General features: G+C 39.3%; 4 protein-coding genes across 4 annotated transcripts in view; 2 read left to right on the plus strand and 2 right to left on the minus strand.

The window, feature by feature from the left end:
* Positions 1 to 34,941: 34,941 nt before the first annotated feature.
* On the minus strand, positions 34,942 to 70,932 carry LOC140242401 (mitogen-activated protein kinase kinase kinase 4-like). Its single transcript, XM_072322137.1, has 25 exons — positions 70,916 to 70,932; positions 67,498 to 69,267; positions 66,801 to 67,347; positions 66,107 to 66,243; positions 65,222 to 65,333; positions 64,041 to 64,199; positions 62,936 to 63,093; positions 61,140 to 61,247; positions 60,426 to 60,525; positions 58,675 to 58,758; positions 57,259 to 57,522; positions 55,762 to 55,911; positions 52,173 to 52,334; positions 51,386 to 51,513; positions 50,049 to 50,130; positions 49,350 to 49,422; positions 47,993 to 48,196; positions 46,250 to 46,597; positions 45,489 to 45,562; positions 44,052 to 44,168; positions 39,379 to 39,538; positions 38,510 to 38,629; positions 37,660 to 37,772; positions 36,683 to 36,862; positions 34,942 to 35,728 (listed from the first exon to the last, which is right to left on the minus strand). Exons 1-25 carry the CDS (start codon positions 70,930 to 70,932, stop codon positions 35,690 to 35,692), a joined length of 5,406 nt encoding a protein of 1,801 aa, XP_072178238.1. The 3' UTR covers positions 34,942 to 35,689.
* Positions 70,933 to 76,154: 5,222 nt separating this feature from the next.
* Positions 76,155 to 82,932, minus strand: LOC140242558 (uncharacterized). Its single transcript, XM_072322300.1, has 3 exons — positions 82,799 to 82,932; positions 79,777 to 79,956; positions 76,155 to 78,310 (listed from the first exon to the last, which is right to left on the minus strand). The coding sequence occupies exons 1-3, from the start codon at positions 82,847 to 82,849 to the stop codon at positions 76,493 to 76,495; spliced, it is 2,049 nt and encodes a 682-aa protein (XP_072178401.1). The 5' UTR covers positions 82,850 to 82,932; the 3' UTR covers positions 76,155 to 76,492.
* Positions 82,933 to 86,175: 3,243 nt separating this feature from the next.
* Positions 86,176 to 88,552, plus strand: LOC140242402 (uncharacterized). The gene is made up of 2 exons (XM_072322138.1): positions 86,176 to 86,450; positions 87,871 to 88,552. Exons 1-2 carry the CDS (start codon positions 86,176 to 86,178, stop codon positions 88,550 to 88,552), a joined length of 957 nt encoding a protein of 318 aa, XP_072178239.1.
* Positions 88,553 to 106,498: 17,946 nt separating this feature from the next.
* Positions 106,499 to 107,747, plus strand: part of LOC140243051 (SH3 domain-binding glutamic acid-rich-like protein 3) — a 14,853-nt gene continuing 13,604 nt past the window's right edge. The window contains exon 1 of the mRNA XM_072322790.1: positions 106,499 to 106,597. Coding sequence (XP_072178891.1) covers positions 106,541 to 106,597 — 57 coding nt within the window. The 5' untranslated portion in view covers positions 106,499 to 106,540. The remainder of the gene's footprint in view (positions 106,598 to 107,747) is intronic.

Genomic DNA, 107,747 nt, shown 5'->3' on the forward strand with positions numbered 1-107,747 from the left:
ACACTGTTGAAAATCTTGTATCTACAATATGTTTGAATGAACCAGGGGCCCGTTTCATAAAACTTTTTATCAGTGACAACTGCCACATTTCTATGACAAATTTTCTCTCAGCCAATCAGATGCAAGAATTTCAGTAGCTTGTCACATCTATGACAACTTGTCACTGATGACAAGTTTATGAAACGGGCCCCTGTTGCACACTGCTGGCACCTTTTCTCCCCCTTCCCCTTTGGGCAGATTAACCTGTTGCCTTATACAACCTGGTATGGTCTGTATAAAGTCTATGGGGATAGAAGAATCTAAGGGGACTAATGATGCAAGTACTGTGATAAACAGGTTGTTTGGGGATAATGACCTATCATTTGCTTCACAGCAAACCTTGCAGTGGGGTTTGTGGAACGTAATGCTAAGCCTTGAACTACTTGGTCCAATTTGATAGCTGAATCATGAAGTAACAGTCATGTTCTCATGTGTTGTGAACAACCATTAATTCTAATTGCGCATTTTGGATCTCTGTTTCAGTTGTATCTAATCATGTCAAATGTTGTGTGACATTCAAACCAGGTTTGTTTATTCTGTTTTGGGAAATGGGTTGTTGTTTTTGATGACAAAGGTTATGTTTTTTGTTTGTTTTTTTTTTTTCTGTTGGGCAAAAAGCCCTTGGTAAATGCCATTCTGTTATTTCTGAATTGCCTGTTATGGCAGCTCCAGAAAGTGATGAAGGTCTATGATGAGCAGATATCAACAGTCATTGGCACACATTCTACTGTATTAGCTGACATTTTCGTGTACAGATATTGCGAATAGGGAGGTCGCGGACATTTTTGCGAGATGTTGTTTTCGTGATTTGACACTGAGGCTTATCTTAAGTACACTATTACTATTAGCCTAGTGTATGGCGACATTTTGGTGGGTTGTTAAATTTGCGGTCCAGCAGTGATTTGTGAAATTCACGAAAATTAAACCCTTGGGAACATAAACCCTCATGAAAATAACAGCTTATACAGTATACTGAAGAGGTACAGTCTGTATACCATTTCTGTTCACAGATCATGTGACATAGATTGTATACACATGCATCCCAATAAAGTACAATATGTTATTTATTGTTGTTTTAGCAGGGGGAATGATATTATTCTTGACATGTTGTATATTTTGCTGTTCTGTTTTGTGCGAGTCAACTGATTGGTGAAATCAGCAACACACCAAATCATTGCCTCCATTTTGATAGATAGACACAAATGTAATGTACTGTACATTGCCTCAAAGGGGCATTTTTCATGAAGCATTTTGTCAGATATTTTTTTATTTTCTGACAAACTGTTACAAGCCACTGAAATCTTTGCATCTTATTGGCTGAGAGCAAATTTGGCAGAAAAAAAAATATCTGACAAAATGCTTCATGATTTTGTTTTATCATTATATTTTTGTCCCCGCCGAACAAGTTCGAGCAGGGGACTATGAAACGGGCTCCGTACGTGTGTGTGTCCGTGCGTCCGTCCGTCTGTCCGTCCGTCCGTGCGTCCGTCCATGTGTGCGTCCGTGTGTGATCAAAATGTTAAATTTGCTACTTCTCTGTCATTTATGAGCCAATTTTGATTCTGTTTGCTTTATATGATAGCACTACATGGGAGCTTTGAAACTTCTATACAGAATTTCAGTTGTGACCTTTGACCTTGACCTTTGACCTATATTGTACATTTTGCTACAAAATGCTACTCCTTCGCCATTTCTAACCCGATTTCGATTCCGTTTGCTTTATGTGATGGCACTAGGTGAGGGCTTCAAAACTTCTACACAGAATTTTGGCCTTTGACCTTGATTTTTGACCTGTATTGTACATTTTGCTACAAAATGCTACTCCTTCGCCATTTCTAACCCGATTTTGATTCTGTTTGCTTTATGTGATGGCACTAGGTGAGGGCTTCAAAACTTCTACACAGAATTTTGACCTTTGACCTTGATTTTTGACCTATATTGTACATTTTGCTACAAAATGCTACTCCTTCGCCATTTCTAATCCGATTTTGATTCTGTTTGCTTTATGTGATGGCACTAGGTGAGGGCTTCAAAACTTCTACACAGAATTTTGACCTTTGCCTTCTTTGACCTTTGACCTTCATTTTTGACCTATATTGTACATTTTGCTACAAAATGCTACTCCTTCGCCATTTCTAACCCGATTTCGATTCCGTTTGCTTTATGTGATGGCACTAGGTGAGGGCTTCAAAACTTTACACAGAATTTTGACCTTTGCCTTCTTTGACCTTTGACCTTGATTTTTAACCTGTATTGTACATTGGCTACAAAATGCTACTCCTTCGCCATTTCTAACCCGATTTTGATTCCGTTTGCTTTATGTGATGGCACTAGGTGAGGGCTTCAAAACTTTTACACAGAATTTTGACCTTTGACTTCTTTGACCTTTGACCTTGATTTTTTACTTATATTGCACATTTTGCTACAAAATGCTACTTCCGGCGGGGACATATATTACGCACCGCGTAATTTCTACTTTTCCTTGTTTTTTAGGGGCTTGGTACTGAGTGACAATACATTTGATAGCAGCACTGTAAAGTTGGTAATATTCCATCAATCATTGCCGTTGCTTGCTGTAATAACCTGAGCATATTTGCATCCATCGATAGATAAGGAAATGTCCTGAGGAATGATGTGTACTAATAGTTGGAAGTTTAACCATCATATTGAAAGGAATGTGTCTCAGAGACTCCAACCCTAGGCATGTCTCAAACTAGAAATTCTCCCGCCTGGACCCTCCCCCCCCCCCCCCCCCCCCAAATCTGGAGAGTGATTGTCCCGTGTGGCAGGGGGTCCAGGGCCAGCTTAGGGACCCTGGAAGCTATAGGGTTGCATAAGCTCTCTGTTGCTATTTTTGCCTTGTTTTTTAAACACATACAACTCTTTTATGACAGTTCAGTTAAGTTGGGGAGGAGAGGGCTGAATTTTAACCAGGGGATAATACATTTGGGCCGTGACGCGGAAAAAGGGCCCTTATGGCATCATATACCGAAAATGAGTTTTCACCTCCATATCGTAGAAGAAACTCTGACGTATTTGGATATGCAAACCTTTGTCGGAGATTCCGCTCCTAAAGGCTCCAATTACGACATTCAAACCAACATGTTTTGTCCAAATCCTATCACTTTTTGATGCGTCTATGCATTTCCGCGTAGTTAGCTAGTTGATCTTTTTTTTGCGCGTATTGCTTTGTTAAACTTCCGCGCCGTTTTCTGGCATTTGCGCGCAGCGGCGCTAAGGGCCCTTTTCTCGCGTCACGGCCCATTTGTAAGTGAGAGACACAAAGGTAGAACGGGAGATTTGACCAAAATGGTCTCAAAACATGAGGTGTCCCTCCAAAAGAAGGTACACTGTAAGTTTAATAGAGTGTCCAGTGTATATTCGAAGGTACCAGGTATTTTTTTTTTTTTTTTTTACGACTTCATGTAAAGTTGCGTATCAGAAAAACATGGCAGCCAGCTGTGGCTTCTTACATCAAATCTACAAAATAGAAATGTAGCTTGTGAATGGCAAAGTTCACTTTTTTTGTGTGTGATTTATTTTTTGCAGAACTTTGCTGATGAAATCGGTAGAGTTACTTCGTTGCAGCATCGTTTTTGTTTGATTTTTGACATATTTTCCTTCCATGCAACTGTGTGTGAGTACAATTGATGAAAAGAAAACTCTGTCACTGTCGTGAGGAAGTGACATTTTGAAATAAAATGTTTGAATGATGATTGAAATAGGAAAGAAATAGATTGGTTTTAACTTGAGTGATTTCACAGGAGATTCAGACTTCCTGGAGTACAGTGGACTCTCATTATAACAAAGTCCTTGGCACCGGCAGTTTTCTTTCGTTATAGCGAAATTTCGTTACATCCCAACAAATAAACAATAAAAATACTTAGAGCTGATAATGTTGCGGCCTGAATTTTTATTTCGTTGTGACCGGAATTTTGTTATAATCGTGTTCATTATAACGAGAGTGCACTGTACGTACAAGTTGTATGTGAAAGACATATTTGTGGTGATGTGATAACAATGTTGACTTTCATTTTTAGCAATGAGGTATGAGAAATGTCGATCTCATTAAAGTATTTTCTATCAACATTCAGCAAGACTACACTCCTGTTCTTTTGTACCTTTGTTTAGGGGGATGCATTTGTACTACAGTGTGTATCAAAAAAAAAAAAGAAAAAAGATATCCAACTTTGGAGGGCTAGTTAGGTATCCATGGAAAGCGGAAGAGTTCTGCGTTCCTCAGCCAGGTTTGTGCTCTCCATAGCTGACAATCATTAAAAAAAAAAATCGCCCTCCAAAAGTGGATTACCTTCTTCTTTTTTTTTTGATACGCACTATCGATGAAAGTGCACCCAGGTCCTGAAACCTAATTCATTAAAAACAGCACACCAGTGTGTACTTTGCTCATGGAACTGTTCTGTTAAAATTAAATGTTCCAAGTGCTAAAAGATATTTGTGACTGTATTGAGTGGCCTACTTCATCAGATAGGTTCCTTTTGAAAAAAGAGCAGCTGTTTTCAATCAATAAGCTTGATTTTCAGACAAGCTGTAAACACACAATTCTGCTCTCATGTTACGAGAGAATCTGATTACAAGTAATGTCTCACCAACAGTGCAAACATAATCCCAAAACATGTTGCTACAGACAAAAAAAAAAAGAAGAATGATTTGTCTTTTATCAAATGGCATATTTATATTTCAAAACATGCCCCTGCCATATCACAGATTATCCCTTAACTATTAAAAGAAACATACACATTATTAACCATTTGTGCACCCAGGCATTGAACTTGATTTAAAGGGAAGGTGAATCCAAAGAACAATGTGGATTGAGTGAAAGCAGCAACATTAGTAGAACACATCAGTGAAAGTTTGAGGAAAATCGGACAATCGATGCAAAAGGTATGAATTTTTAAAGTTTTGGTGTTGGAACCGCTGGATGAGGAGACTACTAGAGGATATGACGTATGAGTGGACAACAATACAAAGAAAATATAAAGGAAATTCAACGAAAATTCACTTTTCTAGAATTATGAAAGAGCAATGGACCAACCGCTTTCAGAAAGCAGGGGGAATAATTGCTACCCTTAACATAGGTCAATGTCAAGTTGATGGAATTTGTAATTTTCATGAAAAATGGATTTTTGCAGAATTTTCTTTATATTTTCTTGGTATTGTTGTCCACTCGTACGTCATAACCTCTAGTAGTCTCCTCATCCAGCGGTTCCAACATCAAAACTTTAAAAATTCATAACTTTTGCATCGATTGTCCGATTTTCCTCAAACTTTCACTGATGTGTTCTACTAATGCTGCTGCTTTCACTCAATCCACATTGCTCTTGGGGTTTATCTTCCCTTTAATGTTTTAAAATCAGCATCCAGATTGACTCGCACGCTGAAGTGCTTTCTGCTCCAATTCACGCAGATATGTGGAAGTTTGATTGCCAATGACTAGAGGCAACCGCCCCCCCCCCCCCAAACCCGAGCACACACACACACACACACACACACACACACACACACACACACACCTACTGTGTCACCTTCGCCTTCCTGTTGGACTGAGGCACATTAGTACACCTGGGTAGGCTTGGTAATCTACAATTAGGTCAAGTCAAGTTTGGATGGGTTACTGAACGCTGATGGCAGGTTAAGCTTTAGTGCCAGGGTGCACAAAGAATTACTAATGGTTTGCTTGCCAAGTGTGTGATTACGTATCAGCAAAGTATGTACTACGTAGATTTTAAAGACCTTACTTGGTATTACCTAATGCAGAAAGAAAAGCAAAATGCTCGGTGGAAATAATGAGGAAAATCAGGCAATCCATTTGAAAGTTATGAACTCTTTTGTTTTATACCATATATAACCACCCAATTTACAATGTAAATGGAAACTTGGCAGCAATTTGTGATGTCTCAAGAGTAAAATTATATACACAGAGAATTTTAATACAGAATTTCACAAATCTACATCTCTTTGAAATGAAAAGTGCACATTCCCTTCTAGACCTTTTACCGAGATACAGTTTGTTTAGGCACATTCTGTTTTCCACTCTGTGATGCGCCTTGAACAAGGCTAATACCAATAAAGAGGTCCGCAGCAAGTTATCGCTCTCAGATCAAGACATGGCTTCCCAATCGTGGTCTTTTGCAACATTGTTGTGATGGTTTGGGTGCGATCTGCCAGGAATGGAGCGGAACATTTGATTGTCATGATGTGGTGATTGGGTTGAGTCGTGACAAATTGGGACCTTGTCCGGGAAAATGAACAGACAAGCCGTTTTCTTTCGCATGTTCCATGCGGATCGTGGTGAGGACTCTCACGTCTGGTTGTACACGTGTGCTGTAAGTACGTAGTGTATAGCGTCGATGGTGTATAGGCTCATGTCGTATCGGGCCTATGTACCTGCTTGCATGTAGGTTCTGTTAGGCCTCATGCGTTTTGGTGAGGACTCTCACGTTTGGCTGTACACGTTTGTTTTTAGTATGTAGACAAGTGTATAGCGTCGATGACAGGCTTATGTATTGGGCCTGCATTGTTTGCATGTTGGTTTTGACAGGCCACATGCGTTTTGGTGAAGATTTTCACGTTTGGTTGTGCACATTATTGTGTATAACATTTATGCTGCGTAGGCTTTGGCAGTCATTGACTGTGTTTGTAGTTTTCAGACTACATTTTGTGTGAAGGCCTAGTGCAGATTTTGGTGAGGATTCTCACGTTTTGGACGTTTGTCGTTTTTGCATGAAGGTCTTCTGTAGACCGATTTGGGTGAGGATTCTCACGTTCAGTTGTGTGCGTATATAGTGCATAGCGTGGGTATTGCGCATTGGGCTCGCACGTGTTTTGTAGTCGCAGACGGTCGGTCTAGCGCGTCGTGTGTAGGGCTAGTGCAGTTTGTGAGTGTGCGTATGCTGGATGTGTATGTGTGGGGGCTTGCGTACACATTGGCTACGGGTCACGCCGAATTTTCTGGAAGATTAGCCTCGGTTAAAGGCTTTGATATATTTTCCTTAGTTTGCACAATCGTGCTATGTGGTCGTTTGTAGTGAGTGTGTATACTCATTCTATGTCCTTAGATCACATGCTAATGTGATGCCGTGGTGTTCTGATTGTATGCCTGATTCGAAGGCTTAGGGATTTTGATGTTTTCTGCTTATCGTAGAAAATTTTTGCCTGTTCTGCGCGTGTGACTGGGTTCATGCATACATGTGTACTCATATGCAGTGCATTTCTTTTGTTAAGGCTTTGTAGTTTTGTGAGGATTTGTGACTTCTTGCAAGTTTTGATTTTGATATTCCCACAATGGCTGATGTCGTGCAGAGCTTTGTTGATGAACCCACTCAGGAAGGTTTTAATAACCTGAGGAAGGCAGAACTGGTGGAAGTTGCTCGAATTTTAGAAATCCCGATCAAAACATCGGATCGAAAAGCAGAGATCAAGGACACAATTTCGGAGTTTTTTACCAATACTGGTATTTGGCCTGCCTCTTTGTCAGAGGATGAAGCAGGGACAGATGATGGTGAAATTATCACACCTTTGGTAACCCCTGCAGAAAGTGAATTGAAGAAAATTGAGATCCAGCTTCGGATGAAGCAGCTGGAAGTCGAGGCAAAGAAAATAGAACTCGAAATCAAGTCAATCGATGCAAAATCGAATGAACCTTCTTCCGGCAGTTCAGCAAAGTCATCAAAATTTGATGCATTAAGGCAATCTCAATTGGTGCCGAAATTTCGTGAAGACCGGGTAGAAGAGTTTTTCCAGCACTTTGAAAAAGTGGCTGTGAGTTTAGAATGGCCCAAGGAAGTGTGGCCGACATTGATACAGAGCTCGCTGGTAGGGAAGGCCCAAGAGGTCTATGCGTCTCTCACTATCCAAGAGTGTTCTGACTATGAGAATTTGAAGAGTTCCGTGTTAAGGGCGTACGAGTTGGTGCCGGAAGCCCACAGGCAACTGTTTCGGAATTATAGGAGAAGGGATGATCAGACATTCGTTGATTTTGTGCAACACAAGCAGACCCATTTTGAACACTGGTTAAGGTCGTCTGGTGTTGATGATTTCCACAAACTGAAAGAGTTGGTGTTGTTAGAGGAGGTGAAGAGGTGTGTTCAGCCAGATCAGCGGCAGTACCTGGAGGAAAGGGAAGTGAATGGTGCCAGGAGAGCTGCTGTCCTCCTTGATGAGTATGTGCTTACCCACAAGGGTACTTTCAAACTTTCTTCAAGCAAGAAAGGAGGCCAGGGTGTGCCAAGAAAAGGAGCTGTTGCTCCAAGCATTCCCAAGCCCGATCTTGATCAAAAGCCGAACAAGGCTTGCTTCTATTGCAAGAAGGATGGACATGTGATGTCAGCTTGCTGGAAGTTGAAGAAGAAGCGAGAAAAAGAGGGGATTAGCAACCCCAAAGCATTGCCAGATGCTTTTGCTATCACTCGCACAGAACATCTGCCATCGTTTGAACGGGTGGTAGAGAATTACAGACCTTTCATATCTTCAGGGTATGTTAGTTTGACGCCTGATAGTGAGCAGGTTCAGGTTCACATTTTGAGGGATACAGGAGCATCACAGAGTCTCCTGTGTGCAAAGACATTGCCATTTTCGGTTGAATCTTCTGTGAATTCGGAAGTGTTTGTGAGGGGAGTTGAAGGTGGGAGTGTCCGAGTGCCTCTTCATAATATCGAATTGAAGAGCGATCTTGTCAGTGGCTCAGTTGTAGTAGGTATTTTGCCTACATTGCCAGTCGAAGGTGTCACCTTATTGCTCGGCAATGATATCGCTGGAGAGAAGGTTTTGCCTCACTTTCTCCCAAGTAAGACACCCGTGGTTGACGAAGCCACAGAGAAATTGGTTCAGGATATGCCTGATGTGTTTCCCTCATGTGCTGTTACCAGGTCAATGGCTCGTGAACTGGAGAAAGAGGAGCAAGAGGATATCTTGGCTGATACTTTCTTCTCTAGACTTGAAGAGTCTAGCAGCAGTGATGATGCACATATGGACCATGGTCAAATGTCAGAGATTTCTCGTCAGAGTCTGGTTGAATTGCAGGGCAAAGACCCTGAAATAGTGCGTCTTGCACAGTCACTTGTACCTGATAGGAGGAAGAGGAGAAGACTCTGTCATGTCAACATGCTAAAGGAGTATGTTGAAAATGTAGAAGAGGCTAATGAAAAGCCTGTTGCTACGGTTGGAATCGGTTGTGAAGTGGATGGTGAAGACAGTGAGAGTGATGATGTGGAAATTCCGCAGTTGATGTTGAAGAATTCTGAGGTGTTAGCAAATCTATCTGACACATTATCTCATCTTCCAGGAGTAGAGAGAGCTCAGGTGATGGATGTAGTCCATGAGTATGAACACCTTTTCAGTGATGTACCAGGTCGTACTAGTGTGGTGGTGCATGATGTTGATGTGGGGGACTCCTCCCCTGTCAAGCAACACCCATATCGTGTGAATCCATTGAAAATGGATGTTCTGAGGAAGGAAGTTCAATACATGCTTGAACATGACCTTATTGAGCCCAGTAAGAGTGGATGGAGTTCTCCCTGTGTGTTGGTTCCAAAGCAGGATGGTTCTTTGCGTTTCTGTACGGATTACAGGTTGCTCAATTCGAAAACAAAGTCAGACTCGTACCCTTTGCCCCGCATCGATGATTGTATTGATCGCGTAGGGAATGCCAAATACGTCAGTAAGTTTGACCTTTTGAAGGGGTACTGGCAGGTTCCCCTCAGTGAAAGAGCGAAAGAACTGTCTGCATTCGTGACTCCTGACGGATTCTTCCAATACAAAGTGATGCCGTTCGGGATGAAGAACGCGCCCGCTACATTCCAGAGACTCATCAACACCGTCACGTCTGGCTTGGTGGGATGCGAGGCGTATCTCGACGACATCATAGTGTACAGCCATACATGGGAGGACCACCTTCTGAGAGTCAGAGCACTGTTTGACCGCTTGACCAGTGCCAACCTTACGGTGAACTTGAGGAAATGTGAGTTCGCCCGAGCAAAAGTCGTGTTCCTGGGTCACATTGTGGGACATGGTTCCGTCAAGCCTGTTGAAGCAAAGGTGGAGACGATCCTGAACTTTCCCCGCCCACAGAGTAAGCGAGAGCTGAGACGATTTCTGGGCATGACTGGCTATTATCGGAAGTTCTGCCATAATTTCGCTGATGCTGCAACACCGCTCACCAACATGTTGCGGAAAGATTCGCAGTTCGAGTGGTCAGATGACTGTCAAGTTGCTTTCAACCGGCTGAAGGCAATGCTAGCGAGTTCTCCGGTTCTTGCAGCGCCGAACTTCGACAAGCAGTTCATTCTTATGGTGGACGCGAGTGACACAGGAGGAGGAGGAGCCCTGATGCAGAAGGACGACAACGGAGTTGACCATCCCGTCGCGTACATGTCCAGAAAATTCAACAAACATCAGCGACGGTACTCCACTGTCGAGAAGGAGACGTTAGCGCTCGTCATGGCTCTTCGTCATTTTGACGTGTACCTGAACACTACAAAGTATCCAGTGCTGGTGTACACAGACCACAATCCGCTTGTGTTCCTGTCGCGAATGAGGAACAAAAATGGACGCCTAACCAGATGGGCGCTAGTGCTACAGGAGTACAACCTCGTGATACAGCACGTACGTGGAAAAGACAATGTCATTGCAGACGCTTTGTCCCGTGGATAAGATAGAAGTACGCATATTTCCACGGATAGGACAAAAGGACACAGATGTGCTTATTATCCATAGATAATAAGACTGGTAATGACTTGGAAACATGAACAATACGAGACAAAAGAAATGTGTTTCCATGCATTTGTAAGAAAATTATATTTCTCATGTTGAAGAAAGAGTGTTATTGATTGCTTTGAAATGATGACACAAACATTGTGTACACTGCTTTAATTTATTCTTTTTGTTCTTGTCTGCAGGGAAAAAGACAGCATGTTTTCCAAATGGTCATGATTTTTGCACCAAAACAGGGCAAAATCATTTCAAGTGATATAGCATGAGTTTTGCTATGTTTTATGCTTTATATGGTGAAGAAAGGGGTTTTCAGTAATACAGCATATTTTGATACAGGGTATAATGTAGACATTGTATTAATTGGAACTGCAAATTAAGTTGCATTGCTGTTTGCAAAAAGCACACACAAGCACACAAAAGCTGTTGTTGCATTTTTTTTCAAATGCTTAATCTGCAAGAGTTGGAATTTGTGGCATCACAGAATTGACCAATTATACACATTTTCCATAGCATAGATATCGACTGAGTGAAATTATGACACTATGATATTCATAATGTTGTGAATGTGTAAGGTTCATGAGACCATACAGGTGTACAGACATAACCAGGTTATATTCATGTGATATCTTGTTTCAGAAACAGAGAGAGTATAACAGGTGTTCATAATTGCATTGTTTTGCTATACGCTAGTCACTGTACATGCATTTATTGTCTTGAGGAACAAAGCTTTACAGTATTTGAACAGAAGTGTCAAGAAATTAGAAATGTAGAGATGTTTGTCAGACCAAACAGTTGAGCTGAACGCGTTGTTATGTCAGTTTTCATCAAAGGTCAGATTGCTACAAGCTCACCATGTAAAAATGGTTACTAAGTATGGTGAATGGAAGATTACTTCTGTTATTGGTGACATAATACAACAACAAAACCGTATAAAGTTCAGTATTCAACCTGCATGATTGTCAGTGTATGCAGGTTAATCAGTGATATGTGTAGCGGTTTTTCTCAAGCATATGCACATCAAGCTAAGAGAGAAGTTTGATATGTCCATACTTATGGTATATTGTTTCATGATACAATTACAGTGTATTTTGTTCTGAACCAGCAGCATTTCTTAGATTTCGACTAGGTGTTGAAATGTTTGGCCATTTGATACTCATAAGCATTTCAGGAAAGCTAAAGAGAATACATGTTTCATGATTTATGACCAAGCAGAGAAAAAAAAAGAAGAAAAGAAAACAAGGAATGTTGTGGTTGTAAAGTTTTGCGCGTATACGCACATGCTTGTTCCGAGCAGGTAGTGGATCTATATTTAGACTTAGCCTACGCTCAAGAAAGGTTTTGATAAGGCTCATTAAGTCTGAGCTTGTTTATGTGAAGAATCCACTTTAGTGTATGAACACACAACTGTGCATTTTTATGTATCGTGTTTCGGAACATGTTTGTAACGACTGTTTGCAGTTTGACTGGAAAGTTCTTCCATAACTTCCCGTCTTAAGGGGGGAGATGTGATGCGCCTTGAACAAGGCTAATACCAATAAAGAGGTCCGCAGCAAGTTATCGCTCTCAGATCAAGACATGGCTTCCCAATCGTGGTCTTTTGCAACATTGTTGTGATGGTTTGGGTGCGATCTGCCAGGAATGGAGCGGAACATTTGATTGTCATGATGTGGTGATTGGGTTGAGTCGTGACAACTCCTATGGGTGAAGCTAGGTCAAGTGTTCTTCCGTTGTCCTAGAAAAAATCTTTTTATGAAATTCCCTTTAAATATTTGTGTATCAAGAAACTTCACCTCAGTTTGTATTTGTACATTATATCGTGCCTGGGTGGTACCGGGTTGTCAATTATATTTTCAAATGTATGGTGTACCAGTACGTGCTGACTCACAAAGTGTGGGAACTTACTTGTGTCGATAAGATCTATTTCACCTGTGTGTTTTACATACCATGTGCATAAAATGTCATATTTCATGAAGATAATTTCTTGGCTCTTTCTCAGAGTCAGCAATGATATTATGCTCATTACTTTCCAATGATTGCATGTATGTGTGAATACTGGTGCACTTTAGCAGGCTGTGGAGATGATAATATGTATCTGGAGTGTGTTTCTTATGCTTGTGTGCATGTGTGTGTGTGGGGGGTGCATTGTGGGATAGTAAGGCATTGACCCCGTCCTGGTTGACCACAATCAGCAGATAAACAAATGAGTATTTCAGGACAATAGAGTCTTGTGATCGGCCAGTGAAAGGTAAAAAGTTAAAGCCATTGTCTCAAGAAACACCCTGTATCTGCACTGACGAGGTCAATGCACTTTCCCATGGGCATGGTTTTTATCACAAGAACACACAAGTTTTAACCCAGATTATTACAAGGATCGGATGTGGCAAGCAGTAACTCTGTGGCCAAGTACCATATCGCGCAGATGACCTGTTAGAGGGGATGTTGCCCCAATATACTGTACTTGTGGATTTAGTTGATGCAGCAATTGCATGAATAGTAGAACATATCTGATTCAGTGAAAGTTTGAGGAAACTTGTGACGATCCGTTAAAAGTTTAGAATTTTCAAAGTGTTGGTGCCATCATCATCACTGGATGAGAAGACAACTACAGTTCTTGATGTCACTGCAGAACAATTACACATAATTGTATTAATCTAAAAGTTTGGATTTGTGCAAACTAGCAACTCTTTTTCTTGAGTTTAAAGGACCTATACAATGCAAATGAATGTTGACTTGTATTAATTCATAATACCCTCACAATCATTGATGTGGCCAAACGAATATCCATATATATGCCATATATTTTACAATATCTTATTTTTCTTGAAATATATGCTTCCATGATAATTATTTACAAAAGAAAAAAAAACATTGCAGGAAAACATGCAAGTTTTACTCAGTGTAAGGGAAGGTGCATTTAAAGGGATGGTACAGTATTGGTGGAGATGAGCAGTGGGCTTTTAACTTCTTGAGAGATACCAAGAAAACACTTATGACATAGTACAGAGCATACCATTTTCAGAGGAATTCAAAGTTTATTTGATGAAAATCGGGTTTGGAATGACTGAAATATCCAAAAACAAAGCGATTGTAATGAAGTGTGGGTCCCACTCTTTATTAGAATTACTCTTTTTTGGATATCTCAGCCATTTAAAATCAATTTTCATCAAATAAACGTTGAACCCTCATAGAATTACATGCTCTTTCATATTTCGTAAGAGGTTTCTCATTATCTCACCAAAAAATGTTAGAAACCTGAAATTAGGTCTCAACCAAAACTATATGATCCCTTTTGTCTTTTGTTAAATCCACATACATTAGCAGTGATTGACATGATGTCACTGGGCTTATCTTGGTAATGTAAAGAAAACTAGTATGAAAATTGTTATAAAACATATAGTACATACTTAGATATCCTTTTGGCCACATAAGCAATGATCAGTGTTTATGTATTATCACAAGTCAATGTGCATTTACATCGCATACTGTAGGTTCTTTTATACAATGTGTAGCTCTGTCCTGATATTTGCTTGCAGAGTTCTGTGTTGCTGTTTTTTGGTTGTTGAGATTAGATTTTTTTTTTTCCCTCCACAGTGTGGCATATCATGGCATCAGTAGGTAGATACAGTCAAACCTGTCTTGGGGGCCACCTGTCTATAGTGGCGCTCTGCTTATAGCAGCCACTGAAAAATCCCCCGCACGAAATTGCTGTAATATAGACCCTTTACATAGCGGCCACCTGCCTAATGCAGCCAGCGGCCACTCATTTTGTATCCCATGGTGAATACTTGTACCTGTGTATAGCGGCCACAAAAATTTAGCTTAACCGCTAAAATCAGCCATGAATATGTTGGCTTTTACGTTCATCGGGTGGATTCTACCGATTCCTAGCTCAGTCACAATCGCACAGACATGATTGGCAAAATTAATGCAGCTCTTCGCCATGAAAAGTTGTCTTACTACTAACTTGAGTTAATGACTAGATTAGATCTAGGCTTCAGTAATGCCGCCCCGAATAGATGCTACAAAGGCAAAGACAAATCCTAATAACACCTTAAAATGCAGACTAATTAGTGTTTAAATCCCTCTGAATATGGACAATAGGGTACTTGTCTGGGTATTGTTTGATGTTTATGTCAGCTAGCTGCACACATTATCAATCGATCCCCTCGAACTTTCTAGTGAACCCCATACATGCAAACCGGTATGAACCAGAGCGTTGCAGTTCCTCAGGCCCGCAATGCAAATTTTTTAAAACCTAAAGAACAGAAGTAGGCAAAAAAAAAATTTAATGAAGTAAATTGTACAACAAAAATCCCCATATGTATAGCTGCACATGCAAACATATTTGCTGGATGGTTCTTTTTAAGAATGATGCAGTATTTTCTGCTATTATAAAATTAAGTAACTGTTAAACATGATATATTCGCGGCATGAAATTTTTACAAATTGGAACCGATGGCGTTTTTCGAGGCACAAAATTTTCGCGAATTGCCACTGGCGTTCCATGCTTATAGTGTAGACAAGAACTTTCGCGTGCATTTTAATCTTGGCACTCACGAAATTCACTGAATTAAAATGCACGTGAACATTCCTTGTTTTACAGTATTGAAATTCAAAATGGCCACCAACCTGTCTATAGAGGCCACTTGTCTGTAACAGCCACTTTTGTTGTTTCCCTCAGGTGGCCGCTATAGACAGGTTTGAGTGTAGATGAATTATTTATACTCATAGGCCCGAAACCATGGAGCGCCAAGTGTCGCGCGGTATATTTCGTTACAATATCAGTCATTTCGTCAATGAATGATTATTTTGTAACGAAATCACAACACTTTGTAACTAAATGAACATTTCGTCCACGAAATGATAATTTCGTTAACGAAACGGTCATTTTGTCGACGAAATTACCAATTTCGTAACGAAATATTCCGTGCGACACTTGGTGCTCCATGGTTTTTGTCCATGGTTTAAACCATGGTTTCATTTGTACCACCTTCGTGAATTCGGGCCATAGAGGCTTGTTCATGTCTTGCTTTTGACTTGAATGCACGAAGCCATCGGCCTAGTGTTTTTGTTGTTGTTGTTTTTTTTTGTGTTTTTTTTTGGGGGGGGGGGGTTGTGTGTCCATGAGGAGTTCAGGGATTTGTGCAGCTTGTTATGATTTAGGAGAAAGAATATGTCTGGTAACCCTGACCGACACGTTGAACCGTCAAGTTAAGTTCAAGACACTACTAACCCAGTTCAAATCTATCTGAGTACTGAAGTATGTACTTACAGCCATATCTGTCTGTCTGTCTCTTCATATGTAATTAACATACATGTACATACACAGCTATCATGTACATGTATATAATATGTGTGTGTGTGTGTATATATATATATGTATATATATATATATATATATATATATATATATATATATATATATATATATATTTATATATGTATATATATGTATGTTTATATATACATATATATGTATGTATGTATGTATATATACAAGTGTATATATACTGTACAAGCTGAAATTTTCGCGTACAGATATTTTTGCGAATTGCTACTTGGAGGACATTTTCGAGTGTTGTTAATTTCGCGGTTGCGAGGGTCTAACTAAAACTTAGTTATTCATGCGTTGTTATTTTCGCTGTTCAAAGGCGATTCGTGAAGTTTGCGAAAATAAAACCACCGCGAAAATTTCAGCTTGTACAGTATATATTTATATATATATATATATATATATGTGATAAAAACCTTAAATGGCATTAAAACGCTTTATCCTGGCAAGGTAAGCACTTTAATATATATGACAACCTTGTACGTATGAATGAAAAAAGTATAACAAATGAACAAAAATGGATGGGAGACACAGTGTAATTGCAAGAGTTGTGTATTTTTGCCAGCAAAATACTACATACAGTGGTCATGAACATAAAAGTAATCATGGTAACAGAGCGATCAAAATTAAAAGAATAATCATTAGTATCTAGACAACGATGTACACTTCGTATCGTATATATTCAAATCAAACAAAGCAAAATGAACACAGGTACAACCTAAACAATGTCACTAGCAAAGGAAGATTGATTGGCAATGCAGCTAATGAAATTGTCACATAAAAACAGAAATAAAGTCTAATGATATACCCTGAACTAAGGCTACACAAAAATGTACTTTCAAATATACTAGTATTCTATAGTGTACACTGTCATGCATTATGTGCATACTTTCACACACTATGTATGATTACTGTACACAGAACATTAAAAAGAATTAGAATAATAAATGTCATTAATGGCTTTTTCATTTCAATGATCTTTAATCACATACCGCTTGTGCTTCAGGTGCAAGCTGGCGGAGGTACAAGGCTTGATACTGAGACAACACTTTGATGAAATCAGGTAACAAACTTAAAGATCTATGCCGAGCTCACATGGAGCAGGTACATTCAAATGCACACACCAAGGAGGGGGGGAAGGGTGCGGATCATACAGGTGCAAAATATATCCACTGACCAGTAGGCAAAGCATAGATAGCAATGTCAGAAGAACACCATGATGGCATACTACATATATTAAGCATTATTGTGCATACAGCCATGTTATCTTCACAAGAACATCCATTCAAACAATAATTCTATGTTTTGATCCCTATGTGACTCTCACATGACTCGAGCTGCTACACCAATTTCTGCAAACGGGTAATTTGTCTTTTTCCACAGTAATCCATGGGAGGAAAAAAAAAATATTATAGTCAGTTCATTTGTACTTGGCATACAACAGGATGAAAGGGAAATATGCCTAATGAACAAGACAACAACCAACTCTGCCCTTATCTTCTCATGCCAGCCGAATGAGCAATTCAGTTGCCACGGCAACGTGAAAGCTGTCACTTTTTTACAGGCAAAGAGAAAAGAGCGGGAAATATCATGTGGGGGGGGGGGGGAAACACTAGACACCATTAATTATCTGTGTTCTGACGGCCCTGCATTATGCACCATGAACGATCTCAATACTGATCTCGCAGATGCAGCCGTGACTGTACAAAGCAATGCAAAAATTGAAAGCGCAAGGTGGGCAGTCATCCGGCATGTCAGGCTAATAAAGTGCATTTTATGACAAATATTGACTTTTTGTGAAGACTGATTTTTGGAAGAAGGATATTTAAAAGAGTAATGGCAATGGGGGAAGAACACAAAAAAAATATGATCTAGCAAATAAAGATATTGGGTAGCAGAAAATAAGATTCATATCCTTCAATCATCTGAATGTGTGCAAACATGTTGGTTTATCAAAAGCAACAAAGTCATAACAATCTAATAGTTAGTGACCTCTGATGTACACGATATATATATTTCATTTTTATAGACATATTATATTCAGCTTAATACATTTCATGCATTATCATACATTGTGTGATATTTTCCCATATTCTTTTAACAATCCATTAAAGATAGAGATTCTTTTCTCCAGTTGCACGGTGCAGTAAACATTCATAGTCTCGGTGTTTATATGCTGGTTGCCCAAAACATGGTTCTTCTGATAACATACAAGCATTAAACTCATGCAAATATTAATACCCTCATCTTGACAAAAGGGTAATTACATGTAATTTCACAATTATACAGGGCACTTTTTCATCCTGTCATTAGGTCTGGAAATGTACAGCCCTGTATGTGTACAAATATGTGTAAAAAATATAACCCCATAAATATCTCTTTGTTCCTTTTTGTTTCTCTTCATCTATTGCTCTATCTCTCTCTCTCTCTCTCTCTCTCTCTCTCTCTCCATACAATATGTCCCCCCCCCCAAAAAAAAAAAAAAAAATACTCTCAGATTTTCGCGTTGATAACATCCAATATGATTAAACTGTCTACATGCTACTTCAGGGTCTTAGAATATAACATCTTAGCTTTATTTTGCAGAAAACCCCATTCAAGTTGGTTAAGCGGTCACAGAGAAATGTGGATTGTTGCAAAGCATGTCATGGGTCTGATTCTTCGAAGTTTAGCACTGGGATGCTCTTTTGTGTGAACACAATAGACAGAATTTGGAGGGAAGAGATTCCTGACATGTTCTACAAAATTCCTCATTTCTCTTTGACCACTGAAGCAAATCGAATAGGGTTTTCTGTAAGATGTGGGCAATGAGTTATAGTTTCATACCCTGAAATTGTATTTGGATTGATTCACTGCTTTTAAAGTTATCATTGCGGAGGGTCCCGTTGTAATTTCTTGGGGACTTACGGTATAACACTGCACACATATGATTTGGGTTTCATCCTCTCAGTCACATATTTAACAGGCTGTAATAGTGTGGGTTTATTTTTCTCTTATCAAACTATATCTGCCCTGGAGATTTGGGGGCAGTACTTCGGGTGATGGCAAAAAGCGTAATATCATGGCAAAAGGAAGATTAATATGTTTACAAAAATAAAAAGAACAAAAATCAATACACACTCACATGAAAAAGCTACACCTTCGCATCTCTCCCAAAAATTCAACTTTGGATACAATGAAAAAGTGCATTAAACTTTTGTATTATTTGTTTAGTTTTCACAAAGTTCATTGTAACATTTAGCTTTCATGAAGTATTGATAGTTTTTGCACCACGAGGTGCGGAGACTGGCAAGATTAATGGCATGTCTAGGTTTAAAAATTGAAGTATCTCTAAATCAGTGATTATTTATGTCCACTGTTAACTTAGTAAGAGCATTTCAGTGAATGTGGGACCACTGACAAACAAATCCCAATCAAATCTGAACATGGCATTTGACAACCGGTGTGATTACATGATTACTGTGCACAGTATTTAACAATTAGCAATCCACTGTAATGCTTTACAAAATATAAAGTGGCATTTAAAGCTACATCAAGTCCCAAAATAAAAACAAAATGATGAAACTGTATTTACATCCTCCTACCCATTATCAAGGTGAGATTTTAAAAAAAAAAAAAAAAGATGATGCATTCTTATTTTCACTGGGGTACTTCAGGTCTTGAGATTTTGCACCGGGAGAATAGCAGTAAAATGTCCCTTTTCAAGCATTCTCATTTTTAATAGAAATTTATATGAAAGTTGAATGATGACATGTATCACATTTCATTTGTTAATGCTCTCAAGCCTTCCTTTAACTCTCTTGAGAACATGCATGGTCTGACATTCCATTGCTATCACACATGACAAGTCTTATCTATCACAAGTGAAGGAATTTACTGTTTCAGGTTTATTGCAGCCAAAAGTTTACACTAGCCTGTAAAACACATTTTATAAGGTATACTTAACTCCCTTTATACACTGATAGCTAATGAATGCATTTAATTTTCAGTCACTTTAGCTGGAACTGCAAATTCCCTGCCATATCTATAGATAGCTGTGCAGTGATAAACAGGCGTCTCACATTTCCATTTCTATCAGGCACAAAAGATGTATGGCTGCTCCGCTCTAAAACATTGGGTAATATGAAAAGCAATACAGTACGTGTTGCCAAAACTGTATCGCTTCTACACAAAGAACGCAAATAGGTTTGGCTGCAACACACTATTATAAGAACCTTAAACAAAAACAAACAAAAATACTTGTGACTGTCAAGACACTAACCATGTGTGGGATGTACAAGTATGCGCAATGAATTAACATCATGGTGGAAATAATGATTTCAGTTTAAGGTGATGATAACCCGACCAGGCATTTCCTATAAAAGTGAATTTAAAAACATCACATGAAGATACAGATCTACACACTACACATACAGTGTATCTACAAGGCAGACAGTACGAGATTTTAAAACCATCAATTAAGTTCCAAGGGAAATGTTGCTGCTGAAATTCTCATCTTGCCATAGTTAAATCGGCAGCTCGGACTTTCACTGCAAGTCTCATATTAGAGAAAGATCAGATGGAACTGAGTGAAATATATCATTAAATCTGTAACAAAGTCAGAGAGAAATTTAAGAAGTTGCCAATTTGGGAGAGGAACCAATTGGGCTTTTAACTTCTTGCAAGATACCAAGAAAACACTTATGATATAGTACAGAGCATACCATTTCAAGAGGAATTCAAAGTTTATTTGATGAAAATCGGGTTTGGAATGACTGAAACATCCAAAAACAAAGAAAAACAAAGCGATCGTAATAAAGTGTGGGTCCCACACTTTATTAGAATCGCTCTTTTTTGGATATCTCAGCCATTTCAAAACCAATTTTCATCAAATAAATGTTAATTCCTCATAGAATTACATGCTCTTTCATATTTCATATGAGGTTTCTCGTTATTTCACCAAAAAATGTTAGAAACCTGAAATTAGGTCTCAACCAAAACTGTACGATCCCTTTAAGTTCCAAGGGAAATGTTGCTGCTGAAATTCTCATCTTGCCATAATTACATCAGCAGCTCGGAATTTCACTGCATGTCTCGTATTAGAGAAAGATTAGATGGAACTGGGTAAAATATATCATTAAATCTGCAACAAAGTCCGAGAGAACTTTACAAAAAGTTGCCAATTTGGGAGAGAAACAGAAATTGTTAATTTGTGTTGATATTTAAAGACTTAGTTAAAAATTTAGCAATTAAGAGACTCCTGAAATTTCTGCAACTGAAGCTAATGGTTAGTATGAGCAACAGAGGGTTAAAGAAAAAAATAATTTTACTCCTCATCATGCAACATTCACATTGAATATATCAAAAATTATTACAAACATGAAAACTACAGTGCATGCCACTTGGTACATTTGTTAGCTCAAATAATATCATTAACATTTTAATAACTGCTTTTACAATTCAGACTTAGTAAATAGAAGCAGTGCATGAGTCAGAACACATGAGAAATATAACCTTGGATGCTGCATTCTCATATCACACAAGAGCCGCATTAATCGTTCACACAATCTAACCACATACAGGCATTCCTGCGATTATCTCTGCTCCAAGTACCCAATCATGTGACCTTCACTTGACCTTGAGGTAACCTTGAATCCCTCGGTGAATGATATCCGCAATCATACTTTCAAGCGACAGCACAACAGTTGCAATGGTTTGACTGGTTGTGCACCTTACTCGCAGAGAAGCAAGTGATATTGGTTTTGACAGGCTTAGAACAAACATCCCAACAAGGGGGTGTGATCACCACACATAGTTTGTTTATTCTTTCTATATCCACTCGTTTGTCTGTTTTGCTTTTTGTTTTGTTTTTCACCCCTGCTTATTTGCTTTATGTCATCATTCTACATTGCAATACAGGCAATGCCAGATCATTGCACTTTTTCCTGTATTTTTTCCCCCCATCTCTGTTTGGTTTTAACAAATTTACCATGTTGGCACATCACAGGTCCCACACAGCTACGCAGATTCAGGAAAATCAGGCATAAGTCTGACAATTTAATCCTTTAAAGGCACTGCCGAGCATTGCGGTGGCTAAATTCCTGAAAATGCTGCCCTTATTTTGACTGACTTGAACTCAGTGTTGATATTCAAATGCATGGAAAAAGCCTCCAGCATACAAAAGTTTTTAGGGTTTTACATCATGGAACATTCTTAAATGCAGATCTTTTTTTTTTTTTTAAAGTTTAAGTTGGCTAAAGATTTTTAGTCAGGCATGCCACGGTTCTAATCCTCAAGTGTAAGATATTTTGTAGGCTTGATATGCACAACTGTTCATTAACTCCAGCAAAAGACCGTAAAACAGGCAAGTATCTCACAACAAGCATAACAAAAATTTGGATGCTTGGAGATTATTTACACAGTGGTACCGGAGCTGGAGAATTATCCATGCTTTACAACACATCAAGCTAAGGTCTATGGGCATACACAATTACTGCATACCAAAAGCAGTCAACCTGACAGAGCGATTTCCTGTCAGGCTTCAATCTCAAGGGTGTCATCATTTAGAAGCAAGGGTGCATGAATATGGTCCTTTACGGGTTTAACCAGTTGAGGACAAGTCCCAAGTATACTCGGGCAGGTGTCTATGGGAAATGCATGTTGTAGCAAAATCAGTCAGTCCTCAATGGGTTAAATGTGGATTTAAAATACCACACCCCAGATGAATGTTCAAAGGTGAAGGTATACTGTTTGATGTTGAAAGATGAATTACTGCAGAGTGATCGATGCATCTGTTACTTCACAATGTATGAATTGGCTAGTGAAGGCACAATGTTTTCACTGAGGCGGGGTACTATCATCGCAGTATGCATAGACATCCCTTACCCCATTCCCATCAAGACACAACATCACTCTATATTAAAGGGGAAATCCAGTCCGAATATAAGTTAGTCTGATAAGAAAGAGTAAAATATTACAAGTTCAATGGTAAAATTTTGATTGAAATCGGGTAAAAAATAAGGAAGTTATGACATTTTGAAGTTTCACTAATTTTCCAGGAAATAGTTCTTGAACGGTCAATATGAATATGTAAAAATGGCAAAGTGAGCATGTCATCCCCTCACAACTTGCCATTATAGTTTGTACAAAAGATTTTTGAAATTTCCAGTTTTTCATTCAAACGCAATTATGCCCGAGGCTCAAATCCTGGTATATCTTACTGATCACTATTCTGAAGTTATCCAACCATGAATAACATCATGTTTCAGACTTCAATGACAGAAACATTGAATTTTCATCATTTTTTTTTTCTTTTTGTACATGGTCAATGGAAAATTGTGAGGTTATGACATGGTTCACTCACTCATTTGCATATCCACTGTAGAAGAACTGTTTTGCAGAAATTAACAAAACTTCAAAATATAACTTCCTTCAATATTGTTCATCCGATTTCAGTCAAGTTTTTACCATTGAACTCGTAAGACTTTACTCTTTCTTATCAGAGTAACTTATTTTGGACTGGATTTCCCCTTTAAAGGCTTATTCCTTAATGTGGATGTGGGCTGTATGTGCAACATCCCATCTCCCTATGCATCCATCATAACACTATCTCCAAAAAGTGTCATTTTCAAATGATAACGTTTTTAACTATTACTGCACTTCTACATTGTTATCAAAATAAGCTCTGGCTTTACAAGTCCTTGCATGAAGATACAAAATATATTGTCACCACTTATGATTACTGGTCATTTACCTTTGCTGCACATACCATTTTTATGTAGTATATTCAAATTCAATGATTTTCCATTCCTTTTCCTTCTGCTGATTAAGGAGCTACATATGTAGCGACAAGTTTTCTGATCCTCAAAAGCCCTGCTTGATTCATCTACAAACACTTGGACTCTGCTTTTGCCAATGATCTTACAAATTTGTAGGTGTGCCTCTGGCAAGCTTTCTGGGTTGTCAGACAGAGTTATAAATGCCCAGTGCTGAATATGAGATTATTATTATTTTTTTTTTTTTTTTTTTTTGGGGGGGGGGGGATGAAATGGGGGTAAACATTGTACTCCGAAGATGACGGTATCTGAACTATAGATCTCATGCCAGATTGCAGATTTGGGGCACATCTATGTGCAGCTTAAGCTACTGTAAAACAAAGAACGTTCGCGTGCATTTTAATTTCGCGAATTTCATGAGCGGCAAGAATCGCGAAATTAAAATGCATACGAAAGTTCTTGCCTACACAATAAGCATTGGATGCTAGTGGCTAGTTACGAAAAATTCATGCTGCAAGAAAGGCTGTTGGCTCCAATTCGCGAAATTTTCATGCTGCAAATATATCGTGTTTTACAGTAATTTCTTTTTTCGCATCCGCACCAGCCATGTCATCTCTCTTCTGGAATCTCTTTAAAATGAGCTAAGAGTTGCTTTTGCAAGGAAACACATTTCCCCATCACACCCATAGGGCCGTCCCTGGTGCAGTCGAGCATCGACGCACCGCAGACCCCCCGTAATGCGTTACAACGGGCGGCAAAAGGGTCGCCGGGTTTACCGAATGGGGAAATTTGTGGCCCGTGACCGGTGGCCTCGAGTGAAGCTGAAAGGACCCGCAAAATGTTTCAGTCACGCTGCACCATCTCAAGCGAATACAATGATGATAATCAGCTCTGCATTGGCTCTTCTTGCTTTGTTTTGCTTTGGGTTTATCACCTTATCCCCTTGGCACCCCCCCCCCCCCAAAAAAAAAAGAAGAAAAATACTCATACAGTCAAAAAAATCAAAAACAATAACAATAAAAACATATCCTGAAGGCAGACACATATTTATCTGTTTTCAGCTCATACTAAATACTGTTTCTATCAATATACTATTTACATATTTTGTTGAATACTCACAGACCTTTCCAACAATACTTGCATAATAAACATTTCACTCTTTCATTTATGCGCCTACATCAGTTGTGATCGCAGAGTTTGCTATTTTCTATGAACTATGTCAATACTGGTGAAAAGGGCAGTGCATTTAAGTGTCGTGCATTCTTTTAAAAAAAACCTACAGACAACCTCCCACCCTTCCCAAGGCAGTACACAGGAGTAATCGACGTGGCTGTAAATTGAGCGGAAACGTCATTAAAAAAAATTAATCTCCTGTTTACCAAGGCCAGCAAACAGTGAGTGACTTTTGGGAGTCACTAGTCTATGTGTGCAGACCCAACAACTATTGTTTTGAATCTCAAAAAAAAAAAATAGAGAAATTAGCTGAAAAAGAAAACCACAGGGTTATAAAGTTCAGAGAGTCATCAAAATATTCCAATACAGCATTGATTACAAACCTCAAAAAAATCTTCTCAGTCAAGTGATTTTACAACCTGATATTTTTTATATAAATAGGGTCAAATGACCAGACACACATATTTTCTTGAGTTTTTTGTTCCTTTATTAAACTATGCCTAAAAAGCATTGTCTAGACATGCAAATCAAATTCAAGCCTTTCAGTCCATGGACAAGAACAAGAACAAAATAGGTGAATGGTGCACACACACGTGTCAGCATGCATTCTTTACATTGGCTGTCTATTGGCATATGCCACGAGTTGCATGCATTTCATACACATTCGAAAAGCACTTCGTCTGTGGACTAGATCATCACTACCTTTGAGAATTTGAATCAGAGGAAATATTTTCTTTGTGAATTCAGAAAGAAGAAGGAAAAAACAACAACAACACAGATCTCTTAAATCAAGGCAGAATCTTATATAGAACTCGCTTCAGTGGGAAGAAGGAACACCTCTGGCCGAGGAAGGTCAGGAACAAACAGCTCTGAACTTGCTGATCCAACATCAAGAGGCTGATGTCGCCGGGGAGCTCGGAGAGGACCGCTTTCTGACAAATTTTGGATAGATTTGCACTTCCACTATCAGAAACAAGGAGAAAATATCAAATAGGAACAGTCTTGCTGGCAGACTAACTCGAGCCCACACATCAATACCTGCTCTGAAGGTCACTTTCAAAAGCATGAATGTACACTGCCTTCCTATGTTCAAGACAAGGGAGTCCATTAACACTGGAGAATGGTGACATGTTTGTTTTATCAAACCCACACCTGTTTTTTGTTGTTTCTCTCATCTTTCAGCATGAATGATGCTTCATGACAGTGTCACAGACAGCTGTATGCACTCTGTGTATCATAAGCACCTGCACTAACCGGCATAAAGTGTCAGCTTGAGAGCAACTTTGCCACAAACACACACACACAAAAAAGCATAGGAAATTTACTTCACACATTCAAAGTGTGACAGATCCGTTAGACATAGTCCAGCCATATTAGAAAACACAAAAGTCTGTAATGGTCCCTGCAACATACTTCTCTTGCTGGTGCTTTCAGATGATGTAACATTTTTAGAAAATTTTCAAGAAGATCTTGTTGCCTAAATTGGACAGACTCTCCACGATAAAGCTCACACAGGGCCTATACTTACAAGCTTGATGTACGTAGAATACACTTTGGCAAACTTTCCTGGTGTAAAATTCACACAGAATTTCATTCTAAATTCAAACTTAACCCATTGGAGACGAGTCCTGAGAATACTCGGGCAGGTTTCTATGGGAAATGCTTTTTATAGCAAAATCAGTCCATCCTCAACGGGTTAAAGATTTATCAGGTACATCAAATCTCATACCACATACTAAACTGGAGCCAACAGGGTAGCTGCCCTCAATGGAACTATTCTAGAGTTTCTCACATTTGCATACTATCTTAAGTTCAATGTATATAACCTTTAACCCTATAAACCAATTTATTTATCATATCTGATATGAGTCAAGGAGTATACCTTACAAAACGTGAGACAATCTGTTGTAAATGTGCCAGTAATACCAGACACAGACATGCCCCATTTATCAAGAACTTTTAACTCGATGTGTGTCTGTGTATCCTTTCTTATCTATCCAGTTTATTGCTTATCCAAAGAAAAACATATTATATGATTAGTGCATCATAAATCAAACTAATGGCTGCCGAACCAATCAAATGTTTCTACAAGTTGCAGGCACCAACAGCGTCAAAAGTCATTATGTCATTAAACAGAGCTTCCCCTTTTCTAGTACAGAAATATAAATAAAAATAACATACAGGCACCATCATGACTATAGTTAGTGTACAATGTACAGTAGTTCAAACATTTAGGGTGACTTGTAAAAGACTATAAATCTTATGAGAGTCCTGAAGTTTAGTACCCCATTGAGATAATTACACCACTCCCCCATACTCCCCCCCCCCCCCTTGCTCTTGTACTCCAGTAGCTATTGGTAGGATAAGGGATAATACTTCTCAACATTTAATTGTCCTTATAATTTTCCCTAAGGGTAGTTATCAATTACATTTATTGTTCCCACTCCCCCCTCCCCATCCAAAATAAAAATTCTAATGCCTCATAATGCCATAAGGAATAACTGTCCTCAAAAGTTATTGCCAGAGGGAGGATGCCTTCTGCACTGCACTCCCATGAGGGATGAGACTGCAATTCTCCATACCGGCAAAGCACACAATGAACGAATGCTGATAGCTGGGAAGATAAAACTGTCAATAACAGAACATTTTTCTTGAAATGTCTTTTTCATGGTCTTTGCCACTCGAGATTAATGCAAACTTCCGCACATTAACTTATCAGGCACATACTTTTTCCCATCTTATCATTTCAAGAAATAAATATATAAATATATAAGTATATATTCATATATTCATATATAAATATCTTTATCTATGTTATCATTCTCCTTCAGAGTACACAAACCAAGAGCCATGGCACATGAACTCAAATGACTTCACAGACAAGCCAGAACATAACATTGCAATCAGAATGTTTGTAAAGCTCATGAAGCCTGTACTACCAGGTGCTGCTTCCCAAGGAAACAGGTCTCCTCCATGACCCTCCCCTCCAATCCAATCCAACCCCCCCCCCCCCTTTTCTTCGGGAGAAAATAAAAAAAAATGTTCATTTGGTCCCTTGTGAATTGTGTATTAAAGGGATGGTACAGTATTGGTGGAGATGAGGATTGGGCTTTTAACTTTTTGCGAGATACCAAGAAAGTACTTATGAAATAGTACAGAGCACACCATTCTAAAATGAATTCAAAGTTTATATGATGAAAATCGGTTTTGGAATGGCCGAGACATCAAACAACAAAGTAAAACAAAGCAATTGTAATAAAAGGTGGGTCCCACCTTATATTACCATAACTCGGCCATTTCAAAACCAATTTTCATCAAATAAATGTTGAATTGCTCTTGGAATTACATCCTCTTTCACATTCCATTAGAGGTTTCTCATTATCTCACCGAAAATGCCAGAAATCTAAAGTTAGGTCTCAACCAAAACTCTACCATCCCTTTAAAGGTATCTAACACCCGGAAAATAACATAAGCAACACATTGTATGCTCAAATGTTTGTGCGCTGTGAGACAATTCCAAATGATTATTTTACCACCTGTGACAGGATTCAGTAGGTGTAGAAAAAGGTGCTAAACAGAATTATTACCAGGCTGGTTAGTTCTGCTGTGCCGAAAGGACAAGCATACAAAAACGAGGTGCTCTGTTTTCAATGTTAAATTCCCCAATTCTGTCATGGGTCATGAAACTGGATTTGGAAATGTGTTTTGACCATACCTATAAAACACTTCTTCAGCAAAAACTTATTCTCTGGGTGGTGGTTCCCTTTGAATGTCAACTTTTTGATAGCTAAATATAATATTATATGAAAATATATGATATAATTCTTGGGGGGTTCTATAAACTTTGCCATAACAGTACTTGCAAAAGTTATATGTCTTATTCATATAATCATGAGTATTTTTTTCTACTTGCATTTATGCTTTTATTTCCTTTATCTCTCTTTTTGTAAGACAAATGTGATCATCTGGTAAAAAGCATGAAATGTTATCACAACAAATAGAAAGCAAAAATTGCTCACAGTTCTGCACCTCCACTTTTACATCTGTGAAGCACATTTCAAGCATCATCAAAAAATGTTCATGACCTTTTTTTTTTTCCGAATAGCTCAAGACAGAAAAAAATGGCAGACATCTCTCATGATAGTTCTATGTATCTTCATCTTTAGTGGGAGGTATCTGTGTTGAAGACAGCCGTGGTCACACTGGCATAACTTTACAAAGTTTGAAACATCAAGAATTCTTCGCAAAGTTTGCTCATCCGTTCACACTGCCAGCTGAACTTCTCAAAGGTTCAGTTCTGGAAGTCTGGGTCACTGGTGCGCATGTGCAACAAAGAAGAAAGCGCGCACCATCTGACAGCTATTGATTGTTACGTAAACAATCCTGATGAGCGTGTGCTTCTGAGGCACCAATGCGAACAGGCAGTCGACTGGTCTCATGACAAATGTTGTGAAGTTTCAGTTGCAAGCATTCAGACTGCAAAAAGTTTGAGAAGATTTTTGGAATTCTGGAAATTTGAGTGGGAAGTTTCACAAGAATTTTTGCAAGTTCAGCTATTGGAAGTTCGCGGTCACACCTGCAAAACTTTGAGAACTTTATAAAGTTGGCAAAGTTTTGCCAGTGTGACCATGGTTGATGTGTCTTATTTGGCAGTTACATGTACATGCTTAGAGTAAAATTATCTCAAATATATCAATGTTTGATCAAGTGTGCACTTTTTCTCTCATTCTTTTATTTAGGCAAATTTGAGAACAAGAAAGGCTGAAAACGTGAGGCACATATTGGTGCATTGCATTAATATCTGCAGCTGCTTTAGAATTAAAATAAGTGCAACAATTTTTGACCACATTTTCTCTTTCACAGAGTAAAAAAATTGTGCAAACACCAGCATTTCAGTGCATATACTTTTCTATCTCATCTTAAACAATTGAAGGAATAAGAAATCTGATGTGTTTTGGTGCATCTTTACCTTAGGCTTGTCCAGAGGTATGAAACACCAGCAAACCAACATTTGCAGTAAACCACTGCTCGCCGTCTACAAAGTGTGGTCAAACATAGCCCATTATACGGTTGTTCATTCATCAGAATTCAAACTGAACAATTTACCCTCACAAGTAGAAGAAATAAATGTAACTAAGTTTGGAGTGGAACTATTCACATTCCTCGCATTAATCATCTTTTTCTGATTCACTCCCGACGCTCCAAGATTCGAGCAGCAAGCCAAAGTAGGTCAGGTTACACCATGCTCTGTGGAATACTCTGGCGTGTGCCAGCCAGGCTGTACTATCCACACATCTTCTATGATTACACATAAAGGCCATACCTACAGAGCGCTACCGGAGAGTCTCAACATATCATTTCCTCACCAATATAGATCCATACCTAATGTTGCGGTTTATTAGCATGAAACGTTCTCCGAGGACTCGATGACCCCATGGTTGATGGTTGATGAGGTGATAGCCTCATTTTCTCAGGCAGGCATGCCTAAAGAGACTCGATACCTAGGTCCATTTGAGTGATGGGATGTAAAGTGCAACCCCTCTAGTTTTATCAAATTGCTGCTGCCAGCACCTACCGCCAGTCATTCCATTCTAGAAGTTTCCATACCATTCTAGAAGTCTCCGTACCATTCTAGAAGTTTCCGTACCATTCTAGAAGTTTCTATCTTGCCTTGATGCAGTCCCAAGGTCCTCTCTGATCACTTGAATAGAGTTTTGCTTATTCCTCTTAATAGTCACAAAAATGTAGATCTATTGGACAGGTATAGAATGAATCCTACTGGCCACGAGTATTTTACAAACCCGAGGGTTTGTCAAAACACCTAGCCTGGGGTTTGACCAATACTTCTGAATGTGTCCCTCTCCTGAGCCTGACCAGCTGAATACTTCTACTAATAAATCCAATGTGAAACAATGCACAAACACACACACAAACACAGAACATATCACAGTTCTTTGTCCTTCAAAGTGCACAACACGCATTGCTTGAATCAGTGAATCAGTGCTATAAATATATTCATATGTTCTATACTTGTACATGGCGAGTGGGATTTTAGAATTTGCACAGGTGTAACGAATGCAAAGCTTGTCAGTCTACTGTGTTCCACATGTGTAAAGAAAATATGTGGTAATACTGAATTTTTGTGCCCGGACTCTTGATACGCCAGAAAATGTATAAAGATATCTTATTTACAGAATTCAGTGAACTATTACAACACATGACTACATTACTCGAGAAACTGCTCACACGTCATCAAAGTAGTCGTGCATATTTCATATTTTGTATACAGTACATCAAAAATACACATCTGAGCTACTATTACATGAACTATCCCCTTCTGACAAAGGGTTGTTCAGTCTATGCCCTATTTGCCATGTAACTTGGCGGGATATGAATGGAGCTTTTAGTGTATTTTATCCATCCATCTCCCATGTGTTACAAAAAAAAAGAAGAATGTATATATTTTGCAAATGAATATCTTTGAATTTAGATAAAACTGTGCCATGCAAGCAAACATGCACTTTGAGAATGAGTAACATCATACTGTCAGAGTGATTAGAAACAGTAAAGAAGCCAGGCAAAATCATCATATTCTGGAGCAGTTTACAGATGCACATATCTTTGAGAAGCAAACAAAACAGCAACCATTGATGGGCTTCATTGCTTCGATCTTGTTCTCTGAATGACCTGTAAATGTCAACGCTAGCCAGCTACTACAGGCAGAGTGATTGCAAGACAAAGAATATTGCACTTACTCCGTATCAACCTCTAAACGTGCTTATCTACTCTTTCCTCAACCAGCTACTGTACATATCAACATGCATTTGCTTTGAAGTGAAGCACAAGGAAATACGATCTTCATGTCACACTACAAATGTATACCCTCTCGTTTCTTTCTCACCTATATCTTTCTCTTTCTCACTATATCTTTCTCTCTCCCTATATCTTTCTCTCTCCCCTATATCTTTCTCTCTCCCCTATATCTTTCTCTCTCCCCTATGTCTTTCTCTCTCCCCTACATCTTTCTCTCTCCCATATATATTTTTCTCTCTCCCCTATATCTTTCTCTCTCCCCTATATCTTTCTCTCTCCCCTATATCTTTCTCTCTCCCCTATATCTTTCTCTTTCTCCCTATATCTTTCTCTCTCCCCTATATCTTTCTCTATGTCCTATATCTTTCTCTCTCCCTATACCTTTCTCTCTCCCATATATATTTTTCTCTCTCCCCTATACCTTTCTCTCTCCCCTATCTCTCTCTCTCTCTCCTATATCTTTCTCTCTCCCCTATACCTTTCTCTCTCCCCTATATCTTTCTCTCTCCCCTGTATCTTTCTCTCTCCCCTATATCTTTCTCTCTCCCATATATATTTTTCTCTCTCCCCTATACCTTTCTCTCTCCCCTGTATCTTTCTCTCTCCCCTATATCTTTCTCTCTCCCCTATATCTTTCTCTATCTCCTATATCTTTCTCTATCTCCTATATCTTTCTCTCTCCCTATATCTTTTTCTCTCCCTATTATCTTTCTCTCTCCCCTTTGTTTTTCTCTCTCTCCTGTATCTTTCTCTTTACCCTTATCTTTCTCTCTCCCCTTTGTCTTTCTCTCTCTCCTGTATCTTTCTCTTTATCCTTATCTTTCTCTCTCCCTATAATCTTTCTCTCTACTCTCTCTGCTCTCTCTTTATCAGCTCTTTTTTTTTTTCACCTCTGCGGACATTCACAAAACAAAACTGAGAATGTTCCGAAAAACTTTCAGGTAGATATTCATGTTTTACATGCATCTCAACAGGTGATAGACATTAGAGAATGAGAGAGGTATGCAGATTCTTTTGATAGGAAAACTAAAGAAACTTTTACGTAAGTTTCAGGGATCCTCCAGCACAGTCAGGTAGACATGGCAACTCTGCTTCTCTTTCACTCCCCCCTTTCATATCGACGTCTGTCCCTTGCAGTGGACAGTATGCACTCATCCCTGAATAAGTCGGCTCCACGATCACTCCTTCGAGTGGCATACATTTTTTTGATCGTAGCACGAGGGTGCAAGTCAGAAAAGCATGGTGGTTGAGAAAGAGATTCTAGACACACACACAAAAAAAAAATACACTATTTACATGATATACATGATACTGCACTATGATTTCCACTGTTCTCATGCATGATTTATGACCGCCACAGTCGCTGGGACGTGGACAAAAAAAAAATATGATACAATAATCATGAGACAGAAAGGAAGAAAGCAGGACAGTCAAAGGGTATCATTTCTCCCTTGTACCCGAGAGGACATTCAGGCTAGGGCTCCATACTTTTTACAGGTAAATGCCCACTGAAATCACTTGCCCAGAGGGAAGTTTCATTTTGCCCTGGGCGAGTGGGCAAGTGAGTTTGCAGTATCCAAAAGAGTATGTGCTCAAAGATCACTTGTTGGTTGGATGTTTGTGTTTAGTCTTCCGTTTATTATACCTGAAATGCTGAAGACTTGATGATCAGACTCTACATGGCAATACTGTATACAGTATACATTTTGTAGGCATAACATTAAGCAATTTGAAATGTGCAGGACAGTTCTGCGAGTTGTTAAATTTGTGCTCAAGTAGCACAACGAAGGAATAAGAAGTAAGCATAATCCCCTTTCATGAATCAGTGTTGGCAATTTATGGTCTTGGAAATGATAAACATGGCATTAGTTTTACAGGAGGCAATATTTTGGCATGACATTCAATTTACAAAAATATCAGGGAACTTGCACAATTTGGGCAAAAAATAAAACCACCACAAAATATATATGGCATATACAGTATTCTGAAGTTAGCATTAGCCTACAGGGACAATATGCTGCATTGTTTGAACTGTGTGCATCAGGAGATCACAGGGAAAATATGAACCTTACAAAAAATTATTAAATCCCTCTAATTTACACTCCAATCGCCTTGACAACAGAGCAAATGGCATGGTCTCTGTCATCACATGTCCAGTCACAATGGTAGCTACTCAGGTATTTTTTTTCCAGCACAATTTGAATTCAAATTTCACCCAGTGTGTCCCACTGGTAGTCTTGGGAAAATTTAACGCACTGCTCAACCCAACGCACTAGATGATCCAACTTGTCTGAAACAGGACAAATCAGAGACTGAGAAGATCTCCTTCAGTTACCATGGAAACACGGATGAGTTCATCCCGCCCAGAACCGAATATGCTCATCAGGTGAAAATATCATGCCAATGGAGCCTTGGCCCCAAGGGAACAACAATAGTGCACAATGATGCACCACAGCCTTAGACTGATTAGAAGAGACCTGCAGCCATTGGAGGATATACATATACCACAAATCACTTGGAATATTTCCACTCCCCATGGTTGATTTCACACTCAGGCAGGCTAATTGGAAATGTGATGATTTTTTTTTCTTACTTCAACTGCCATCTTCATATAAGACTACAGTGTTATAAAGAGAGCTTGTGTCATTAAAGACTTTATACTCAATCATCAACCGTGAAAAAAAAATGTGTCAAGAAAGGCAAACTACGATCTCATTGACATTTTTAAAAAGTATACTGAGAACTGAGCAATGAAATGCACAGAACAAGGCAAGCACATCCAATTACTGTAAGGATCCTATCCACTATTCACAACCCAATTTTAATATCTTATCATCACAAGTGAGATAAATGAGGGGGGAAAGATGATAAAGATGATGATGCAAAAAAGATGGAGGACAAAAAAGAGAGGATAAAGAAGATGAAGATAAAAGAAGATGAAAATAAAAAAAGGAGGAAGAGGAAGAATTCCTCTTCAAGAGCGAGGAGGAGGAGGAGGAGGACAGAAGTAGGAGGAAAAAATAAAGAAATTTGTCCTACAGATATGCAACAAGATACACATGCAGGACAGCATGAATCATAGTTTCTGCAGATGAAATGTATAGAATATACATTCATGAATGTCTTAGCCTCATGGTCCTCCAATGAAAAGTCCTGATGCGAATCATTGCCACAAAAGTTTGCAATACTGGCAGTGATAAAAGCCACACGTGACACCAAAGAAGGCAGGAATTGTCGAGGACAGTTATTAGAAGCTGCAGTCGCACGAGAGAACCACAACAACGCTTGCCGCGTCTACGTGTACACCGTACCGTATTATACTGTAGACTAAAAGATAAAATGTTGTCTCCCCGAACAGCTTTGATGCTCTTTCACACTTGGACTAATATCAAATCAGCGTATATCTGTCCTGGGTAGCTCTACACAAGACCAAATAACATTTGCACAGTATTTCTGTTTTTTTCTTTTCCTTTTTTTTTTTTCTTTTTGGCTCACAAATGCCATGCATACATGATAGTAGTCTCACTTCAAGACACTCCTTCCAACAAACAATATTCTGTACAATCATAAGTCATAACAACTATACAATCAGAGAGCAGCACCGAGCCATGTATTGAAATATTTGAGATATTGCTGATCCTACCTCAATTTGTCTCAAAAATGACAACAATCAAGAAAAAATTCACACAAATATTTTTTTTTCTCGCAACGACTGCGTCGTCAATCGTAACAGAACGGACCTGAGTCACACTGAACATCAGACTTATAATTGGTGATTGATTGGTGAATGTGAAATGTATAGGAATCACCCGTGGTCGTCAATAGAGAGCAGTCTGTCACCACTGGCCGCCTAGTCCTCAATCTCCCCTTCGATTACTTCTCCTGCCACCTACGATTAACATTCAGGAAAGGGGCAAAAGAAATCATCTTTTTTATCTTATATATCAGCATGGCTTTTGGGGCACAAAAACGAGAAGTGTTCATGTACATCAAATTAAAGGAGATATCCAGTCCAAACATAAGTTTGTCTGATGAGAAAGCGTAAAATATTATGAGTTCGACTGTAAAATTTTTATCAAAATTGGGTGAAAAACAAAGAAGTTATGACACTTCAAATTTTTGCTTATTTTTCAGGAAACAGTTTTTGAACAGTTGATATGAATATGCAAATGACAAAGTGAGCATGTCATTCCCTCACAACTTGCCATATACATGTAGCTTGTACATACAATTTTGAAATTCAAACTCTTTTAAATTGCTGCTCCAAATGGGAAACAGTACCTTTAAAAGGATGGCATAATGTTGGTGGAGATGAGGATCAAGCTTTTAACTTTTTGTGAGATACCAAGAAACCACTTATGAAATAGTACAGAGCATACCATTCTGAGAGGATTTTTTTTTTTCTTTGTTGAAAATTGGTTTTGGAATGGCTGGGACATCCATAAACGAAGTAAAACAAAGCGATCATTATAAAAGGTGGGTCCCACCTTTTATTAGAATCGCTCTGTTGTGGATATCTCAGCCATTTCAAAACTAATTTTCATGAAATGAATATTGGCTTCCTCTTGGAATCACATGTTATTTCCTATTTCATAAGAGATTTCTCATTATCTCACCAAGAATAGTTAGAAACCTGGGGACTGTTTCATGAAAGTTGTCAGCCCTGACAAGTTGTCAGTTTCAGTAAAATCCTTGGTTTTGATTGGCCGAGATGCTCTGCGCATTAGACTGTTACTACGGTAACTGTCAGAGACTGACATCTTGTCAGGGCCGACAAATTTCATGAAACGGTCCCCTGAAGTTAGAACTCAACCAAAACTATATGATTCCTTTAACATCCTACCTTGATGAATGGGTGGTTGAGCAGGTCGCTGGCGCTCCAGCGTCGGTGGGCTTCGTGCTTGAGGCAGTGCTTGAGGAAATCCTGGCCCTCCGCGCTCATGTTCTCGGGAATGTTGGGAATAGCGCCCTCGCCCACCTTGTACATGATGGTGTACTCGTGGTCGTAGTCGTGCCATGGTCTCTGAAAGTGGCAATTTTAATATGCACAAAACATGGCAATTCACCAGGGCACATGATAAAATGGTATAAATACAAACGATTAGTATACATATTCTACAATCCTCTGGACTCTGTTACTATACCCAGGGATGATACTGAGGTTTTTTTGAAAAAATCTGAAATCAAAATTTTCAGGTGATTTTGATACATGAAAATAGCAAAATGTGTTACAGACTTGAGAAAAAAAATCTGAAATCAGATTACAATCTACAGAATATCATGCCTGTATTCCCTGAGAAGCTCACTGTACAATTCCAAGTATACATCTTGACATTTTCTATTTTATTCAATTTTACTGGTTTAATTTTCATGACCTGGTATTATTGTTGGGCAAAATACATTTAGGAGGGACTTATGACAACTAGAAACTTATCACCTAGTAGCAGTGGTGGTGGTGGTACGTATAGTATTAGCAGAAGAATAGGAGGAGGAGGAGGAGGAGGAGGAGGAGGAGGGGGAGGGGGAGGGGGAGGAGGAAGAGGAAGAGGAAGAGGAAGAGGAAGAGGAAGAGGAAGAGGAGGAGGAAGAGGAGGAAGAGGAGGAAAAGAAGGAGCTGTAGTTATTTCCTTTTCACTGTCTTTTACAGCTACATCACAGAAATGGACTTCTGAGGGGCTGCCGGGTGAAGATAGGGATGAGTTATTAACCCATTGAAGACTAGTTGCAGATACACTCAGACTGGTGTCTGGGATATGTGTGTTATAGCAAAATCAGCCCGTCCTCAACGGGTTAATTCTATGAAGATGGAGCCCCACCCACCTTGCCGGTCACCATCTCAATCACCACACAGCCCAAGCTCCAGATGTCAGCCTGCCTCCCATAACCTTCCTTCCCCTTCCCACTCTGAGTGATCACCTCAGGGGCCATGTACGCTGCAAAGGGAAAAGATTATCACAGACACATGTTTGGAGTAGTCAGGCTATTCTCACTTCAAGACGGGCATTTCTATTCTTTTTTCTAATTTTTTTTTTCCTAATTTGATTTTCAATTGGAAGCTTTATGATATGATCTATCAGTTGAGACTTTATCATTAAAAAAAACTTTATTTCTAAATGTAGACAGACTGAAGTTCCGTGCTCATAAGCTTGTTTCTGAAAGGTTGACATCATTGAAGAAAAAATAACAGAACTTTAAAGAACTAATAAATACTACTATTAATACTAAGATAATAATAATGATAACAATTAATATCATTATCATCATCTCAATAGTATCACTAATGATAATAATATAAATCTTTTCTTTTGTTTTGTTTATCTCTATTTCTAAGTCAGTCAATTTGAACATTGAATGGACTTCCCCTCTAAACAGTGACTTACTGGCTTCATACCATTGCAAGCAGAAAACAAAGTGGAAACTTTTACAGTAAACTTTTACACTCCAGAAAGATTAATTTTTGTCACTAGGCCAATTGCAGTGAACTTCACTCTCGTATAACTTTGTGGAAAAAGATGCCATTGAGGCACAACTTTCGTCAGCACATTATTGTAAGCTTTTTGTAGAGCTAACATCATTCTCGTGTTCACACTTTCACCATCACAAGGGCAGGGAGTTTAATAAATCAATGAACATGAGAGCCTTGAGACTAGACTAGGGTGTGAGTTCCCACCTGCAGTGCCCATGGTGGTGTTGACCTCTCCGTGCATCGTGGTGTGCGTCTTGAGTTTGATGGCGGCGCCAAAGTCTCCCAGCTTGACGTGTCCATCGGAGGACAGGAAGATGTTGGCTCCTGGCGTTCGTCATATCAGGAGGGAAAATTTAAGACAAAATCAGATTTTTCTCAATACTCTGCACAAGTAGAATAAACTTACAAAAAAAAAAAAAAGAGAGAGGCAAATTCTTAGAGGACATGTACACTTAAATATTTGATGGTCTAAACACCATCTTACATTGTGGAGGGCCATTTCTGCTGGCAAACTAATCTTTGATCAACTTATGACACTGTTGGCTGTCTTGCTTCCTGATCACGTTAAACAGATAATCATTGCTTCAAGAGTACATGAATGTACTTCATTTCGTGATTTATGCATCATTCAAATTCAGTATCATGATATCAGGCATAATTTCGCGGTGTACTTCTACGGTCACCATGTGATGCTGTGAGCGTGCGGCAGACTGTGTAAAGATGGTGTACAATCGTTATCTTTGATATCCTGGTGTATAATGTTGTGACCATGCAACACACTGTGTAATAATGGTGTACTATTTGAACCTTGATATCTCTGTGTATAATGTTGTGATCATGCAACACACTGTGTACTCTTGGTGTACCATTTTTACTGCTGATGTCTCAGTATATTCTGTTGTGATATGGTGATCAATCACATAACACACAGTGTACTCACAGTGTACCATTTTTTACCTCTAATTATGTCCTGGTGTATGATGTTGTGATCATGCAACATACTGTGTATTCGTGCCAGAGTAAAAAGTTGTTATCAAGAAATACACTGTGTACTGATGGTGTAACATTGCTACCTTTGATATCCCGGTGTATAATGTTGTTGTCGTGTAGCACACTGACAGCAATGGTGATCTCCCTGGTGTACTGACGGATCATCTCTTCAGGCAGACCAGTCTTGGCCACCTCAGCGATGGTGCCCTCATCACAGTACTCCATGAAGATGAGCAGCTCCTCCTGGTGAGAGAGTTTGGTATCCATGGTTACACAGCGCAATCAGGCATCACATGGGGGGGGGGGTGGTTACTTGTGAAAACTCACTTTTATGTCTTAGCTGCTGGTTAATTCACAGTGGTTCAAATGGAAATGCTTTATGTTTTGGCTGACTTCACGCATGCTGGGTGAAGCAAACAAGCTATATGTAAAACTTTGACCAACACGCTAATTTCTTGTCTTACACCACCTCTCTGGCATCATCTATCATACACCAGCATTAATACACTATTTCACAAACAACACATTTGGTAAAGCACCATTCTTACACCTTCTTTCATACATTAACTTCTACACATCTCCCTTACATACATCATGCGTCTTACATGTTTATATACACTGTACATTAACACCTCTCATTTACCAACTAAACATCATCACCATTCATACACCACCTCCCATACACCATCCTTCCTACACTATCTTTCCTAGATCACCTTCCCTCCATCAGCTTGGAATATCATTTTTCATGCAACACCTTTCACCTGGCACCTTTCACAAAACACCGTTTTTACACCATCTTGCACATACATGTGTATGTCACTGTTCATGTACAGGCAACTCCCGTCATTACTAAATCCTTGACACCGCTAGCTTTCTTTCATTATATTGAAATTTCATCATAAATGAGGGGAATTTTGCACCATAGACTTTAATGATAATAACTTTGGGACCTGAATTTTAACTGTGTTGTAACAAAATTTTGTGTTTGTCGTAACAGGAGTGCCCTGTAGCTCCTTTCATACACCACTCTTTATACACACTACCTCTGATGCACAACGTTTCACATGCCATCGCAAGACTGGAAAAAAAAATGTCCGTCTCTCAAGACCTACAATCATTCCTTCTTGAACAATCCATGTTATCTCTTAATTGCAGTTACCAGTATGCTAATTTCAAGCAAGTTCATGCACGTGCAATTTAGTGATGTTCTTTCTAATGCAATTAATGGTTGATTCCATGGTGCAGTATACAGCAGTACATTATATATCACATTATTCTTATCTCCCTTTGTATTTTGAGCCGCACTGTACACAATGATGATCCAGGTCACCAAAAGTTCAAAAATTTGAGAATTATCTTCTTTTTCTTTTTACTGTCTTTGTTTGTAATCCCAAAGAGAAAAGTAAAACGATTTTTTTTTTTTTTTGAGAATGACTTCTGGCCATTCTTAGGTGACTTGCAAATTAACATAAAAACACTTGATTTTTTACTGTACTAGCAATTACACAATATATAGACCTCCCAGTACCTCTCCTTGCAAAAATGCTGTTTGTTTTGTTTTGTTTTGTTTTGTTTCTTGGGGGGGGGGGGGGGAGTTGTTTGTTTGTTCATTTGGGTTTGTTTCTTGTTGTTGCTTTGATAGACATGACAATCAAGGAGAATAGAGGGGGTTTTCTGTCTTGTTGGATTCAATTTTACATTATGAGATTTGTGACTATAACTAACATCTGAATAATCAGAATAGAAAAGAGAAATGGTTCCTAGAATTTGATCTGAATGGCAATGATGTCTGTGATTTCAGGAATTTGGCATTTTCTGTGTTTACATGCCTTACATGTATGATGACATCACTTTGCTATGACATGGAACACTGCTCCATACAGGTGAACGACACTAATATGAATGTGAAAAAAAGGGAGAAGTCAATTTGGTGATAGATGCCTGACATGATATATTTTCAGTTTTCAAAAGATGACTAGAGCATGTGAGACAAAATTCTGCACGGTAATCTAAACGGATGGCAGCTGCTGACAGAACACATGATCACATCAGACGAATGTGAAATACGTTCATCTGACATCCCTTATGGACCACACACACAGACACAGACACAGACACACACACACACATTCACATTCACATACACATACATATACACACACACACACACACACCTACACACGCACACACACATACACATACACATACACATACACATACACACACACACACACACACATACACATACACATACACATACACATGGGCCAATAACCACGGATCATTAAAAATCATGGGTGTGGCTGCCACAGCGTAAGATGATACATCACAGTACAGAGAGATCATGAATTAATTTGGAAAAATCACATGATACACAAGCACAATGAACTGTAAATCATCTTCTCACTTTGCTCTGCTCTTCAATGACGTGTTGTTTTTTGTTTGTTTGGTTTTTTGTTTTGTTTTGTGGGTTTTTTTTAAGTATTTCTGTATGATTCTGTTCCTAGCTACTGTAGCATCAATGCATGTGGAATGCACATAAGCACATGCAATTTCATTAAAAAAAAAGAAAAAAAGTATGTCATTCAATAAAATGAGTTTTGTTGCTAAAAGCTGGAAAAAAAAAATACAGCTGAAATGATGTGATGAATATCAAAGGTTGGCTACTGCATATTCACCTTGGGGGGCGTTTCATGAAGGAACTTGTTGGATAAAATGTCCGACAAGTCAATTATATCCGACAAGTTCAGAGAAATCAGCCAATCAGACTAAAGAATTTCTCAAAACTTGTCAGATATAATTGACTTGTCAGATATTTTATCCGACAAGTTCCTTCATGAAATGCCCCCCCTGGTGTTAGCAATCAGATCAAACAACCCACACATGCACTGATAATCTTTCTTGAGGCAGCTGATCCCATGAAAAAGTCAAGCAGCATGAGTTTCAGGAATGATCAAACATTCAGTCATTCACCTCCCATGCACATACAACATGCCGCAGACAGAAAAAGAAAAAAAAATAACAAGCCATATGCATGAGGGGCATTACAAGTACTGAATGCTCTTTCTCTCTCTCAAAGATAAGTTTGAGTAGCCATGGCAACCCTTACATATTGACTCCACTCCTGGTGATTGGGCGGACACTGAAAGAGAGGCAGGGGCAAGGACTTATAGTGCTGCGACAAGACATTAGTTGGTGCAGTCAGTCACAAACGAATTTGAAATATGTGACCCGCTACAACAAAATGGTCCTAAAGTCGGGTGAGGCCGATTATTTGAAAATTGCATGACACAATTTCCTAATCTTTCTGCTTTAAATTGATGTATAACACATCTTATAAAAATAATCGGCTGTGGAGATATCGATGTTTGAAAGAGAGCATGTCGAGACGTCTGGGAAATCACTGTTTCGAGAAAAGCGCCCTAAAAGATCTCCTTGCGACGTAATCACGATCAAAGGACACGCAAGTCAGTATTCACCTCCGGACAATAGAAGGTAAGCCCTAGCAACCCCCGAAGTGCTCATTCAAACACAACGTCGGCGGTCTCCTCACCGACCAATCAGTGACCAGGATGCCAGGAGAAGCGGCTGGGCATAGCGCACCCTGCCAGCACGCACCAGTCAACTAGGCTGTGTGCGAGCTTCAAGCTTTGGTTAGCGGCAAGCAGCAAACTGACCAATGAGATCACTCTGGTCGTTGTTAGGGGCGGAGCCTATCTGTGGCGCTCAATCCAAATGTTCGAACCAGTTTCCTTCATTGAAACGCCAAAAAAACATGGCCCAGAAAAACGCTATTTTTTTGGTCTTTCCTTTCATCATTTTGCTTCAAAATTTCGACAGACGATAGAAGACATGTCAGACTGTAATAATATGTCAAATTCAGAAAATCGTAAATTTTGACCAATTTTGATGCTCTGACTTCAAACTCGATTTTCACGGCTTTGACCGTGCGCGACTTTAGGACCATTTTGTTGTAGCGGGTCACATATAAACAACAGCAAGGGTTGGAGGGAGGACATCAGGCTGGATGGGGTTGAAATTACCTCTCATGAGTAGCGGTAGCAACGTAAAACCGGTATATGATCCGACTATCTAAAGTCTGATCAAGTTGACTTTAGAAAATGGACTGGTATTAGTTTAACAGGATTGTTATAGTTTTATTAATGTTAAACATAAAATAAGGAAGTTACAGAAATGCTATCTTTTGATACAAACAGATAAGTATTGAATTATATATAATATAAACATAAATTACGTAAATATATTTTCTTTCCAATATGAGGCAAAGGTAGTCTGAAAAGTTAATCTCAGCCTTAATATGCTTATGTAAAAAAAAGGTAAAAATGGCCAGTGGATGAATCTCTTACACCACGTTGATGTAGCTCTACACCGACATCACCCCTTCATCAATCCATGTTAATTTACACTATAGTTAAACTATTGCACTGTACAGTAGCAGTGGGGCAGATGAAGAGGTTGTTGGATAAAACTCTTGAAACCACTTACTCTGTGTATCTCAACACCATTACACTCATCATCAATCAGTGTAATCAAAATTCATCATAGTGCTCTAGTGTCACGAGGGCGATTGTACGTTAAATATCTGAACACTACTTACCCCGTGTATCTCAACACCATTACACTCATCACCAAACTGTGTCATAAATAAAAAATAAAAAATAAAAAAATCATCATAGTGCTCTAGTGTCAAAATGAGGGTGATTGTCCATTAAATCTCTCAAGCACAACTTACTCTGTGTATCTCAACACCATAGTACTTGACCAAGTTTGGGTGCCGGATGCCCTCCAGGTTTTTGATCTCATCCGCAATGTCTCGTATCACCTGGTGGTCGTTCCTCTGAAAACGCATCTTTAATACAAAGAACAAAGAGACAAAGATCAATCTATGTTTGCATGACCTGTAGATTTTACTGCCAAAGCTGTTTGCAATGTTGCACTGATTTTTGACAGCATTTCACTCAAAGAAATGTTGCAATCTGAAATTGCTCATAAAGCATTCAGATGTACTGTGGACGTTGATATTTCACAGGATTAATTTTTTCACATTGAGCAGCTCAAAAAACATTTTCATGGGTTCTTGAATTCACGCTGCACATTCGTCAACCAATTCAAAATGTGCAGAGAAAATCATGAAGATATTTTTGCGGGTTTTAGAATTCATGCTAGCTACAAGTAACGCGAAATATGAGTAAGTAAATGTACCGTAAAAATATATGCGTTTACAGTAGGCAACAAATGGGCTAAATGTCTCCTAAATATATCAGAAACTCCAAATATTCAAACACTTGTTGACAGAGAATGAGATACACATATGCCTGCAACTCAAGGTAACACCATTTTTACACCAACCCAAGTTCATGCAGATTTCTTTTTTCTTATTTTTTTTTCAATTTTTTTTTTCTTCTTTTTTTTTTTTTTTGGGGGGGGGGGGTCACTGTAATTCATGTATTTGTAAGAAGCCATGAAGCATTGCATAGTTGTGTTTTGTTTCGTGCAAGTACTGCAAACACAGAATATCTTGCCATGTGAACATTTTCACACAATGATCACAGCAAGGCACCGTGGCAAGATAACTATTGCAGGTGCTTTGTTTACACTATTTTTTCTTACATGTGAACAGAAGTGCTGAATGTGCACTCGAATTACAGTACATTATATTAACACATACTATTCTTTTTTTCTTTTTCTTTTTCTATTGGAACACCTAGTAGCCTAGTCTGATTTATTGGGGATGTTTTTGAGCAAGATTTGTGGTTAATTGTATTAGTTCTGACTGCAAAATTTAAGTCACACACTAAGGTCATGACAATTTCATCTCATTGAAGGGATAGTATAGTTTTTTAAGATGGGGTTGCAGGTTTCAACTTTTTGTGAGATAATTAGAAACCACTTACATGAAATATAAAAGAGCATACGATTCTAAAAGGAATTAAAGGTAAGCAAACCTTTCATTAGGACCACTTTGTTTTTGGATATCTCGGCCATTTCAAAACTGATTTTCATTACATAAACTTTGAATTCCTCCTAGAATTGTATGGTCTTTAATAAATCATATATGTGGTTTTTAATCATCTCTGAAAAAGTTAAAAGCAGAATCCCCAAATTTCAACTAAAACCATTTTATATCATCCCTTTGAAAGATCTTCCACTTCTACTGATGCAAACATACCTCCTTCACAGCTAATGTCTCCCCAGTATTCATATTGATGCAAGAGTAAACAGTGGTACCAAACTGGCCTTCACCTGAAAGAGCAAGTGGCAAGAGGTACATGGAAGTAAACATTCTACTTCACAGCACACGCTCATATGCATTGTCACTCCTGATGATACCACTGGTACCACATGAAATAAGCACCATAAAGATAGCGCCAAAATCACCAATAGTATGTCTGGATGAGTTGCAGTAAGACCTTTATTAGGATTACACTTACAGTCATCACAATTTATCATTACCATGTTATACCCTCTGAAACTGCTCTCAAGATGATTCAATGTAATGACTTGTGACAAGCATGCAGCAATTAATGCCACATAATTAATTACGTATAACAGTTATTATAGATATGCCCATCCATACTACGTTGTTTTACTGTACAGCACAGGGAAATGGGTGCAATACAATAGAAAATGTTATCAACATAAAATCTACACTTTAACTGCATATCTATAATTACAATTGACATTACTTTCATTCTCTATGTATTACACAATCAATATCATCATTACTATCACTATCATCATTACTATCATTTAAGGCAGTAGTAGTAGTAGTAGTAGTAGTAGGAGTCGATAACATTATTCTTTTTTTATCATTTTCGTTATTATTTTCATCACTGTTACTATTATCTAAAAAAAAAAGTAATAGGAAGTTTTCTAAAATCCATCATATGAAACCGTATCATCAATAACAATAATTGTGTCCACACTCACCAATCTTGAAGCCCCGCTGCCACCTGAAAGTCACCTTCTTGCAGTTGATGTTGACCACCTCCTGGTTGTGCTGCTGGTCACTCACCCTCCCGATCATGGAGCGGCTCTGGAGGAGGGTAGTGCGCTTCCGCTCCAGCTCCTCGATCTCGCTGACCCGGCGGGCGATGCTGCCACGGGCGCAGCCGGCCGGAGTGCCGCCCGCCGACGTCGACCCGGCGACGCCCGCACCGCCAGAGGGCGTGCCGTCGACGTCCCGGGAGAGGGTACGAAAGACTTGGGAGTGGCCGGCAGGGGCGGAGCAGAAGGGGTTGGGACTGGCACGCCGGTCGTACCGTGGAAAGCCTGGATCTGATCAGTGGAAACACATAGATGGAAGAAATACAATTATACCGGTATAGCCAGTCTTTATGGCAGATATGGATTCTGGGCTTTTTAATCTGAAAAGTTCATCTCAGCCTTAAAGGGATTGTATTGTTTTGATTGAAACCTAACTTCAGGTTTCTAACATTTTTTTTGGTGAGATAAAGAGAAACCTCTTATAAAATATGAAAGAGGATGTAATTCCAAGAGGAATTCAACGTTTATTTGATGAAAATTGGTTATGAAAAGGCTGAGATATCCAAAATAGAGCAATCCTAATAAAAGGTAAGACTCGCCTTTTCTTACTATCACTTTGATTTACTTTATTTTTGGATGTCTCGGCCATTCCAAAACCAATTTTCATCAAATAAACTTTGAATCCCTCTTACAATGGTATGCTCTGTACTATTTCATAAGTGGTTTCTTGGTATCTCGCAAAAAGTTAAAAGCCCCATCCTCATCTTTAAAAATACCATACAATCCCTTTAATACTGAACAAATATTGTAGGTGATTATTTACAGTTATGAAAGTGTCATTATGCGTTGTTCAAGGGCTTTCTTACGGAAAAAAAGGAATTTTTTATACAAATAAGAACTGATGAAGGCAGAGACATCCCAAATTGCAATAAAGTTTAATCTCATTGTTACATTGGAGCTATCCATAAGAACAACAAATCCCACAAACATCATTTATTATTCTTCTGTCTGTGGATCGCATGTGGTTACATGAGTTAAAGAATTTAAACATTCACTCATGACAGTGCCTACACAAATTTGACAAGCACTTGCCAGATGCGTTTTAAAATCTTGGCATAGAAAGATTTGCCAAAAAGCCCACATCTTTCCTACCGGACTGCAGCACAGCCTGCTATGGGCAACATAAAACGATTTTAACCATGCACTGCATTTCAGAATTAAGACAAACTAAAATAGTGGAATCAAACAAAGACAAGCACAGGTCATATTCATATCCATACCTACTTTGTAGCCAAGTACTTAACATCAAAACAAATAGTGCACTGCCGTTACAAAGAAGTCCTCAGGACTGGCGCTTTTCTTTCGTTATATCGAAATGTCATTACAGCTGAAGAGTAAAGCATAAAAAGATATTACAGATGGTAACTTGGGGTCTGAAATTTTACTTCTTTGTAATGAGAATTATGTTATGATCACGCTAGTTACAACGGGAGTGGCACTGTGCAACAGGCCAATGCACACATTACTGTTTATGTGGTGTACCAGTAGATCAAAGTATGGAAGCACACTGTGTGCATTCCTTAGTTGGGGAGAATAAGTGGGAAGGGTGGGAATGGGAGTCTTTAACATCACCGCAATAGGCCAATGCACCACACCAGAGGGACAATTTAACCCTATTCGTCTCACCTAGCCTGTCCTCCGTGGGACTGGTGTTGGAGGAGGAGGCGATGGACAGGAACCTCTCCATGCTGGGAATCCTTCTCAGGTCCCCCGTGCTGGTGGGAGAGGTGATGGACTGCTCCGACGACGAGCTCGTCCTTGACGACTTGCTGCTCCGGGTGCCGATGCGCGGCACCTTGCTCCCGGGAAAGTCGGGCGACGCGATGCGAACTTTAGGAATTCAAAGCAAAAAGCAATGATAGCTATTGTGAAAGTAGAAATTTGTACATTTTGAACAAGAAATCAGCACAAAAATAAAAGCACACCAATTTGTGTGTGTATGTGTGTGTGTGTGTGTGTGTGTTTTTGCTTATTAGAAGTACACTTTTTTGTGTTATGATTCTGTCAAATCAAAAATATGTGACATCCGTTTTACCCGACCTAGCACAAACAAGCACTCACACAAAATTGCCCACTTTAACAGCATCTGAAAATTATGAGCCTGGAAAGTCAATACACCATCCATAGACTTTACATATGTGACCGTGCACCTCAAAACGAACATAAAGTCGCACACACTGATTTTGCGTGAGGACTGAAAATAAGTGAAATCAACCTAGCCGAACTTGACTTTTTCATATTTTCTGAAAGAGCGGGTCTTCTTTTACATTATGGTAAAATTTGGTATCATAAAACGGGCAGGAAAGTGTGTTTTTTTTAGCAGTTCATCTCGAACATTTTTGGTAGAATAGTGTGATTAGGTGTGTCTTTAGAATCCCTCTTTCATTTCTGACAAACCTTGTCCACACTCTTCACTTTCAACTCTAATAACTTTTGAAAAGATAGTGCTACTGCTTTGAAAGTTGGGATTAATTATGGACAGAATGTGTTAATAAGGCATGCTTAATTTCAGTTTAATCTGATAACCCTTTCATTGTTGTTACTCAGGTGGTTTACTTCCTGTTTTTTGTCCCATTCATTGCACAGCCAGCACGGATTGGTAAAGATTAAGCGCTTGAATAGATACTGTACTTCAGAGCCTCTTTTCTCAGTTCACACTTTTCCTGAGTTTGTGCTTTCTTTCCAATATTTAGATAGGTTAGGAGAGTCCATTTGATTTGAGTTATACATTATTTTAAAGCTTAAAGTCTGCTCTTTCAGAATATGGTCTTAACTTAAAATTCATGTCTGGCGACTTTTTGTTTGTTTTGAGGTGCAGGGTCACATATATCCAACAAGTTTATCTCATTTTTCCAGTTGCAAAATTCTTATAGAACAAATATTCAGATTCACATCTATATGTCACAGACTTTAAACAATTTTTTCTAGAAACAGATTTCCTGACCGTTGAGTGCTGAAAGAATTGTCATCTCTACTGATTTACCTGGACTGGCTGGAGAAGGTTTGCCTTGACCGATCACATGCTGGATACACCGCATCATTAGAGATTGGAGTTCCTGGTATTACACAATGGGGAAAAAAAAAAGGGAAAGAATATAAGATACTGGGTTATTAGTGTTGAAGCATCATTTATCTTTATTTCTTTTTATTGGTGGAAAAGGGGGAGGGGGGAGCAGTTACTCAAACTTTAGTGAGATAAGAATGTGGTATATTACAGGTTGTGGCCTTCAGCTGCATAATATCCAAACTGGAGAAGTTTATTTGTTCTCTTAGCTTTCTATTCCGCAGTTCCAATGTCTAACTAGTATATTACATGATCAATCAGCTTATGCATCTATATAATAAGATACATCTGCAAAATAACACGCATCATCATATTTCTCAAACATTACTCCTTGTTTCTACAAATTCCCGTGGTCGTCAGTGGCTTGAGAGCACAGAGAAGTAGGAGGAAAAGGAATAGCACAACCAGTAAAATAGGCAACAGTAAAATAATAAGCACTTTGAGTGCACATTGGCGCAGAAAAGCCCCACAGTGTTATACACACTGTACAAAGTCCCTGCTACAGAAAGGTTTACGGGTGAAAAGGTATAGTCTGCCTTTACTACTCACAACTACACTGCATGATATAAAAGTGACAGTTTAAAGTCATGCCTCCTCAGAAAAGGTTAAACGACTGACCTGGAACTCTTCGTCTGTGAGGTGAGTGTTGTTGCGGGGTTCACAGGCCAAAATCAGGAACTCGAAGCCCTGGTTGGACCACCTGAAGTCAGATACATTGATGAAGAGAATTTAAAAATCAGAATAATGAGTTCCATATAGGATACCACAAGCTGGTAAAATTTTTCCCAATTGTACATTTATTGATATCCAATTTGATTCAATTGTGTTCCGTTACGATAGTTATCATTTTAAACTGATGTGTGTGTTAGAGATCACAGTAATAACAGGGTTTTTTAAATGATATAATCTATTAAGCATTTCTCAAGGCATAAAACAAGTAATGGCAGTTGATTCCTGCCAACTGACTAGTCAAATGCTCACCAAATGACTTTAACCATAAAGTATGCTTTCACTATTGAGTGCGCAAATGCAGTTTAGCAGTCTTGCACATGAAACAATGATATCACCAACCTAGTATATCACTCACACGGTAACACAACATTTGCTCCTCCGACAATTGCTCCAGTCTTATTTTTTCCAGGCACTTTCATAGGGTTAGGGTTAGGGTTGTGATAGGGTTTTTAGGTTTAGCCTGATATGAGGATTAGAATTAGAATTAGGGTTAGGGTTATGTTCGTGGGTATAATTTATGTTTGGCTTAATAGTGTGCAGACATTTCATGGGAGCAATTTTCACAGGAGCAAATGTTCCCCAAACTTCAGTAATGTATACTACTAATATCTTTGCATAAACTCCTTTATCATACCAGTTACACAATTTCCTGTAGCTGGCACAAACCCCTACAGAGGTCACATATGGGATATCTTGCTGTTAAAAAAAGCAGCAATGAAGTCTATCCTGGCACGTAATAATAATAATAGTAATAATACATTTACATTTGTATCGAGCGCTTGATGAGCACATGCTTCTCTATGCGCTGAACAATTCAGATACAAAATACAAAAAAACAAATGACTAACAAGTATAACAATCAACAAAGTAGATACAATAATTAACAAAAGGGGTAATGAATGTTTATCTTAATCGAGGAAGACGGAAAAGGTGGGTTTTAAGAATGGATTTGAAATTTGCAAAATTGGACTTTGCTGAATGCTATAGTACACGCGTATGTGTGAATAAAGAAAATGTTGTCCTCTTTAAAAATGATGCATAAACCGTGCATGTTTCATTAGTTGTTCTTTTTGGGGGGCAAAATCAAGAGTAAAAGCCTAGCTTTGAGAGCTGTTTGTTTGAATGCCCTCATGTGGCAAAGTGGCTGGCCTCCTTTGGAGTTTGTGCAGGTGCATTGTGTACGCTGGCCTGATTTGGGTTAAAACTGAATGCAGCAGTCTCACCTCGGTCTACAGCCCTTGCCTCGCTCAAACTTCTTGAGGACAAAATTCATCCACTTCTGAGCCAGCTTGACGATGGATTCGCCGAGGCCCAGCTTGTTGGACAGCAGTCGGCTCACTTCCTTGTGATACTGGCCGTGACATGCATGAAGAAAAAAGATAAATAAAAAGTACATGATACTATCACAGGCAACAAATCAGCTCCGTACTTGTCAGACGATGAAATGTCAGAATTGATGGCTGAAATTGCTTAATATCATTGCCCTATCACAGATTGTTGTCGTCCTCTCATCCAAATATGACAGCACACAGATTTAAACAAAATTTTACAAATCCAAACTTTTGAACACATTGTCTGTTTTCCCTCAAACTTTAGTGATGTGTACTGCGAACATTTCTGCAGGCAACAAATCCACATTATATACATTTGGCGAAAATGCCCCCTTTAAAGGCCATATATCCCTTTTGCAAACGTCATGAAATTTGGCATGGTTGAAGGATAATGTCTCCCAAAGTTGTGTATGAAATCTTACAGTAATACACTTCAGAGTTTTAAAAAAGAAATGAAAAACTAAACCCATGTCAATTGAGAATACATTCCCATTTTGTACCAAGAATAATGGTTGGAAAGTTCTTGGGGTCTTAAGAAATGCCCTGGAAATCTATATCATTTATTTTTTTTAACACACCAGACATGGTTCCTTTTGGCGTACCATACCAAAAACCCCACATGTTGCCCATACCTTGCTTGGTGTAAACGCGCCATTAGACTGGAAGAGACGTGTCTTACCTCAAAGGCCACAGAGAAACACTGGCACATGGCATCCCGGAAGTAGGCGGCGATGCTCATCCTTTCTGTTTCTTCCATGTCGGCCACGGAGTCGACGTCCAGGTTTTCCTCCACCAGTGAGATGGCCTCCACGATCTTGTGGCACAGGGTCAGGGCATTATCCTACAGGCAAGCAAAGGGGGGGGGGGGAGGGAATGGGGGTGTTTGGTCAGTAGAGTAGCAATTGCAACCCTCTCCCTTTAACCGGCTGAAGACCACCTGATTTAGTTGTAACACACATTTCCCACAGACAACCGCCCAAGTATACTCGAGACTAGTCTTCAATGGGTTAACTCTTGCTGTACCTTGTGTGTCAATTGGTACACATGCTGGAGTCCTTTCTTCACCAACTGTCACAGATGTCTGGAAACTAATTGTCAATAGATAGAGATTTACCAGTTGTATAAAAAACGAAATTGCGAAATATTAGCCAAAAAAGATATGCCAACAATCTGAGAACATAACCAATCGTGGTTGTTACATAATATTCTATAATTGATTGTCAATAATCAACAAACCTGGCCCTAGCACTAACCATCCATCTTCTGTGGAAGAGGGAATCACATGCAGCTTGTTGGAAAATACGATTGCTAGGGCACGGTCGATCATTATGCAATGTCCTACCTGCCTACTACTGAACGGGGAGGGCTCTTCTGGAACAAAAGTCGTGTACCACAATCAAAATTATCTACACTTACGCTCTCAAAATACTCCAAAACAACTCATTATCCTGGTGAATTGCGTCAGCCAGACAAGTTTCTTTGTAGACTCTTCCGATATGTTGCAAGCAACTTCTAACTGGTGGAAGATGAATTTTGAGCCTTTCTCAGAACTATGCATAACCTCTGATAAAGTGAAATTTGTTTACATAGGCCTTTAAAGGGAAATATTAAAAGCATGTACAGTAGTTTACATGGGCAGGTAGTCTTCATTTAAAAAATGACACTACATGTGCAATGCTCTCTATCTGCCCCCCCCCCCCCCCCAAAGGAAAAACGCAGTATCTAACATTTTTGGCGATTTTCACTTTTTTGCATAAATATAGTCAGTGGGCAATCCTTCTTCATATGACATATTCAGATTTTTGAAAAAATGTTTGGAAAGCTACTTTTCCGTAACTGCCAAACGCAGTATCTACAAAGCTAGTCTTAATTACCAGACACTGTTATTTATATATGTGAATACTTTGCCGGTTGTTCTGTAATTTGAACGTAAATTACTTTCTTTAGATATACTTGCTCAATAATAAGACATAATGTTCAAAATATCTAACCGAAACAATACTGATTAGTAAATATTTTGATGAGATCGTGATCCTAATATAAAACACAGTGTGTGATTAAGACTAACCGAGTGCACATTAAACAATACAGCACAACACTCACTGACAGCTTGCATATAAATTAGCTGCACTGAGCATGCAGTCAGCACAGGGCCCGGCCGGCTAGTCAGCATACAGTGTGAGTGTGTACTTGAACTTGTCTTGGATTAAAACAAAATGTTGTCGCGGGGAAAATTACTCGTGAGCCTAGCCCTCAAGAAAAATTTATCTGCAGATAGTGAGTAAGTAATTCAAAACTATTTCAATATTGAGAGAATAAAGCTGATCGTTTGTCACACGAAGTGAGGTAAACACAAATGCATGATTGTCACACGAAGCGAGGTAACGTTAGAGTTCTAAACACAAATGCATGTTTACCTCGTTTCGTGTGGTTAACGATCAGCTTTTCTTTCATATTCCACCTCGATGATGAACATCTTCCGTACTATTTCAATATTAACTTGTTGTGAAGTAACTTTGATAGGCCTAGACCCTTGTCAAAATTCCTCAGGCTCCAAATCTGAAAGTTTCGTCGAAAGGCAATAGACCTAACGTTAGATCTATTTGTGTTGTATCGGATAAACGTCGCGTTAGGCCTATACTAACATGTTAGACCCTATATTTAGATCTAAGTCCAAGTCTAAGACTTGTCTAGAGTAGACTAGACAGTAACATTTGAGTCTTGCGTCTCTTTTCTAACGTTAGACTTAACGTTAATTAGAACTTTCAGGGTCTGTATTCCGAAAGTCTAAAGAAAGATGTAGTGTAGGACTAGAATAGGCCTACTCTAGGGCAGGCCTGTTTATAAAACTAAGAAAGAAGTCTAAGACTAAAACTTAACCACTCAAAATCCTATTCCTAAGTCTAACACCGCAAGTGAAGTGTCAATGTTCAATTATCTACTCCATACCATACTGTCTTATAATTACATAGACAGCGATCTAGTTGAAAATAGATTATGTGAAAAATAGGTAACATTGTTAGGGGCCTACCCACGGTAAATGGACAAAATAGAGACAGTTAAGAATAAGTTGTATTTTAATTCTTATCGGATCTAGACAGTGTCTAGACCCTAGTGAGATTGGGTTGCATAAAATGCATGCATGATTCCATGCTGCATGCTACAACTTAGCGTTACAAGTAAAAAAGTTACATTACAAATTTACATGACGTAACAAACTTAGGTTCAATCCAGAAAGAATAGGCCTAGAGAGCGGATGTCACTTCGATCTAGACCGGTTCTAGATTTATTTTTTTCTAATTAAAGAGTCCTGTCTCGTGTAGGGCTTAGACTAAACCTTCTGCAGTTCTAACGTTAGGCTATTTTTTTCTGTGAGTATCGTGCATAGCCTGAGGCTGTAGACTCGTGTAGCCTGCTACGTAGCCAGCCTAGAATAAACGATATAAAAACTAGACCTAGTCTAGATCGATCTAGGTCCAGACATCCGATTTAGATTTATTTTGGTCTAGACAGACTCTAGCCTAGACTGTACAGATCTAGATCTAGTATTCTAGATGCTAGTTAGCGGCTAGGCCATGTAACATCACATTACAGCCCTGGCAAGCTTCATATTTATAAACGCATAACGTTTTTACAGCAAGATCTGTCTGGGAATGTAAGCAAAACGTTCCAAGAACGATCTGTTATTTGTTAATGCTATTGTTATGAAGCCTGCTCTGCAATCAGGGCATAAATGGGGGATGGAGGATGCATCCCCCAGGGCCAGAGGTTGAGGATGGTGCATCATGAATACTTGTACAATGATGTATACATGCATAAATAATTATGGCAGAAGATTAATCCTAGTCATTCCGCTGTAGATACTGCATTTTTCCTTGGGGAAATTCGTTCCATTGTAGATACTGCGTTTTTCCTTGGGGAAATCAGTCAATTGCATGGGGTTTCCCCGAAGTATCTACATTTTCATTAACAACTTAAAAACAAAACCAAAACACAAAATGATATTTTCCAGGAAAATTGGTAGCTAGATAGACTAAAATTCCACAATGAAGGAATTTTTCAAAAGAGTATATTTTCCAGGGGCTTTGGCAAAAACATAAAATGGTGAATATCTCGGTTGTTGAGAAATGGAGCTGAATGTAGATACTGCGTTTTTCCTTGGGGGGGCAGCTATGGAATACTGAAGTCTCTTGGGATACACGTATGTGGTCTTAATAGACAAGTGGTCACTGAAGCAGGTTTGACTTGTATCTGCTTGACCCTCCTACCTTGAGTTCCTCGAGAGCATCGGCGATGGTGTTGTGGCTGGAGGTCTGCTCGTTGACCAGAGTGACCGTGCTGCTCATTGCCCGCTGGAAGGCCTTGCGCTGCATGGTCAGCTCGGAGAAGTGGTTGACCACAAGCAGAATGCTGTCCACCTGTAGGGAGAGGACGCAGAAAAGAGGTGGCGGTCAGTCATTTATTGGACAGTGTGCACAGTATCATGGTGTTTTCTATGCCACCAGACATCCAAGGCACTCAAAGGGTTAAAGCCAAGAGCCTACGCACAACAGTGACAATTTGATCAAGATCGAAGCATAGTTAGGGAAGTTATAAAATTGTAAAGTTCAATTAAATTTTACAAAACAGTTCTCAAACAATACACATGAATATGGAAATGAGTGACAATTTTTTTCAAAGATAGTTTAAAAGAAATGATGACGTTTCAATTCTTCTGCTACACATGTGTTAAAAATAATGTTATTTCTGGCTGAACAACTTCAAAATTATGCTCAGTCAGATGAATCAGGATTTGGGACTTGGGCATCATTGTGTTTAAAAAAAGAAAAAAAAAAAAAAAAACGAAAAAAAGAAAAAAATGGTTACTCAGGATTTGGGGGGGACAAACTGAAGAGTTTGTTCGCAAAAACCGATAAGTCCATATTTGCCAAATGGAGATATTTGCGATTAAAGGTCCAGAAAAATGAAGAGAATAATAAGAAAATTTTTGCTTCTTTTACCATAAGTTCAAAAATGTAACTTTATATGTACACGTAGTGACCAATATATAATTTAAAAGGTATTATTTTGTACTTTATGACAGAGACCGTACTTTAAAATCTTCAAAAATGGACTTATCGGTTTTTGCGAACAAACTCTTCAACTACTATGGCAAGTTCTTATGTTCTAATAAAAAAATTGAAAGATAAAAAAAAAAAAAAAAAAAAAAAGTTGTGAGGTAATGACATCATCAACAACTCATTTGCACATTGATATTGTCTGTTCAAGAACTGTTTGTGAACATCACTGAAACTTCAAAATTTTTACTGTTGCGTTGGCCAAATTTTACTTTTTTTTTCAGACTTTCAACCGGTGTGGAATTGCCCTTTAAAGGCATTGTTTACCATTTGCAACTGAAACAAAAACCTAGCTTTAGTGCTTCAAAATAGTTCTTAAATAAGAATTAGGGATAGAAACAACCAATGTAAAAAGTTAATCAGTATAATCTATGATAAGTATTGTTAAATATACAAAATGTGAACAATAGTTATAGGTAAATTGTTCCTAGACTAAACCGTCTATGGTTGCAGTTTAGTGAGAAAAATTGTGATATCTCTTTATATTTTAGGCTTTATTGCAAAAATTGTTATATGGTAGGATGTTTTGTGATACAACTGACTTAAACATATGCATCAAATGTGATAACTCAAACATAATTAAAATCACTGCTCCCAGTGGTAAACAATGCCTTTAATTTCTCAGTGTTAGCTCTTTGGTTGTGTCACCTGTATATCGGAGGTGGCGATGGTGGTCTCGATGTTGGGGTTGACCGAGGTGGTGTCCCCGCCCCACGTGGAGGCCAGCTCCCCCTCGACGTCCTTAACCAGCAGCAGGTAGCCGTTGCTGGGGTCGGGCGAGGTCGGGTCGGAGGTCGCCAGGAAGTCCTCCCGCCCGCAGAGGTCATTCAGGAGGTGCAGGATCTGTGGGACGTTGTTATGGAGGTGCTGGGGGACGAAGACCTGGTAACCAGGGCAACTGCTCAGCAAAACCTGGGAGAAGGCAGGGTGGGTAGGGTGGTGGGAAGATGGGACAACAAATATAAAGAGTTTGATTGCAAAAGGGGCTACGCAGCATTTTCAAACATTTTACAGTTAGTCCATCATTGGATAAAGAGCAAAATAAAGCCTTTCCAGCTATAACTCACTTGTAACATAACAGGGCATACTCTGGAAGTTGTGATAAAAAACATCCCATATTTTCCTTATTATTTTCTCTGTTTTATAGTGCTCAGCTTAAATAGCATATATTTCACCTTAACAAGAAAGGAGTCAACTTGTTTGTAGATCAAACTCTTTATAATTTAATGGGATTGCAACTCTATAATTTGATGCCCACTAAAACAACTGATTTCATTTCAAGTAGCTCTCACGACAAACTTTGAGGCATATATTCAAGGGATGATGAAATTAATATCAGAATTTCAGATGCTTGTATAGTATGTTTGCCTCTTAGGAGAGCACTTTGAATTTGACAAATTCAAAATTTCACAAGCTTGTATAATATGCTTACCTTTAACACAGCACTTTGATTTGACATAACCTATTGCAGAGGTACCAAAGATTATCATCAATACCTTCATTCTTATTTGCATAGTGAGGTGTGTGTGTACTTTCCATCCTTCACTGATCAATAACATTGGCACACTGTGTTTAAGAGAGCTATACACTATGGAGCAATTTCATAACAAGGTGTAATTACTGCATCAAAAACTAACAATAACCTACAGAAGAGTTACACTTCACATCCCCGCTCAAGTTCCCTGTTCAATTTGTTCAAGTTGTGAGTTTCTGTAAACCTATATTTTTTGTTTGATAATTGTTTATAACTTTCCCCTCTTCTAAGAAACTATTCAACTCAGATAAAAGTCACTGACTGGCCTGCCTGCGTTCACCCATCACAATTAGGGAGATTCCACAGAGTAATCAAGTAAATGCTTGTGTGCTATCTGCAACTCCATGGGAACAAATCATTCCAAAATCAGGAAGATTTCATTTTTCCCTTATCCACACATGAAGAGATATGGAAGTTGCACGGAAGGCCTCCTGTAGAATCAGGAAGACTTGGCAGCTCTGGATAGAGAAGCAGCATGTTACAAAATAAAACGGCTGAAAAGTTGTGTCACCAACAAAATCATTCCTTACCCTGACATGTCCCGATAGCTTGAGATTTGCTGTCAAGTCTGCCATGGATGTGTTCAGCTTGAACGCCGCAGCAATCTCTAAATCCTAAGAGGACACAGTGAAAGGAATCTGTGATAGCAGAATGCTCGACAAATCCTAAGTATCAAAACAGTTTTACTTTTGCAAAGTATTGCTAAGTACAAAGATGTAACTTTTTTCATTAGAAGATACATGTAATGTTAGCTTATGGAAATCTATAAGAGTCATTGACAAGCTTTACCAATGGATCATTTTCTCTTCAAGATACGTATCATTTTCTGAGATGAGTTTTGCACCAATGTACATGCGTGGGAACAAAATAAGACTCGGCATCGCGTAGATTTTATGCATCTGCAAGATATTAGCTATAACAGGGCTCAACCACAGCAAAGGGCCCAGAAGCCCAGGGCCGCTAAAATTTTATGTCAGGCCACCAAATTTCCAAAAGGCTTTCAGTTGGTGGCCCAATTGGGTAGCTAAAATTCAAAATGAGTTTTCATATTTCTGTATATTTTGGGCCACTACATTTCTTTTTCAGGCCACCAAAATTTCATCTTCAAAGATCTTATTGGCCCGAACAGGCTACCAGAGAAATAAAAGGTAGTGTTGAGTACTGGCTATAAAGCAGACACACACAATGGAACACACACACAAGAACTACCTTTCATTAGCCACATAGGCACAAGTTTAACCCGTTGAGGACGGTTTGATTTTGCTACAACACGCATTTCGCATAGACACCTGCCCGAGTATACTCGGGACTCGTCCTCAACGGGTTAAGAACTAAATTATGAAGCTAATTTCTGTAGCTTGTGAGAAATGTTCACTTAAGGTACAATTTCTTCTTGGTAAGTCTGGTGTGTGTGTATGAGTGTGTATGTGTTTACACCTCAAAAATTTAGTCCTTTTTTTTTTTTTGTTTCATTTTGTGTGACAGGATATTTGTCATTTCATTTCACATAAATCCATCTATTAATTCTCAGCAGATGCCACTTAACATGCCCAAGGGCTGACTTGCTTTGGTAGACAATTAGATTAAAGGTCCAGTTTACCTTTGGGAGCAGTGATTTCAAAAATGTTCCAGATATCACATTTGATGCATATGTGTGGGTCTGTTGTATCATAAAACATCCTACCATATGAAATATTTGCAATAAAACCTAAAATATAAGGAGATATCAGGGTTTTTCTCAATAAACCGTAACTGTATACGGTTTAGTCTGGAAACATTTTTATTGTAACTATTGTTCACATTTTGTGTATTTAACAACAGTTAACATCGATTATACGGATTCAAATTTCGACAGTGGTTGTTTCTATCCCTAACTCACATTTTAGAACTATTTTAAAGCACTAATGCTTTCATCTGCAAATGGTAAATTATGCCTTTAATGATTCAGATGTCAACGAAATCATTTATGATTGCCGTAACATGGATTTCATGAATATCAAATATAGTGCACTCCATTATAATGAACAAGGTTACAATAGTACATCGAAATTCCGGTTACAACAAAGTAAAAATTCAGGTCGCAATATTATCCGCTCTATATATCTTTATTGTTTATTTGTGCGTTATAACGAAATTTCAATATAACAAAAGAAAACTACCGGTCCCCAGGACTTCGTTATAACGGGAGTCCACTGTATATCAGACTTGCTTTGTGGATAAGGAGAGGTGTTTTTAAAAAAAAAAAAAAAAAAAAAAAAAGGGAACTTTTTTGGCATCTCACCTTACTCAGCATCTTGGCAAAGCCCAATGCCTTGGCAGACCTGTCACGAACCTCGAAGAAAAGCTCGCGGAATTTTCGACAGGAGTTCCTGTAGATGTGCCTACAGAGGTGTGTGAAGTTAGGATGGTGGATGGTGAGGAAACAGAAATTTTCATTCACGAATATCCCCTCCCCCCCCCCCAAAAAAAAAAAAAAAAAAAAAATCATAATGATAATAATAACATTATCTCAGGCTTAACATATATCTGAGTGCATTAAAGTTCTTTGTGTTCATGGTGGGATTGACATTATTTTGGCCATGCATTTCACAGTAACATGTACATGTTCACATTGAACAAGATCCAATAACTCCAGATGGAGAAGAATCTGATTTGAATCCACATGAGCAAGAAATATTTATTCATTTATTATTCATTTATGTCACTACAATCATTACCAATATCAATACCATAATCATCATCATTACCGCCATAATCACGACTATCATCATTTCCATCAGAACCAAACATATTTTGCCAGACAGCAATTGTCTTCCATTTTCTAAGGATAGATTATATAAACTGTTCTTGAAAGCATTTCAGAATGGCTTCCAAAAAGTGCAAAACGTGTGTATATTCATTTGGGGGAAATGCACAAGATTTTTCAGTGTATGGTAATAAATGAGGAATATCCTCCAGGGACACGGATTAGACATACATGTACACTGCGACTCACTTGGTAGTCTCACTCGCAGACTCGCTGTCCTGGAGACTCATGCAGACGTCGTCCACCTTCTCTTCCAGGTACTCAAACGTTGATTGCAGCAAGTTACTGGCCATGATGCTTTGGTTGAGAGATAAGTTAAGAGCATGAACATTTTTTTTTTTTTTTTTTTTCAAGAGAGAATGTATCTCACCCAGCCTGGGATGTCAACATTTGTACACAGTGTTGTAGTATTCTGAGGGGTGAATCAAAACAAAATATTTTTATCTTTCCTGCAATAGACATGTGTAGTAAAACAGGATTTTCCATGAAACCTACAGTAGTTTGGCATTAATGAAGAAGAAAGATAAAGTATAATACTCTGCCAAAAAAAAAATAAATAAATAAATAAATTAATAATAATAAAAAATACAGTTGGCATCTCTGCCTAACACTCCTTTCAAAAGACAAAAAAAAAAACCCAGCAACAACAATGGCAGGGGAGAGGGAACTTCAAGAAGTATATTACAGCCTTTAATGACTCATTTATAACAGAGGGGGAATATATGAAAGAAAACAGCCTTCATGTATGCTGCAGGTGTCCCATGAGAAAGTCATTATGGACTGAAGAATGAAATAATGGGCATAATCAGTCAACAGGTAGTGGGGACACAATAAAGGGAAGGCATACAGATTATCATTAATTAATTTGACACGTTATTCTGCTGGCAATTGCCATTATCACATGACGTTTACACAAACTCGAAAGTGCTGGCTTCTGGTTTGAAAAAATGCTGCCTCATCTACAAGAAAAATGTACCGTCAGAGTCACTTTTATTACTTTCACTTTCATCACATTCATTCCTTCCTCTCCTTAATCACTTCCCCTCTACACTGCCTTTCCTCTCTTCTAGTCTTGATTTTGTTTTGTTAACAATACACTTGTTTATATTTGACATACTTTAATAGCAGAAGTCTGGCTTGTTTCCAATGCTGTATAAATATCTGCGTATTACCCTTCTAAATTGTTTTTTTTTTTTTCACTGCTAAAGTTATCCATGTTCTTGCGTTACTTTTTTAATGACTGCTTTACGTGCATACAAATAAAACATACAAAATACATTTTGACAAATTATGATTGATAGAATGAATGAACCATTAGAAAACACACTAAGTACATTCAACACAGTTGAAGTTATTTTAGTGGCTCTGTGTTTATAGTCTGTGATTGCTGTTGGTTTTTCCCCATGCTGGGTGCATTTCCACAAGGTCCCTGTAATAAAAACTCTATCCAACAAACCACTCCCAAAGTCAATAAAATCTGATGCACACTTGTGGGGCACACACTCTACTCCCTGGGATCAATCAAAGAAAGGAATGGAATCTCAAATATCTGCTAAGGTGAAAAAGGCTGCATTCGAGCACACCAAAGCAAACCAAACCAATCCCAACAAATGCGTACTGTACCATACCACACCAAATTTGGAGCGTTCGAGCACTCTGTGGAGATTGCATAACCTCATGAATTATTTTGGTACTCCAGTTAGAGGGGTCACACGTTTTGTAAGCAACAAGGTCATGCACCTGGCGCACTTACGCCACATACAGGTGTCTTGAACATGTCTCGAACAAGGAGAATCAACTCTCTGTATTATGACATAGATGGTGTGTGTTACACATAATATTCTTTTTATGCCAACTTCGGGTACAGTATGGTACAGTACACTTTGGGAGCGTTTGAGCGCTCCTCTGGCGCAGGTATGATACGGTACAGTGTGTTTTAGGAGAGCGTTAAAACGCACCCAAAGTGAGGAGGGGAAGGAACTCACCAGAAACGCTTTCCCGCCTGCGCCTCGCCGGCCCGGACATAGGGGCACATCTCCTTGGCGAACGTCCATTCTTCCTCCAGGACGTTCTTGAGGCTCATGGAGGCTTGGGGCAGCCGCTGCAGCATCAGCATCCGGCTGTGGACGTACTCAAAGTACACCTACGGAGGGAGAAACCAATCTCTAAAGTGCATAGCAAACTTAAAGAGACCCATACACTGTACAGCCCAGTACACTGGAATGATTCACAGGTTGGGTGTGGAGTTCTAGTTTGGCATGGAAGTGTATCCTATTACCAAACGATATTTATTCAATTGCTCCCAGCGGGCTTCATTCTAAATTAAATCAGCTAAAATCTGCCAGTATATAATTGAAATGTTGATCATTCTAGCTGTAACAGTATTCCTTGAAAAATAAGCCACGTAGTCACAAAATCCGCATTTGAAATGACCCTTCCACAAAAGCTGCCTCTTTTTACTGACGCAAATCGTATTGTATTACCGAACGTGTGCCCTCAAATGGGGAAATTTATACATTGTATTTTTGGTCAGTGTGACTACAATGCTGGATAACGAACATATTATTTTCATTATTCTGAAAGTGTAATAGTATGAATTAAATTAATTGTTTTATAAATTATTATTTCATATGTATTTTCTTTAACCTTTTAGCATTCTACACGCGTTCAGTAATAGGACACTGTCCAGTAATAGGCTATACATGACACATAACAAAACAAGACAAAATTTCTGGCACAACTAGATTTTCTCTGGACTATTTTGCACGCCCTCTATACAGTAGGAGCTTGCGTGTTTATCTCTACAGAGAACTTTAAAACATGAAACATACACATAATCACAAATTTCAGTGGGTCAGATCAATGTGCCTACTTCCCATATTTTGCACATTTAGTGGCACAGCTGTACAATGTACATTATATGCAACAATTAGCATAACATCATGAACTCTAATAAACAGTCATATTTTTTTCTTCAAACTATTCCACCACGACTTCAGACAAGTCACCACTTGATGAAGAACCAAAACCCCTTCAGTCACTTGAACGGTAAATCCACTACTCTGGCCAATGTGACCATGAGCCTCTCACCTGCAGCATCTCCTGAAGGTCACTCTCGTATTCCTCGATGTCGTTGTCCACATGCTCCTGTGCCCGCGAGTCGCCCAGAGTGACCGCGCTGACCATGTCGTGGTAATACTGCTTCACGTGTGTACACGCCCCAATCACTTCCTTGCATTCCCTGATAAGCTGATCATTGAGTAAAAGTGGAATGTTTCCCTTTAAAGATTCCACTTGTTTATTTAAACAATAGATAGGTTGATAAATAATCCATACCAACTTAAAAAAAAAAACACAAACAATAACGATGACCTTTCGCTATACACACAGAGTACTCTTTAATATAATAATACACAAAGATTTCTTTTCGGTCAGATCAAATGCATCACTGTCTTGCATACTGCTACTAGTCTCCAGTGTTCAGGTGACTTGACTTGTAGTAATACTGCATATTCAAATTAATAATCCTTACGTCAAGTAGTTTTTTTTTATTGCAACTGATTGACAAATTGCCCTACATCAACACTGATTATTCAGTGTTTTGGTTGAGGCCATGATAAAAGTCATGGGCATACATACTCAGTTTGGATTTGACCAAACTGTCTAGTAATCAGGAGGTCTTTGGTTGGAGTTCAACCCAAGTAGGTACTGCATATATCTAAAACAATGAATAATTGGTGTTGATTTACCATGGTCGATGTAGGGTAATTTATCAATCAGTTGCAATAAAAAAAGAACTGTAAGACAACTTAACATCATAACTTTAATTTTTTGGTGATGATTATGATTATGATGACAAAAATCATCATTGTTGCAATAATAGTAGTAGCAGCACAATGTGTTGTAGTGATAAGCCAACACTGCACACTGGCACTGGTCTGACATTCCAAACCAGTAAAAATCGCTGTCAGACCAGTAACTTTTTCAGGAATGGACCTGCAAAAAAATGTAAAAACTGGGTACAGCAAAACTTACTGGTCCAACAGACAGGTTGGACCAGTAGAAGAAATAGGTTAGTGTGCAGCCCTTAACAAGCACAAATTGAGCATTAATAATAATTATTACAACACATGTATCTGTGATCATAGTGAAAGAGGGCTGCTAACATTCACCTCCCACATCAGGAAGATGTTTTTGTGTTACACACATCTGAATGAGCAAAACTTAAGTCCCAAATCAGAAAGCATGAGGGTGCACACTGTGGGACGTACCTGTTGAATGCTGTGTCGTGATGGGTCAGCTGCCGGCTTGTGCTCCAGCCGAAATCGGAGGCACTCGTGCATCACATCCAGCGGTATGCGCACCAGAAAGAGATACGCTGGCCTGGTGGTGAGTACAAAAGCATTCATGAACTAAAAGAGACCAAGGAATAACCAAATGTCTAATCTGCCATAACAAAGAGCTCTCTGCAAAAGCTACACAACATGCTGCTCAAGCAAATATGCTACCGTTCCTCGTCAAACACCTCAGAAATGGACCAAAGATAGCGTATTACAGCACATCCAATTTTCACTTACAAATGCCGTCAGACACACACACCCTAAATGGCATTACCAGTGTCACCACATACCTTAAGTGGCCTTTTTTGTTACGGTACCAAGTACAATACCCTAAATGGCATTTACATGTAGTAAATAGGTGAGAACAACAGCAAAGTAATACTTTCCTGAAATACAATCAAGAATTCAGTTAAAATGATGTCAGATTTAATTGTAATCAATACACCACACTCACCATACGTAGAAATTTTAATATCATTCCTTAAAATGTACCTGGATACTTCTCAGAATGTCAAAAACCTATTTTGTGGAATAGGATCTCAAAATGGTTATAAAAAGAAAAAAAAGGCTTTTCAAGGGGAAATGTTACCGCAGCAGTTGTTTAAGTACAGCTCCTTTTTAGCGCTTTCTACGAGCATGTGTGCGTAGCATGTCATATGGAGGGTGACACTCCTGATTTTAATAACCCCATGCCTCCAACATAGATACAGCATACTGTCATACCCAATGAAGTCCATGCATGGCAAAACTGGTTCCTACACAAAATTAATTGTGTGGTGCTACACTGGCCAGTGTGTTCTATCACACAAGACTTACATGAAAGACGGCAAGTTCATTTCCTGGAACTCCTTGCTCCAGGATCCATGGGATTGCAGGGTGGGGTGGGGCTGTCCCGGTGGTTGAGATGGGGTCTCAAAGAACTGAGGCACTCGCAGGGTGATGTCCACATCGCTCTTCAGATTTGATTTGATTTTTAAGGGAAGAAAGAGAATATTAGGCAGGATTATCATCCATGTTAAGTTTCTAAAAGAGAAAATTTTACACTAATAACGACAAACAAAAAAATCACACAATTTTATATCAAATCAATGGTAGGGTTGTAAGGCCTTGATTAGGTTGATAGAGATGCGTTAGAAGATTAAAGGCATAATTTACCATTTGCAGATGAAACAAAAATCCAGCATTAAATATTAGTGCTTCAAAATAGTTCTGAAATGTGAGTTAGGGATAGAAACAACCAATGTAAAAATTTGAACCAGCATAATCAATGTTAACTTTTGTTAAATATACAAAATGTGAACAACAGTTATGATTAAAATGTTCCCTGATTAAACCATCTACAGTTATGGTTTATTGAGAAAAATAGTGATATCTCCTTACATTTTACAGTATATTGCAAAAATTTTATACGGTTGGATGTTTTGTGATACACCTGACCTACACATATATATCAAATGTGATATCTTGAACATTTTTTAAAGGTAAACAGGACCTATAAAGGACAATTTACCCCAGTTGAAATTCTCCTGTTGTCGGGGACATCTGATGCCTTCTCAATAGCAAAGCGGAGCTTCCTGTTGGTATGACCGAGCATTTTATCCAGCCGCTTGGTCATCTTGCGCAGCCCTTGATGCTTCAAACTGCGGTCGACAAACGGCCTGTAGATGGACGTCGAGGAGTCGTAGTCGAAGCTGAAGTGGCACTCGCTGAAGATGCGGTTGGTGCGCGGGGACTCTTCCGCACGAGGACTCTTAGTCTGCGGTGTACTGGACATGACAGGCCCCGCAGATGGCCTGGGACTTTGGGGCGTCTCCTCTTCATTGGGGCTGATGTCGAAAGTGACCGAGCGGACCCGGTTGAAGGGCGGATGCCGCGACAGGCTGGAGTTGAGCACCGACTGAGAGCCAAAGGATACCTCTGAGCAATAATCCTCGTCATCTTGGTTGTACCTCGGTTTGGGGTCACCCCCTGGCAGACAGGGTTCCGCATTGGCACTGGCAGCCACAGCACGGTGCCCTAGGTCCAGGCTGTCCTGGGATTTGTGGGCCCCATCACTTCTGTCCAATGACACATCCCGGGAGTCAAGCCTGTCATGTGACATATCTCTAGAGTCTAGCCTGTCACGTGACATATCTCTAGAGTCTAGCCTGTCATGTGACATATCTCTGGAGTCTAGCCTGTCATGTGACTGATCTCTTGAGTCTAACCTGTCATGTGACATATCTCTGGAGTCTAGCCTGTCATGTGACTGATCTCTGGAGTCTAGCCTGTCATGTGACAGATCTCTGGAATCCAGCCTGTCATGTGACAGGGAGGTGGACTGAGTGTCACATGATGCACCACCTTGCAGCATGTCCTGGGAATGTGACTGCACGCAATCCCAGTGGCCAAGAGCCCCTAGCATGGGCCTCCTCGCAGTTGGTCTCACCATGGGTTTGACGTCTGGATTCTGATCAGTCTCAAGGTCATCCACATCACAGTTTTCCACACAGTACCCTGGCAGATCCAAGCAGGGCCACCACAAGTTTTCCAGGTCAATCACACCGAGGATTTGTGATGTCAAGTCAAACTTGTGGCTGATGTCGTTGGTGAGGTTCAGCCACAGGCACATCGTCTCGACTCTCTTGGTGAAGTCTTCCCTGACTCCCTCCGGGACGTCGTTCAGGAATGCTTTGCTGGTCGGGTACAAACTCTGAATCTGCTCAAGTCTCTTAAGGAGGTAGTTTATTCTGTACCACGCATCACAGGTGTCTGTGATGTACGAATTCAGGGCAGCACTGAGAGGCATGCAAATGTCGGAGACACTCGGCTGCCGCCGATGCCCCGGCATCATGCATGTGTCGCAGGCAGTTCCATTCAGCTGGGTAGTATCTACAGAGTCACCCTGAGAGCTCGAGGACGAGGTACTAGACTGTCCACTCGCATGCTTTGCAATGTTTCTTTGCACACTTTTGAAAGACGAACGTTTGCGGTCAAGCGAGCACTTGGACTTGACGGTCTGGTTGCTTGCTGCATTCTGGAACCGAAACTCTAGGATTTCGCTGATGATCTCGCTGATTTGCTTGCGCGCCTCAAAGAGATACAAGTCTTGCTCATCGATGCCGCGAGAATTGTAATATGCCATGAGCTCCAGCCACAGCATTTCTGTCCACTGCATTTGGAACATATCTTGAGCCATACCATCCTGACGTCTGATCCGCTGGGAGTGTTCCTGACTCGTTTCCTTCTTTGTGCTGCTGCCCATTCGGATCAGAGCAGAGAAGGTGCGATGGAACTCTACCCTTTCAGCAGCATAGTACGACTTTGACGAAGAGGCGGAGTGCTTCTTTGTCCTGCTCCCCGGGGAAGAAGGTGGGCTCACCTGCTGCGATTTGACACTACGAAAGCAGGTGGAGGACCCAATCTTGAGGTTTGGCGAAGGGAGAGAGTCGAATGGGCGAAAGGTGTACGTCGGCGTGAGAGGTTGATGCAATTCTGACCCATCGTACGTAATTGCCTTCTGCTTGAACTCTCGTTCGCTGGTCCTATCCAGATGGATGCTCCGCATCTTGCGCTGGTGGAACTTTTGTTTGGCGAGTTGCGCAGACTGCCCATAGTCTGCCGAGTCCAATTTCTTGGCCAGCGACTTTTTGGCCTGGCTGTGGTTCTTGTCCTTCCGAGCATCTTTCTTCTGTGGCACCTGGAGGACGAGGCGAGGGGGCTTTCCACCTTTGCCACTGTTACCCTTACTGGTCTGTTTTCTGGCACTGCGCATCTGCCGCGGCGGAGTGCTGCCATACAGACTGTCGTACATGCCCGCCTGGTTGTCGTCGAAGCTCCCCTCCCCATCGATGGAGGGTGGAGAGTAGTCATTGCCCTCATCACCCATTTGTCCTTCCCAAGCATCCCATTTCCCCGATGTCCCGGTATCGTCCAAAGCTCCTAGACAGTCCTCCTCTCCAGCCAGATGGTCTCCATTTTCATATGGTTCAGATGGTCTACAAGAAAAAACAAAATCAAAAGGCAACAAAAATTACAAAATTACATCAATCATATATATGAAAAAGACTGCACAATATCAATATTTGTGCAGTCAAGGGCCCCTACAGATGACACAAACCTAAACAACACTTCTTTTTGCATTGTTTTGCGATGCTTTGGGTCATACACAACAAAGGTGCTGCACTAACATTTACACAAGTGCAGTGCCATCCTAGCACAGAAGCTAATTGCTAGCCTTCCAGGCTGAAGCAGAATAGAAACCATGTGAAGTCCAACAAAAGTATTTTATCTAAGGTCGGGGAGAAAGGAACAACCTTTTCATTTGTGCTCTTCAACCTGTTGAAGACGAGTCCCAAGTACAGTGTATACTCAGGCAAGTGTCTATGGAAATGCATGTTGTAGCAAAATCAAATCGTCCTCAATGGGTTAATGGTCCTACCAATTCTGCTGAAGATTAAGTTGAGCTAGAGGCTTTAGAGGAAGGTTTCACGCACAAAATGGCCGAGTAGCATGTAAAACAATGCCATTGCCATTGCCTCTTCTAATGAAGATTGTTACTTTGACTTTAATGACAGATATTTTTTTCCTTGATATCACAATTGAACCACAATGTAAAACTTAAAATCTAAATGTCTAATATTAGAATAAAATGATGGAACAAATGACGTATCACTGGAAATTCCAGTGGAATTGTAATTTCCATAGTAACAATAATCTACATTACCCGGTACATGTAGAATGGTCTACTGACTTGTGTCTATACTGTAGAAATCTAGACGTAGTAAGCAATAACTACAGTACATCAACTAACTGTTACATGTTTACACGTACATGTAGAACCCTTGTGTAAATCCTCATAAAACTACCGTACTAGATGTCTAGTAATGAGTAGTATACCAATTGTATACTATAAGAATTATTTCCACTAAGTATGGAAAGTTCCAGACTAAGCTGTTAAGAGTCTTAGTTAGACTACATCTACTATGTTATGAGGCTATAAAATATGAGTAAATTTGAAAGTAAATCTACATGTAGTTTGCGTAGGCCCTAACAACATATACCAGGTATGCATCCTACATATCGACCACCCTTTTTGAAACCGACCGCGTATACATTGGCGCACAGAGCGCTTAGTACGCACTTGACTGCGCGCAGAGCACATAAAAATGGATTGGCTTTGACCGTTGATGAGGATGGTGTGGGAAAACGCGAAAATTCACTGTTCATTAATGGTTTTAATCAAGGACAAAATTTCGAATGAATATTTTCACCGAATTGTAATGTAATGTCTATGGAAGTTTCTAAAAAGCTTCATACAACACGGTGCTCAATACAACTCGGTTTGCGTGCATTGTCAATGCAAAAACAGCGGTCGATCTCAATAAGGAGCTTTACCAAGGGGAGCTGAAACGAGGCCACGCAAGTTCGACGGCGATATTTTTGCACTGAAACTTCGAATCAAAAAGGGAACAACGGCATTTGATAGTGCTGGATTTTCTCAATCACGTACAGCTTGTAGGAACACTAGATCTAGGTCAAGTTTTTTATGTGAATTTCAGTGTTAAATATTCTTATCAAGCAAATAAACATTAGGCGGTCGATGAGTAGTAGGTCCAACCATACATGGACAACAGGCAACATCACCGAACATGGACAGTCATGGTCACAAATAGAATCTACTAGACAAACTAAATTACTAGTTCTAACGTTACAAATCTTTCTAGTCTAACTTACATGTTGAAGTTTTGCAGGCATGACAGGATCAGAAGGGGAATTCAAGCACTTAGTTGTGTACTTGAGTGAGATGAGCCCCTTGCCTTGAAAATACAGCAGAATACAGCAAGATTCTAGCTGTAACGTTACATAAGTCAAAGCTAAGTTTGTAAAACTACGAAGGCTCTACAATGTCCATGGCCATTCATTCTTCATTCGTGTGTTAGATTATACGCCTGCGACGCGACGGTAATCCACATAGCTCACGAACCGAACGCGAACGTAGGAAACGCATCTGGGTAGATGGTAATGCATTGTTAGTATTATGCCGTGTACGGTACGGTAGGGCAAACTTCACTACTGATCAAGTTAGCCAAAGGCAAAGTTACATGAAGCACGTAAGACAAGTAGCATAACACCATTAATAAAAACAAATTTAGAGGCTCTTAAATGCAACATTAAGAACACAGCATTAAGAACACACAATCACAAGCTGGTCCGCAAGCATATCGCATTTCAACTTACAGATCATCAAATGCAAAATTTGCGGAAGAGGCTCCATCCATGATTGACAAACATCACAGCGGACCGGTCTCTTATGGCATGCCACATGCATTATAATTATTATTCTCTCCTGCAAAGTCGCAGTACTGTACAACTTATTATTGTCGTGGATGTTGCAGGCCGTGTTACGGCCGTCACACAGGTATTCCAAGAGCAGATAGGCTGTGCTCTCTCTGCAACTTGGACCTAGTTGGAGATGAATATCATTATTTGTTTCAATGTACATATTTTGACTTGAAAAGGGAAGCTTATATTCCCTCTAAGTATTGAATCCGTCCAAACACCTTAAAAATATCACTTTTGCTCAATACAAAAAAGGTAAAATTATTGTCCAATCTTGCCAAGTTTGTTAAAATTATCCTGCTCAAGTTAGGTAACAAAGTCTAATTGGAACATGCTCATTTTTGTACTGGGATTGTGGTACTTCTCCTATCTCTATGGCACGTCTTTACATTGTAACTATTCTGGAATGGTGCATTAACTATTCAATTCCTCACTTTTGGTATTCATCTGAAAATTCATAATCTTTAAATTTTCCACTTATCATATACTGTATTTATGCCCAAATACTTTATCCATGTATTTTGAAAATGGAATGATATCTTTGAAGCTGTCAAATGATTAGCTGAATTTTGAAAGCTTGTAACAGATTTATAGCCTAATTTACTACAACCCTGGAACTCACCACCTTTTCTTACACGACTGTTTAAAATATGGCACACTACAGAACTACAGTGGTAGCTTGTTAGAGCGATGTCTTCTGGACCTGGAAATTTTGTTGTTTGTGTGTACATGCATAATTATATGAATACATGTTTTATGTATGCTAAAGTATATACACACATATGAGTGTACATGGGTACCTTGATGTCCTTTTTGTGTCAGGCATACCTTTGCATCGTGTTTTCAATGTACTTTATGATTATTATATTTGTTCATACATGTATGTTAACATCATGTTTGTTGTATTTTACTGTTACAAAGACATTGTAAATTTCTCATACTCCGAAAGGGGTCGCTGGAAATTGTTCAAATAAGCTTCAAACTTCAAACTTCAAGTGGAAGCGCGCTCTTTCTATGGCTGATTTTGAAGCGTTTCATACTCCAATATCTGTCAGGGAGCAGGGAATGCTGGGGGCAGATACAGACAACGACCTTAATTGCTTTTGTTATATAGGCCTATGACAGATTCATCACTCATAAAGATATAGATTACCACAATTTTATACATCTCAAAATTCCTAGCAACTCCACAAAAGGACGACGTTATTGTGCAGTCTTTAGCTGGTTTGATGCCCTGTAATGCTATCACTCAGCCTAGAATCGGTTAACTTTTGAGGGTAACTTTTCAAAGTATGAAATGTGATTTTTGTTGTTGTTGTTGTTTTATGAAATATTGTGTAATGATTAGAATTTCTCTTGTGATTACTGAACCTGATTTTTTTTTTATTTATTTATTTATTTTTTTATCGCCGAGATCGATGATTATAGATAGGGTCTATTGCGGGCCTCAACACATGCACCCAGTCTCATTGAAATCATAGCCATGCTATATTTGATCGTGTTTATAGCAAAATCACATTAATGAAGACGTCTTCCCCATCCAGAAAATCCCCCTTTTCTTTGAGATATGTTTCACGTTTGAGGGGAGGCCTGGATTAGGTTTGGGGGAAGAGCGAATTGCAAACGGTTTTGTTTGGGTTTTTTTTATGGACTTCTTCCGCATTGTTCTATTTATGTACTATACATGTTTATATCAACTAAAGGATCATGTCAGGTCATATATTCATGTTTGGGTTTATATATATATATTGTGTAGATGCGACGGCCCAGGGGTTAGGCAACTGAAAACAAGCCTTTCACACTCACTATATATATATATATATATATATAATATATATCCAAACATGTTGATATTTCACGTATATTGGCTCCACGAAAAAAGGAAGAAACAAACTGGTAATGCATTTTGGCCAATAAAGCATGTTCGACCCAAATTTTCGGCGTCCCACGCCTTCTTCAGGAGTCTTGAAATATCACTCCTGAAAATATATATAAATACTGTACATACATACATGTATATAGGAAGAGAGAGGGGGGGAGAAAAATGTATGATGTATAGTAATATTTATGTATCAAACGCTTTTGTCATCTTGGGAAGATCAATATGATCGTGACAAAACGAAGACAGTGGATGTCGCAGGATGCCAGCCTGATACTATAAACAGGAGGAATCGTATGATGTAATCATCATCCTCTCCCCCCCCCCCCACAGACAGCCACAATAAAACCCAAGTAACACACATGTCTACCAATCAGGTAATGACTACACTAAACTTTATTCATTTTATATGTTTATTTCTGCTTGCCATTTTCTACACTTTATTATATGTCAGTTGTGTCATAGATATTTATGTCTATACTTACAGTAATTATCATCTCCCCGTCGTTTTATGTTTTGTAATCACCAAATTTGTTGCCAAATATATCCTGAAGCCATTATTTCAAACTCACATTCAATTCATTATATATATATATCATATATCATATATAATTATATATATGTATATATCATATATCATATATAATTATACATACATACATATAACAACATTCACACATTTTTAATTAATTGAAACTTTTTCACATACGCAGACACACCCTCAGTTCTTTGCATAATAAAGCAAACTTATCAGAATATCTCCCAGCTTATCATATCGTTGTTAGTGAACTTGAAATACGAGTATGGTGATATCCAAAGCGAAGATGATAGAAGTGGTAATATTCAATGTTATCGTTATCATTGTCATTAGTGTTGTTATTATCATTATCAACATCGCAAGATCTTCGTTTGTGATGTGAACCTCGGTAAGGGAGCATAAGAGATCAAAAGGCACTTGAAATGACGCGACAATGCCGACCAACACCTCTCGAATTTATTCATGCATGACATAGATATTGATGTGGCTGATTGACATCCCGTATACACAGCGTGCAGGAGCTATATAAGGATTAGTAATCCTTTTACAACAAAGGCTAACATTCTTCTTAGTTATAATCAACGTCCAGCTTTTTTACATTCTTATAAGCAGTGGGTTTGCATGTGGTTTAGATAACAGCACTCTATCACAGAAAGTAATCAGAAACTCGAACATATTGGGGTACCAAAAAAAAAAGTCACAAAATATACTGCGAACCATTTATATGTGGTACGTCATGACACTGTACATTCACAATCACGATATATCCTCTGGTAAAATAAGTCCTTATAGAATTATAATCTTTTCCAACTGTAGTTACCTCCTTATCTTTTGAACCACAATTAGCTTTATTGTCATCTCGAGCCATCTGGTCAAGCTACCTCTAGCAATTATTTGCAAATCACCTTATCCCAAATTATACAAAAAGGTAAAATCGATAATTGAGTGTTTAGAGCAGAGAAACAATTCGACAATGATGAGTGCGTTGAATATGACAGACATTATTGATAATTATCTAGACAAGGAAAAGCAGGAAAAGGCTACTGAGTTATTAAACAAAAAAAAAACAACTTACATACAGATAGGATAGGGTTCGACAATTCAGTTCTACATTCAAATTCTTGAGTATAAAAGGAAAACAATCTATGAAGGGGCAACAGAGAAGTTAAAAACATAAGTACTTTATTGTAACTGATTGACAAATTGCCCTACATCGACGTCGATGTAGGGCAATTTGTCAATTTCATGAATTTGCATAAGTACTTTAGCCACTGCTATTAGTTCTCAACTCGACATTTCAGTACACTTTTGCAAATTAAAGACTTCGGTAGTTGCAATTACGATGCATAAGTTACTGGTATTGTCCTCAGGCTTTTACAGCTGTTAAGTTATATGCCTATGAGTGGTTCCGTGTACAGACATTATATTGCATGCTGCAATGTTGCCAAGTGATCCTTATGAATCATGAACATAAGTCCTTATGTCATGAAAACGATGTATAAGTCACAAAAATACATAACAATAAAAATGTTCTACTCGGCAGCTTTTTGTCCTCTTGATTTCAAATATGTATACATTGATGTGTTCATCCAAAATGTGTATTACGCCATAACAAGAAAAAAAAAATCAAACCACACGCTTTGGTTTGATACGATTAAAAAAAAAAAAAAAAAAAAAATATATATATATATATATATATATATATATATATATATGATTTTTATACGTCATGTATGCCATAATTGATGTAAATAGACACTTCTTTTGTATTGCTACTTTTCCTTGTACTGTCTCTGTTTCTTTCTTGGTCTTTTTTTTTTCTCTTGTATCTAACTGTAGGTTTGCGCGGAGCTTTAGAAGACATAACAAATACGGCCATATTAATGTTGATAATCGAATAGCATGCTCGATCTTGCACTGTGGCTAGATTGCTTTTGCATAATCTTGATGACTTTATATAATTCCGATAAAACTACTTAAAACATGGTTGCTTTTGCATAATCTTGATGACTTTATATAATTCCGATAAAACTACTTAAAACATGGTAAACTGATCACATTAGACTGTGGAAGACATGATTATTGCAACCATACAGCAGTACTATTAATACATACAGATGAAATCATTTTTTTTTTTATAATTTCACGATATTTCCTAAAATTCCTGTACAAATTTATTAAGGAAATCAGGCTTAATATGCAATCAAATCGAATCCACTTGATATATTGTGAATTCAATGTTATTTCCCAAGTAAATTACTTCGTTTGTCATTTTGTTCCTTTAACTTTCAAAAGTTTAAAGCGTTGTCTGATCATAATGCTAACTTGAAAAGTATAAGCAGTGAAAGTTACCGATTTTCATGTCATACACGTGTGGAAGAAAGAGGTAAGGATGGGTTTCGCACATAATGCCAAGACACGGATGGAATAAGACTTAAAGAAATATCAGAAAAGGATTGGACTTTTAGTCGACATCGACCCTTGCACGAGGTCTCGGTCTACGAACGACAGTCTCCTCTTTCTTTTCCTCTGTTTCCTTCTTGCCCTCTTCGTCAGTCTCAACATTCACCTTAGCTTTCGGTCGTGGTCGTCGAACGACGGTTTCTTCACTTTTCTTTTCTGCCTTCTCCTTCTCCTCTTTCTTTTCGTCGTCCGCATCAACGTCTACCTTAGCTTTTGGCCTCGGTCTTCTGACGACAGTTTCTTCTTTCTTTTCCTCTTCTTTCTTTTCACCTTCTTTTTTCTCGTCGTCCGTCTCGACATCGACTTTGGCCTTGGGCCGAGGTCTCCTGACCACGGTTTCTTCTTTCTTCTCCTCTTCCTTCTTTTGCTCGTCTTCTTTCTTCTCTTCTTCTGCCTCAACGTTTACCTTAGCCTTTGGCCTTGGTCTCTTTACAACGGTTTCTTCCTTCTTCTCATCTTCCTTTTCTCCCTCTTTTTTCTCTTCCTTCTTTTCTTCCTTCTCTTTCTTTTCCTCCTCGACATCTTCTTTTCCCACCTTGGGTTTAAGTCTCGGTCTTCGGACCACAGTCTCCTCTTTTGTTTCCTCTTTTTCCGATTTGTCTTTTGCTGTTTCTGCTTCTTTGGACTCTTTATCAGTGGAGCTGTCTTTTTTCTCGTCGACGTCCACTTTTGCCTTCGGTCGTGGCCTTTTGACGACAGCTGCCCCCTCCTCCTTAGAATCATCCTTAGCGTCATCTTTGTCACTTTTGTCAGTTTTCTCTTCGGATTTTGTTTTGTCTGTGCTCTCCTTCTCTTCCTCTTTTTGCGGTTCACCTTTCGCTTTCAATTTGGGTTTCTTCATCACTTTCTCCTCTTTTCCTTCGTCTGTCTCCTTCTTCTTTTCCTCTACTTTCTCTTTTTTGTCTTCTTTCTTTTCCTCCTCTTTTTGTGGTTCACCTTTGGCCTTCAATTTGGGTTTCTTCATCACTTTCTCCTCTTTTCCTTCATCTGTTTCCTTCTTCTTTTCCTCTACTTTCTCTTTTTTGTCTTCTTTCTTCTCCTCCTCTTTTTGTGGTTCACCTTTGGCCTTCAATTTGGGTTTCTTCATCACTTTCTCCTCTTTTCCTTCATCTATTTCCTTCTTCTTTTCCTCTGCTTTCTTTTCTTTTCCCTTTTCCTTCTCTTTCACCTTATCTTCTTTTGCACTTTCCTTTTCAGTCTCTGCCTCTTTCGTTTCCTCTTTTTTCTTCTCCGCCTGTGCCGCTTTGTCCTTTTCCATGGATTTCTTGTCTTCTTTCTTTTCTTCTTGTTTCTTATCCTCTTCAACTTTCGCTGAAATCTTCGGCTTTCGGATGGTCTTTTCTTGTTTCTCCTCTGTTTTTGTCTTTTTCTCTTCTTCAGTCTTTTCTTTTTCCTCCTTCTTGACTTTCTCTTCTTTTTTATCTTCATCCACCTTTGCCGAAATCTTCGGCTTCCGGATTATTTTCTTTTCCGTACCTTCAGTTGTTTCCTTCTTCTCGTCTTTCTTTTCATCCTTTTTCTTGTCTTCCTTCTCCTTGCCGCTTTCTTCTTCTTCCTTGTCCTCTTTCTCCTTCGCTTTTTCTTCAGCATCTTCTGATTTCCCTTCTTCTGACTCCTTGTCTTTCTCTTCCTCCTTTTCTTTGTCGCCTTCCTCTTTTTCCTCCTCTTCTCCTTCGTCGGCCTTTGCTTCTTCCTCCTTCTCCTTTTCCTGCTCTTCAGCCTTTTGTTGCTTCTTCTTCTCGTCCTCGGCCCATCCAGGGAGCTTCAGGAACTTTTTGAGAAACTCCAGTTCCACGGCTTCTTCGAACGCTTGGTAGTCCTGTAGGAAAAAAAAAGAATCATGGACAAAAACAGAATGCATTACCAAAGTGTCTTAATTAGTTTTTGTTATCGGAAATGCACGTTTTCTGAGGATTTATTCACTAAAACTTTGATATGTACTTAGAAATTCATGTATCTATTTATTTGTTTCTCTATTTATATCTGATGTACTTTTGTTTCGTGTAGTTTAATAATTCAATGCGACGGTATGTATTATAGTCTCGTCTATTTTATAATATCAAATGACAACATCATAAACATGGCAACGTTTTAATTCATGGCACAGTAAAACTTGTCCCATGATTATACATCTTATATAGCATAGCATTATGATTCAAGGAACTCACTGTAGAAAAGTGAAATAGAAATATATTAACAACGTACATATACTACAAGTATATTAATAATTATGTATTGATATAGATTGCTACAAGCTACTTTAGCACTCATGTATACATGGAGCCTCAAATATAACGTGTGTTTTTTTATCTTATCGTTTTCAAGCATGTTCCACTGCCATACACATTAAGGATAGGAGACCACTGTTTATTGTACGATTTCACAAGTTATACTTAACCTTAACTAAAAATGAATACCATTAATTGGGAATAAACGTGTTCAACTGATCTCATGTTAACCTGCCACGATCGAGGCAGAGTGATAATTATAACAAAGGCTTTCTTCGCAAATAAGCAATTTACATGTTAGGTGAAACGTCTTTGGAGATGGCTGGAATTTTAGTCGAACTACATTATCAGTAGTAAGATGGTCGGATTACATATATGCTCAGCTTTTTGTTTGTTTGTTTCTTTCTTTCTTTCTTTCTTTCTTTCTTTCTCTCTTTCTTTCTTTTGTATTTTCGCTTTCGTGTTTTTGTTTGTTTGTTCGTTTTGAGGAGATGATGAAGGTATCTCTGCCGATGAAAAGTGAACACAGATTGTATTCTCAGCTGTGAACCAGATGTTGAGATGGTATGGAACTAAAGATTTTTTTAAATCTCTTTGGGTGGAACACACTGGATATAGGAGAGATATATGCATGTACTATATCTTCACACTGAAGAATATGACGCATCGTTATTCGAAGTGTTCCCGTAAACCCATGCTGCATTGTTCACTTTCATTACCTCCGCCAAGGAAGGGGTTATGTTTTCATCGGCGTTTAATTGTTTGCTTGTTTTTCTGGCTGTCTGTCTGTCTGTCTGTTTGCAACATATCTCAAAATTTTTGAATGGATTTGAAGGAATCTTACAGGAAAAGTCGATAAAGACACAAGGAACAGAATTGATTAAATCTTGGTAGTGATCCGGGAATTTTTATTGATTCTAGAAGAATTTTTCATCTTTTCCATGATGGGAAAACAAGCAGAGATAACAATGAAGAGGATATTAAATAAGCTACCCTGGGTGAACAAGATCACAACCCATAATCGTTATGTTGCACTTGCATAATTATTGTATATTACCCCGCAGTATTCGTCCCCGTTGGCGATGTGGGGTGGGAGTGCGGAAGGGTTGCCACTGAGCTCCCTCATCTTGTCCTTCGCGGTCGGCCGCATGGCGATGTCGACGTAGTCGAGCTCGTAGTTGAGATCCTTCCGCTTGCTATCCAGCACCATCATCACCTTCTGGATTTCCTTCATTAGCTGTGAGTGAAGGACAGGGGAGAAAAAATGTGCATGACATTACTGTTGTTGTGAGTTAAAGGGATAGTGTAATTTTGGTGAAGATCGGGATTCAGATTTTAACTTTTTGCAAGATAATCATAATCAGAAACCACCAATATAAAACATTGAAGAGCGCACAATTCTAAGAGGAATTAAAATTTTGTTTGCTGAAAATCGGTTTCGAAGTGGCTGAGATAACAAAAAGCAAAGTTAAAAACAAAATGGTGGTAATAAAAGGTGGGACCCACCGTTTATTAAGACCATTTTGTTTTGCTTTATTGTTTTGGGATAAAACAATAAAAACTGATATTGCATTTTGCTTTTGCATTCCTCTGGAATGGTATGTTCTTTAATAGGCCTATGTTATTATGCATGGTATCATCTTGCAAAAAGTTAAAACCTGAATTCCCATCTTAACCAAAACTATACGATCCCCTTAAAACAGATTAGTGTATTGACATGGAATGAGCTGGAGTTTGAAACCAATTTCATTGTACGTAGTTTGTCGCGATAAAGTTATTTTGAAACAAGGTAGTGAAACAAAACATCAGAGAAGGGAAATCATGAGAATAGTTAAGATGACATTGTAAATGTTTTAAAAAGTTTAGTAATCACCGAACATACTGCAGGCTTGTTATTGCACATGCATGAGGGTCGGTATGTTTTGTTATTTTCTTCTACACAAACATTTTACACACACACAAAACGAATAGGAATAACGCCCTCTATTGGTATTGTGTCAGGAAAATAATAAGCCGTATGATAATGGATCAAGGTATTGTTATCAAATTATAACGTGGTCATGATGTGTTCATCCCGTGCAAAAATTGTACACGATGAAAAATGTAAATGAGAACATATATAGATGAAAAACAAAAACAAAAGTACATACATAATTACATAACCCTTATAGTCAGGTATGTAAATATACATTATAACAACATACATATTAAAGTTGGATCGCAAAACGAGTTAACTCAATTCTCATTGAGGTGAGACATTTGCGATTGCAGCTGCTAAAAAAAAAACCCACAGAAACTTCAAGAATGTTCCTTGTTATGTAACAAGTGAGGCATCACTGGTGATGGACTTACTTTAAAATGTTTTAAAAATGGCGCTAGAACTCTTCATGTATTCATATCTATTCATATCTATATATATATACATGTATATATATATATATATATATATATATATATATATATATATATATATATATTATGTATGTATATATATATATATATATATATATATATTCATATATTCATATATATATATATATATATATATATATATATATATATATTCATATATTCATATATTCATATATATATATATATATATAAATCCTTCAAATTGAACATCCAGTACACCTATCAGTGTTAGATTGAAAGTGAGTGAATCTGTAAAGTTAGGGGTGACACACAAAAAGAGAGATGAAAAGAATTATTGGCCTATCAGCAGGTGTGTGGGTGGCTAGAAAAGTAAATGATGGGTGCATGGTTTCATTTCATCTACTTTTTTGTAATCTGTTTTGTCTAATTTCTATCATATTGAAATATTTTCTATGTCTCTCTTTTTAAAAAATGGTCCAATAAATTGTAGCAGCAATAATAACAAATATGGTGATGACAATGACGATGATAATGACAAAACAACAAAATGACAATAGTGATAAATAACAATACTACTATAGGTACAATACTGCTATTACTAGTATAGTAACAATAATGACAATAAATTTCAACAAAGAAATACAAAAAGATATACAATACAAATCAAAATAAATAGTAACACTGAATACAAGTGTATATCATGAACAAAATCAATCATTAGTTTTGATTTCGTATGAGTGTAAAGATACCTTGAAAAAGAATGCAACCAAATTAACAAATGCGATACTCGAAAATACACACAAGCACGGGAAAAAAAAAAACGGTTCGCAGATAAGAATCAGAGACGGAAAATACGAGAAAGAATGTAAGAGGGAGGAAAGAGAAGAAGAAGGAGATAAACGATGGCGGGAATAGAGACAAAGTTAGCTTATAAAGAAAGATAGATAGAAATAAAGAAAGGAAAGGAGGAAGATAGAAAGAAAGAAAGAAAGAAAGAAAGAAAGAAAGAAAGAAAGAAAGATGAGAGAGATGGAGAATGGTAGAGCGAGAAAGAGAAGGGGGAGGGGAGAGATGGAAGAATGGAGGGGATGAGAGAAACACTATCAGGGAGGAAGCGGATGATGTTATTGGTACAGGGAGCGAGCGTATCGTGTCTTCCACAGCAGCTCCAGAGTCCGCGAGTAAGAGGAGGAGACCCGGCGTAGTCTCTTTGGAATCCGTGGTATGCAGCATCGCTACGACTCATCTCGACCATGGATGAGGCCAGCCCTCCAGTCAGCTGAGATGGCTGATGGCTGCACTACCAGTGATGCTAAGTATGATGGGCCGGTCAAGTCATGTAGTCAAGATGCGCACAAAGTTATCCGTACATCCATGGAGCTACTAACAGAGTAGCTCCATGGTACATCCGACCTTCACTTACAGTATTCAGTATACTGACAATTTTTAGTTTAAAAAAAACCCGACACTCTGTAGGACGTCAAATTAATTATATTTTCTGTATATGAAATCAAATACATTAATGGCCCTGAGGAAACTAAGGAAACTAACGCTAGGAGTCTGTGCAATGACTGGTATAATATTCTCCACTAGCTTCCATACAACATTGAATTAGCTGGAAGAAAGATACTGCAATCTCATCATCTGATATAGGCCTTGACCTAAAGGCTTTTCAACGGGAAAAACAATCGCGCCAATTGTCTTACCTGATATGTTGCGGTGTAAGTAGTGATGTACACTGTAATTACGTTCGACATGGTGGCAGGCGTTGTACGAAGACTTCACAACAGCTTCGGGAAGATTTCTGGCAGAGAGAATTTGCGCTAGATATTGATTCGATTAGACGTGTTTGTCTCCCTGCGTAGTAGCTTCTGGACGTCGACGGGCGTAATGCGTTAGGGTAATACAGAGAGCCGAGATGTACAAGTACACGTGTAGTGTTAGAGTGACCTCACACGGATTTCAGAGCGGACTGGTCTATCATAGAATAGAACCTGGGAGGCGCTATTTAAAGAGGAAATTATTCTAATCATAATGAAGATATGACAAAGAAAGCTTTCATATTGTTAAGATCATGAATGATTATCATATATATATAATAATCACATCAGAATAATTCTTCTAATTTTCATCTTCATCATTCTTATCGTTGATATAATTATTATTGATATTGTAATTAATATATCATGATAATTATCATTATTGGTATCATTATCATTATTATCACTAACATTATAAGCATAATTACTATAAGATAGTCCTACTTATATGGTTAGCATTATTTTATTCATTCATTTATTTACATCAATAATTATGTAAGGCCGGTGACAGAAAGACCCCCATGGTCTATATATCTCCCGGTAGTAATGCTCTCCTTTATTTCTGTTGATATAAACAGTACTTAACCAATGTCTTTGGGTCCTGCACTTATAGCTTACCGAGAGAAACTAAAAAAAAAGGACATTATGTATAATATAGTGCACGTTCAAAGTGTAAGACAACGTGATGAGAGCCAAGTACACGGATTCTAGTTAAAGCTGCACTCATGCGAAGTTTTGCAAATGCTCTTCATAAGCATTTTCTTGTGAGAAATAGACCTGTGAATGATATTTTCCTTTCCTTCTCCTTTTTCCCTTTAAGGTCTTTGCAACATGCCATGTATATATATATATATATATATATATATATATATATATGTATATATTATATGTGTGTGTGCGTGAATGTGTGTGTAAATATGAAAATGAAAATATGAGCTATGACCTATTGAAGGAGGCAGACTTAATCAGAAGAAGAAGAAGAAGAAGAAGAAGAAGAAGAAGAAGAAAACGTATTTTGATCACTGCTGTAGGTCAGTAGGAGGTAGTATATAATATATTCCTTTGTAATTATACATTCTCGGGTTTAAATTTTAAAATTCCGCAATTTCATACGGATATTTTGCAAGACTGGTATGGGAAGAGATTAGTGGGTGTAGGTATATGGATGAGACATTTGAAAGCCAGATTTTTTTTATTTTTTTTTTTTTTAGATGGTAGAAATAATTTGGTATTGGAAAGGGAAGTCTTTTTTTAATCAAAATTTATATGAAAAAGAAATAATGATTTCAAGAATGAGAGGTAGATTGTTAAATTTCAGCACATATAGATGTGGTTACGTTTGATTTAGAATTGAACATTTGAAGCAATAGATACAATTAAGAGATGTAATTTCACGGAAGATGTATGTTTTATTTACAATTTGTATGAATTGAAGATAAAAGATGGTCATAATGAATCTGAGTATACTAAGGAAAAAACAAAACAAAACCAAAGAAGCACTATTTTGTTAGACCAATATCCATATATAATTCTTCTCAGTAAACACAGAGATGTTGAATTCAAGTTATACATGGAGTGATTTACACTAAAGAGCAACTTTAAGAATTTGGTTTTGTAGCAGAATTGATAGTTTGTGTTCTTTTTTAATCAAGAAGTAGAAACTTATGAAAATGTGTTTTTGCAATGTCAGATAGTAAAAGATACATAATGGAACGTTATGATATCTCATTTCGATATTGTGGAAATACGAGATATGCATTGGGCAGACGTTTTTGTTGGACTGACAGGTAGCTCAGTGAGAATGAAGTTTGTTAATTCTTTGATTATTTTGCTGAAATATATTTTCTTTAAGTCAAGAAGTATAAAGTTATCTTTTATCTTCTAGCATAATTCAGGAAAGTATAGTGGAAAGTATTGCAGAGGAAAAGAAATTGGCAACCATGAGAGGGAGATCAGGTTTGTATTATTTTAATGAAATATTTTTACGTGTAGATTAATAAGTGAATTAAGGTTATTCATTTGATTGATCAGAGCGCGGCTGTGGTTGTGTAAGGAAATAGATTTTCTGTTTTATGAGAGTTCGGAAGTTCTTATTTCTGATGCTTACTGCTAACGCCTTTGACTTGTTATTACAATTATTATACAGGGTATGAATATACTTTGGAATTTTTATGATTAAATATAACTTATTGAAGTGTATGGGAATGAAATATGAGCGGGGACTCTAAAACTGCGTGGGAGGGGGCTCTTGGTAAGGGGGTAGGTAAGGTCGGGTATTTTTTTTTTTTTTTTTTTGGGGGGGGGGGGGGTACGTGTAAGCAGGGAGGTGGTCTCTTAACACCTCCCTGGTGTAAGTTTGCGTACAATTCCAGTAGTATGCCTTTGTTATGTTTTTCGGGTTATATACAGTAGATTGTTTTTTTTCGTTTGATCAATCATTGTTCATTGTATATTGTCTGCACACATTCAAGATGAATGTTTTGTCATGTGAAATTATAGAAATCCAACAATTATTATTGAAAAACAAGGGACCGTAGGTGTGCGTGTGTGTGTGTGTGTGTGTGTATAAGTGTGGAATATGAAGAATATAATATATTATAAAGATATAAAAAAGAATCTGATTCAGCAGCACAAATTTAATAAGAACAGCTGCGTATTCTTGTTCAAACTAATTTCATTGTGAGAATGAGCCTGATGTTGAATGAAATTCAAATAAAGAATATCTGTAAAAAGTTTGTTTGTATGTGTGTGTTTGTGTGTGTGTGCATCTATATATATATATATATATAGAGAGAGAGAGAGAGAGAGAGAGAGAGAGAGAGTGTGTGTGTGTGTGTATCGGTATTCATCATAGGTCACTGCCCTTTCCTTTGCCATCTCCAACCCTCCCCCACCCCTCAAAAAAAAAAAAAAAACAAAAAAAACATACATTTATATAGAACAAGTTTAGCCGGCTTTGCTCGAAGTCCTACACAACAGCGATAGCGTGACAGTGGACAAAAATTAAATGAGCAAGGCCGCAGAGTACACATTCATTGTATACATCGTACACTATACTCCTCTGCATGCTCCTGACACTGAACTTTGAGCAATTCCGTGTAAACTTACACCTGTATGATAGGAATTACACGTGCGCTATACATACACGATCGAGCAACCAGTAACTTTGACAGCATGCATGCATTGTAACATTAGGTTCCACTTCTGTCTGGCGCATGACATCGTTTTAAATTAGCTTTCAACGTTTCTCTGCCCAATGCAACATGTCCCAGCCCGATAAGAAACCGTCACGTCTGTGTATCTTGTGCCTTCCACGTTCGGGCTCGACCTCGCTTCTGAAGTGCCTAAGTTTCTTCGAAGACAGCGAAGTATGGTTCGAACCCTTCGTCATCGGTCGCTTGGTGAAGACCGAGTACAAGCGGAACACTGGGCGGGAACTGCCGACGGAATGGGACGAAGCGCACGCGGAGCAGTTCGAGCAGGCGGCCACGTTCATGCAGGCAATCAACAAGCAGCAAGTGAACGGCAAGAATTACGCGTGAGTACATGAACGTGATCACGGGGGATGGGGGGGGGGAGGGGGAAGGAGGCGGGGGAGGGGAGGGGTTCTTAGTTTGCGACCACACCTTGTTTGTTGTCACCTCTGTCTGCCAGCCTGATAAAGTTTTTTTTTTCCTGTTTTATATATGATATTCATATTTTTATACTGCTTTGATATGTGAAATTCCACACCACAGAATCAAGTTTGCTTCACAGGGCTCGGCATTAACATTTTTTCCCTGGTGGCCCGAGTTTGGACCACTAAAATCTTTAAATTTGAGATTCTGGTGTCCCGAAAAATAAATGTATTCAGGAAATCGCCCAAAATAAAAGGAAACAAATACAGACCATTTTGGATCTCAGTTGCCTGATCGGGCCTCCAAAAGATAACTTTTTTTTTTTATTTGGTGGCCGGATATTAATTTTTAGTGGCCCCGTGCTATGATACTGGGCCACCGCTAATGTCACGTCCTGCTTTGATTGATGGAGTAAAACAAAACAAATGGAATGGTATCCTATGGTACTTGCTTGTTAAATTCTGCAAGAAAGACTGTTATTTCTGAATGTTTCGTTACGTTTTCAAGATATGAGTGATCAGTGGCGGATCGGGGGGGGGGGTAGAGGATGTAACCACCCCACCCGCTTGATATTTTTTTTTTGGGGGGGGTAGGGGTCTGTTCATGCAAGGTAACTGAAACACAGTCATGATGATATGAAAAAAAAAACGCGTTTTAATGCAATTTGACACAATTGCCAAAATGAAAGCGAATGTATCAAATAATTTTTTTTTTTGTCGGATATAGGCCTATATTCATTTTTCAACAATATTTCTCTTTATTGCTTTCATTGCTTTCATTTCTACAGTGTACCATATCGAGCGTTCTTTTCTTACGCGAGTTTCTCAGACTCGGAGAATGAATATCTGCGGTGAGGTAAATATAGGAACAAAGACTCAAGCAAACATCTCTCTTTGTGTATTATCCTCTCGTCGCTCGCACAAACTTCCGTGGACTTTAATCTACCACTTTTGTTCTTTTTTTTTCAGTGATTGTATTGTCGGGGATTATTCTATAATCATTTATCTCACCGCGCACAATTAAAGGTTGAAAACAATTATATCTATCTATCTCTCACCATCTCTCCCTCTTTCTCTCTCTCATGATATGATATTATACAAGTACGAATTTTCATGTTTTTTGTTGGTTTTTTTTTTTACGGGATAATATTAGCCAAGAGAGAAACCTGAGTTGCTGACGATATGCACAAAATACAGTATCTGTTATTGTGGTAGTTGGCTTTTTTTTAATGAACATTGCTATACTCAGTAATCAAAACATATCCAAGCTCAGACCCAGAGGTGCATTGAACAGATATGTCAGTGTGTAATGTTTTCATGTTTCCTCGCATCCTTCGCGCAGGTTTTCGGAAATCAAGCGCTCCATCGAATCTTCCCAGAAGCCCGTTGTCATAGTCAAGGACATGGGGACGTCGTTCCTGGGTCGATTGCAGTACCTTCCGTCGCCCGACATGGGCTTCAAGTACGTCTTCGTCATAAGAAACCCTTACGGCGCCATCGCATCGTTTCGGAGAGCCTCTCTTCAGACGTGGCGGAACTACAAGACCTTCACAGGCAGTGATGAGGAATTCGACTTGTTCACGGACGATCGATACTATCGCAGTCCTGGCGGCTGCTTCCGGATTCTCCATGGCGTGTGGAAACACGTCCGCGAGAAAATCGATCCCAATCCCCTCGTTATCGATACGGAGGACTTCCTAGCCGATCCGAAGGCGTTCCTGCAGAAGATCTGCGAAGTCGCGGGGCTGCGCTACCATGACGGCCTACTTCAATGGGACCCGACTCCCGCCGTGGTCAAGACGTGGAGAAACGCCGGTGGGGTTAACCATCTTCTTGGGGAAAGCCTCGTGGCTTTTCACGGCACGGCCATCAATAGCTCGTGCTTCTTTCCGAGGAAGCGGCAAGCCCCGCCCGACAGGTCAACCCTAACCCCCGATGTCCTCAGGGCGGTGGACGAAGGAATGGAATTTTACATGGATATGTATCAGCATAGATTTGTTCCAGGAAAGACACCCACCCCATAACATGAAGAGCTTGCATGAACACAAAAGCGGGTAAATCTTGTGCGACCAAAGAATGAATTTTGTCTTTATGCATTCATGCACACATTGTCTTACTCGTTTTCTTCCTATCCCTTTCTTTCTCTGTCCTCTTTGTTTGTCTCTAAGCACCATCACCTGTACATGACCAATAACGTAGAAAATTGATATAGACAGATTTAAAAACAAATGTCTGTTGGTCCGCTATGACTTTTTAAATAAGATGCATGCGCAATAATTATTTTCGGCCGTTCTATGCTGATTTTCACTTCCCACACATATAGGCATACATTTTTGTTCTGTTTTGTATGCTTGAAAGTGTCTCCAACTCCTCTTCTTTTGATTGACATTAAGTCTGCTCTTTCAGAGATTCAAAATGGAAACTGAACATTTCATCAGGAAAACATCAAGTGCAAACAAATATCAGTGCAAGGCACTGAGTGAAGCATTGGGTAAGAGTTTGGAGTCGGCTGAGTATTTGAGAAATCTATAGCGTTTTGCTGACCGCGCTCTGCTATGATCATCACACACTTGTAAAAGAAAGAAAAAAATCCAGCATGCAAAAGTTTTGAAACAGAATATTTCATGCTGTCATTATCAAATACATGTTATCACCATGTTGTGTAAGCTTTTTGCCAAATGGTTTTGCAATGGCAACATCGTCTATACATGGGACTGAAGGAGAAGTGGTAGTGTTTTTCCCATTGTGCTAATACAATAATCTACCTTTTGTAAGAGGCAAACCAGTAGTATGTTTCCCTCGGTTCGACTGTGGAACCGGCGGTGGAGCCGGTGGAACTCCACTTTGACGTCATATAATGAATATGCATTCGATGACATCCTACATGAATATGTATGATGTCATTATTTCCTAGTAAGATTAGATAGTGTTAATAAGTGGGAAATGGGTGAATCCTTCCGACATGATAATGAAAGCTTGACGGTGTTGTGGAGCTGTCGCAGGATCTGTCTTTGGGAATAATATGTACGAGGTCATGATGTTGCGATGATAATTCTCGACTATGTGAGTCAGAGTGCAACGAACGTGAATCTATTGTATTGCAAGCGATGTGACATTCGTTTTTGTGGAAAGGCGAGCGTTGTGTGGAGCCTAAAGAATATGCATGAGGTTAGTAAAAGTCTCGTCGATGATTAGTTATGAATGTGTAAATTAGCGTGCCACAAACGTAAATTTATCGCTGGTGGAGCTTTTGCAGACGATGTTTGGTTGTTTGTTCATTTCCCTCTGAGAAGATGGCTGGATAGCCCATATTCAGCTACACAAATTGTAAGCTGGTCTTCCATGGGGTCCAGTTGGATGTGAGGTGGGACCACTTCATCGGGTTAAACACCCTGCTCTTTGCGATGAATAAATGAAGCGGGATCTTTTACGTGCATGAGTTGTAACTCTCTCAAACACGGGACCTCCATTTTATGTCCTATCCGAGGGACAAGGTAACGATGAGGTAACGATGAAGTAACGATGTAACGATGAGGTAAAATTGGAGCGCTATATTCTAAGTGCATTCACATTTTTTTTTTCTCCAGGAAGGAAGAGAGTTGCGTGGAGCCTTATGAATATGCATTTACGAGACTATATCGCGTGAATGGTTGTAACGCAGAACTATATACATGGTATATCATGTGACTATGACCTGTGGAGCGCTACATCATTTTGTTTCTTTGAAGAAGGGTGAGAGTTCTAGCTGTGGAGCCTGATGCATAATTTGCCTTTTGTTTATTCGTGTTTTTTTTTTTTTGTGTGTGTGTGTGTGTACACGTGTGAGCGTGGAGCCTTTACGAGCGCTGTGACTATGAGGTGTGGATCGAGCGTTACATTTGTCGTTGCTGCTGTTACCTTTTTTTTAAAGGGTGAGCGTTGTGCTGAGCTTTATGAATATGTATGCTGTAGCGATGGTATATCATGAAGGTGTAACTCAATATTCCACGAAGTTGCGTGGAACCTCGTGAAGTATCGTGCAGCAAAGTGATCTAAAAAGTTATTATCGCAAAGTGATCTTTATTATCGCTCGTTCATTCATTTATTGAACACGCATCATCATAAAAAAACTACTGGTAGTCTAGTTAACGTATGGTGTTCACGTTCTCAATTTAGTGTGCGATTGTTACACATAATTAAGTTAAATACTCAATAAAGTCATGGATTCACGTTCAACAGCATACCATCTATGGTCCAAAATACTCAAATAGTGTACGATTCAAGTGATGCGTTGATGAGAGTTTGGTTTGTGCTGCTCAAAGAGTACACTGTATATAATTTGAATAGCTATAATATATACATGTACATCGTTTGCCTAACAATCGGTTGACACGTTTTCTTTTTTCTTTTTCTTTCTTTGTGTAAAATCTAACGCGGTGGATTCGAGTCATTTAAAACTCCTAGGTATTTCAGATGCTACAGCATGATCCGTATATCCCCTCAACGTATACCAGCTACGAGCGATAATAAAGATCAATTTGCTGCATGATACTTCACGAGTCTCCACGCAACGACTTCGTGGAATATTGAGTTACACCACGAATAATCATGGCTACAGCATCAGATACATAATGCTCAAAAGCTCAGCACAACGCTCACCCTTTCTAAAAAAAAAAAAAAAAACAACAACAAAAGCAACAACAAAATAATGTAGCGCTCGATCCACCACACCCACCTTCTTAAACAAGCAAAAAAAAAAAAACAAAAAAAAACACACGATTAAACAAAAGGCGAGTGTAGCGCTCCATATTTCATAGTCAAACCGCTTGCAAAGGCTCCATCCTCATCTTCCTTAAAAGAAAGATAACAAAAACAAAATGTAGCGCTCCACATTTCCGATACGGCTTATAAAGGCTCCACCCTCACCTTCCTACAAAGACAACTACGTATAACGTAGCGCTCCATATCTCTCATAGCTTGTAAACATGGTAAAAGCTCCACCCTCACCTTCCTATACAGACAACAACAACAAATGTAGCGCTCCGCATTCATAGCTTGTAACAGGGAGGTGGCCCCCCTCCCTGCTTGTAAAGACTGCACTCTCACGCTCCTAAATAAAAATGACAACACTAACAAAAATATAGCGCTCCACATCTCATGGTCGCATCGCCTGCCAAGGCTCCACACAACAAGCATTCAGGTTCGTGGCACGCTAATTTGCATATCATTTACGAATACATCATCAGCGATACTACGACTTCATGCATATTCATAAGGCTCCAAAGCTAGATCTCTCACCATTCCTCTCATCAGAAACGTGTAACGCTCCACATGTCATAGCGCTAAAGGCTCCACAATTACCTTCCTAAAACAAACAAACAAACAAACAATAAGTAAATGTAGCGCTCCACTCTGATAGTCACGGCGCTTGTATAAAAGGCTCAACGAACGATGGATTGGCTTTCACAGAAAGCTACTTTGCATATTCACTGATAAATCATCGGCAATATTATGGCACCATACATAATCAAGCTCCACAGCTAGAGCTCTCATCCTTCCTCATTATGCGTTTTCACATCAGCCCGATAAAAATCCAAGCTCGATATATTTTTCACGATCGCAAATTAGCGCGCTATTTCATTTCCTATTCACATTAGTCCGAACATTATCAAAATATAGCGCGCTAGTTCGCATTAATTATCCTGCTATTTCGGAAATTTCCCGAGTTGGAATCGAGAAATTTTCTCGATCACACTTAGCGCACTAATTTGTATTCACATTATCAAATAGCGCGCTATTTCGTGATCGGTTAAATTTCCCAAGTCAGAAAATAGCGCGCTATTTCGAAACATCGGGCTGATGTGAAAACGCCTAAAGGAACAAAATGAATGTAGTCACATGATTATACCATGTAAAGGTTCTGCGTAACAACGCGGAGGTAACTCTACTTTCTTTGGTAACAACCATTCACGCGATAGTCTCGTGAATGCATATTCATAAGGCTCCACGCAACTCTCACCCTCCCTGGAGGAAAAAAAAAATGGTGAATCCACGATAGTGCTCCAATTTACGTCTCGTTACCTCATCGCCTGTAAAAGCTCTACGAATGATAAATTTACGCACGTGGCACGCCGATTTACACATTGGCGAATAACGTATAGTCATGTTTTGCTTAATTTTTTACAACAATAATGAATGTAAGTTTGTTTTACTTGAGAAGCAGAATAAAACATGCAGGTTGTGAAACAAAGAAACAAAATATTTTCACTTTTTAAGCAGTTAACTTTGATACTACACTTTACAATTTTTGCAACTTTGTAATTGCAAGATATCATATAACAGGGTTACATTTAATGTTATAGAACCAGGCAGATAGATTTTCCAAACTAATATCACTGCGTAACAGTTTTGACTTGAAGGAGCAGGAGAAAGTTTTTATTTCTCCGAAAATAAAGTCTTTAATTTACCTACATTAAACTTAATACAGAAATAGACAAGCAAACGAAGTGTTTGAACAGCATATTGTGCAGAAATAAAATAAAAAGTCGCGCAGGTTTGGCACTGTGGGCATGAATGAAAATTCTTATTGATAATCGGACCAACAATGGAGAGATTCGATATCTTTGTATTGAAGCGGAGAAATCAAAGTTGTCAAAGACTTAGGTCCATATTTCTAGACCGCCATTCATTTTACATTTTATAGCTTTTTTAACTTTCTGGATGTGTGTTTGTGCAAGTGTAACTTAGCAATGTTTTATATGGAGTCTCTGCGTGTGTCATCATTATATGTATTAATAGTATAAATAGAGATATTTAGAGTATAACCTCCTCACCATTACCCTATACTGTATGCAAATTTGTAGTCATAATTTTGTATCCTGCTCATGGATATTTTATGCATGATCTTGACCATGCGAACAGTTTTACATTACAAACGGAACTTGGCTATTTGAGTTACCTGGTCCTTTAAGACATTCCACATTTTAGACTTTTATCAAAAAACATGAAGTCAAAAGAAAGTTCATGTTGAATACGAAGGAAAACGTTATCTTTGTTGTAGATTACGAATGTTGTGTAGATGGTTTGATATCAACATAACACGTCTTTGGCCAGTTGTGATTACCAGATGCAATTAGTTTAGGAATAACAATGAACAAAAGGTTTCAAATTTTGCTCGCTGTATGTCGATGGAAATATTGCGCGTTATACGCCTGAAAGGTGAACAGGTGTTATATTCGGCATCTATAAAAGTCCATATTATACAGATCTGAAACTACTCTTGAGCTCATTGTCTACATAATGTTAGTAAAAAGTCATTATCTGTTAATAACTGCACGTTAGAAATGTCTTAGACGTTAGAAATGTTTTAGAATCTGCACGTCAGAAATGTTGTAGAATCTGCACCCAATAAGCAGTGCTTTTATGTGCCTAAATGTATAAACGCCAAATATTTTGAGGTTTTCGAGGTTTTATTTTCGCGAATTTCCCAAGTCAGGTGCTATTCGCGAAATTAAAGACACGCGAAAATAATAACTCTGCAGGCATAATCCCGATATGAATGTGATGCACACGTATACATCTCAGTACAGACTCGCTAAATATACTATGGCGTATACAGGGCTGTAGATTTCTCATATTTCACATGTTTAATTGTCTTAAATGCTGTATTTGACAATATTCACTCATGCATTTTTGTTTGTAATCTTTATGGTTTATTTGTTGAAACGTGGAATATGGAACAATAAAAACAAACAAACAAACGGATTGTTTACTTTGATGGACGTATCTATGTATCCTTCTGATTTTTATTATTTCAAAAACAACGTGACTACCTGCGATCTTATAGTTTTGCAGTCCTTATTTCACAACTGCTAATAATATTATGACTAACAAAAGATATCGCATAATAATAGACTCTGCAAAATTATGCTTAGTTCAGAGAAAGGTGCGTTCTAATGTAGTTTGTTAATCAAATATTCCGGTACGGAATATTCAATGGCTGGTATATTGGGCTGTATGACTCGTGGGTGTCGGTATCGTGACGTGCACCCTTCGTAACTATGGTCAGTGCAATAGGCCAGTATGTGATGCCACTTTCCTCAACCAGGAGCCTTATTGTCAGTAATATAGGCAGTGCTGTAAATTCATAAATTCACTTAAAAATAATGTGTTTTCTGCGATGTAATGATTATTCGTTCAATCCGTATAGGCCTCATGTGTTTGCCAACACTTCTACCCAACAGCAACAAAGTGATCTTTAAAGCTCGATATTCCTTGATACTGATGGAATACTTATACAGAAAATATTATTTTGTTATTCAATGCGGTTCCCCACCGTCTAGTCGCAGCTGTCTGCTGCTTTTTCATTTTTTCTTAACATGAATTTCATATTTTGCGCATTATGTCGCTTTGAAAACGAGTGAAGTGTTTAACCAAATTAGAAAACATAGGTTCATTCAGGCCCTTATCTATATAAGGGGGATGTTCAGGGGGTCCCACGGACTACCCCCTCTCCGTTTGCCAGCAGCATAAAGAAATAAAAGGTAAAAGGAAAAATTAGTCGCGGACCCTCCCCCCCCCCCCCAAAAAAAAAAATAAATAAATAAATAAATAATAATAATAATAACAAAAAGAAAAGAAAACAAATGAAAGGGGACGTGAGTTGTTAAACGGAAACCATCTTTTGTGAGGTGGGACGAGAAACGAAAAAAAAAACTTGGTGGAGCCCTTTTGCTTTTGTTTTGTTTTTTGTTTTGTTTTTTTGCTTGTCAGGTAACTAAACCCGGAAGTGGCACTGGAAATATCTTTTGCACCCCAATGTGTGAAATAATGGAACTGAACATGAGCTTGAACTAAAAAGGTCCACTTTTTCGAATTCTGAACATTCCCATAAAAGTCCAAGTTATGGGCCTGTCATTTGACAAAATGTGCACGATGGGTTATTTCAAAAGGGCTTTCAAAATGAATGATTTTCTTTTTTATCTCTAGTTCTAGAGTTCAATTTGGTAGCAAAGCGGGTTTAGCGCCATTAACTATATTAGTTCAGTTCATCATCAGATAGAGCAAAATAAAATCTTTCCAGTGACATTTCACTTATTAGATAACAAGGAATATTCTTGAAGTTGTGAGAAAAAATATTCTATATTCTCTCTCTCTCCCTTCTCTCAACATAGTCTCATCTCTCCTCTACTTACCTTCCTTCACGGGATTATTCGTCCTTTCTCCATTAATTCCGCGTTCCATAGTCCACATTGTTCGCCGACTTCGTTCTTCTCTTGGTTTCATGAATCTTCACTTCTCTCTCCTATCTCCATGATTCTCCAACATTCAACTCCTCCCTCTTCCTCTTCCCTTCTCTTTCATCTTTCCCCTTCTAACGATGTCCGAACATCTCACTTGATTCTCACTCTATTCTTCCTTGCCACTCTCTCTGTTCCTTTCTCTACCGTCTCCACTAGTGCAACTTCAACTTCTAGACCATTACTGTCCCCCACTCTTCACTTTTTGCCCTCCTTACAACCCCCATATGTCGCTTCCCTCTTTGATTCTCCTCTTTCTAGGCTCTTCTGCCAAACAACGATCCGGTTAAGGACTACATACACATGGTGTCACCGCAAATCTTTCTCCCTCATTTATTTCATCATGCAAACCTTCAAACAACAAATATCCTTTATTTTCTCATTACATGTATTTTCTTTGCTTTTTAAACAGCTTCAATTGCAAATTTCTCGAATTAACAATAATGAAGTTATTCGTTTTTGCAATCAAATGCCAAGTATTCTTTGCCCACAGTTCTAACAAATCCAACAGCTCGAATGTCACCGCCCCGAAACGCAGCCTTTCCAGACATGGTTGCTGCCCTCTAGCGCTTTGTGTTGGCGAATATTAGTAAGGGTCCCTATCGCTGATCTCTAGCTCCCTCCGCCTCTCTTGCGTGGACCTCTCTCGCGAGCGATACGGGTGAAGGCTGAGCCGGGTTTTGATGAGTACCACATTAGATAATTAGTAGATAATGTTAGTTTAATAAATACAAAGATAATTTATAAATAAATTAAATTTGTATGATTTACAGTAGCTCCTCTCTGAATACCGTATATACCTTTGTCTGTTTATGCTGTTTTCTTTTTTCTCTCCCCCTCTCCCTACTCTTCACTTGTGCTTTCCGTGATACTCACGGTTCTACTTTATTTACTCATCGGTTTCAGAGTGATACATCTCGTCAATTTGCTTCTGCTGTATACTGTATATACTCTGCAATAGAACACTCTGCCTGTATACGATTTGTTCCTCATATCTTCAGTTTGTATTGATTACCTGTATACTCATACATGATTTATTCCTCATATACGATTTGTTCCTCATATCCTGTATACGATTTGTTCCTCATATCTTCGGTTTGTATTGATTACCTGTATACTCATACACGATTTATTCCTCATACATTTATTTGTATCGATTATCTATATACAAACCCATACAAGATCTTTTCCTCATTTTTATCTTTGTTTGTATCGATTCTGCATACACATCACGGTGCTTATTACACCAATCTTGGTTTCGCAGAAGGCGGGGAAGTTTCCATCACATCCCGCATTGCTTTTCTTTTTTCTCTTTTTTTTTTGTATTATCAACTATTTCTAGTTTCAACTCTTCAACCTATTATCAACTTTTCTAGTTTCCATTTGAGAGCGGTATAACTACAACGCTTCTTATCCTTTCCCACATAGTTGTCATTACATACCCATAGGTCACTGAGCGCACTAAGATCTGTACAGTTTCGCTTCACTCCATAGCTATATACTCAGTCTTTCATTCACCGAACAGTGGACTTTCCTAAGCACGGAGATTAGCCCAGATACTTACTGCAAGCTCCTCTGAAACTCTCCGGAATTTCTTTTCTTCCCTAACCAATAACAATCCGTTTTTCAGCACACTCTCTTCCTCGCATTTCCCTAATCCCTTCATCCGTGAATTATAGGTCCAATCAGTGGTAGCAGTATATAGGTCGTCTCCTGTGCACCTGTCACAGTCCCCTTTCTCTCATTTTCTTTGTGTTTTTCAGCACTCCCATACAATCACTACAAAACATAGGCTCAGCTCAATCAAATCCATCAAATATGGAGGACACTGAAACGGAACCTGACCCTGACCCCAATGACACTATGTTCACTCCTGTCAAAAGAAAAAAACGATCCCGAAAAGACACCATATCACTCGAAGACAACGAAGATGAATTCCACACCCCCTCACGACCGTCAATCTCACTTTTTGTTACAATAACCGGAGTTGACAAAATCATAACTCAATCCAGCCCTATCCAAGTAGCAAGGGAAATCAACCGCATAGCAGGACACGTCCTACAAGTACAACGCCACCCCAAATCGTTCGTGATTAAATGCGCCAATTCAAAACAAGTACATTCTTTCTTAGCGACAACCAACTTCTGCAACACTTCAGTCTCCGTGACCAACACCAATACCCCCCTAACAAAGGGAGTAATAAGGCGCGTTCCAGCTGATTTATCAGACGACTCAATTCATCAAGAATTACGGGATCAGGGAGTCACCGACGTACGCCGTATTTACAAAAAGATCAATAATACTCGCTCTGCCACATCTGTTGTCATTGTCACTTTCAATCTCAAATCTCTTCCTTCAGCTGTATCATTAGGGTACGAACGTTTCGAAGTATCGACGTACATTCCCCCTATCACGCGATGCTTCAGATGCCAACGATTTGGGCATGGCATCGACACCTGCCGGTTCAAGCTGCGATGTGTCAGGTGTGGTGAGCCCCACCAACTTGACCAGTGTCCCATCAAAGGTACCCCTCGATGCTTGAGATGTGGAGGTCCCCACAGTGCCGCTTATGCCGGTGGCCCTGAGTACAAACAGGCAAGGAAAATACAGTCAGTTAAAGTACTAAACAAGTTATCTTATGCAGATGCGGTCCAGCAAGTACGGAACTCAACACAACCTGCCCATAACTCTCCGCCCGAAAACCCAACAGCTTCTCAAGTCATCTCAGACCCCGTCACTCTCCCCACGCCGATTAACCAACCCTCTTCTTCCCATACGAACCCATCCCTTACTGTTACATCGTCTGCCACCCCTCATCCTCAACATCCTCCCGCTACAGCCAAACACTCATCTCAAGTCCTCCCAACCCCAAATCTTTCCCCCACAAGACCCTCGACTTCAGACGCTTCTACACAGGTAGACAAGGTCAACCAGTCTTCGCAATGCTCTCCTGGTTCTCCACTTACAGTCGAAAACCTGGTCACCTTCCTTGTTTTTGTTATCAATAACCTAGAGACTGCCAACTCGAAGAGCAACAGAATAAAGCTAACAGTACAGGCCGCCAACACCTGCTTCGGCACAATAATACCTCCTGAAAAAATCCATGAGCTGTTAACATCCATTTCTCAATATTATTGTACAACTGCTCTGTTTCATACTGTTTTCCCTTCCCCTGTTCACTATGCAGTTCACCCTCTGGCAGTGGAACGCCCGTGGAATATCGTCCAACGGACACGTATTAGTTTACCACATTAACACCTCAACCGATCCCCCACACATCATTTTGATTCAAGAGACTTGGGGTCATATACACACTGATTTTTCTATTCCTCGTTATGTATCCATCTGGCGTCACCGTCCCAACTCCCGTCGAGGAGGATGCGCCATTTTCTTACGCTCCGGTATCGCACACGACATAATTAACTGCGCCCCCTCGCTCGAGGCGCAACAAGTTAATGTTTTGTCTGTTGTTAATTTTTACAATCCATTAAAAAAAACTTACATCAGATAACCTCAAAGCATTAACCTCCAATTGCCTCCCAAATTTTATATTAGCAGGTGATTTTAACGCTCACCATCCTATGTGGGGCGGAACCACGGAAGATCATAACGGGAGACTGATAGCTGATTATCCAACAACATATCTATATTGAATGATTCCTCCCCTACACGAATCGATATTTCACGCGGGACATCGTCTTCGATAGATTTAACTCTCTCAAGTCCCTCTCTAGCCGCACGATGCAACTGGTCTGTCTCTACTACCACTATGGGAAGTGATCACTTCCTGATCAAAATAGCACTTAATGCACCTGTACCCAACATCACCCCCACTGATTTCAGATTACCTAAACCATCCCTATCCTTCCACAGGGCCAACTGGGAGCTGTTTGAAAAGGAATTACACAATACTTACAAGATGAAAAATGTTGACATTGAAAACATTTATGATTTCTACAACTTTTTTATTCTGTGCATCCAGAAAGCAGCGGAAACCGCCATTCCAACTAATAAAATAAAAAAAAAAAACTTTCTCCTAATCCGTGGTGGAATTCAACATGCATCCAGGTTATCAAGGCTAAACACAGAGCTAAAAGAAGATTGGAAAGCTCATATTTATATTCTGATCTCTGTGATTATCTCAAAGCCTCCGCTCTGGCGAGGAAAACGATTAACTGCCAAACGTGCTCATTTTGAACAGTTCTGTAATACATTAAACCGTTTTACTCCTCTCTCTACAATATGGCGTAAGATTAAAATACTTTCTAATAACCGCCAGCATGGCACGACTTTCCCTCCTCTCCATATCAATGGTTCTCTTTTTTTCTGACCCTCTAACTATAGCCAACGCTTTAGCAGCCTCATTCTGTGAACACGTGAACTACCCACTACGGCTACACCGAATATCATTCATGATAACAACACCCCATTAAATTCCCCCTTTACACTCAGGGAACTGAAAAGAGCCATCCGCATAGCCAAAAATTCCTCACCTGGAGCTGACGGGATCAACAAAGCTCTCATATCCCACCTGACTGATAGCATGATTCATTCGCTGTTACGATTAATAAATCACATATGGGACACTTCCACCCTACCACCCCAATGGAAACACTCTATCGTTATACCCATTCTGAAACCCGGCAAGGATAAGCACGACATACGTTCCTATCGTCCCATCTCTCTGACTCCATTCCTGTGCAAGATCATGGAACGAATGATATCCAGCAGGTTAACCTATGTCATAAACAAACACCATCTGGTATCTCACACTCAATCCGCTTTCTTACCTTATCGCAGAATAACCAACAACCTTCTTCTTCTTGAATCAGATGTCCGTAAATCCTTAATCACTAAACATTACACCGCAGCTATTTTTCTAGATCTCAGCCAAGCATTCGACACCGTCGACCACAACGCTCTCATTGCCAAACTCCAATCCATCGGACTACAAGGTAGATTTCTTGAGTGGATTCGCAACTTTTTAGACTCGCGGACTATACAAGTACGCATTGATTCTTCTCTGTCCGACACTTATCACCAAAATATCGGTCTTCCTCAAGGAAGCGTTATTAGTCCAATTCTCTTTACTCTTTTCATCAATGACATCTCCTACTGCAGCAGATCCAATATATCTCTTTACGCAGATGATATAGCGATTTGGCGCACTTCCACCAACCTACGATACATCAATTTCAAATTACAGGTGGACATCGACAACATCGCCTCTTGGCTGAAACAATGGGGCCTCTCTTTATCAAGCAATAAATCCAAAGTAATGATTTTTTATCCACGATCAGTTGCCGCCAGTAATTTCAATATACATGTATCTGATACTCCTTTAGAAATTGTCCAAAATTACAAATACCTCGGCGTCATTTTTGACTCCTCGTTATCGTGGTCATCTCATGTAAATTATATACTGAATAAATGTAATAGACGCCTTAACCTTATTCGGTCTGTATCCGGCACGTCCTGGGGCGCTGATACTAAAACCTTGTTATTATTATATCGTTCATTAGTTCGCCCCCACCTTGATTATTCATGTGAAATCTACAATTCCATTTCCCCAACACTCGCTAAGAAGCTGGACTCAGTTCAAGGCCACGCCCTACGTATAGCCACTGGTCCTCTCCCCTCCACCCCACTACACTCTCTCCAAGTGGAATGCCATGAAGCTCCCTTAAGGGCTTTTTACACTTGTAAATTTTTGCTTAGCCCCGGACTATCGGTGGGGCTAAGGGGGGGCCTTAGCCCCACCGATAGTACGGGACTATCCTTAGCCCACTTTCTGTTTACACTCGTTTTTGCCAAAGTGGGCTAGCCCCACCGATAGTACGGTACTATCTGGCCCTGCAAAATAGCAGGGGTTAGCACCGCAATTGCGGTGCTAGCACCGCAATTGCGGTGCCAAGCAAGTGAGTGTAAACAGAACGAAAAAATAATCCTGGGCTAAGCGACGGAGACGAAGTGCGACCCTCACTGACCAATCAGAAACGAGGTAATCAAGTGCTGCCGGTGCGTGCGTGTACGTGTACAGTACACAGCGTAATTATGAATATTCATGTGGTTTGGAAAGTCCGGGGCTAAGAAAGACGAGTGTAAAAAGGTCAGTTTTCTCCTTAGCCCCGGACAAGAGATAGTACGGGACTAATTGGCGAGTGTAAAAAGCTGAAAAAATTGGTACGGGACTAACGATAGTCCTGGGTCAGAGAAAGTCCGGGGTTAAGAAACACAAGTGTAAAAAGCCCTTTAGATATACGCCGTGAGAGGGCCGCTTTCAACTACTGTGCTTATCTGTTTTCTCTCTCCACCACTCATCAAGCTCGGGCCGCCATCTCGGACTGCTGGCAGTTTGCCACTGTCAAATGGCCTGAACACAAAAAACCGTTTGCCCTCCGCACTTCATATTTATTTCCCACTTCAGCAAACTCATCCCGCTATCTGACTGCCCTTGTCCGCCATGGTCAATATTATATCCAACAATCGATCTCTCCATTCATGACCACTGCACAAAGACGTCCCACCCTGAAATGCAAAGACAAACTGCTCTCCAGATAATCAACACTACCTATGCTAAACACCTTCATCTCTACACAGACGGCTCTCACGACCCCACCAGCAACAGGGTTGGTATTGGGATTTATATCCCCCGCCACGAAATAAAAATCCACGAAAGAATCTCCCGCATTTCCATATGCCGTGCTGAACTCACTGCAATTTTAGAAGCTCTAACTTGGCTAGAAACTTCTTCTCCACAGAAAGCTGCAATATTTTCAGACTCCCTCAGCGCTCTGTCTTTGTTAGAAAATTATTCCTCAAATAAACACGACCTAACTTGCGATATTTTATTGAAATGAACTTATTATCTAATGGATTTTCCCTTTTCCTAGTCTGGATCCTCTCACATTGTGGTCTAAAAGGTAATGATTGTGCAGACTCTCTCGCGAAGAAAAGTCTAAAAAAAGATTACATAACCATCATGATCCCTCCTACCGTTTCTGGGATTAGACATTTAATCTCGACAAAATGTCTGGACGCCTGGAACGAGACCTGGCCCACAGCCACCCATGGTCGTCATCTATATTTCATTCATAGTAATGTCAAACACCTTTTCTCCATCGATTGTACTTGCCGCCGAGACGAAATTATCATTCACAGACTCAGAATGGGTCGTGGCTCGACTCCCTGCTTTCTTACACTTAATTCACAAACACCCTAATGGCCTTTGTCACACCTGCAACGCCCCGGAAACTGTAGGGCACTACCTGCTATACTGCTCACGTTTCCTAAAACAACGTACAGCATAAATAGCTCAAAGATTACATAAATCTACCCTGCAGCTGTCTGATCTTTTCTCCAACCAGCAGTCCATGGACCACCTGCTTCAATATGTAAAAGACACAAACCAAGAGACCGTACTTCAGAATCTTAAAAAATGGACCTATTGGTTTTTGTGAACAAACTCTTCATATAGTTCAGACGGCAGGCCCTAACCTCGAGGTTAGGAAACCTCGAGGTTTAGCTCTTGCCCCCTAACTACGACGTGTGTCCACGAAACCTCGAGGTTAAGCTTCTGCCCCCCCCCCCGTAACTACGAGTGGGTCCCACTCGATGTTAAAACCACATTGAACCGGAAGTTTCAGCCCACACTGCTAACAAGGCGTCTTTTTATTGATTTCATTTCATTTCATTTCATTTCTTTCATTTCCAACAACATTTTCATACACAAAATAACACAACATCAATACAATGTCGTAACAAAGAAAAATACGTGAAGTTAACAATACTACGCATGAAAAAAGCAAGAGAATGTTGAATTAAAACTAAAGTTGCAGGAAATGGAGGAGGACATGCTAAAAAGCTAAGCTTGTATTTTGCAGTCTCCTCTTGGACAAAAAGACTAAATAACATCAAAAGGCAATTAGCTAGACATTGAAACGGTGCACAACACAAGCAGTCCTTTACAAACAAACAAACAAACAGACGGACAAACAAACACAAGCAACCTCTCTTGTAAAAAGAAAGATAGAGAGAGAAAAACAAGCACAGTGAAGGAAAAAGAGGAAAAGAGGAAATTATTTTGAAAGAAGAAACAGAAAGAGACAAGAGGACAGGAAAAAGGCGAGAAAGGAGAAGAGACGAAGGGTCTATACCAGCACACGCGAGGCACATGGTGCGATGGATCACTGAGCTATGTGTACATAATGTAGGAAAGTAATAGATAAAAGAAAAGAATGAGTATAACGAATAAAAAAGGAAGCTCAAAATTAAGGGTAACTAAAATATAACTCATTCCACTATATAGGAATTTATGAACAACTTCTTCAGTTTAGTCCAACCCTGCCGGACTCGCTTACAGGTACTCTTTTTCTCTGTCATGGTATGTAGAGATAGCACTGCACTGATGACTTTATGCCTTTATGACGATATTCGTCGAAAACATTTCTTTTTAGCGTCGGAGAAGAATATATAATACAGTAGCGAGTTCGACGTGTTTAGTTTCAGAGATCAAGCGCATGGGAAGACAAGATGATGTTGTTGTGTCATGCGTCATAGGTTTTTCACGTGTAATGTATTTGTGGTGTACGTTTGGGAGGTTGACCCGGAAGCAGAGGGAAATTGTGGGGGCTGGAGCTGGAGTTTACGGCGAGGTCACTCTTAACTTCGAGTTGGTTGTTTTTTGTGTCCACACGGTGCTTAATTACGAGTGGGGACCCCCCGCGGCTCGTGGTTAGAGCGCTAACGTTACCATAAGATTTCTCGTGGCTCGAAACATCGAGCAAACCTCGAGGTTTGCTAACTACGAGTGCGTCTTCACGGTCCCTAACTACAAGCTCTAACCTCGAAGTTTCCTAACTTCGAGGTTAAGGGCTCCCGTCTGAACGTAACTAATATTTCACAATTTGATATCTCTTCCCTTTTATCTCTATGCCACTACCTACATTAATTATACCTAGGTATGATGTTTGCAGAGGTCTCAAACGACTGCAAGGGAGAACTCCATACGCATACATGTACCATCGATATACTCAATACGCCTTTGTTCTATTCCGATACCACCGTCATATTCAACGCCATCCTTAGTTCTATATTTCTATTCTTTCTCTTCTTCTACACTATTATCTGCATTTTACTCTCAGGTTAGCATTATCAATGGCACGTGACCGACGGTAACGCTTCTTCTAATTGTGATCCATTTTTACATCCCATGCATGTAACCTTGGTAACGGGCTGACCCTATGTCAGAGAGAGGAGCTCAGCACCCTCCACCCCACTAGCTGTCTGTCTTCTCGTTCTGTCTTCACCCTTTCCGCTATTCTTCTATCAACACTAAGAACATTGTCACTTCTCTTCCACGTTGTCTCTGCCTACTGTACTAGGCTATCTAGGCCGATAAGACATGAACTAGAGGCGCCTGACCCCGGGAAAGGCCAAGACATCACTAGTCCTCTTCCTGGACTGTATTGTATTCGTAATGTGCCCGCGTGTGTACGGACGTACGTTGATGGTGTCTGTATGTACACTGTATTTATTACACAATTCACCCCTCCTGATTTTTTTCGGGAGTACCAATTGGCGGAGTGTCGCAATCAGCGGTTGGGCGCATTGGGTGGGTGCCGAGTGTGTGGGGACTGCGGATGATAAAAATCGTCCAGTATCTGGACTAAGACATCACCGGCGTTAGTCCAGATACTGGACAATTTTTATCATCCGCAGTAGTCCCCACACACTCGGCACCCACCCAATGCGCCCAACCGCTGATTGCGACACTCCGCCAATTGGTACTCCCGAAAAAAATCAGGATTTATTCAGGAGGGGTGAATTGTGTAATACAGTGTACATACAGACACCATCAACGTACGTCCGTACACACGCGGGCACACTACGAATACAGTCCGGGAAGTGGACTACACCGGCGTGCGTCGGCGCGGCGGGCGCCGGGTCGGGCGGGTCGCGGGTCCGGGAAGTGGACTACACCGGCGTGCGTCGGCGCGGCGGGCGCCGGGTCGGGCGGGTCCTGCTTTATCTGCCGATGGGAACGGCGTAACCCTGCATTTCTCTCGATGCAGGAGTAGGCAGATGACATCATTTCCGGAACCCTGTCCTCTTTCCTTCCGATGTATATATCATTGTAAATATAAAAATAAATGTAATTAGGGTTTTTTTTTGTAAATAATCTAAAGTATTCTAGGTTTTTATAATTAATTTAAGGCATATCTGAATAATTATATTTTTTGGAGCAAATTGCCCACCCGGCAGGCGTTTTTTTTTTAAGACGGCACAGATTGGGGCATGGCGCGTGTTAAATATGGGAAAAACGTTGGGTTAGGGTTTTTGGTTATGGTTAGGGTTAGGGTTAGGGTTGGGGTTAGGGTTAGGTTTAGGGATAGGGTCCCCGATAGATTTTTAGTTTCCCCAATCTGTGCCGTCTAAAAAAAAAAACACGCACCCGGCAAAGAGCTCCACAATCCAAAAGAACAACAACAACAACTGATCTCCAGAGGGGAGATTAGTGGTCCCTATTATTCACCGGTAGTTCCTGGTTGAGCGAGCGAGCTCTGCGCATGTGTGATGTGCTGCCCAGTGCATACAGCACTGCACTGTAAGTGAGCGTACGAGGCGAGGACAGGTGCCTGTGCTAGCCCGTTGTTATTGAACGTGTGATCTCCTTAATATTGACTGTTTTTCTGCTTCGGTTCGGAGTGCAGTGGTGTAAAGAAACCAACAATCATGGCGGACGCTCCCAAAATTAAAGTTTATATATCATCAGTTTCCTCAAATATGGAGGTAAGTTACATCTGGGGTTTTCTTCATGCAAGGTCGTGTAACACTAGCCACTTGTCAGCCTAGCGGATTTTTATCTTCGCTGGCTGAGCTGGGACATTGACACTATACTAACCGTATACATCTTCCGCTTCAGCCTTTTGTACACACGTATTGTCTACAGAAAGGGGCGCGGCCAGTGGTGGGTGGTGGGCGCGTACCCCGCTTATGTGACCCAGCCCTGGCCCTGCGACTGGCGGCCGGCCTAGATATTTGGCTCCATTCTCGGTACGTTATGGGTACCGCAGAACTTCCCCTCTCCAGTCGAGAGGGAACAGTCAGTAGTAACCAGGAACAGTATACAATGACAATTTCACGTTACATATGCACCTCAACTAAATTTGCCTTTGTAATTTTAACTATGATCCACGCATTTAACTGTCTAGACCTATGTGTAGGTCATAACAGTTTGTCAGTAAAGTTTTAGGTGTAGGCCTTAGTCAGATCTTGCTGGACTTGCTTGGTAGACTACTGTAATGTCAATTGAAATAGGAATTTAATAGAACTGGAAACAGAGAGAGAGTGTCTGTTGCCAAGTCACTAACTAGACTAGCCTAGTCTAAACTAACTATACACAGCCCAGTCGCTGTACATGGTACGTCGCGACAGGGCTGTACGCGCGCGACCACCAATCACTAGGAGAGGCGACGTAATCGTACACGATAGCTTTGACTTTTGATACTTACGATCATTTTTGTCACCTCAAACTCATCGAGTATACTCTTCAATATTTACTCTACATCTGATGCTATATATATTCAAATGTACGTAATGAAACTTACCGAAATTGATCATCATATCCAGCATGTCCACACCGTACACAATCTTTCACGCCAGGCCAAGCTCAGATATCGGGTGGTCACGTGATGTGAATGCCCTTTCAAGCAGCGTACGCACGGTTACTAGTATAAGGTATACAGCTATAAACTGTACTGGGTTATTGTGTCGCAGACGCCAAGGTTTGTTCGACACTTTCAACGCACACGCGCTCGCTCTGGAGCACATCCGGTCACGCATGCGCATAAGTCAAGGCGCCATTTTGAATCCTGCAACGACGAAGCCCGGCGGTCAGGAATTGCGCCAGAAAGTGTCATTTATTTGTTCCACGGACTTA

The sequence above is a fragment of the Diadema setosum genome, chromosome 19, assembly GCF_964275005.1.
Source record: "Diadema setosum chromosome 19, eeDiaSeto1, whole genome shotgun sequence".
NCBI lineage: Eukaryota > Metazoa > Echinodermata > Echinoidea > Diadematoida > Diadematidae > Diadema > Diadema setosum.

Excerpts from the sequence above, each read along its gene's own strand:
- LOC140242558 (XM_072322300.1), bottom strand. The coding sequence starts at position 82,849 with ATGTCGAACGTAATTACAGTGTACATCACTACTTACACCGCAACATAT. Across the intron at positions 79,957-82,798 it reads CTTACACCGCAACATATCAG|CTAATGAAGGAAATCCAGAA; the intron begins GTAAGACAATTG and ends CTTCACTCACAG. Across the intron at positions 78,311-79,776 it reads ACGGGGACGAATACTGCGGG|GACTACCAAGCGTTCGAAGA; the intron begins GTAATATACAAT and ends TTTTTCCTACAG.
- LOC140242402 (XM_072322138.1), top strand. The coding sequence starts at position 86,176 with ATGTCCCAGCCCGATAAGAAACCGTCACGTCTGTGTATCTTGTGCCTT. Across the intron at positions 86,451-87,870 it reads GTGAACGGCAAGAATTACGC|GTTTTCGGAAATCAAGCGCT; the intron begins GTGAGTACATGA and ends TCCTTCGCGCAG.
- LOC140242401 (XM_072322137.1), bottom strand. Across the intron at positions 63,094-64,040 it reads ACCTTCAGGAGATGCTGCAG|GTGTACTTTGAGTACGTCCA; the intron begins GTGAGAGGCTCA and ends CTCCCTCCGTAG. Across the intron at positions 58,759-60,425 it reads TTGCCAAGATGCTGAGTAAG|GATTTAGAGATTGCTGCGGC; the intron begins GTGAGATGCCAA and ends GTGTCCTCTTAG.